Source organism: Physella acuta, unplaced genomic scaffold, assembly GCF_028476545.2.
Source record: "Physella acuta isolate Inbredline_101_S28 unplaced genomic scaffold, ASM2847654v3 ptg001796l, whole genome shotgun sequence".
NCBI classification, from domain to species: domain Eukaryota; kingdom Metazoa; phylum Mollusca; class Gastropoda; family Physidae; genus Physella; species Physella acuta.
Window position 1 is genome coordinate 3,336 of NW_026733306.1, and position 144,179 is coordinate 147,514.

Consider the following 144,179-nt stretch of genomic DNA (forward strand, 5'->3'; position numbering starts at 1 on the left):
CATGAAATCAGGTCTCTCCGATAACGATACCACAGACTTTTAGAACCATGAAATCAGGTCTCTCCGATAACGACACCACAGACTTTTAGAAACATGAAATCAGGTCTCTCCGATAACGATACCACAGACTTTTAGAAACATGAAATCAGGTCTCTCCGATAACGATACCACAGACTTTTAGAAACATGAAATCAGGTCTCTCCGATAACGATACCACAGACTTTTAGAAACATGAAATCAGGTCTCTCAGATAACGATACCACAGACTTTTAGAAACATGAAATTAGGTCTCTCCGATAACGATACCACAGACTTTTAGAAACATGAAATCAGTTCTCTCCGATAACGATACCACAGACTTTTAGAAACATGAAATCAGGTCTCTCCGATAACGATACCACAGACTTTTAGAAACATGAAATCAGGTCTCTCCGATAACGATACCACAGACTTTTAGAAACATGAAATCAGGTCTCTCCGATAACGACACCACAGACTTTTAGAAACATGAAATCAGGTCTCTCCGATAACGATACCACAGACTTTTAGAAACATGAAATCAGGTCTCTCAGATAACGATACCACAGACTTTTAGAAACATGAAATCAGGTCTCTCCGATAACGATACCACAGACTTTTAGAAACATGAAATCAGGTCTCTCAGATAACGATACCACAGACTTTTAGAAAAATGAAATCAGGTCTCTCCGATAACGATAACACAGACTTTTAGAAACATGAAATCAGGTCTCTCCGATAACGATACCACAGACTTTTAGAAACATGAAATCAGGTCTCTCCGATAACGATACCACAGACTTTTAGAAACATGAAATCAGGTCTCTCCGATAACGATACCACAGACTTTTAGAAACATGAAATCAGGTCTCTCCGATAACGATACCACAGACTTTTAGAAACATGAAATCAGGTCTCTCCGATAACGATACCACAGACTTTTAGAAACATGGTTAAAGCTGAAGGTGGAGCTCACGGAAATTTTCTTAAAAAACCGTTTCCTGTTTTTTTTCTAACCTTTCTTTACTTGTTGTTTAGACCTAGATCTAGTTAAAGTCCAGGGTATACTCGCTTACTGATATAAAAAAAAATTCAACGTAAAAAGCAACGTAAAAATTCAGATTAATATTATGTCGGAAAACTATCGAAACAAACAAAGAAAAACGATATAAATCCATCACCTTAAAAATCCCATCAATACTACGCAGTGAATAAAACACACCACTCCATAAAAAACACGAATAACAAGAAATACGAAAATAGCATATTATGTACAATACACATATAACACAAAAATTTACTTTTTCCCCCACTATAAACGTCTTGCATGCGCACAGTCAAAAACACATGCAACCACACACGAAAGTTCACAAATTTACCCACATAAATCACATACACGCGCTAAATGTAAACCAAATTTAACCAAATACGAAAATTCACATTAAAACCACATTCTACCCAATGCAAACCTGATTCTCGCGCACAATATAAACCACATGCAACCACACAATATAAACCACATGCAACCACACAACATAAACCACATGCAACCAGACACAAAAACCACATACCAACCAACCACTCACATTGTCTTGCTAGTTTAGGAAGCTGGTAAACAAAGCCACAATACAAAAATAAGGGGCGATAATTTTCCTGGACAAGAATACACTCGGCCCTGCTGTAGATTAAGGTTCCTTCCACGAGCGCTGGGGTGTAAATATTTACATCTTCCCAGGGTTGATGAACACGGGACAGGTGAGGCCAGGGTTACCCCCTGCGTCTGTCACTGGCACAGGTAGATACAATAGGTAATCATCCTGCTCATGGTAACTTCACAGGTAGATACAATAGGTAATCATCCTGGTAACTTCACAGGTAGATACAATAGGTAATCATCCTGGTAACTTCACAGTTAGATACAATAGGTAATCATCCTGCTAGTGGTAACTTCACAGGTAGATACAATAGGTAATCATCCTGCTCATAGTAACTTCCGGTACAGGGGACTTGGTTATATCAAGCGGGGGTATTTTTAGTACCGTCTGGTACTTAGAAGTTTTGTACATGTAGGTATATTCGACCAAATGGTAATTAACTCATTTATTGTTAGCATTTATGTATTGTATACGAAGCTTTTATCTTGTATAAAGGAGGCAGTGTGTAGTGTAGGAAAGAAGGGGGAGGAGTGTGCAAAAGCGTAGCAACCCATTTTTTGCGCCCCCCCCCCCCCCACCACACACACACACACACACTTCAGTCACCGTTAACAGTTTTTCCCGTATCAAACAAGCAACGTAGAAAGCCGTCCGTAGAACCAAGTAGCTTTCTATTTTCTTAAATTCGACTGTAATGCAGCTCGGAAAAAGCTTGTTGTATTATTTTTCTACCCAATTTGGGTCCCCTTAAGGTCGGCGCCCAACTCGCCCTTCCCTAGCTACGCCCCTGGCAGTGTGAAGTACATGATATATGAAGGGAGTGGAGTGGGATATATGATAAAAAGGTAGTGTGGGGTACAGGATAGATGAAGGGGGTAGTGTAGGAAAGAAGGGAAATAGTGTAAAGTACAGGATAAATAAAAGTTTGTCTAAGGTGTCTAATTTCGTATCTCGATCAATGTTAATTTAATAAAGAAAAAATATCACAACAAAGGTACAGGAATGTAGGTAAAAAACTGAGAAGTGAGTTAATGGCTTTGATTAGACAAAGTAGGTCACCTATGTTGGTGAGTAGAGATTGTGAAAGTAGGTAACCTACAGTGGTGAGTAGAGATTGTGCTGTTTGCCAACACATTATCTGTTGAGCCCAGCACACTGTGACCCGGCTATTTATAGCTCTCTGGCCCTCAGATGAATAGACGTATTGTATCAGAGCTAATTGAAATTGTGCTAACACACAGGGTTTAATTAGTGCTCGCAAATTTATATAACGAATACAATAGTAATTATTTTTTGCGCTCAATCCGTAATCTCCTATTTATTGTTATAATATTATTTTTACTCCTCCCCTTTCCTCATATCTTCCCTCTTTTATTAATTCACTGGGTTAAATCTCCGGTAAACTTTTACACCCTTTCGTTAAACCCTTCTTTCCTTCTCTCTACGCCCATAATTGTCTGCAGTGTGTCACTATCATTATCAGTCCAGTCTCACCCTCAAACATATGTCAGCCCTGTCTCACCATCCCACATCCGTCAGCCCTGTGTCACCATCATACGTGTCACCACCAAACAACCGTCTCCCCTTGACATTTTGAGACAGCCAACTCCACCAACTAGCATACAACCTAACAACAGCCCACACACCGAATACAGTTCGAATAGCTAGAGGATACAACTCATGCTAATAATAACAATTAACTCCAACATGGGGATTGTGGGGGTGGGGGTGGGGGTGGGGCTAGGGGTGGGGTGGTGAGTATTTGGCGGTCGGTTAGTTACAGTGTATTGATTGTTCCTGTCTGGCTTCAGAGGGCCATCATATAGGCTAATGTGGGCATCATGAAGGTTAATGTGGGCATTATGAAGGTTAATTTGGGCATCATGAAGGTTAATGTGGGCATTATGTAGGTTAATGTGGGCATCATGAGGGCTAATGTGGACATCATATAGGCTAATGTGGGCATCATGAAGGTTAATGTGGGCATCATGAAGGTTAATGTGGGCATCATGAAGGTTAATGTGGGCATCATGAAGGTTAATGTGGCCATCATATAGGCTAATGTGGGCATCATGAAGGTTAATGTGGGCATCATAAAGGTGAGGGCATCATGAAGGTTAATGTGGGCATCATGAAGGTTAATGTGGCCATCATATAGGCTAATGTGGGCATCATGAAGGTGAGGGCATCATGAAGGCTAATGTAGGCATTATGAAGGTTAATGTGGGCATCATGAAGGTGAGGGCATCATGAAGGTGAGGGCATCATGAAGGTGAGGGCATCATGAAGGTTAATGTAGGCATTATGAAGGTTAATGTGGGCATCATGAAGGTGAGGGCATCATGAAGGCTAATGTAGGCATTATGAAGGTTAATGTGGGCATCATGAAGGTGAGGGCATCATGAAGGCTAATGTGGGCATCATGAAGGTTAATGTGGGCATCATGAAGGTTAATGTGGGCATATGTGGGCATTATGAAGGTTAATGTAGGCATCATGAAGGTTAATGTGGGCATCATGAAGGTTAATGTGGGCATATGTGGGCATCATGAAGGTTAATGTGGGCATTATGAAGGTTAATGACGGCATTATGAAGGCTAATGTGGGCATCATGAAGGTGAGGGCATCATGAAGGTTAATGTGGGCATCATGAAGGTTAATGTGGGCATATGTGGGCATCATGACGTTAATGTGGGCATCATGAAGGTTAATGTGGGCATCATGAAGGTTAATGTGGGCATCATGAAGGTTAATGTGGGCATCATGAAGGTTAATGTGGGCATCATGAAGGTTAATGTGGGCATATGTGGGCATCATGAAGGTTAATGTGGGCATTATGAAGGTTAATGACGGCATCATGAAGGCTTATGTGGGCATCATGGAGGTTAATAAAGTATTTAGCAGTGTCTTAATTGTGTGAAGAAGTTTGTGACTAATTATGTGACTAAATGTGACTAAATATGTGACTAAATATGTGACTAAATATGTGACTAAATATGTGACTAAATATGTGACTAAATATATGACTAAATATGTGACTAAATATGTGACTAAATATGTGACTAAATATGTGACTAAATATGTGACTAAATATGTGACTAAATATGTGACTAAATATGTGAAAAAGTAGATGACTATGTGATGAACTATGTAATTTTCTATATGACACACTACGTACACGTCCGTACAAGATTCAATGAGAACATCGTATAACCAGAATCCGAACCAGGAAGCATCGAGTCTATGGTAGCCAGCGTTACCAGCCGACCACATGGCCCCACTGTTTGTTTTAAAAAATGTTGCGAAAATCTGTTGTCTCATCATATAACTGCCTGCTTCGCATTATATTTATTTGTCATTGATCATTTCTTTTACCACTGATCTCATTTAGGCTAACCGAACATTTGTTGCTGCTAGTAGAATATATTGTTTTGGCCTCCTAACTCAATCCCTGTTTACCATAATGCTACTTCATCCAACTTTATTGTGAATCAAATAGTATTTTCTTACAGTCGAATATCAACACCACGAACTGGAATCCTTCAGTTCTAGTTTTAATCCGTCCCTGAATGGATCACTTCCAACTTTTTAGTCTCACTGACACTTGTTATTTGCGTAGTTTTCCTTTCGCTTCAATCGATTTCCGGTTCCGTTCAGCTCTGCACCTCTATAAATGGGTTATGTAGATGAGCGAGACGAACAAATGTAAATTAGCATCACAGTTCCAGCCATCCATTGATTGGACACTTAAACTTCGATTACCTGGCCAACAGTCTGGAACCCTACGTCACAGGGGAGGGGCGGGTGGGTTTCGGATCATAAATTCTAAATTGCACACCTCACAGGTGAGATACAGGGTCTGGAACTACCTCAGGAATTCTCTGTGATCGCGCTCAAGTGGCTTGATGAAAAGCGCTTGGTGGTTGGTTTTTTTTGTAGGGATAAAAATATTCTCCTTCATGTTTGGGATGAATGGGTTGAAGCCAGAATTATAGGATCGTGATGGTGATGGTGATGGTGATGGTGATGGTGATGGTGATGGTGATGGTGATGGTGATGGTGATGGTGATGGTGATGGTGACGGTGATGGTGATGGTGATGGTGATGGTGATGGTGGTGGTGATGGTGGTGGTGGTGATGGTGGTGGTGGTGATGGTGGTGGTGGTGGTGGTGATGGTGTTAGAGGTACTTGCATGTAGTTTGTCAGCTGGTGGTCTAGAGTTGCAAGAAGTTGATTGGTATATAAAAATAAAAAGTTATGTTAACTATAATCATTGGCGTAACGAGGGAGTGTAGAGACTGGGGAGGAGTGCCCACACATTGCGTTGAAGGATGACGTTTTAGAAGAAATATTTTTTAAAATTACCTGAAAATCCTTCAGGGGATTAGAGATTATCTTAATTTATAGTATTTGTGGGTTAACTTGATAGTACAATGGTTTACACTCACTATCCTTGCCAGACAGACATTAAAGCTGAGTTGACTCAAGGATACATGAACATAACATTCATATTAATGGCTTTTTCTACTTGAACACATCGCCATCTTCTTCTTTCTTCTTATTGGTTATTAATGTTGGACGGGATTCCTTTCAACACAAGTACGTATTAACTTGTAATGCGTCTGCTTTTTCATTTTGTATTCGATAGCATATCTCCATCCAAGAGCCAATTACAAGGCAGCAGTTAATTGATTTTTTTTTTAGTTTTCTCTCCTAGATGAGTTGCTGTCCCCATTTAACGAGCCTCAACTGCCCGGGGGTTTGAACTCTGGACTTTTAACCAACCATGAGCTTTACCGACCCGACCATACCAACCCCTACCGCCGTTTAACGAGACCCAACAATCGTCTTGAAATCTCAGGAGCAAATGTACTTGTATCTACGTCACGAGCTAACAGTTTACAATGCCGGGGTTTTCACCGGTATCGATTTCTAAATAGCCCGGGCAATTAAAACCACTAAGGATTCGCACAACTAAATTAATATCATTAACCGATCCAAAGCTGACCGAGTTTCGAGGCGATACTTACTGATGTGGTTTAAGCTGAAATTACTGCCTTTTTTAAGTGGCAGGCGTTGTTGTATTTAATTGTGGGTAGTTACGCGGTTATTGCCCTTTTTTGCCAGTTATCTTCTCTTTGAATGTGGTAATTAACAATTATCGCTGGCTGATATAAAAGCTGAAGAATGCTTTGTTGTTGAGGGGTTTTCCTAATTGCATTTCCATATTTTGAAACTTTGTTCGAAACTTTGATCGAGTCTAGACTCCTGACTCTAGACTCCTGACTCTGACTCCATATTCTAGACTCCTGACTCCTGACTCTAGACTCCTGACTAGATTCCTGCCTCCAGACTACTCTACAGAATACTGACTCTCGACTAGCGAGAGAGTATTTAGGAGAGGGAGAAAGAACTAGCACTTGTTTGATAGGTTCAGCGTTATAACACCAGAGCTTTTTTAATTAATTCGCAACACTACTACCTTCAACTAAAGCCACATTAGAATAACTATAAAACCATCAAAAAACATCAAAAAACATGAAAACCACTTAAATGTTGAAGAAACGGCGTGGCCTAGCGGTAGAGCGAAAGACTGCTAACCTGAAAGTCTCGATCAAGTCGGTAGAACGTCCCTGAGTCCACCCAGCTCTGATGGGTACCCAACACACGTTACGGAAAGTAAAAACGACTGGGCATGTGCTGACCATATCATCCCTTCAAATGCCTAGGTCACAGAAACAAGTGAACTCTACTTCACTTGCCCGTAATGGACCGTCAGGTTCGAAAAGGGAACTACTATTGAACTACTTTCCTGGCGCGAGTCGCCTAACTTGCTTACATCAGAACTTCAACAAACACAGAACTTCAACAAACACATCAGAACTCCAACAAACACAGAACTTCAACAAACACATCAGAACTCCAACAAACACAGAACTTCAACAAACACATCACAACTCCAACAAACACATCACAACTCCAACAAACACCACAAGAGAAGTGAGACAAGAACAGAGAGAGTCGTCTTTCCCTGGCGACCTGTCCTCCCCAACGATTTGGGTTACAACACAAACATCTCGTACACCACCGCCATCACGTGATAGCTGATACTCCCTAGATTGTCTAGCTAGGGGAGTTATCTCCCCTTACACAGCCATCTTCTGTAGCTTTGTGTTAATTTAATGGAAGGGGAGACAACACAATTTTTGTTACTAGAAAACAGAAGCAGAATCAAATAAATAAATTCTAAAGGTGTGTCTGTATTCAGATGTGAAGGTAATTTTCCAGTCAACTCTTCTCCTACCCCCAACTCATATTAGACTCGCCTGACAGTGGTTTTAATTTTTAAATAAATGACGTTTCTGTATGCTCTTGCTACTGTCTTATTATCGGTGACTGTCTTGTCTGTCAGTCTTGTCTGTAAGTCTTGTTTGTTACTTTCCTGTTGTCTTGACACTGTCACTTTATTGTTATCTGTCACTGTCGTGCCATCTGTCACTACCCTATTAACTGTCACTCTTCCCCTCTGCGTCAAGTAACTGCCCCACTTAAGCAGTTAACCTATTAAGCTACACCCATCTAACCCACTAACCTAACGTTAACCTATGCAACTCCTACAACAGAAAACCTAACAATTTTTGTTCCTTAACAGTTTACCTTAACTTATTCAAACAGCCAATAAAGTGAACTTTACACTTCTAAAAGCAACTGTATTCTCTATTCTTAAACGTAAACTGTCTTTAAGCTCCTTGAAGTCTTTACACAAAAACAACAACTAACATCACACTAGTAACCTAGCTATCCCTTAGTTATTGTATAGCCCTAACCTAGTAGCAACCAATCAATTTCACCCTTTCAACACTAACCACACAGTCTAGTTATATCTTAACATACAACCAATATCACCCCACCACGGCAACCACAATTAACATACCACAGCAACAATTAGCTAGCTAATTAATACAACTGGCCGATTTACCACCCCCCCCCCCCCCCCCGCCCACCCTCTTCACTCCTCCCGCCCACCCTCTTCACTCCTCCCGCCCGTGTCAATTCATTTTAACACTACACCGGTTCACATATGGACATCGTTTGCGCGGTGTAACAGAAATGTTGTGCCTATTTTATTTGTTCCTATTGTTGGTGAGTTGTGTTTTTGTTTATCTCGGTGCAACTGAAATTCTGTGCCTATTTTATTAGTTTCTATTGTTGGTGAATTGTTTCTTTGTTTTGAATGTGTAAAATAAACTTTGTGCCTATTTTATTTGTACCTATTGTTGGTGAGTTGTGTTTTTGTTTTCTCGGTGTAACAGAAATTTTGAGACTACTTTATTTGTTCCTAGTGTTGGTGAGTTGTGTTTTTGTTTTCTCGGTGTAACAGAAATTTTGAGACTACTTTATTTGTTCCTAGTGTTGGTGAGTTGTGTTTTTGTTTTCTCGGTGTAACAGAAATTTTGAGACTACTTTATTTGTTCCTAGTGTTGGTGAGTTGTGTTTTTGAATCGAGACTTGACGATCTGGAGTATCAAGATCAATAACTGACATCTTTAAATAGCAAGAGCGAGGTTTTAACTTACATTGTCTGTAGTTATTTATATTTTCCTCGATTTCTAGGGTTAACTACCTATGTTCACATTTAACTAACCACTAATGGGTTTCTGATTGGACTGATTCCAAAAGAAACATCAAAATAATTGACTCATAATTTATATTTCTATTTGTATAGAATATTTATAGTTAGGCCAAGGCAGTCGATGCCCATCTTCTATTAGGGCCAACTTGAATCAGGGCCAACTTGTGTCAGGGCCAACTTGTATCATGGCCAACTTGTATTATGGCCATCTTGCGTCAGGGCCAACTTTATCAAGTCCAGTTTGTATCATGGCCATTTGGGGCCACCTAGTATCAATGCCACTACCATTTATAACGGCCACCTGCTGTCTATGTGAAAAAATTTATCTGGCATATCTAAGCGCTTCATCCATTTTTTGTCCGTTAAAACACGAGTTAGATAAAGGTAAGTGTTAACGATAAGCCACAGGTGTTGGGGGTGTAATTCAGGACCGGTAATCACATGGGGGAAGGGAGGTAACCAAAACAACCTTTTTTTTTAAAATAATACTTGAAATATAACTAACTTTAGTGCTCTCATGAATAATTTTTAAATGTTTGAAAACTCTTTCCGCTAATTACGTTTGGGCCGACATGTTTGAAAGTATTTTTTTGAAAAAATGTTTATGGGTGGAAGGGTAGATGAAGCTTGAGCAGGGTCTCTAGCTAGGGATTATCAGAAGGATGCTGGATCTGTTTGGTGAAATAAAATGTTTTCTTGTTTTAGCTATAGGAAAATCTGTGAACCTTCAAATTTTTACCTCCCCCCCCCCCCTTCCCGCCCCCCTCTCACTCTCTAAATTTCGTGAACTCAGCATTGTTAAACGATAGGCCTACAGATTTTAGAAAAAAGAATCGTTTGGTGTGGTGGGGGGGGGGGGTAATTTTGTGAATGATAAACGTAGTGTTGTGAATATCAGGCGAGAGATTTTAATTATTGAGCGTGTGATAAGAGGCGGGTATACCTGGGGAGAAGATGGTGAGCATTAATAACATTGTGTTTAGATGGTTGGTGCCGATGTGTGGGGGTCGTATAGGCAACATTGTGTTTAAATGGTTGGTGCCGATGTGGTTGTGTGGGGGTCGTATAGGCTGTGTGCGGTCGTATAGGTGAGGGTCTAGAAATAATACATGTATTTATGTGGTCTAGAAATAATACATGTATGTATGTGGTCTAGAAATTATACATGTATTTATGTGGTCTAGAAACAATACATGTATCCGTGGTGGTATAAGCGAGGGTCTAGAACTGACACTTACGTAATTGTAAGTAATCGCTGGAAATTATTTTATTCTAAACATCTAAATTGGGAACCCGGTTCAATACGAAGTAAATAAAGACGGATGGATGGCCATAGAACTAACCAAACTTTCTTTTTCTTTTACTTCTGCGTTCTTAATTTTAGTGTTGGGAGGGATTCCCTCCAATACAAATAGGTATACGTGTCAACTTGTTATACACCATAAGGACGGTTTACTCCATATTACCCAAGCAAGAGCAAATAACAAGGCAGCAGTTGTTTCATTTTGGATTTGTCTCTCCTGGAGGAGTTGATGTCCCCAGCTATCAAACTTCATCTGCCCGGGGGTCAGACCTCGAGACTCAGCCGACCCCACGAACCACATAATTTAAAGGGTAAAGAAACTGTAGGACTCTACTCTATCTGCCCTCTAAATAATCAGGACTGAATGCGCATGTTACATTATGAACACTGGCGCTTACAGAATCAGAACCCACTACCCAAGTACGAGTAGCTAAGCTAATTTCACTTGGCCAATATTTTTTTAAACCATGACATTTTTTTTTAATTTTTTTATTTTTTTGCTGAGAAAAAAAAACATATACTGATAAATTTCTATTTATAAATAATCCTTCATCTATTAAAAAACAGTTACAGTAAGGGAGGCTACCGCGTGCAAAAAAGACACAAATCTTCTCCCAGTTACCGCGACATTATTTACAAGAAGTTTAAACAATTTCTCGTCTCTCGGAAATTAAATCAGTGCGACACGATACCCAGTTTAAAATGCCAAGCTCAATTTTCGTCTCACAAATATTGTTTAGATAGGGGTAAAGGAATTACGCGAACTTTTTAAAAGTTATGAGCAAGCTGAACGTTGTTGAAGGAAAATAAATAGGAAGGATGTGACGGGGTCGAAGAGCTAAACACGTAGATCGACCCAGACTAGGGTCACCTGGGGTCGGGGGTGGGGGAGTGACTTATGAAATTAAAAGCATTGTGGGATTGACGTAAGAAATTGGGGTTTTAGGGTGAAGTGATGGCTGCTTCCCTTGGCTAGGGTTGAGTTATGCTTCCTGGGTACATTGTTTGATAGAGTTATCTGTCCTTGACACAGCGTTGGGTAGAGTTATTAGTTCTTGATGTTTGTATTGATTGTTCGATAGCCGAGTTTTCTAAGTGCAATTGTTTGTGTTCTTTTTTTTTACACCTGAAGATTGTTAGATAGAGTTATGCGCCTGCGTTCTAAATAATTGAGTTATGTTTCCCTGGTTCAAATCGTGAAAAAAATATATTTGAAAAGTTCTATTGAGAAATAGATGCTAAAAGTTGTAAAATATTTTTTGACGTTTTCGTGTTCACTAATTTGTTATAGAATTTTATAAATAACTTTAGCGAATTAAGTGACTTAATAAAACAAAGCTTAGCGAACAACGACACCTTTCGAACACAGGTACAACTGTCAATAAGTCGAAAATATTGTTTTCTTAGGTGATGGTTGATTTGATTTTATCATGCAACTACTAGCTACTAGGACTTGAGGAATATCGGATGGTAACCCAGCTTAACCTTCTAACAAAGTACCATCCCATTTCCCTAAGTACCATCCCATTTCCCTAAGTACCATCCCATTTCCCTAAGTTCCATCCCATTTCCCTAAGTACCATCCCATTTCCCTAAGTACCATCCCATTTCCCTAAGTACCATCCCATTTCCCTAAGTACCATCCCATCTACTAGAGAGGATCCGGACAAAACGCCGACATGGAAAAAAGGCCGACATGTACAAAGGGCCGAAAAGTCAAATGGCCGACAGGAAATAAGGTCGACATAAAAAGGCCGTTTTCCAAAAGGCCGAGGAGACAAAAAGCTGACTATAAATAAGGCCGAGATCTACCAAAGTACCAGTTAGATGACTTGTTAATAAAGTTATTATTTTGACAAGCTGTTAATAAAGTTATGGCTTAAAATAACTGTCATTACGCTGACTAATGATATAAAAAAATTTAAAAGTTATTGTCCAGCTGAACACTTAACAAAATTATCGATTCGATAAACTATAAATAAAATTATTGTTATCGAACTCAAATTTCAAAATCGAATAACCCAAATAAAAAGTTACATCTGTCGCCAAAATGTGGTTTCTTTATTCAAGCAACAAAATTCATGAGCCAAGTTAAATCTGGGTGCCTAAAACACCCAGTCAATAAGTGAAACTTTCTGGCTCTCGATACTCAATGTTGTTGCATCACTTACAATACATGAAAAGAAATTGCTGGAAAAAAATAACAAATTAACTGAATCTACTTTCAACAGACGAAGATTAAAATCAAATCGCCGCGGGCTAGAGATGGAGAGAAGGGGTGGGGGGGGGAGACAGACAACACCTGGGTGATTATCCCCCTTAGTCCCCAACTACATCAACAGATTATCCGTGTACACCAGATACGGTGACGTCCAACACACGAGCAGGCGCGCGCTAAAATGGGATCTATAAATAAACAATGTTTCTTTATAATTTGGCCAGATGGTCTTAATGAGCGCCCAGAAAAAAAAATGTAAGGAAAAACTGGAATGCGGTAATATGGGAAAATTCTCCGAGAAAAATTCAGTTACTTCCCCCTTGCTAGCATAGGTAGGCATTCTTCAGAACAGGGACAAAAAAATTAGCTTTGTTCCGAATAACAGATGGTTAATTAGGTCTGCGTTTTCCATAAATTACCAGTTAATTAGTCGCGAAAGTCTACAGTGTTGGTTTTTTAAACGAGTTCGGGATTAGCTCGCGACTGAGTTCTCACCAAATTTATCACGCACTCGACCGTTGCCATGGTGATGAGAAGGTAGGTTGTATTTGCGCTGAGAGATGATAAGATTACTTGAACTTAAGTACTGTGACGGTCACCAGGTCTATTTTTTTACTGTTGTTACTGGTACACATTTTTTTTAATGTGGAGTATAGACCAACCAAGGCAGATTAAGACTATCGTTTAATTAGGTACTTGTAGATGAACTATGTAGCTAGTATCAACATGAACATCAGCAGCCTTAAGGAGAAACGCAAACTCTGAGCTTTTAAATTGTCGTTGAGCTAAAAATAGCATTACCCAAGGAATTCCGTTAACCGTAAGATTCAAGTATCGAATTAAGAACAGAGAGAATCAGGAATGTTCTACATGTATGTCCCTTAGACTCAGGGCATAAGTAATGAAGAAATCAGAAATGTCCTACATATTCAGGACATGAGAACTGGATGAATCAAATATGTCCTACAGATTCTGGACAGGATAGCTTGAAGAATCAGGAATGTCCTGCACAGTGTTAATTCCAGACTTTTTTCTCCAGGGGGGGAAACTGTTGAAAGTATATATTTTCTATATAAATTCCGTTTCATTTGGGAGGCGGCAGACATTTTTCGCCCCCCCCCCCCCACACACACACCCGAAAAGATGCCTGGAACAAACTCTGGTCCAACAGACTCACGATAGCTGGGAGAATCAGGAATGTCCTACAGACTCACGAAAGCTGAATGGAATCTGAGATATCTACAGAATATATCCTAAATTTATTAACACGCATTATTTAGTGCACGATAACTTACATGTTAGAGCTAATGATTCACTAGGCCATATTCCCCATCTCTTTATCGCTGGCATTCTAAAACAACCAAAAACAAAACTCATTTTAAAACTCTTTTCAAACCATTTTTACAAAAAACCAGCGAAAAACGCATATTTTTGGAATCTGATTTATTTTTATTGTAAATAATTAACACTAATACAGATTACACGTTTTTTGCTTGAACGCAGTTTTCATTCAACGATGTAATGTTTAGGGGGGGGGGGGGCTCTGAATCATTTCTCCCGTCAAATTTCACGTAGCTTTTCATTTCCGCGCGATCTCGGATCAATACAGGGAGCTTTGGGCTTCCGGTCATGGAGGAGCAGGTGGGAAGAAGACGAAACTCAATATGGCCACTCGGTCGGCGAAAACAGCTTGGGGATTTTTAACTTTTTAAACTTTTTTTTTCGTTTTAATTTTATTTTTCTGTTTTAATGGAAGCGTCACATAGCCAATAGTCTGGGGAAATTCTGGCAAGTTTTGAGGCTTTTCCTGGCAAGGTTAGCTCTGTAAGGAGACATTTTATCAACACAGTGGTTTGAAGTCTTAAAACGTCCATCTTCTGGCATGTATCTTCAATAAAAACACACAATGTGAAACAATAAACAACATTGTGATCCCTTGTATACATGAACTTCAAAAAAAATGTCCTTTATCTAAATCTTCTTGAGAAAATTTTCTAATTTTATCATTTTTAGGATTTTAATGATAGGACAGTTTATAATCATTTTAAGAAAGGACAATATTTGGATCGTTTTATGTATGACAATTTAGGATCGAATTATAAAAGTAGCACTAAATTTCAACATCAACTAGACTTTGAAAAGCACATCAAGATCCACTGTATTAACATCCACTGCACTAACATTCCCTGCACTAATATTCCCTGCACTAACATTCCCTGCACTAACATTCCCTCCATTAACATTCCCTGCACTAACATTCCCTACACTAACATTCCCTACACTAACATTCCCTGCACTAACATTCCCTGCACTAACATTCCCTGCACTAGCATTCCCTGCACTAACATAAAATGCACTAACATTCCCTGACTAGCATTCCCTGCACTAACATAAAATGCACTAACATTCCCTGAACTAACATTCCCTCCATTAACATTCCCTGCACTAACATTCCCTGCACTAACATTCCCTGCACTAGTATTCCCTGCACTAACATAAAATGCACTAACATTCCCTGCACTAACATTCCCTCCATTAACATTCCCTGCACTAACATTCCCTGCACTAACATTCCCTGCACTAGCATTCCCTGCACTAACATAAAATGCACTAACATTCCCTGCACTAGCATTCCCTGCACTAACATAAAATGCACTAACATTCCTTGCACTAACATTCCCTCCATTAACATTCCCTGCACTAACATTCCCTGCACTAACATTCCCTTCACTAACATTCCCTGCACTAACATAAAATGCACTAACATTCCCTACACTAACATCCACTGCACTAACATTCCCTACACTAACATTCCTTGCACTAACATTCCCTACACTAAGATTCCCTACACTAAGATTCCCTGCACTAAGATTCCCTGCACTAAGATTCCCTGCACTAAGATTCCCTGCACTAAGATTCCCTGCACTAAGATTCCCTACACTAAGATTCCCTGCACTAAGATTCCCTGCACTAAGATTCCCTGCACTAAGATTCCCTGCACTAAGATTCCCTGCACTAAGATTCCCTACACTAAGATTCCACTGACTGCACACTTAAACCGGAAACAATGGAAATCTTGTTTACCCATCACACACCACACCACTGCTCAGCCAATCAAAACCCGCCTGCCAGATACCAGTAGTGGGGAAAAGCCCAATAAAAAATGTCGGGTGATGGATGCACACACACCCCACAGAGGCCGCTGTTTCACCAAAAGGCAAATAATCTTCACGTCTGCAAGCCAGAAGAGAAAAAAAAATTCAAAGAAGTGCAAGAATTGCTGAACGCTAAGAATATTTTTAAAATATATTTTTAGCTTTCTTCTATTTTCTATGAAAGGAATCTTTATTGTTATTCTTTTTACAAAATTCCGTCCATTATTTCACTCGTTGCAGAAAGCTTTCCCCATAATTTACATAATTTACTTCATTTAATGCAATCAACGATTTATTTTTGGATTTAAAATTAGATTTATGCCCATCCGATCCCGCCCCTTCTTTCCATCAAAACAAAGCTGTTTCTCGTGAATACACTCTCTCATTAGACCATGGCCTTAATTAGAGCCGAGCTTTAATTAGTCGATGCTATTTAAGAGTGTACGTGGTTTCAGCTTCGTCCTTGAAAATTATTCTGGAATATTTTTTAAAGAAATAATTACATTTTCTAGCACTTTTTTAGCACAAACCTGTTAGAGATTCAAGGTTTGTTTTCACAAGTTTAAGACAGAATAATGTGTGTTTTGGTGGGTTAGAAATCCAAAAGTGTTTTACAGTAACAATCCTGTTAGCTCAAATCCGTTCAGAAAAACGTTTGTCTATGCCATATTCCACCAATGAGTTTTAAAAAAAATTCTCTTCACTTATTCCAGCGCATTTTTCCTCGATCTCGACTCATCTCCAATTTTGTAATTACTTTACTTTTGTCAAAAGATTCTCCTGTAGTGTAAAGCAGTGGCGTAGCCAGGATCGTCTCAAGGTGGGGGTTCCAATTTTTACCCGGGGACAAACTTTCGATTTGCACCCCCCCCCCCTCAAACTTTCGATTTGCACCCCCCCTCATACTTTTTCTATATACCGAGGCGTCTATGGGGGGTATGAACCCCCCCTAACCCCCCCCCCCCCTGCCTACGCCACTGGTGTAAAGTTAGTAGAGTTTCTTTTAAACCAAAAAGTCCCAGCGAACAGAGGGTCATTAGTACACAGCAAAACACTCCCAAGTGCTCCGACACATTTAAAATAACATAGGCTACTAATACCTATTAGAAAAAATAAAACCAAAGTATATACATAATTAGTCAACACAACACCATATTAAATACACACATTGATTTAAAGACTTAAATGATTTCGTTAAAAAAAATCATGAAAAAAAACGTTTTAATAACAAGCTTTTATGTAATAATGCACTAAAAAGGAGAAAAAAATTATACACTACTATTTAAATAAAGAAAAATTCATTAAAAAATTAATCAGGCGACCAATTAAGTCAAATTTAATGTCAAAATGCATTGTCTTTGTGTCTTGACCCACGTACCAATTACGAACCGTATCTGTCAGTTAGAAGTGCCTGCAATTTCGCTCGGCCGTTTCGATCTAGACAGACAGACAAACTGACGTGGAAGTGAGTTAAATAAAAGCTTGTAAAAACCCGGCTTTTTTTACTTCCCCTTAAGCGAGTAATTTGCTTACAGTCACACACTCCCACCCAGCTACACACATTCCTACAGTCATACACACTCCCACTCAACCACACACACTCCCACCGTTACCCATCCCTCAATGTTTAACCACTTAACAAACTCCACTTCCTCTTTAAAAAAAACAAATCCCGCCATTTTCATCTGACACCGGAAACAGTCGCTGTTCCCGTCTGCTAGCCTGGAGCTAACTACAACATCCCAGTCAAACGGTGTTTTCTAAGCACGTGCTTGTCGCTCCATTTTTTAACTCACCAAATCGAATTCTATTGCTTTTTTTTTTATTTTGACGACGGCCGCATTGGTTGAGGGGGGAGGGGGGAATCCATCATGTCAAAAATTGTTAATTTCATCATTGTGTTTTAGACCAGTTTTTTTTTTTTTTTTTTTTCTTTTTTTCTTTTTTTTTTTTTGGAGAGTGGGAATGTGGCTTTGTGAATTAGTTGAACGGAATGTCATCATAACAGTGAGTGGGCATTGTCAAATTTTACAATGATTCATTAGTGCTAAAATATTTGAGAAACTGCTGATAAAAATATGTCAAGGATTATTTTAACTTTGGTAGATTTTGATGTTAATGGCAAAATTGCTGTTAAGGACAAATTAAATATTTGAATGTCATTTTTTATTACATTCTATTTTGACTGTGTGATGTAAGACTAATATTATAACTGGCGTTTCGTTTTCTTTTTACAGAAATGGCTGTTTTAGCTAGAAGCTAATATGGCTGGCTCTTATCATTAGTCTTGTCTAGCAGTCTGTGTCTTAGTAAACATGTGTCATGTCTAACTTGTAGACTGTGTCTAAGAAAACATTTGTCATGTCTAACTTGTAGACTGTCTAAGAAAACATTTGTCATGTCTAACTTGTAGACTGTCTAAGAAAACATGTATCATGTCTAACCTTTAGAACTGTGTCTAAGAAAACATTTGACTTGTCTAACTTGTGGACTGTGTCTAAGAAAACATTTGTCTTGTCTAGCATGTAGACTGTGTCTAAGAAAACATTTCTCTTGTCTAGCCTGTAGACTGTGTCTAAGCCAGTATTTGTCTCAACCCATCTTTCTGTTCCATTTAGAAGACGTCTGGCACACTTGACTTGCTTCTGGGACAACCCACGCCTACTACTGACTTATTTCCCCTTATATTCCCCGCCGACAATTTCCGACAACTTTCCCTAAACCTGTCAACTTTATCTCCTCAATCGTAAAACAATAAATCTGCTGTCTGACTTTTTCATAATAACTTTTCTCCCCCCAACCCAACCCCGACCCCCCTACCCCAATAAATTCAGTCTGAAAAAAGACTTCGGTCTTTCCTTTTTGCCATTTTATTTTATTTTTGTCCGGTCTCCAAAAAAAAACGGAAAATTAGACCCTTCAGACGGCCGGAAATTTAGGCAGACTGGGCGAGGCATTGGGCAGCTTTAACAAGATATGAAAGCCCTTAAAATTGTTTTATGGAATGTGTAGTATCTGGTTGTCATGGCAACATTCTGGTATTTGCTCCACTCCACTGTTTTACAAGTCTGGAAGCGAAAATGTAAATTTTCATTTTTTTTCCTTAAGAACTGAGCCGGACTTATCCAGATTTTAACTTTACGCCCTATAGCCCTACGCCCAGGGCGTGTACACTCAGAGGCGTAGCGAGGGGGGGCGGGCGGGACATATGTCCCCGGGCGCCGACCTTAGGGGGGCGCCAAATTGAAAGTTTGAGGGGGGTTGCAAATGAAAAGTTAGAGGGGGGGTGCAAATCGAAAGTTTGAGGGGGGGTGCAAATGAAAAGTTCGACGGGGGGTGCAAATCGAAAGTTTGAGGGGGGGGTGCAAATGAAAAGTTCGAGGGGAGGGGGCGCAAATCGAAAGTTTAAGGGGGGTGCAAATGAAAAGTTCGAGGGGAGGGGGCGCAAATCGAAAGTTTGTCCCCGGGCGCCGGGAGGGGTCGCTACGCCTCTGTGTACACTACCTGACCACCCCCCTCCCCTACACACACGCTTAACCCAAATTTGGTAGTTGATACGTTTTCACTATTCTGAGGCCATCAAAGTTAACTAAATTTGATACTTCAAAATCTATGTTTAGGTATAATAAGTAATCATGTTCGATATGAACTCACTATACGTTTTGTATGCTACACAGACATTTTAAAAAGTACCATTATGTGCTTTGTGTGTTTGTTAGCACATTTTTAAAGTAAAGTTCCCTTTCAAACATGACGGTCTATAGGGCAAGTAAAGTAGAGCCGCCTTTACTTTTCTTAACGTGAGTTAGGTACCCATCAGAGTTGGGTGGACTCAGGGACTGTCTACTGACTTGAACCCGGATTCAAACGCCAGACTTAATTTCCGTTAAATGTTTTCTTTACTTATATGTAATTAATACATTTTTTAAATTGTATTAATACGAAAAGAAGGAAGGAAAAAATATTATTAGGTTAACCATTATTATATTTTTTAAACAAACGATGCTAAAAAGCGATGTTGAAAATATTTTAATACAATTAGAAAATCAGAAAATCTGTTAATCCCGTGGATCAAAACAACGGAGAGTTTGATTGGCTAAATTTTTAGACTTGAAAATTATCAAGTAACTTTGGTGTAATCTGATCCAAAAAAAATCTGGTAGATTTTGGTTTGCGGAGTAATTTTTTGTTTTGTAATTTTGGCTGTGTGCTTATCATTTGGCGGGTCATGTAATTACTGGCTGTGTCAGTACCGTTTGGCTGGTCATGTAATTTCCGGCGTGTAGTGTTGTAGCTGTGTAATTTGGCCTGGTAACTTCTGGCTTTGTGGATAGCTTTTGGCTGGCTGAGCAATTTTTGGCTCTCCAAGTAATTTGAGCTCTATGGGTACCGTTTGGCTGGCCTGTTAATTTTTGGAAGTCCTTTTAATTTTACCTTTGTGGGTAGCATTTGAATGTCCAGGTAAATTCTAGGTGTGAGTGTAATGTTTGGCTGTGTAACATGGCCATGTACTTTGTGGCCGTGTGGGTATCTTTTGGCTAGCTAGGTGATTTGTAACTGTCCTTGTAATTTTAGTTATGCGGGTAGCTTTTGGCTGTGCATGTAATGTTTGGCTGTGTTACCTGACCAAGTAATTTGTTGCTGACCAGGTATATTTGGGCTGGCGGAGACGGAAGTAACATCAACAAAAACACAGGTCCCCTCCAGCACACCTGGATGTAATTACCTGACAAACAGGTGTCGAGGTGATCTAAACAGCAAGACGACAGGTGGTTTGGGGGTATTTGAAAGACGTGTTAGGGTTGTTTCAAGGCCGATAACTGTGAGGTTTCTGTAACATTTTGAATAATTTTTATTCGTCTTTAATTTCTGAGATAAATATGTATTTATATAAATGAAAATTAACTACACATAAGAAGTCACAATAAATCAGGAAGTGTTTTTGTTTGTTGTTGTGTTTTTTTTTAAATAAATAAAGTCCAACTACTGGGCCAAATGTATTCATGCTTTGCACGGAATTTAAGAAACATAATTACACATGTTGTGAAAAATAACACGGACATTCTTGTAAAATTACTGCAATCTGGTGGTACAGCGTGGTTGGGTGGTATAGCGTACGACTGGCAACCCGAAGGATTCGAATTCGCATCTCGAGCTTGAGTTTACAGGACGTCCTTGAGTCTATCCAGTTCTGATGGGTACCTAACTATCGTTAGGGAAATAAAAGGCGGCTAGGTATTGAACTGAAACACACTATCCCTTTATATGCCGTGGTAGAGAAACAGGTACACTCTACTTCATCTGCACCAAGGACCGCCAGGTTCGAAAGGTTAACTACTTTTTAGTGCAAAAGGACAACCATCTTTAGAATTTAAAAGTTTGGTCAGTCTTTCTAGAACTGTTATTATATAATTAATCCTATAGTTGATTTTCGAGTTGCAAAACTGTACGCATATGAATAGAACTGTAGGCTGCGTTTTTAGGACCAGGACTGTAGTTGCGTTGCTAGGACCAGGACACCCGTCTGGTCACATGGTTAGACCTAGGACTATGGGCTACTTAATGCTGTCAGGCTTTTGCATAAAGGACCAACGATTTTACCTAGTTACATCCACTCTATAAGACGAGAAATCAAACTGAACTTAGCCACACTGTAACTTCCTGGTCGGGTCGATAGCGTATTGGCACATGTCCAGTGCACCAAAATGCTTGGGTTCGATAATCGATGAGTCAGTCAATATCTTTTTTGTTCGATTCAGTCGGATTAGATCTTTTTTTTTTTTTTAAGGTGGTGGTTGAATCATGAAACATGTACACGTACATGTGGTTGTTAATTAATTATTTTGTTTAATCAATCGATTTTACTTTTGTCTTCTCGGGTACACTTGAGATCAGCCACGGTTGGGTGGTCGCAGATTATTAAATCACAGCTTCACGCTTGAATGATTTCTGTTGACACGTCTGATCAGACGGCACGCACTGTTGGTCTATACTGCGTCATGTGACGCCTCCTTACCTGCTATCCGTCTCAACACCTGTATAAGTTAGGGTGTTATATGGGGTGGGGAGAGGCATCTAATTTGGTCTCAATACCTTTATCAAGCATGGGGTTGGGTTGACAGTTTTGTCTAGACGTTTATTCAACCGACTCTACTGGCGTGTAAAGAGCCTTGACATTGCAGAACTCGGTACACCTGTACACACCTGTACACACCTGTAACACACGCGGTTGTGTGTCCGCGTGTAGTTCTGGAATCTCAGTAGATCAGAAACAGGGGAGGGAACCGGTACGTTCAAACCATCACGCTCTTCCGTGAGTACTCAGTTCTTTTGTGTTCATCACAGTTCTAACTAGCTCTAAACGGTGGCGTGAGAAGTATTTCGTCTTAGGTGGGGAGACGTGATCGAAAAATATGTATACATATGCATATCTATATATATTTATACATATATATATATGTATGTATGTATATATATATATATATATATATATATATATATATATATATATATATATATATATATATATATATATATATATATATATATATATATATATATATATTCCATAACTATTTTATATGCGGACGAAAAATTGCAATTCAAAAATTTGAAACAGAAAACATTGAACATGACAGTAGCTCAATGGGTCGATAATAAATTTCATTAAAGGTTAGAAAGTTTGGGGGGGGTCCATTGTTATGGGGGGAGCGTGAACACCCCCAGCTAACACCCCCGGTCTCCGCCGCTGGTTGTACACGTACTACGTAAATATTACATTCCACGAATGCGTCTCTCAGCAATGCCATCGGTACCATTCTCTGGGAGTTATTTTTAGACACAAATGAAAGCTGGCACTTACAGAAAATAACTGTTACAGGCACCAAGACTCACGATGTTAGTGCCGGGTTATTCCCTACATTCGAACTCAGTTGTTTTATATTTTCAGCTGTTATGTATTTCTGTCTCCTTTTTAATTAGAATGAATTTTAAAATTGTTTCTTGGATCTATTAACTTTTTTTTTACTACTTTTATTTTCAATAAAAAACAAGAACGAACATACAATTTATATAAATGTGCATACGAGAGTGAACATTTATAAAATACTGTGCATATGGGGAAGCTAATTTTGATATGCACAGCGTGCAAGAGAATAATTAGTAAAAACGAATTTAAGTAGAGCAGGGGTCGGCAACCTTTTGAGACGGAAGAGCCAAAAATTACAATTTACAAAATTTAACAGTTTATAAAGAGCCACAACATTTTTATTTCAATGTTTAGTATTTTTTTAGGATTAGGTATATATATATATATATATATATATATATATATATATATATATATATATATATATATATATATATATATATATATATATATATATATATATATATATACATATATACATATATATATATTTAATTTAAATAAAGAGTTTTAAATATGAAATAATATTTATTCATATAAAAATACACGTTTCGCATAAACATATTAAAGTTTTTTAGCTAGCTCTGCTAGAATTATAAAATTAGTAATCAGATAATATGACTGTAGTCAATGAATATTTACATTAGTTTTATCATTTGGTGCATTGCCTTTGTATGATAGTTTGTTTATTTCTGGCTCATAACTTGTTTTCAGTTTCAAGCACGCCTCTAGATTTTTATTTGTTAGTTGGCTTCTTACTTAACTTTTTATTACATTCATGTAAGAGAACTCTTGCTAGCACGAATAAGTTGACCTAACGATCGTCAGCACTCCAGATGTCAACTTCTTCACTTCACTGTAGCATTCTGTATAACGGTTCCTTGCGTCAAATATTAGTGCCTCAACTCGCGGCATTTCTTTTAGGGCTGTCCAGTTGTGCAGCATAATGTGTATGTTTTTCTGAACCTCAAACTATTTTTACTTGCTCTTGAGTTCTGTGAATTTACCTCTTCACAAATGTGTCGTTTTCAAATCCAGCATTTGCATTTCAAGCGAACCAACATACATTCCAAATGGCTAAATGTTGATCTCATTTCTTTTTGTGTTGAGAGGATCTACTATAAACGCCATAGTACTTGCATTTGTTTTGAATTGCTCAAATCTCTCAGTGAAAACATCCTTCATTTTGTTTATAGTAAGCTGAAGCGATTCATATTAATTGCAGCATTGGTTTCATCACCATATGTTTTCAATTTTTTCGAAATTAAGTAATTCGCCACTAATTGTGTCTTCAACAAAAAAGTATTTTTTTTAGTAGCAATCCACTTCTTTAAGCAAGGCATGGGTTGGGTTTTCCATTCAGTTGTACATTTAGCTCGTTTAGTTTCTTTGTGATATCCAACTAGTGTCTGATACGTGGTCAGACAAGGAACATCTCACAGGGCGGGTAGTACCATGTCGGCTGGGGGGGGGGGGTCGACTTCCCGGCACTTTCGGGTTGTGTACGTGAAGACAGAAGCGTGTCCTTAACCTGTTTTTAGGCCCTAAAACCCCCCACAGTCAAGCTGGTAGGACACGCCGTCCCGCATCTGATGGTTGGGGAGGATAAGCGTGGTGAGAACCTACGGATGAAAAGCGACCAACATGTAGCGAACACAACGGCATCTTCAAAGCCAGTTAGTTGGAGTTCGCTACGTCGTGGCCTGCGTGACGTATGGGAGATAGACTCCTGAGTCGGCATATCCGTGACACGAAAGAACAGGAAGGACATTGAAATAGGGAGTAACTAAATATTCTAATAGAATAACGTCTGTTTATTGTTTATGTTTATTATTATATCGTTCATTACCGAGTCTTGCAGAATAATATTTTTATGAGTTTTAAAATAAAATAATAATATAATTAATTTTTTTTGCGTATTGAACTCGAGAGCCACATCTTGGCATCAAAAGAGCCGCATGCGGCTCGCGAGCCGCAGGTTCCCGCCCCCTGAAGTAGAGTCGTATCACTTCTTAACGGTAGGATTTTTTTTTTCCGCCTCAGACACGTAATTTATAGCGTCAGTTGTGTGTTCGCTTTAGTATTACAGTTTTCATCATCGGCTTGTGAGGACTGATACAGATTTACAATAGTAATATTTCTTTCTTACTTGTAGCCTGCTTTCATTCATTTAAGATGGTTTTATTATACATAGATCTAATACAAAACGTCTAAATATAAAGAAAAAAATTTAAAAAAATTAAAAAAAAAAACAACCTGAAACTGAAAATGCAAATGTGTAACTAAATGATGATTCCATGGAATTTTTATTTTCTCGGCCTGGTGGGCTGAGGGGACGGGGGGGGGGTGGAATTTGGGTTTTTAAGTAGAGCTGAAAAAAAAAATTGGGATTACCGAGAATTAAAATGATACAAATTTTAAGGATTTTTTTTAGTAAAATCTTTTATAGTAAAATATAAACTTATAAACTGATTAGAGCTTGACAGTAAACGTTCATAAATAAAGATATATAATATACATTACTGTTATGTGTTTAGTTATTAGATTAATGTTGACTAATAATTAATTTAGCTTGTATGCTAAAAGCATAGCCAAAAAATATATAAATTGTTTAAATATTCATTCTTAAAGGGGATAAAAGTATGTAATTTGTTTCTTTTATTATGTTCACATTGCAATTTTTCAGTATTCTTTTGATTTTTGGGAACATAAGTATGGCTTATTTCCCTTATTTCAAATATTAAGAGAAAATATTTTTGGTGTGCGTAAACGAGTCATCCATAAATGCGCCACTAGTTTTAGGATGATTTTTATTTTCATCCCCCCCTCCCTATCGTTACAGACTCAGACCCATCCACCCAACCCAATTGATGTCACACTACTATCCAAACTGAATTTTTCGTTGTATATTTTTTTAAACAGCATTTTCTTTCTAAAATAAATAACAAGTCAAAATTTTAACATATTGATCAATTTGATACTATTCAATTTCTATTACAAAATAAAAATTTTTACAGTTCTTTTTGTTTAATGCCAAAATAGCTGCAGGAATACAGTTTAAAATATTATTTTTTAAATACCAAAGTTTCGCGTCATGCTCTCTGAGCCCAGTTTTTCTTCCAGACTTTCTTCTCTGGTGGAAGGGTGGGGGGGATACTTGAAATTTTCGGGGGGGGGGCGAACTAAATTTCCGGGTGGGGGGATGGCGGACACTGTTTATATATATATATATATATATATATATATATATATATATATATATATATATATATATATATATATATATATATATATATATTTATATTTATATTTATATTTATATATATATATATATAAATATATATATATATATATATATATATATATATTTATATTTATATATATGTGTGTGTGTGTGTGTGTGTGTGTGTGTGTGTGTGTGTGTGTGTGTGTGTGTGTGTGTGTGTGTGTGTGTGTGTGTGTGTGTGTGTGTGTGTGTGTGTGTGTGTGTGTGTGTGTGTGTGTGTGTGTGTGTGTAAATTCCATTTCGTAGGGGGGGGGGGGGTAGGGGGGGGCGATAGAAACAATGTCTGAGCCCTTCCCTTACTCAGAAAGTGTCACTAAATCCCGAGTTTCATTCAGCCTAGCTGTGTGACATTTTTTACCGATGGCCCTAGATAATTATGTAAGTCTACGGTAACTGGTGGCAGTATTGATTGCATCGTTTTGTAGGACATTATGGAACAGCGTGGCCTAGCGGTAGCGCGCTCGAGTTCGAATCAGGGTTCAAGTCAGTGAAGCTTCCCTGAGTCCACCCAGCTCTGATGGGTACCTAAATCACATTAGGACAAGTAAAGGCAGCTGGGTAAATGGCTGACTACAATATCCCTTCATAGGCAGAGGTCACAGAAACAGGTGAACTCTACTTCAGTTACCCCATGGACCGTTAGGTTCAAAAAGGGAACTTTACTTTTTCTTGGACGTAGTAAACATGTTTACATGTTGAAAACTCAAACCCACATTTTTTAAATACAGCAGTTGATTTTATACACATGACGATTTGATAGTCTTTAAGATCCTATAAGAGCGGGGGGGTAGCTTAATGTTTCTTTAGCATAATTTGGTGTTATCGTGGCTTCGCCTTGTCGCTTTGATTAATTAAAAGGTTTGTTAAATGTGTAGACATTTGTTTATTCTAAACTCTATAATTAAAGAATAAATTGATACGTTTGTAAAATGTGTAGACATTTGTTTATTCTAAACTCTTTAATTAAAAGTAAATGATCACGAAATAACAACCTAGTAATGTGTAAACGAGGTGTGTTATTATTTCAGCAACAAAGCTCACATCTGTGTCCAAAAAATCATTTTTTACAAGCTTTTATAGAACTTGATTTCTCATGATTAATGCTGTTGTCTTCCAGCTTCGTTCAGCGTGGGTTCAAACTAGGCTTTTCTGGTCTTTGTCATGGTGGTCATTAAGGTAGACCAAGACTTAGAATAAATGGTTCTAGAAATTGTTTTGGAACCGTACAAAAGTTACTACCCAAGTTCTGGACTTCCATAAGGAAAATCAACCCCCCCCCACTTTCTGAAATTGGCATATTTTTTGTGTATGTGTACCTGTATGTGTGTATGTATACCTATATCTGACAAGCCCCACTGCCGCGCCCATCTTGTCAATAGCTTTAGTTAGAATATGTCTTTGAATTCCTACAACATATTTTTTTTTCTTTTTGTCGTATCCAGGTCACGCTGACCCGCCCCTAGCTAGCTGGGAACTAGCTCTATCCAGTGGATATTGGTTAAACTTAGCCGGGACCTAGCTCTATCCAGTGGATATTGGTTCAACACCCGCTCCATCCAGTGGATATTGATTCAACAGCCGCTCCATCCAGTGGATATTGGTTCAACAGCCGCTCCATCCAGTGGATATTAATTCAACACCCGCACATTAGTCCTGGATTACACGACGTGCTCTGTGATGTGACTCAGTGACCCGTGACGGAGTGCGGGAGTGCAGCATGCGGTGATGGAGTGCAGGCATGGCCGATAGGGGTGCAGGGCCGATCAAATGGAGGGCGCCATGTTCCCGTTGGTTCTGTTGTTCCTGCTGTTCGCGGGACAAGGGGCGACAATCGACGATTACTCTAGTAAGTTGTTTTTATTGAATAACTCTTGTAAACAACCATTACCGTATAGCCACCATAATGAGCGACAATAGACGATTACTCTAGTAAGTTGTTTTTATTGAATAACACTTGTAAACAACCATTACCGTAGAGCCAACATAATGTAAAATACAACAAAGGGCTTTTGTCTTGCGGCGGTGATATCTAATACAAATTTTATTTTATATTCCTATTGATAATATATATATACGGTATACTAAAACCATTACATAATTAAGTTACATGTGTAAACGTTAACATATTTAAACTAATCCATGATTTGAAATGAACATCCCAATGTAAACTTAAATGAAGTTGTATTGAATAAAACAATTTTTTAAATTACTATTTACCTGCAATCCAACATCCATTCCCCCCCCCCCCCCCCACACACACACAAACAAAATAACCCACCTCTCTGAAAGAAAATCTTGTCCTCGCGAATGCCCTCTGTATACAAAAGTGGCATCATAATCCACATAATTTAAGCCTAAATCTAGTTTCAGTTATTGATATAATCAACGCTAGTTCTTTAAAATTACCAGGATCAAAGAGACATTTTATCAAGTAGTCCAAAAAAAGTCGAAATGTTTGAAAGGCTGGCTCCAAAAAAAAGTGTTAAATACAGAAAGTGATGGCAGATCGTAAACTAAAATGTAACTAAGTGGTTGGGTACAGAACCAGTAGTTTAAAAACTTGACAACTCATATCTCAGGCCAAAATACACTCGGTTTAAAAACTGGACACCTCAGGCCTTAGGCTAGAATACACTCTGTTAAAAAACGTTACCACATAAACCTCATACACTCTGTTAAAACAGAACCACACACACCTCATACACTCTGTTAAAAAACAGAACCACACACACCTCATACACTCTGTTAAAAAACAGAACCACACACACCTCATACACTCTGTTAAAAAACGGTACCACACACACCTCATACACTCTGTAAAATAAGGAACCACACACACCTCATACACTCTGTAAAATAAGGAACCACATACACCTCATACACTCTGGAATTGATGTGACCTGATCTCATAAACCATAGCTCCGTCAAACCGAAAGTAAATTAGAAATGTCGGAAGTCAAACGATATCACAACCCTAACCTAAACATCCTTAACGTGTGTAAGCATCGCCGCGATACAGATCTTACACGAGAAGATTACATTTCTTACATCAAACGAAATCCAACTCACCCCGTTGCACCTCCGCCCCCCCCCCCCCCTCTCCCCTCGACATCCCTATGGGCATTTATTCTGAGATTCTTTACTGCTCATATACACCATCTCTCTTTTTCTTGTTCGATTTTATCCATCTTCGTTTTCACAGTGCCCTTTCTTGCTTTCCTTTTGTTTCCTCTCTCGTTACAATACAATTACTTTCATATGCTCTCCTTCTTCCTCTCTACCTCTTTACATTATCTTTTTCTACACTCTTTCATTCTCCTCACTCCCATTCTCTTCCACCCTCGCATTCCTCTTTCAATCTTTCTTCGTTATATATATATTCTATCTCTTTCTCTCTCTCTTTCTCTCTCCCTTTCTCTCTCTCTCTCTCTCTCCTTCTCTCTCCCTCACTCTCTTACTCACTCACACACACACAAGTTCTCTGTCCCCTCTCTTTACTCTCTCTTCTGTTTTCCCTGCTCTCTCTAGTTCTCCCTCCTTCCTTTACCTTTTCTCTCCACCTCTTTCGACATTTCATTCTCTCAATTCTCCCTCCCCTCTCTGTAAGCTGATTTATCTATTATTTCTGTTCCCGCCCCCCTCTCCACACATTTCAAACACCCCAACAAATTCAATCAAGGCCGGCTATTGAACGAATCTAAACCTCAGCGACACGAACCCAGCTCACCAAGCCAGATATTTGATCCAATCAGATCGCTCACAATATGAACTAGAAACCCAACATACCCAGCTGAACATATTTTATCTAATCAATTCACTCACAATATGAACTAGAAGCCCAACATACACAGCTGAACATATTTTATCTAATCAATTCGCTCACAATGGACGCGTCCTCAGTTTTGGCATATTGGAGCGAATAAATAACCTCCAAAATAAATGCTTACATTTGTTTTTTTTTCGCTTCGTTAATGACGTCATAGAACCGAAGGGTTGAAACCAAAAGGGAAAAAGTTCAATATTGGAGATCTTATTTACATTATTTAAAACACTGTAACACATTGATTTATTTGAATAGCAATATTTTCGGGTTATGTATTGGCTTAATTACAGATAACCTAATTTACAGCATAGGTTCATTAATCAGTTTCTTATTAAAAATGATACATGCTATATATTAAGGAATAACTTGCAAAATATATTATTCCAAAGCAGTATTGTTTTAACTGCTTTCTTATAGAAGCTGTTTGGCTTTAAAAATTAAATTTAGATTGTGTTCAATATAAACAGCCTTTAATCAATCTTTTTTTAAAGTAAAAACATAATTTTGATTACACGTTGTTTGCAATGTGTGACAAAATAATCAGTTTAAACTATTAGAAGTAATTAATTAATTAATCAACGAAATCAACCTACTTTGCCAAGCATTAATGCATTGTTTTATTACCTTGCTATGACCCTTACAACCCAGTGGCGTAGCGAGGTCGGGTGTTACCCGGTGCGGCACTTAATGGTGTCACCCCCTAGAGGCGTAGCGAACCTTCCCGGGGACAATTTTCGATTTGCACCCACCCCACTCAAACTTTCGATTTGCATCGCTTAAAAGACTATTTAACACTCGAATTAATCTCTTAATTAAGTGGAATTATCATTTTTCTCTAAATATTTTGCTATTTTTTGCCTTGGTGTCACCCCCCTAAATGGTGTCACCCGGTGCTGTTCGCACCCCAGCTTTCCCCCCCCCCCCCTCGCTACGCCTCTGTTACAACCCTAGACCCACATATCTAATCAAGGGAGACAAATCCCCCACATCCCCACGACAACGTTAAACACCTTTAAAAAATTGAATTCCCTGCCCCTGTCTTATCTCGTCTTTAAACGACAAGAATAATAAACACGCCTCGGCTTCCGAACCTCCGTGAGGAGAATGTAACAAGACTAAATTGTCTGGGAGCTAACAAGACCACATTGTCTAGGAACTAACAAGACTAAGCTGTCTAGGAGCTAAACCTACACCCCCCCCCCTCCCACACCCACACACCACACACTTCACTCCCTTCCCCCTCTCCTCCCCCGTCCCCCTCTCCCTCCTCAAATCATAGAGTCGTGATTGCATATTTATTCTGACATTTAAACCGCCGCACCACTATCCGCCCACCAAGCTAAATACCAGTTATCAACGTCTCTACACACAAACGTTTAAATGACATCGATAATCTCCCTTGATATCTTTATTGCTTTTTTTACTTCCCCTTAGGCGAGAATTTTGCTTACAATTATTTCCCAATTAAATAACCCGATATAAACCTCGGCCACTTTTGTCTTCCATTTTTTAACACAAATTCACCGATTGACTGGCCATGCATGTCATTCTTATAATTATAAGACTTCATCACTTAAAGTTTTGTGTCATTACCTTTGTAGCTTGTATGTCTTAATGTTGCTACAGCTTCACCGTTAGCACCGAAGTGATTCCATGAGTACAATTGTGGCGTACCTACACATTCCCACTTTCTAGATACATTTATACCACCCACTCCCTAATACAATTTACCACCCATTTTCTACATAGATTTTTATCATTCACTCCCTACATGCATATTTACCACCCACTCCCTACAATCATATTTACCAGCCACTAAATACATACATATTTACCACCCGCTAAATACATACATATTTACCACCCACTCCCTACAATCATATTTACCAGCCACTAAATACATACATATTTACCACCCGCTAAATACATACATATTTACCACCCACTCCCTACATACATATTTACAACCCACTTTGTGCTTATATATTTACCACCCACTCCCTACATACATATTTACCACCCACTCCCTACATACATATTTACCACCCACTCCCTACATACATATTTACCACCCACTCCCTACATACATATTTACCACCCACTCCCTACATACATATTACCACCCACTTTCCACATAAATATTTGCCACCCACTGTCTACATACATTTTACTACCTACTTTCTACATACATTTTACCACCCACTTTCTACATACATATTTACCACCCTCTTTCTACATACATTTTTACCACCAGCTTCTTATAAGTCTATTTATCACATTCGATTTTTATTACCCACTAAATTCATGCATATTTACCACCCACTCCTTAGGCTCGTCAAACAAACCGCCCAGATCACACCGCCCTAACCTCCCCACCCCCGCTATGGTATTGGTCATACAAGGCTTCTACCGTCAATGATGAAAAAATCGCTCAATTTTGTACAAGTATTGCAAAACACCAACCCAATGTTCACTTTTTTAAATACTAATATTAAAATCTGCATTTTCTTTGACCTTTTTTTATCGTTTGAACTCCGAGGCAACCTAGCTATTAAATGAGGATTATGTTTATATTTAAATGCTTACAGTAATACATTGATCGCATTTCTTTTCATGTTTGATTTCGTACTCAAAATTAAACTCGAGACGGGTTCGTTCGTTCATGCATGCATGACCACGATTTGCAACAGTTGGTAGTACCTTGCTGGGAGGCTTGCTAGGTCACGTGACACACACGTTCACACACACACACACACACACACACATCAGAGTGAAATTTCTTATGGATCACAAATCCAATATTAATTACAATAAACACCAGCAGTTTCACCGCCTGATGCAGTAAGCTAATCCTCCATTAGACTTGTAGTCTGCATCTAAAGTTGGCGGTTTGGTTTAGATGGCATTCATTCTCGGCAACATCTTTCTTATGCTGGGGGACCAGGTGGCGTTATCTCAAACAGCAGAACCTGACCTCGCCTGATAGTTCTAAAAACAGGGGAACTTTTAACCCATCAGAACCAGAAATGAGAGAAGAAAGTTCTAGAACCAAAAGAAAATTTAACCTTACCCACCCCCCTCCCCCAGAACCAGAGGCGTAGCGACCCTTCCCGGCGCCCGGGGCGAACTTTCAATTTGGCGCCCCCCCCCCCCCCCGCTTATATATATATATATATATATATATATATATATATATATATATATATATATATACATGTGTGTGTGTGTATAATTATGTGTGTGTGATAGTGTGTTTATATATAAGCTTGTGTGTGGGTAAGAGTGTATTTGTGTGTGTAAGCGTGTGAGTAAGCGTGTACGCTACAGTCCGGACAAGGTTTAATAATTACATTGTATGATTTTCATTCCTTAAAACTTTACGACAATTTAATTCCCATTAAGATGCGTTTAACTTTTTTTTGCGAAAGATTAGTAATGTCAGTAAAAAAAATAAGCCTGATCTGTGTTAGAGGGTAGTTTGTAGCTAACGCTAATATGTTTAGACCAGCCTTTAATGTTCTAGTTTTGGAACGATCTCTGTTGTGATATGGTACATAGTTGGATTCGAAGTTTGTTAGAGTAAGGACACACAAGTGACATACAAGAAGAAGTTATCAGAAATATTTATAGTTCACATTGGAATACGACATGGGTATTTCGTTGATTGGTTGATGGTATGACAAAACAAGCTAGAGAAAACAAACTGGAATCCAACGGATGTTAACAGCTCGTAGTCTTGGATTTCGCAGATTAGCCCTGCCTTCTCGCACACAGAGTTTCTTCCAGGCATCTCTTCGGGGGGGGGGGGGGGGGCTAAGCCCCCCGAAAAATTTTTTACCGCCCCCCCGAACGAAATGAAATTTATATATAGAAAATATATACGTTTAACAGTGTCCGCCCCCCCCCCCTCCCGAAGAAAGTCTACCGCCCCCCCCCCCCGAAAATTTCAAGTGCCCCCCCCCCCGAATAAAAAAGTCTGGAAGAAACACTGCTCGCACAACGTCAACAACAAATGCAGAACTAATTGTATTGATTGAAGAAGCAGTAACAATCAATTTAATGATAGCCCATGACGTTCTGATTATAATCAGCAGCAATAAAACGCGTTTTAATACTCTAAGAAAAAGTAGAACTCAAATGCATTGTCAAAAAAATTCAATCAGGATCTATAACTAAATGTGGTCTCTTTTACTGTATGGCTTGGAGCTAGATTACAGACAGTGGAGAATGAAATAAGAGCATGGAAAAAAGTGGTGGTTAGTGGCTTAGGGATTCAAGAATCCGTGATATTTAGTTCTCTTTAATATAGTTCAGTGATCCAGGTAAGATGTAATGCAATCAATCAAAAGTATCTGATCTCTCACGTTGAAGTTGAGAGAATCGTAAGAATCTTACAAAGAACTAGTCGCGTCTTTTTTTTTAAACAAAACTGGCTATTGAAATTGTACATTACGCGTTAATACACTTGGTTTCTTTACTAAGTGTTAAGAGAGTTATCTGCTCACCAATCCAGTACAAATACTTGCGATTTTTTTAGCGAAAAAAGCGCCCCCACCCCCACCCACACACTCATCACAACCATCTTGGACAAAGTTTGTAGAGCGGTTTTTAACGTAACAAACTTTTTTTTAAAAATGTTACACAATTATACAATGCACAGTACAATTCGTTTCTTTCTGAGAGCTAAAGGTTGTTTTCTCAGAATCCTGTGTAATTTTGCTATTTTATTTAGCCTAAAAGCGCCCCCCCTGCACCATCTTGATAAAAGTCACTAACGTATTTTACAGTTCAACAATCGTACAATACGTTTCAATACAATTGGTTTCTTTTAATAGTGGTAACGTTTATCGACTCAACAATCTAGTGTAAATTCTTCCGTTTTAAGTCTCGAAAAAGCGCCCCCCCCCCCCCCCCCATCTAGGTAAAGCTTCAAAGCGGTTTTGCCGGTCACTGTTTCTTAAGAGTATATGTTTTACATTAAGAAATCAAGGTAGAAAACAGTTAAATCAGTTTGTAAAGGCGTGTAGCCATTACATTTCTTAACTTAGACAGTTTATAATTCAAAACTGCAGCATAAAATCAGCTTTAAAAATTTTTTCCCACCCCTTTTGGCGCCCCCAAAGGGTCGGCGCCCGGGGCGGCCGCCCCCCCCGCCCCCCCCCTAGCTACGCCTCTGCCCAGAACCAGATATGAGAGAAGAAAGTTCTAGAACCAAAAGACTTTTTAACCCCCCCCCCCCCCTTCCCCAGAATAAGAAATGAGAGAAGAAAGTTCTAGAACCAACAGACTTTTTGCCCCCCCCCTCTCCCCAGAACCAGAAATGAGAGAAGTTCTAGAACCAACAGACTTTTTAACCCCCCCCCCCCCTTCCGAACCAGCCACAAGTGTATTATTCTTTACCTAGAACATAAAGCTCTCGTACACCATGAGTCAATCTCTGTCTGGAGACTGTGCCCGGGGGTGACCGTCTATTTACCGGGGCCGGGGGTGACCGTCTATTTACCGTGCCCGGGGGTGACCGTCTATTCACCGTGCCCCGGTGGTGACCGTCTGTTTACTTGAGCCCGGGGGGTGACCGTCTATTTACCGTGCCCGGGGGTGACCGTCTATTTACCGTGCCCGGGGGTGACCGTCTATTTACCGTGCCCGGGGGTGACAGTCTATTTACCGTGCCCGGGGGTGACCGTCTATTTACCGTGCCGGGGGTGACCGTCTATTTACCGTGCCCGGGGGTGACCGTCTATTTACCGTACTCGGGGGTGACCGTCTATTCACCGTGCCTCGGTGGTGACCGTCTATTTACTTGAGCCCGGGGGTGACCGTCTATTTACCGTGCCCGGGGGTGACCGTCTATTTACCGTGCCTGGGTGCGACCGTCTATTTACCGTTCCCGGGGGTGACCGTCTATTTACCGTGCCCGGGGGTGACCGTCTATTTACCGTGCCCGGGGGTGACCGTCTATTTACCGTGCCCGGGGGTGACCGTCTATTTACCGTGCCCGGGGTTGACCGTCTATTTACCGTGCCCGGGGGTGACCGTCTATTTACCGTGCCCGGGGTTGACCGTCTATTTACCGTGCCCGGGGGTGACCGTCTATTTACCGTGCCCGGGGGTGACCGTCTATTTACCGTGCCCGGGGGTGACCGTCTATTTACTGTACCCGGGGGTGACCGTCTATTTACCGTGCCCGGGGGTGACCGTCTATTTACCGTGCCCGGGGGTGACCGTCTATTTACCATGCCCGGGGGTGACCGTCTATTTACCATGCCCGGGGGTGACCGTCTATTTACTCGAGCCCGGGGGTGACCGTCTATTTACCGTGCCGGGGGTGACCGTCTATTTACTCTAGCACTAGAACATAGACCAGGTTTATTTCCCCTCTTGTAGTGCCGCAGCCCCCGACCTGCAACCGTCTATTTCAGCTCTCGTCTGCCAATAAAACTGCACTTAAAGTGTCGCGCCAGTATTCATAAGCAATCCACCCGTACAATCACAAAAATCATGGCTAAAGTTTTCATCAAGAGCAAGCACTGCGCATGTCTTTGAGAAAAAGTAGTTCCAGGAATAGCTGGGGAGACCAATTGGGAATTGGAGAAGGTCGCGATTTTAAGTGAGTCTGTGGTTTATGTTGAAAGCGGAGTTTCTTTCAAGCACCTCTTAAAAAAAAAAGGGGGGGGGGCGGAGAAATTCCACTACCCCCCCACACACACACACACAAACACACACCCTCCAGGTAACCCTAGTTGAGAGAGGATCTGTATATTTTAGAACATATCTTTTACAAATCAATATCAATTTACTTAGAATGAGCCTGTCGAAAGAAATACAGTATTTTTATCACATAGATTAATGGATTTTTAAAAATGTTATCTGTTTTTTGATGAACGTTTGTAATGTAATGCTAAATCTCAAGTGTTTGTGATTGCTGTTGTTTTGTTTTTCTGTAATATTTAATTAGGTTAATGTGTCGATAGTTTATTGTTTTTTTACTTTTTATTTGTGGTCGGCACATGAGGGATGGAAAAGGTGTTTAAATTTCAGAGGTCCTATTTCAACCAGTGACATAACAAAATCTACTTCACCTATCACAAATAGCAGTCATGGTGACTGACCTTTCTTCTGACCACTAAGTTAAAGATTTCCGATAGAATAGTGCAACATACTGCCGGGTATGGAGTTTGGCTGAATCACCAGGATGTGCCGATATAAAACTTAAGCGATGCACCAAGAATGAATCTACCATTGCCTACTGAGTTTCAAATTGTTTATTTTTTATTTACTTTTTTCTTCATATTTCCACTTCAGTTTCTTCCCCTAACACCTGAACTCACATATAAAAAGCGTCCCATAAAGCTTAAAGAATATTGTAAAGCTTATCCATTTACTTAGCATACTAGTTCATACACACGTTAACTCCCAATACACAAGACATTGAGTGATAATACTCTACCGACCCCATTGTAAAGAAATTTAAAATTCGCCTCAAATTTCGCTTACTCAAACAACATTTCTTCTCTAGTAAAACTTCACACTGTTGTTATCGATTACTTTGTGCAGGCGTTTAATGTTACCAGTACAGCAGTTTAAAATTCGCCTAAAACTTCGCTTACTCTAAACTACATTTCTTCTCTAGTAAGACCTCGTACTGTTGTTATCGATTACTTTGTGCAGGAGCTTAACGTCACCAGTACACAGTACCCAACCTTCCCCCACCCCATCACTCTCCAGTAATTAAAGATCAGGAAAGAAACGTCTCGCTCGCGTCTGACAACGTTACTCTCGTTCTATTTATATCAACTAACCGCAGTCTATTTATCTATACGTCTCTATTCAAGTCCTGCTCTATGGTGTCCAATCTGTCTATTGGTTTCTATTTGTACAGTCTGTGAATTTGCCTTAAATTCTGACTGTAGGCCTACGTTTCTATTGACACAGATATTTTAACTGTATTATGTAACATGCCCTTCCGACATGAATTTTGTAAACAATGTTTTTTGTATCATGAGCCATTGTATAAATTATTGTTCTACAAACATTTAATGAACCTTATTTCAATATAAGTAATAGTTAAGGTCAGATAACTCTCAAGGTGTAACCACGTCAAAACAGTAGTTATATTTTCTTGTTTTTACATTGTCAATACAACCCCAAGAGCCATGAGGTCATCCAAAGACCCGTATTGTCATTTAAAAGAGCCACATGCGGCTCATGATCCACGGGTTACCTTCCACATGCATGCACCCCACTGTTGATTTAGTGAGTGGCGTCGCTAGGTCAGGTGTCATTATTTTATATGTTGTAAATAACTAGTGAAACCCGTAAATGCATAATATTTGTTTAACTAGTTTATGAGATATTCTGATTTAGCTTAACAAACGTTTTGATAGCGATCTTGTCAAATATGACCACATTCGTGTTCCATAGATTTATTTTTTTTTTAGGCGCGTGTCAAGTAATGTAACACGATCGCGTCATAACACCCCAGTACAAACTAATCCATCACTTCCGTTGTGTGATGAAGCCGTAGATGACGTGTTGTAGATAATTGCTGTAATGAATGCCGCTTATTTGATTAAATTAGATACTTCTTGGCGAGTGTTTATTTTTTTTTCGTTAAATCGTCAAACTTTTACCAAGGAGATATGTATAGCGGGGACAAAACAAAAGGTCTTTTCAAAGGTTGATAACGTCCCTAAAGCGATTTAAAGGGTTCGATTCCTCATTTGTTCATATTTCTAAATTCTTAAAGAACTGATAATAACGCAAACTGGACCGTTCGCACTACACCAACGTTAAAAACTGTAGGGCCTCTTTCAGCTATCGTTACTGCGACCTCTAGAATATATCTCCTTAAGTCTATTTATCCCCTTGTGGTTCTTTTCGTAATCATCTCTCTATCTCTAACAATCTATCTATCACCCTCTCTCTCTCTCTCTCTCTCTCTCTCTCTCTCTCTCTCTCTCTCACACATATACAAACACACAGTTGTTTCTGGTATACTCGACTATATGTTTTTTTTCATTTTATCAATCAATCGAACTATTATCATATCTGTTTATATCGAATCCTCCCCTCCAGCACAATGTCTCTCACACATTCTCCAGCATTCTCTCCCCCCCCCTCTCTCTCTCTCTCTCTCTCTGTCTATTTAACAATATCTCACTCCTTTATTGATTAAATTACCCCACTCCAAAGAGACTCCCTCCCTCCTCCCAGCCTCCACATAAAACCCTCTCCTCTGACCCCCGTCACCCCCTACCCGAGCACCCCCTCCCCACTAATCCCGTGGGCACTGACTAAGCCACTTTTCTATCCTCACGTTCAAGGGAACTATACTTGCGAATCGTTGGTCAGTTTTAGGACATTCACCAATATCGGGCGGTATCGAGTTCAGATATTTTATTACCAGCAGTGGACGGTATCGAGGACAGAGGTATTACTACCAGCAGTGGGCGGTATCGAGTACTGAGATATTGCCAGTTTTTTAATACCGTTCGATGCCAGACTGCTTTGAACTAATCGAATTCTCTCCCTCCGTCAGCCTGTTAGCTTGTATTTTTTTATTTTTGTATTTCCGTTTATTTTTTATTTTTTTGAGCGGATCTCATTTCGTCTGTCATTCATCCCTGTCATCTTCATCATGTCATTCCTCATTGTTTTCCTTCATCTGTCATAAGCCACTGTTTTCTTTCGTCTGTCATTTACCTCTCATGTCTTCTTCTATCGGTCATTCACCCCTCACTTTTTCCGTTTGCTCCTCACCTTTTACTTTTTTTCTGTATCCTTCATCTGTTTCCTTTTGCCCTTCACCTCTCATACCAAAACCATGACTTAAATTTAACTTAAAAAATTGTATCAATCACCCATTTTAAATCACATGACATTCCTCAAACATTTTCGTAGATATCTCATTTGCCCAATTAGACGCTCGACCTGAAATTTTCTTCATTAGGGCAACATAACTGATTGACAACAACTTCTGAAAATTGATAATAAATTATATCACCTTCAAGATTGAAGATTATTAACACGGATATTCTTTTAGTGCTAGGAAAACACGTAGTTCAACGTTAGAGTTCTAACACAAATACCTTAAGACCTTGGGGCGTTCTGAGTCTCCTCAGCTCTAATGGGTACCTAAGTTTAAAACTAGCTACACAATGCTGCGGTCTTAAATTTAAGCTAGCCACACGATTCTATGGTCATATAAACCGATGGAATCTACTTCAACTGCCTCAATGATTTTTTTATTTTAAAAGATAATTGACTCTAAAATAACGGATGTAATTAAAATTTTATGAGCTCAACTGAAGTTGATTTTACCGTCCATTGTTCTTTACTAATGATGTGCACCTTCTTTTATCACTTCTCGCCCAAGTCACTAACAAAATTATACGTTAATTAAATAAATCGACTTAAAATTATGCTGATAATTTCTCACCTAGTTTTAATATGCCATCCAATCAAACCCTACCTATGACGCACATATAGATTGCCATGTACTCAAACATGCTAGGACGTAACGATTTCATGGCTTAGTTATTAATGCTATTGGTGTATCGATTCCCGCCCTGTTTATCCATTAATCATTCAATCGATCGAGGAATTCGATTTCTTTCTTTCCCCCATCCGCGCGCCCCACCCCCTCCAACACCACCACCAGTGTGCTAGAAATCAGACGGCTGTCATTCAAACAGTTCTTCATTTATCTTCTCAGAGCCCTTCCCCCCCCCCCCAACCCCTTGCCTCCCAGCATCAGACGGCTGTGTCATCCAAACACATCTCAAAGCCCTCCCGCCCTCCCCCCCCCCCCCCCCCCACTACTTCTTGCCTCCCACCCCTTGCCTCCCAGCATCAGACGGCAAACAGTCCATTTCTCTTCTCAAAGCCACCCCCCCCCCCATTTCTTGCTTTCCAAAACTTCACCATTTACGTCTCTTTCTCAATGCTGCCCATCCCCCCCCCCCCCCCCGTCCAAACTACTTTCTGACGACGCAGCTGCATGAATGTCACTTTGCTGGCGTCAACTTGTTTTCCAATAAACATTGGCTTACATCTTACAGGCGCTTACATTTTACGGGCGCTTACATCATACATAAGCTTTTCTCTTACAGGCGCTTTAATCTTATAGCCGAGTACTTCTTGCAGCCGCTTACATTTTACAAACGCTTACATATTACGAACGCTTACATTACGAACGCTTACATTTTACGAAAGCTTACATTTTACAAGTGCTTACAGCGTAACGGAATCTGTCATGCGTCTGTGTAGCAACAAATTCGCGCGGCCAGAAATTATTCCTAATGTAAATTTCTTTACACCCATAAGATTAATGATTGTGCAAATTATTCGACACTCCCTCCCCACCCTTCCTACCCCCCCCCTCCACCCCACCCTAAACTTTTCTCCAATACAAATAAAACTCCCGTCTGTCTAAAAAGTTCCAGACATTGGCGCTGTATTCCCTTGCAGCAGTTCACCCAGCTGATATGTCTTGATGCCGATCTATCGGCCGTTGATTACATCACCACCCGTTTACGGTGGTTCAATAGCCAATCAATACGAGTTATTCCTTCTGAGTGAGTCGGCACTTTGCAGAATTTTCTCACCTTAATGCTCGGTGCTCCATGTTGCATTATGTTCGATCACTGATTAGTCGCTGAATAAGTTTAAATTCTGTAACTGTTTTTTAAATGCGGTTTTTGATTATAAGATACATTGAAAACTTGTCAAATTTTTTGTATTGTACCTGCACTTTGCGGAGGCCCTGTAAAATATTCTAACATAAAGCCTTATGTTTGTTATTTAACATTTTTTTTTACTAATTTTCAGGCAGTTTTTTTTTATTTATCCGTTGTTTTTTTTAACAATTTTTGCCCGATTTTCGTTTTTGTAATAATAGAAGCTTTTTGATTGATCCTCTTCAGTAAACATACGTTCGTGCATATATCTTACAACTAAATTAAGACCAACAAATTCTAACATCATTATCTTTGGATGAAAAGTTAAGTGGATTTTATTTCGTATCTGTCCCGTCCTCTTCCTGAACCACACTGGTAGATCTATGTACGTATTGAAATAGGTGATTAAAATGAAATTGGTGCTTCCACGTTAACTACAAAATCTGATTGGCAATAGAGAAATAAGAATGCGTGTGATGAAGTATCGCAGTTCGGGAGTATTGATTCTTGAGGTATTATGGTATCGAATTATATTGACTGTTGAAGTGTAGTAGTAGGTCCATTGACATCGTTGTTGATCGGGAGTACCGTTGGTGTCGTAGTTCTGGAACATTGAGTCTAGTTATATTTAGTATCGAATTTTGATATGTGATTTTTTCTCAAATTATAGCATTTTTAAATTAAATAAATAATTCTAGCAATGTCTAGAACAATTACCAGTAATTCAATTTTTTTTAAAGGTGTCCCTTAATTTAGGGGATCCAAAATTTAAAGGAATTATGTATGACGGAATGTGCAGTAAAATGAATGTCATCAAAATTGAATAGAAGTATGTTATAATAAAACCACCATTTTTAGACTTTCAAAATATATTGGTAAAATAGGTAAAATATATTCTTTTCAAAAGGTTAAATAGCTAATATAAAAGATTTACTATAATTATTACGTAATGAAATGTAAAACGTTTTATTGTGTTTTTCAATCATGTCTTAGTTACACTTGATTCATTTAGCTATTCTTGTGAAAGTTATTTCCCTTGAATGAAATTTTGGTATTTTGATTTTTAAATGGGAGGTAATTCGTTGCTTAACTTGACATTCGTTTCAAATTCCTGGACCTTAGGTTCACCGCTTACCTATAAATACAACTTTAAGTTATTACTTGCTAATGTAAAAATTATATAGAGCTTAAATTCTAAACAAAATAGTTTGGTAGGTTTTTTAGCATTATCAATTTGAAAAACAAATACATCAGTAGCCGTTGTAGATTGCAATACTTAATGTTAGTAGACATACAGTCTTAGTCGTAAATTTAACTTCTAATTAATTGTCTTTTCATATTTTTCACCCTCTCCTAAAGGATTCATATATAACAATTTTAGGCTGGAATAAAAAAATCGTTACATAATCACACAATATAGACATTTTACAATTATAACTAAACAGTCAAGCTTAAAACAGGTAAGTTCTACTTTGGAACTCACCTTGGGAGGTCTGCAGAGAGCCCAACACTACAAAAATATTTTTTTTCATTGTTTTTTTTCCCAGACTTTTTTCTTGCGGGAGGGGTGGGGAGCACTTAACATTTTCTAAGTAGACTTGTGGACAGCAACAATTACAATAAAATGTGATTGCGCTTGCAAACTGGAATTGAAGGAATTAGTACAAACTTTTGAGACGAAGGAGGCAAGTAAAATTTGATTTTGATATCTACTTATAACATGCATACAATCGATAATAAATTAATACTTCACTTTTAATTAATTGTTTTCTTACACATCTGTTTAGTAATTAATTGGTGTGTAAGGGGGCGTTTTAAGAAGTTGGCCTAGGGCGCTAAATAACTTGGCGCCGGCACTGCCTGGTATAAATTACGGTTGAGTACTAGGTGAGGTAGAGTCGATGTGTTGAAATGCATACTTTACGTGGAAAATACCTTGAAGACAATACTTCTGTGGTTGGATGTTATTGCAAACCTATAAGCAGGTGTATTAAATTTTACTGTGGGGATAGTTGCCTGTTAAGCATCGAGGCAAGACCTTTTTGGTTCTACTCTCTTTGGTTAGACGTACCAGCATGTAATTTATGGTGTTAAGAGAAATGGGTTCTAGACAGTTTGGAAGAGAGACATTGGTTCCACCCGGCTCCCCAAATGCTGATCAGCCCAGAAAATAGAATTTCTTTTTTTTTCGGGAGTATTCAGTTCCTGTCCAGACGGTTCGAACCTTGACCCTAGCTGATTGATCACGTGATGTGTCTTTGTTGACATTGGTCTGCTTGATTTCCTGTCCAGACTTTGAGTGTTTGTTAATTGGATTATTGGGTGAGAGTGTGTAATGTTGTTTTTTTTTGTATTTATGAGTCAAAATTGATTGTTATTTGTAGGTAAAGAATTGTGTGATGGCTATTTGGCCTTGGTGCATTGGTCAGCTAACTGGCACATTTAGTTGTCATCTTGACCCTAATGCATTGGTCAGTTGTGTAGTTGTCGTCTTGACCCTAATGCATTGGTCGGTTGTGTAGTTGTCGTCTTGACCCTAATGCATTGGTCAGTTGTGTAGTTGTCGTCTTGACCCTAATGCATTGGTCGGTTGTGTAGTTGTCGTCTTGACCCTAATGCATTGGTCGGTTGTGTAGTTGTCGTCTTGACCCTAATGCATTGGTCAGTTGTGTAGTTGTCGTCTTGACCCTAATGCATTGGTCAGTTGTGTAGTTGTCATCTTGACCCTAATGCATTGGTCAGTTGTGTAGTTCTCACCTTGACCCTAATGCATTGACCAGCTGCTTGATGAAGGGATTTAGCTCTTTCCATCATGCTGATGAGAGCGAGCTGTATCAATACAAAATGTATTGGAACACCTCAACACACAAAATGTGCTCTACATTTGATCAACTGACACACCTTTATAGATGTGGTTAGCGGAACATTTAACGAAAAACATCAACACAGTGCATGGTTCGTGTTTTACCGTTCATGCTCAAGACAGATTGGGCTAATAAAGTAGGATTCATCTGTTACATTGACCACGGCATACAAGGAGATAATTGAGTCAGCTCTACCTTTGTTTCATTAACGTAAGTCAGGTACACATCAGAGCTGGGTAGAATCATAACATCCTACAGTTTAAAGTCCGAACCGAGATCCGAACTCTAGACCTTTGGGATAGCAGCCAAACGCTCTACCATTAGACCACGCAGTCCCATATGGTCTATATACATGTCATCTAATGGAACACATACAAACAATACAAGTAGTCTACATGTCATATAGTTAAACACATTAACACAAAACATGGTCTATATCAGGGGCGTAGCGAGGGGGGGCGGTGGGGTGCGGACCGCACCGGGTGACACCATTTAGGGGGGTGACACCAAGGCAAAAAATAGCAAAATATATAGAGAAAAACTTGGGGGGGGGGGTGCAAATCGAAAGTTTGAGGGGGGTGCAAATCGAAAACTTGAGGGGGGTGCAAATCGAAAGTTTGCGGGGGGGGGGGGTGCAAATCGAAAATTTGAAAGTTTGTCTCCGGGAAGGGTCGCTATGCCTCTGGGGGGGGGGGGGGTGACACCATTAAGTGCCGCACCGGGTGACACCCGACCTCGCTACGCCACTGGTCTATATACACATCATCTGTTGGAATACATCCAAACATTTTTAAAAAAAAACTTTTGTCTACATGGCATACAATTGAACACATCATTACAAAAACCGTGTGTTCGTTTCCCCCAATTAAACATATCAACAGCGAATTCTCAGCCACATCCAAAGCCAAATCGTGATCCTCCAGGTATATAAACAACACCCCTCATAAAAAAATACACTTTCTTCTCCTATTTACTCAGACCATGTAATATTTTTTTTATCCCTATTCAACACTTTCACACCGGGTGAACCTCACATTTTTACCCACCACAACAAAATGTTTCATTTCTTCATTTGTTTCCACCTTCGCCTCGTAGCTATTCATCTCTTCCCCACTCGGCTAATCCCAGCAAACCCGTTGACCCGTGCTTGAAAGGGTTACCTGATCTTTTACCTGTGCATATCTCAGTGTCAGAAGGTGGGAGCCATAGTGGGATGCATCTCAAAAGGTTCATCGAGGTAATCACCAACACCTGCCTTGCACTAACTGTTTTTGTGTTCGGCTTTATATACCTTCATGTGAGAAAAAAATTCTTAATTAGTCGATGCTCTTTCGACCCCGTCCCCTGTCGTCCCTACACCCTCGCGTCATCGCCCTTTTCATCAACATCGTTCCAGTCTGTCTAGACTGATGAGCCGCATGACGTAAAGCCCAAAGGGAAAAAAAGAAGTTCCATCGAGAGCAGAGGATCAAAGCGGATCAATAGGACGGCTGCGCATGCGTAACGGAAAGGTGAACTGTGCTGAGACGTGTGTCGTCTGGGGACAGCACGGTATGCTGATGTGTGTACCAGATGTGTAGTAGCTGTGCAGCAGATGTGTGGTTTAGCTGTGCCATTTAAACACCTGAATAACATAACATTCCATGCAGTACGTATAAACACCCTCATATATTTACATTGAATATGATTACATTATGAAAACATGCCACAGTTTAATACATTCAAGGAACATTCCATCTCCCTATACAATAACAATTCACCATGTGTCGAACATATTCACTGACTTGCTCTAAGAATATGTATAAATAAACAAGTTGATTATATGGCTTATGGAACTATTCCAGAGACTCTACTCCGACAACCCCCCCACCCCCCATCTGCAGATAGAGACACCCGGGAAAGTATTGAGGCTTTCCCTACCCGGTCATGTTGCCCCGCCTAGACCAGTCTATTCGCTCCTAAAAGGGGAGCACAGCTGTGTCTGCAGCCAAAATCGAAAGAATCCAAAATCAATAGAAAGGGGTGGCAGGTCATTCCCTAGTGTCAACATAGATGTCGATTATTGCTGGAGCCGCTCTGAGGCGCGATAATTGGATAAATTTTGTCTAAAAAACAGATCTAGTGTCCAAACTACAGCAGTACTAATATAAATTGTGTCGTTGCTACATAGAGTATTGTATTTTACAAAAAGTACTTGGTTCTCATTCCCATTTCCAATATAGTGCCTTTAAAATTATTACTTGCAGTATAATTCCAATTACCCGCATCATAATTCCAATTTCCCGCATCATAATTCCAATGACTCGCGGGATAATTCCAATTACTCGCGGGATAATTCCCACTACCAGTCCGATAGACGGTAGCATAATCGAGCCTGTTTATCATAACAAGAACGGTAATTCTCAGTCGGCCAACAAAGTAGATTCATGGATTCTCCCCTCCTTAGATAACCATCATCACAAGTTCCTCATTGTGGCTAATTTAAACAATACGGGTAAATATTCATACCACTGTCTGGGTATGGAGTTCCTCACACAAAATATTTTAGTGGTAAATTTATATTACTAGCGCAGGACTACGCTAAAATATATACCATAGTCCTGTCCTGACTCTTGCCAAACTATAATTCTTAGCAATTTTTTTTCTTTGCGAAGTGGTAATAAGCCCCCCCCCCCCTCTATCTATGGACAGAGCCTGATAATGGTTTGGAAAATCTTCCAACGATATTTTTGTTTTTATTACCAAATAACTCAGTGTACATATGACCAGATTATCTGTATCTACAACCTGTAACTATGATCAAATCACACACTACAATAATGGCAGTGTTCGAGTCAATGTGTCTGATGAATGTCCATTCTACGTTTCTACCTTTTGACCTAATGCTCCCCTGTTTTGATGAGCCAACACTCCTGTCCGTGTCTGGGGCCAAACTGAGGGCAACCTCCAAACTATGACCATTCAAATTTGACCTAAAGTATGACATGTAAACTATGACCTCTAAACTATGACCTCTAAACTGTGACCACTCAACTATGACCTCTAACTTTTACCTCTCCACTATGACCTATAAATTATAACTCCAAACTATAATCTCCAAACAATAACCTCCAAACTATGACCTCTAAACTATGAACTCTAAACTAAGACACTCAACTATGAGATTTAAACTTTGACCCCGTCCTTGCTTCTAAATATAAGCTTTTTATTTAATAAGTTACGGTCCTGTCAATTGCACGGCGTCCAGTAACTTCAGTCAGGGGCGGATTAAGCTTGGGAGAGGCTGAAACATTTTGGGGGCCTCTGGCTGTTGCCCTCTCAGCCCACCACCCACCCCCCCCCTTTCCCACCACCCTTTAATCCGCTACTGACTTCAGTCCCAGGACTTGCTAACTTTAACCATCCCTGACTCCCTGTCCCACAATATGAGACCCACCGACAATTTGAACACTGAACATTCTGGAATTAATGTGAAATAAAACGTTTTATCCCACTCACGTCATACTCAATCCACCTGTAATTTGACGCTTGATGTTACCTGCTGGCTGTAGACATAGCTCTGGTCCAATACACCTGTAATTTGACGCTTGATAATCCCCTGCTGGCTATAGACATAGCTCAGTTCTAAGATATAAAAGTGCTTCTGTAGTCATGTCAATTCAATGTGAACATTCTCGGCTTATGTGATGTTGGGTTTTGCTGACTATGAACAAATAGATTCATGATTTTGTGAACACATATGTTTATATGTTTCTGGTCGCCTATGTTTGAACAAATATGTTTATCTGAAGTTGGGTTTAGGTCTACAATTATAAAACGATAGATTTATGTGCCGTTGTGTTTGATGGACTAAAAGTATGAAACATCAAAAGGTCTGTATACAGTGTGATAAAATATATTTATCTCTGTTTATTGAGTGCAGGGTAAAAGTTGAAAATAACGGCGGTCAAGGGTGGTAACTGTGTTAAGGTTGTTTTTTAACTGAATTAATTTTGTAGCAGAATGTTATATATATATATATATATATATATATATATATATATATATATATATATATATATATATATAACTCTGCACAACTCTTCCAAAGTAACTGTTATCAGAGGTGTGTCAGCACTATGAACACCGAGCAACATCTCCCCCCCCCCATACACACACACACAAACGAATGTTTTTGTGTGAGGATCGAACACCCACTATATAACCCTCCCTCCCCCCCCCCCCCGAAACACACACACACAGACGAATGTTTTTGTGTGAGGATCGAACACCCACTATATAACCCCCCCCCCCCCTTCCCCTCCCCACCAACACTCCATTACCGCAGGTTATTTTAATACGTAAAATAAATACCGGAAGTACACTGGAGTAACTATTCCTGCTTGTAAACAACTAAAACTCATTTTCATCACGTTAAAACGAAAGAATAAACAAAACACAAGATTTACCTCCCACGTTAAAATGAATGGGATTTGTAACTACGTCATATTTTTTCCCGGATTATAACTCCACAGCCAAATATTCCTTATCGTTTAAATCTCTTTCTACTAGTGAAAATTTTTACGTTATAAAAAAAAATGCTGCCAGCTTGACTTGTTTACTTTGTGCCAGATTTTTACCGAATTTCACTTCTGCTGCCAACATACGGCTAAAACTGCGCCAAAATACACTTGATGTTTTCTATTTTCTTAACCGAACATTTCGTGTCCTGCTTTGTTTTTCCCTCCTTCTGCTGTCTACGCTGTTCTCAGCAGTTATCTTGTGTCGTGTACAATTTGTTCGGTGAACGAGTGAGAAATTTCAAAGTCCAAAACTGACTCAAAGACTACGAAAACGCGAAACTTATATAACTCAATAGATGTAATAATCTATAAACTGTGTATATATATATATATATATATATATATATATATATATATATATATAAATGTATATATATATAAATGTGTGTATATATATACATATATATATATATATATATATATATATATATATATATATATATATGTATGTATATATATATATATAGAGAGAGAGAGAGAGAGAGATTTATACATATATAATCTGTATAGAGGACCGTATAAGTATCGACAAGCAATGTTTTCTATACGTTTACCATAACTTTAGTTTCCACATTATCCTTTGGTATGCCATGGTCAGAGAGGTAGATGAATTCTACTTCACCTGCATACATTGGTGGCCCAGATACCTTACCAAATTTTAAACAATGCAATAGTAAAGTAATGTAATAAACTCCCCTTACATTTTGCGAGTAACGAACGTATCTGATGATTTCGTAACATTGATGCTGTTCGCGTAGCTGTTGATTGACAAGGTTTCTGCCCCTGTCTGTCTATCTGTCTGCCTGTCTGTCTGTCTGCTAACACTAATTTCCTCATCGGAGCTCTGTTGGTTTAGGCCGCCCCTGTGTTGATACGAATTCTCTCCCCTGCTCCCTACTTAAGCATCTCGTTGTACTGCTTCTTGACACCAATGCTCTCATTGATCGCAGCCTTACCTCCCCTTATCAACCATTGTACTTACATAGATATCAAAGGGACTGGTAAACGTTTAATTATGCAAAAAAAAATGGAATGATAAATGTTAAAATCTACTAAATCCCTATTTTAACGAATTATTTATTTATTATTTTAACTTGGAATAACAGTAATAAATGCTGTCGGTTATTCAATACTTTATAACAGTAATAATTACAGTCGGTTATTCAATATTGTATCAATAATAATAATTGAAGGGTACTTGTCTAAGCTATGCGATGCTTACAAATTAGGTGCTCAGTGATCTACTATAGACACTGTAGAGCTCCGAACGCTATTGCTACAGTTACACGGAATACTACTTTTATAGCAACTTTACTAAATTATGTTACTTTTGTAGCAGTTTTACTGAATGTTAGTGTCGGAGCAGTTTTAGTAAATGCTACATTTGTAGCACTTGTACTCAATGCTACTTTTGTAGCTGTTTTACAAAATGTTACTGCTGTAGCAGTTTTACTGCATGTTACTCTTACAGCTAATTTGATAAACTGAACATCAGGGATTTATCTCCCCTTGTTTTCGTTACCCCTGTTCCAAAATAAATGCCCTGAATTACTGCCCTTGTACCTCCTTGACCTCCACTTTCAACATGTATCTTACATACGCCCAACACACTACTCTTTCCATTTCCCAGGAGTAATCCCCCCTGGCTCAGTCGATCGCCGCCCTTGTAATTAATCATTAACCCCCCCCCCCCCCATCCTTGCCCACCTCTCACCGACTGGTCGGTCAACGTCAAAGACATTTCCTTGCCCACCAGTCTGTTGAAGTCATCAATAATTTATCTGCCCCCCCCCCTCCCACCTCCCTTCCACCTCTTCACTCTCCGCTGTTTTATCCCTTGTCAAAAATAATGTGTTGCCTGTCGTCACAGATTGGCGTATAACAAGACCATTGCGGTAGGAATTAAAGTAAACAGTGAGGGTTTAGAGAACTAGTAAGGATTAAGGCAAAAAGTGAGAATAAAGAGATATCAGTAAAGAATGTAGTATGAGAGAAACAATAAGAGGAAGAGTAATAATTAAGGAAATGTACGGATTAAGAGGAAACAGTAAGGATTAAGAAAAAATAGTAAGAATTTAATGTGAGATAAACATTTAGGATTAAGAGTATATTAACGATTAATGGGAGTAGTAAAAGATAGTATTAAGTTGATTAATGGAACAAGAGGTTCTGATAGCAAATTGTTTTTTAAGACCTCAGGTTCGCATATTCATGACAGATTTTGTTTTCTTACACCTGAGCGTTATTATTTATCTGTTTCTAATTAGTGTATCATCTTGATCTTATTGTGCTGATGAATGTATCATTAAGGGTTCTATTGATTAGCCTCCCATCAGACAGTTATACAAAAACATTGCGTATGGCTCAACAATAGATCGCGATATGATGGTTTGGCTATCTGTGTAGATCTCCTAGTCTTTATATATTGTTTAACCTTATCCTAGTGTGTGTGTCTCCGTGAATTCTGTACGGGCTAGAGCAGCTAGTACCAGTGCGTAGCCAGGATCGTCTCAAGGTGGGGTTCCAATTTTTACCCGGGGACAAACTTTCGATTTGCACCCCCCCCCCTCAAACTTTCGATTTGCACCCCCCCCCCCTCAAACTTTCGATTTGCACCCCCCCCCTCCTCAAACTTTCGATTTGCACCCCCCTCCTAAAACTTTCGATTTGCGCACCCCCCCGCCCCTCAAACTTTCGATTTGCACCCCCCTCATATTTTATATATATACCGAGGGGTCTATGGGGGGGGGTTATGACCCCCCTAACCCACCCACCCCCCCCCCTTGCCTACGCCACTGGCTAGTACATTGCCTGATTCGTGTTTTAAGCCCTCCATTTCTTTGTTATCTCTGAATGAGATGTCGTTTGATGACTCTACCATATACTGCCTTAGACTAATCCTGCACTTACGCCCCCGTCTACAGATGGTCACTTTTACTAGCAACCCTGATCATACCAGCGATACCTCTACCATGTAAAATCAGAAGAACGATTTTTAAAAACGTTTCAAGATATATTTTTTTGTTTCTGGAAAATTTTATAATACAATATATAAATATTTATTTTTTTGACGAGTACGTCATTATGTCATTAGATTCTACTGACTGTCAAAGTTCAGAGGTGGGCTAAGGCCCCCGGGATACCGGGGAAACCCCGATATGGTCCAGGAAAAGTGATTGAAAGACCTATTAGTGTTTTTTTTAAATAATGTATGTAATAAGATTTGTATTTTTTTCCGGGCCATTTGGACCCAGTTACTCTACCACTGTCAGCGTTCAAATACAGGTTACTTGGTGTAGGGTGTATACGGTACTTTTTTAACTCAAAGGTTATGGGTTAGTAAATGGCGCTATGGCTACAGGTTGAGAACCTGTTGCATTAATAAAGATACACATTTTATTTTGTTTGCTGAAATATAAGATCAGATAATTATAATTAACCTAATTATGTTTACTGCAGTCTAACATGGGCTAACACTACAGGTAATATAACAGAGATTTAGTTACGACAAGTAAATGAATTGCTAATGTTACAGTTTAGAAGTTGTGTTGTTTTTATGGGCTGTGTGTTTGAGTACAAAAAGGCCTTTATGTGGAGATTGATTGTTCTTATAGAATTACGTCACTTGTAAACTTGTTAAAATTGACATGCTCCAACAAAAACTGATAAACCAGTAGAAATATTCTTTAGAGTACAAAACGGGTAGTTTCTGGAAATTAACATTTGCCTAAAGTATAATCACAAAACGGGTCGTGGACAAAAAATTTACTTTTCCCTACATATGAACTCTACTTCATCGGCCGAAGGGATCGCTAAGTCTAAAGAGGAATCTTTAACAGAACAAAGTTCCCTAACCTAGCTGTTTATAAAAGACACCAAAAAAAAACAGGAGCCGATGAACATCTATCTTGTAAAAATCAAATGACGAATCGCTTATTCTAAAGAGCAATCTTTATCAGAACAAGTTTACTTTAACCAGCTGTACAAAAAAGCAGGAGCCAATGACCATCTGTCTTATAAAGATCAAATGACGGATCGCCAGCCTCTAGCCTGTTGTCGTCGCCTAGCTTTAATTGTCACAAAGTGACAGAGAGCTAAAGCTTCCGGACGACTAATTCCCAAAGCATGCCAGCTAAGCTGGGGCCTAGCAGACGACACGACAAACGTGCCAGCTAGGCGTTAATAATCTCATCGCTGCCTTATTTTCTATTGGTTCACAACACGCGAGCGGAAATCAAATTCCAAAAATCTGCTCGGTGCACGCATGCGCGTTGAGTCTATTAAGATCTGGTTTAGACTGTACAAATGTTACGATTGAAGTTACCCTGAAAATAAAAATAATACGAGTTTTGAGTACAGTTCATTGCCATCGAATACTCTTTTTTATTGTTCGTTTAGAAAAATCTGATGCGCGTGTTCTGACGTGTGAGGTTGAATCTAAGCTGGTCACGTGATATGGAGATGACGTAAACCATCTCCATGGAGATCAAGTTACCTTGAGACAAAAGTCCCCATTGAGATGAATTCACCAGGAGATAATGAAACATTTTACAACGCTGAAACAATCAGACATGAAAAGAAAAAAAAATTAAAATATTCTCGTAACTTGAGCTGGCTGTGTTTTTTTGTGCTGCTCGTGTACATTTACTGAGGGATGTTGCATTTTACTTTAAAAGCAACCTTTAAAATGTTGCAACGTGAGTTACACAAATTTAACCAAACTTTGAAGCTAGGCAAAGGTCCATGAGTCCACACAGCGGCTGGGCATAGTGCTGACTACACTACCCTTTCATATGCCCAGGTCACAGAAACAGGTGAACTCTACTTCACTTGTCCCATGGACCGTCAGGTTCGGAAAGGGAACAAGGCATACGATTTTTGTTTGACATTAACTTTGCAAGATAGATGTTGTGATTTTATGCGTGTTGACGTGTCTTGAATCAAATTTTACTTCCTTTGACTTTTAACGCAAATTTTAATTCAAACTCATTTGTGTTTTATATAAAACTATACGACAAACTCGAAAGCAATTATATTTTGTTTCTTTAAAACTTTATAACAAAAATTAGAACATCACCAGAAATAAATAAATGCATAGTAAAAATAAGGCCTAAGGGGATCAAAAGTAAGAAATCGACCCAGCATTTCGTTGTTTCTTAACAACATAGTCAATATGTTGTTTGCTACCGAACTTAATGAATTCCAGGCCATGAAGCGGTTGTGAGGGGGCGGGGCGGGGTGGGGGGCTTGATGGTTGTTTTGTGTTGTGCCTTTATATTTTTATAAGACACAAATCAGGTGATGTAACAAGATATCACAAATCAGGGGATGTAACAAGATAAACTTTATTACTTTTTGAGAAAAAAGTATGATTTTTTTTATACAATACGAGCCAACCCGCGGCATATCATATGCCGCTATTTAGTTGTTTTATTTTCTACTTTTCAGTAATTTATAATTTCTGAATTCGACAGTACCAATGCTGCCATTGAAAATATTTGCTTTAAAACACTATCAGTAGGTCGTTAAGAACGATACTACCCCCACCCTACTTTCCCCCAACCCCTACCCTCCTTTCCCCCAACCCCTACCCTACACCGCCCCCCCCCCCCCCCGTGAAAGCAGCCTCCTCCTAGTTAACTCCCCTAAATTTAAAATCGTTTCAAACTAAATTATCTGCCCCTAATAGCCGTCACTAAACCCGGCTCTATGAATGTAAACATTTAGCGTGAACCACAGCTCACCATACCATGTAGGGGTGGGGTGGTAGGGAGCGCGCTTACAGCTTGTTTTCTAGCGACTCCCAGAAGAGAATTATATATATAGATTCTTTGTTTTGCTAAGAGTTTTCAATTTTATTCGGTTTCTCAAAACAATCGTACTAATTTTAATTAAATTAATGACAGTTTTTCAAACAATTTAGATGTTATGTAATGTAATGATGGTTTTCTCTTTACGAAAAAAAATCTCGGTGAAGTTAATCTAAAATATATTCTTGAGGTTGTAACATTAGCACGTTTCTCCACAGATCCAATCAATTGTTACATATGTAACGGCACAGCCGAGAACAGTACATGCTCAGATCCACTAGACGTCAACCACTCAGGTGTGATGATCAAAGAGTGTATCAAAGGCATCTGTCTCAAATGGACCAAGTACAAAGGAGGTAACATTAAATTGTGCTTCGAGAGTTTATTCAAATTTAACATAATTAGCTGCCAAAGAGCGTGGAGAATGGGTGCACATAAGTTTACATCACTTGTTTTTCTTTTCACTCTAACCATTAAATATACACGCTAAAAATGTGCATACGGATACCTTTCCAGAATAATGCGTTTTGTACCAACGTTTTGGATTTTAAAAATAAAAATCAAATGTATTTAACATAACCTAGAAAATGGACGATATAGGTAGTTGTAATTGTACTAAATACAACATAAAGTGGGGGGGGGGGGAGAAGTTGACGTCATCACCTTAATGAAGTGTTTACTCCAAACATCTGTTGAGCAGCACAAAACATCCAACGGTTTTAGCAACGTGTCGAACTGGTGGCTGTTGTCTGTCTGACATACGTCTGGCAGGTGGTACCGTCGTTAGGAAGACAAGACTTCATGACATGCCTTCTGTTGGTTTAAATATAGCCCAACTCTCGCATGCTTCTGTGAGATCTATATTATTTTTTGTTTTTACTTTATGGAATTTTAGCTTAGCATTCTATGCTGAAGCAGTTTAAACCCTCTGTTACTTCTTTTTTTTTACTTTTTACTTACATCTAGTCCAACCAGCAAATGTGGGTTATTTTTTCCTTTCGCCATCCCTGAGTGATTCAACTGGAATTTTTACCTTTTACCATCCCTGAGTAGCAGGACTTTTTACTTTTAACCATCCCTATCTGAGTAACATGAATTTTTAGTAATCACCATCCCTGACTGAGGAACGTGATGATTTTTACCTTTCACTATCCCAGTGTGATGGAACAGGATTTTTTACCTTTCACCATTCCGGACAGAGGAACAGGAATTTTTACTTTTCACTATCCCAGTGTGATGGAACAGGAATTTTTACTTTTCACTATTCCTATCTGAGAAACAGGAATGTTTACCTTTCACCATCCTAATGTGATGGAACAGGAATTTTTACCTTTTACCATCCCAGTGTGAGGGACAGGAATTTTTTTTTCACGTCCAAAGCTCGACGTTCTAAAAATATCTTAACATGGCTGCCATGCCCACCACCTGACGAGGAAAAAAAAGCACACGCGAAATATTTTAAAACAACCAGACTTTGCCGCTCACACTTCTGAAGAATTTCCCAGGCCATGTCTGTAGATCTCTCTAGAGCTGAGTTTTACCTTTCGGCACTACGGGCAAAATCTCCACTTCCGACATCTGTGTAGCAACTAGTGGCGACCCCCCCCCCTTCCCTCCCCTCTATCTCTCGCCAGTATATGGACAGCCGTGTATCACGTGATACCCGGACCCCCACAGGTACGTAACGCCACGTAATGAACGGCGAAAATTCAGATGACCACTGGTCATCCAGAGGGAATAAGAAAGCAGGACGTGGATCAGAGCAGTAATATTGCAACCTCTCTATACCAGGGGTCGGCAACCTGCGGCTCGCGAGCCGCATGCGGCTCTTTTGATATCAAGATGCGGCTCTCCAGCTCCTTGAACAAATACTAATAATCTTAATAAAAAAATAAAATGTTTGAAATAAAAAAAATGTTAGTGGCTCTTTAAAACCAGGGAAATTTTGAAAATTGTAACTTTTGGCTCTTCAGCTTCAAAAGGTTGCCGACCCCTGCTCTATACCATTTTGTTTGTTTTCACGAAATATTTGTTTACTTGCGACAAATACGTAACGCTATCTTTTTAATATGTTGCTAAGCTATAACATTAAGACGTGTGCTTTATGGAATCTTTTATGTCATTGAATTCAATGTCTTTAAAGTACACATTAAAACTAAGTAAACAAAGTACCCTACTTTTATTTTCTTGGAGTTACAAGATCTAATTATACTGGAGATGTCACTTAGTGTAAATCACTTCTTAAATTGTTTTATTTTTTTATCTTTTATCTGATTTTCCCCCTACCGTTGCTTTTGATGAAGATCAATTTACGACAACGTTTCCACCCCTGATATTAAAAAAAACATATGCTGACTTACGTGTTTCGTCATGCTCCGAAATATTTACATAAAATAAAATGAAGCTGTCAAAAACAACTAGTAAAGTGTAACAACCGACATCGTAGGGAAAGTTCGTGAAAGCAATTTTTTTTCCCTCATAAAATTTCTTTGAAGAATTTACGTTAGAAATAGATTTAGATGAAAAGGTGTGAAAAAACTTTGTTGTGCTCTGATTTCAAAAAAAAATTTTAAGTTTTAAAGTTGGCGTTAATATAAAAGCTGCAACAGCATTAAGTCTTTTATTTTAAAAAGCAGTTTGTTGAGTTGATTTTGATGGATGAAGGGATTGTGTGGTCAGCTACCTGTGTTGTCGACATCTCAGGTCAGGTACCAATTACAGCTGCGTCTAGCTCAATGAGAAATGGATTATTCGAATCCGGAAAACTGAAGTGTTTTCAATAAATTGTTTTTTTTCGCTGACTCAACAAAATGCTACTTCAATAAATTATTTCTTGTCTAGCTCAACAAAATGCTTCGTCAGTAAATTATTTCTTGTCTAGCTCAACAAAATGCCACGTCAGTAAATTATTTCTTGTCTTGCTCAACAAAATGAAACTCCTACACAACTTGGCTTTAAGAAAATCTCCTATCAAATTTCACTTGTTCTAAAATTAGCCACTCTCATCACGATCTACAAGCATTAGATCTGAAGTTTTGAAATCTCCACGTTAAAATTCCGAAACATGATATGTTGGAGGGGGGGGGGGGGGGTATTTCTATGTCCTATTATTATGACACTTGTAAACTAAACTCGCATTGTTACGTGTTAAACAAAAACATCAAAGCGACTTGGGTATTGTTTTATTTTTAGTAAAATCCTATGAGTCCGGTGTGGCCGGGCGGTAGAGTTTAAGACTGCTGACTTGAAATCAGGAAACAGGTGAACTCTACTTCCGCCCTATCAACCCACTGGTCCGAAAGGGTATTACTCTATCTAGCAGAGCGTTAAACTCAGATGAGAAAGTCTCAAAACAAAACACCTTACGCACGTTAATTCTTCAGTACTTTCGTATTGTTTTCATTTTTAATTTTTTAAACTTATTTTTTTGTTTAAATCTGCAATTTTGATTAGTTTTTAAGTATTACGAACAGAAGTAGATAGTTACCTGAAGTCGACACCTCAAGCTAAAAAGAGACATCCCTTGAACATTCTCGCATTTTGTTTTATAACAGTAAGCCTACGTGTTGTGATGACACTTCCAGTAAAATCTGGCTATGGGGATGTTTGGTACAAAACTTCAAACAACCTTATGAAATAGTTGTCACATTGCCATCACCAGCTTACGAGTGGGAAAAAAATCAGCAAGAAAAACTGGAAAAACATTTCCCACCAACATTTGGTGGAGCAAATATTTTATTGTTTCTATTTATAGCATGCCTAATGCTCGTGTTTACGTCGGTGCTGTAATGGCGTGCATTTATTCCCGCGGTAAATCTAAATACCATACCTGAGCGTCGCGATGGTATTTCTAAACACCGGTAGATTAACATGTAACATGGTTACCATCCAAAAACGAATACATGAGGTTTTGGCAACGCTGGCTAATGAAGACGTTATGTGGTAATTATAAACGCCCACACTCTCCTGCAAATTATACAAAATATTTTCTTAAAAACCCAATCCCATCCTACAAATGACAATTATAAATTTTAAAATAAAGAGTAAGTACATTTGTGTTTATTTAACTGTTATGTTAAATAGAGGATATTTAGTTTTTCGTAAAAACTAAATAGCCTCCCTTTACTCAAAAGTTGTCTTATCCTAGCAATTAAATTCTTGGCACAGGTTTCCCCAGTACTTGCCTTATCTCCTTTTGTCGGTGCTGGTACCTGTTCTGTTCCACTCCTTTAACGTTGGGGAACTCTAACGTTGTATCGTATCCTATAATTAGGACACTGGTGTTACAACAACTAGATCATACGTTATGTTTATGTTGTTGTGACCTTTGTTGTTATTGTTGTTGTGACTTATGTAGTTGTGACTTTTGTTGTTGTTGTTGTGAATTTTGTTATTGTTGTTGTTGTGACTCTGGTTGATGTTGTTGTGACTTGTGTAGTTGTTGTTGTGACTGCTGTTTTAAACATTACCAGCATGTTTCCGTTTCTTAATGAACAAGTTGTTGTTTTAATGTTGTTGTTTTGATGTAGAAATTACATATTTATTGTAAAAGATATATGATTTAGTGAACGCTATTTATTTAACTTGAAGTGTGAGACAGATAGTTAAGCTAACTTCTAACCTGATTGGCTCGAGTTCGGATACCTGGCTTTGTCCACGCTGAGTCCACCCAGCTCTGGTGGGTACCTGACCCTCGTTAGGGAATGTTAAGCCGGTTGGGCTGAGTACTGGCCACAATATCGCGTCGTATGCCAGGTTAGAGAATCAGTTGAAATCTAATTCATCTGCACCATAATCAGCAGGTTCGAAAGAGTAACATTGTTTAAACTGAAATAATACAAATAAATTTGTATTCATAGTTTTTGTCAAAGATTTGAAAAATTAATCAAGGTTGATTATTAATTAATATTAATTAATTTATATTCGTAGTTTAATGTGCATGTATAACCAATATTTTATTACGCGTGCTGTCAGATAATTTGAGTACATTTTGTAAGCGCATGTTGACTCAGAATCAGCTTCCTCTCGGTATTAAAAGCTGTGTTTACATCTAAAATTCCAGACCAGGTGTTCTCGAAAAAAAAATTTAAATGAACTCTAGCAGAAAACAAAATGCGACGTGGGTTTGGCATATACTTTATTAAACTAAAATCCCATTCTAAATATGTTCTTCCTGTTTATCTGCGCATGCGCGTGATATATAACACCAGCAAGTGGTAATGCCAGCTTGACATCATTCAACAAATCAACATTGTTATTGTAATGTAGATACACCGTATGCAGTTTTCCCCCTTTGAATTTAATATGCCCAGCGCTCTTCACTAAAAGTATTTCCTATTAGCCTGATACAATGTTCAGGTAAATGAAATTTAGCAGTATAAAAACATGCCTGTTACCCCATCAAAATTTGGCTGTCTGCGCTTCGACCTCTGATAAGCTCAGATATTTTTAATTACCCTTTTATAAACATAACCGGTGATGTTCTTTTATTTTTTAGCAGGTAACAGAACAAAATGCAAGACCGTTGCAATCTTTTTTCCTCACTTAGACTTTGCACTGTCTTTCATCAAATATAAAGCGTGCTTCGGCGTGGCGTCGGTTTAAAAATAGCCTCGTTGAACTCAGCTCGCAATTTTAGTTATCTCGCGTATTGGAATGTTCGTATCTGTCACTACTTAGTTAAAATCTCCATGCTGCGGATGCTCCCTTGCGCATCTCGCGAAAATACGAGCGTGGGTTCCTATTGGCTATTGACGCTGTGGCCGACCTCCTGTTCGCGAGATGTCAAGAGCTGTGTTCGCAGACGACCACATGGAGAGTATTAATATTTACTTACAGATGTGGATCGGTTGCGTGGGGAGGTATATGGATTTCTGGCACGTTGCAGACTTGCGTTTTTTAGCAGTCACATGATGGGACGTCATGGTGATCCTTGCACGTTGTAGAAGTATATTTGTTCTTGCGGCCGTATGATTGGACGTTATGGTGATCCTTGCACGTTGTAGAAGTATATTTGTTCTTGCGGCCGTTTGATGGGACGCCTTGTGAGTCCTTGCACACTGTAGGCACATTGTAGATGTGCACGTTTTGGCAGTTATATGATGGAGTATTGGGCATGTCTTTAGCACGTGGCTAGTTTATTTTTTCATGCATTGTGAAGTAGGGTCATGAGTCTTTGTTGCTCATTAGTAGAGCATACTTCCATTCTAATAAGTATTAATGTACGGGGTTTATCTATATGAGAGGCGAATTTTGGACATATATTCAGGGTACTTTATTTATAAACAAAATTTATCATTTAATACTGTTGGCTTTTAAAATAAAATCCTTATGTTTTTCAATACTGCTCAATAGTATATATCCCTTCTCTTGTAACACGTCTTTGGTACTTAAAAGTCTTGTATCTACGTATGCACATAACAGCTGCAGTTCTTACAATTACCGTGTCCTCTAAACGCCGTTTGCAAGAGAAGAAAAAAACTCCCTACTTTAGGGTCAAGTTCTGCTCCCATAATTCCACATGCGCCCTTTACCACAGTTGTATATCTTTGGGTCTGTCCGTCTCCCTGATATCTCTAGCCTTCTCTGTTGTGTTTCAGTAATCTGGGGTTCAAGCTTCAAAACTCTGTGTGATTACATGCAGAAGTTAACTCTCCCTGTTGAAATGTTAAACGATCCCCTGGGGTTTAACTGTTTATCCACCACCAGCAGGGAGAGTTACGCAATGATCCAGCGAGTTTTCCACAAGATTTTTATATATTTCACAGCTGATCGACCTTTTTTTAGAAATAATTTATAATCTAGTTCCTTTTTTTATTTTTCTTGTGAATGTGTGTTAAATGTCATATTTATAATGAATTCTGCTTTCTTCAAGGGACTCCGAAAAAAATGTTGAAATGTTAAACTCAGGAAAAATATCGTCTTTTTTCTAGCCGAGAAACTGGTTTTGGGATAATTCTCTATTAATCTAATTGTATTTCTATAACTACCTAGTCTAGAATTCGTGGAGTGGTTTCTTTTTTTAGAAGTTAAAATGAAACTATATTAGTAAGTAACGATGACGAAACACATAACCCATCTACAGGAGCTTTCCAGGCATCTCTGTACTGGGCTAGTCTATCCATCTTTCCCATGTGGGTCTAATCTTCTCGTTGTCTTGTACCAGATCATGTCTCCAGGTCTTCCTTGGTCGGTCTCTTTTCATTTTGCCCTGTGGATTCCAGGTGAGGGTCTGCCTTGTGATTGGTGGATGCAGGCTTCCTGTGTTTGTCACATCACATCAACCAGACTGTTATCGCCAGGAATAATACACACACCCGTGACAAAAACCTGTTGCCTGTTGTTGGAAAACAAAAGAACTAACGTCTCTTATACAATGCTCTCAGTCGATGTGACCGCCCTTTTTGAGTCGGTGTTTCTATAAGTCTCCGTCACACTAACCAACCCTATGCTCATACTTAATTAAGTTATTATTCTTACTTTATATTGGATTGTACAACATTGTTTTGGGCTTGAATAGGGGTTGGTCAATCGTATCATTGACCATATCCAAAGATTCATGTTGCGTTAAGAACGGTAGTTTTAATCCTAAGGATTATGCTTAGGATTTACCAGCAATATTGTCACGCACATGAGCAATTCTCGATTTCGCTTCATTTCCTTATACAGGCTATTTATTTAAGCAAAACTAAATGTCGCTTTCCCCCCCCCCCTCCCTCCCTTAGACTTGAGTTTTATGGATAAGGTCAAGGTCAAGTTTTGGGTCAAAGTATAGTTGTTTGCCATCTCAGAGAGAAAAAACGTATACGCCGCTACGTTAAAGTATTAACAAACATCAAGTTTTCTACAGAGTAAGTGAAAGCAGAAGGGGTCATCCATAAATGACGTCACGCTTTTTTGACGATGTTTACCTCCCCCTCCGTCACACATCGTCACAAAAAGCCAGTCCCCCACCCCTAAAATGACGTCACACCTCAGCCTACAAACCCACCCCCTCAAAATTGCAGTTGAATTTTTATTAAAACATCGATATTTTTCCAAATTCTTGTCTGAACTCTGTCTATATAGAGTATTTTAATCAATTCCTATTGCAATTTATTAAAACAGTTTACTAAAAACCCGATATAACGTCTAAAATTAGTTTTCTAACATGGCATTTTTATAAAGCAAAAATGTGACGTCGCACCATCTGAACCCCACCCCCTCCCTCCCCCTCATCACACACCGTCACAAAATTACCGACCCCCCCCCCCTCCCGCTACGAGTGTGACGTCATTTATGGACGACCCCAAAGTCCAATCTTTTGCCAGATTTAATTAATGTTTTTCTTCATTTTTCCCGCCAGGTGTTCTGCAGATGATTCGCCAGTGCAGCGCTGACCTCGACTTCCACCTGACGATGATTGACGGCGTCTGCCGTACAGAGAGAAACGGCAACGGCTACCTCTGTATGTGCGGCAAGCATCGCTGCAACTCTGTATCGGGACGCTCGGGCGGTATCGATTACCGAACCCCTTTCACTATAATACTCCTGTTGGCGTCTCTCATTCTGTTACTCAAATTGACAACGTAATACTCAACGATTCCATGATAAAGACGACTTCATGTTGTTTAAAAATCGCAATGAGCCGATACTCAAATAAGTGCAAATTTAAACCGGAAATTTTAAAAATTGAAGTTACTGGTGGCGGCTGTGAGTGGTAAATGTATAATTTTTTTTACCGGGACAATCTACGATTTCAACCTAACGGCTGTATAAAGAACTCTATTCAACCTTACGGCTGTATAACAGTTCAGGTATTAACAGCCTCGAACACAACGCTGGAAAAAAAAAATATTTTGGAAATTGTTTTCCAAAAATGCAAATTTGCAAAAATGACAGGAATTTTTAGTATTGAAATGTAATGTTAAATTATATGGTGTTGAATTTATTAATTAATGTAATATTTTAATGGATTTATTAACTTTTATAGAAGTTTTATGTAACATGTCCTACATTAGTAATACATCTAAGAAGATGTAACTAACTTTTTTTTAATGTCACTGTTAGATTGATAACTAATTCACATTTTTCCGAGTTGACTAATTCACATTTTTGCTAAGTTCTGAGTTTCAGTGAATTTAAAAAATTAAAAAAATAGCAACGGCTAATGTAGCAGTGATGAGTAGTCCATGTTGAGTCTTCTTCACTTGATGATTCTATCGACTGGCATTCAGCTGACCAATGGCAACACTAACGATTAACAAAATGATCCGACACTGTCTGAATCGTCATACTGTGTGTGTCCAGTTGAGGTTGCGATATTTTGGACTGACCCCCTCTTCCTCCCCCCCCCTCCCCCCCCCCCCCCCCCCCCTCTGCTCATTGCAAATTTGGATGCTGCAACAAAAGCAAACTGTGATCCAGTGATTTTTCTTTATTAGAGTTATAGGCCTTCGTTTACAAGAAGAAAATAAGTTGATAGTCGTTTTGGTTGTTTTGCTGTTGTTTTTTAACTCTAAAAAAACAATGTTAACTCTTTATTTAGGCAGTTGTTGTTTTTATTTTAATTTTAAAATTGAAGTTAATGTCAAATTTAAAAAATTAATATAGTTTTTGTCATTTTTAATTGATGTAATATTCCAATTTTAAAAGGCTGCTTCCACTTACCGAGAAGGAATTTTAGAGTCGTAGTCGAGAATTTACTTTAAAATGGGTCTAACTATTTGGAGTACCTGTCTAAGGCTAAATCTGCAATTGTTGCAATTGACCTGGCTAAGATAACCTAATTTCCCTGGTGGCTTCTGTTAACACTCATTGTTAAGCTGACTGTTAACACTCTATGTTAACCAGACTGTTAACATTCTATGTTAAACTGAGTGTTAACATTCTGTTCAGCTGACTGTTAACATTCTATGTTAAGCTGACTGTTAACATTCTATGTTAACCAGACTGTTAACATTCTATGTTAAACTGAGTGTTAACATTCTGTTCAGCTGACTGTTAACATTCTATGTTAATCTGAGTGTTAACATTCTATGTTAAACTGAGTTTTAACTTTTTCTAGTTCAATTTTTAATTTACATTTTGTTTACTAACACTAGCGTACCAGTGAAATTAATTAGTTAATTAATTAATTAATTAACCCTTTCTTAGATGAATCTGTTGTTTGTCCCAGGTAGCGTAGTGCCATACCTCTGTTTTTACCTCTTTGTTCCAAACTAACAACGATTGGCCTGGGTGTTCGCCCGTGGTTGTCTAACTCACACCCACGTTATGATACCGATATAGACCGTCTTTATCTGATCGTATGTTCTATTACTGAATACATATGCACAATTTATTGTTAGATTGTATGTTGTTAACGACATTGATACTCCATTTGATATGAAACCCTCCTATATTTCATGTGCAGAACATTTCGTTGTTTTCATATAGTATTTACAATTGAATAATTTTAGAATACATCAACCTACTAAACTTTGTTTTGTAAAGAAACTTAAAGTGGAATGTGATTTGGGTTAACAATAAAAGTGAAGTATTATCTATATTTAAAAAATTAAAAAGAAACAAATGTTAATTGAGCTACCGTATCTAAAAAAAAATAAACTTCAATTAAGAGTAATTATTTTAACCAAAAAAATATCTTTTGGTGAGGATTTGATTTTTTAATTAACTATTTTTAAATTTTGTGTTCCCTGTGATGAAAACATGCATCAGGTGTATTTGTTTTCACACCTGTATTTATTAAAAGCTGAGCTAAAATGTGGTTTTCTAATTACCTGTCCGATAAAACTTACAGTGGACTCAGTACTTTTCAATCCTTCCTGTACATATAGCCATTATTGTATTCAATCTAAACCTGTGATTGCTATGTTAAATAATCTTTGTGGATTTTAAAATAATGAATGTGACTTTTTTAGAATTAGAGTTTCACTAAAATATGCAAAGTTTCAATGGAACCATATTTAAGGCACCAAAGAAATTTAATTTAAACTTCAAAGCACTGATTTATTTTTCAACTTTCTTAAAAATGTAAAGATGAATCTATCACATTTTTAAAATTGTATTTATGATCTGACATATTTGTTTTTAAAACTAAAAGTTAAGAACAAAAAAAAAAGAAAAACATGTTTTACTAATTTTATTACTTAACTATTAGTGAGCACTTTTAACAGATAAAGAGCAACAAAGATTTTCTAAATAACATTTCTATTTTCACTATTTCAGGGAAATTGAATTTATAAAACTTTCCTACAGGAGAGTCAGATAAGGCTGATTGTTTGATTGTTTCCCCACCTCTATCTATTCACCATCATTCCATCAACGTCATACTCTCTATTTATAAAACATTTATAGTCATATTGCTAATGTTTTCTTAGTCTTGTTAGTTTTCTTCATTCAAATTCATGTAATCTGAATGCACAATTTCTTGTTTCGTTAAAACATCAAAGTATTCTAGTTCAAAGGTATTATTTGTGGAGCTGTTTCTATTGAAAACACATGACGACTAAATATTTCTGTTTCATTATTAACAATAACATTATATTTTTTCTTTCATAATTAAAGCAACACAGACTTTTATTAATTCACGCTTTTTTTTATATTTGTTATGCTTACAAATTCAAAGCGAATGGGGTTTTTTTATATTTAGTAAAAAGCTAAAAAAAAGTTTTTAATTGAAATATTTATTATTATTAGTTAATATTTAAGTATGTTTTTATTATTATACGTTTGTCATTAAATTCTTTAATTGTTTCCTACCCTTAACTCAACCACTGTTGATAATCATATTTTTATATTGACTTTTCTACAATCTTTACTAGTTTGTTAACACTTTTTTCTGGCTTGTTTATTTTTCAAACTGTGGTTGTCTAGCTGTCCCTTTCACCCTTAGGCTGTGGTCCTAACTCCTAAGCTTATTGGTTACCTTTGTTGACAGGAACTCAAGTCGTGTACATATGTACATATATAATCTCTTAATATAAGAGTTGAATCATTATATTTCAGCAAGTAGACGCACTTTTTGGCTGGCGTAGAAAATACTGTAGAAACAGGAATTGTTAAATCTTAAGGTAGCCCAGAATCGCCGAATATTTTTAGTTATGTTCATAAAACTTGTTTTGGGTTCTCTATACATGTCGTTGTATATATAGGCAGATATATATATATATATATATATATATATATATATATATATATATATATATATATATATATATATATATAACGTTATTGAAGTATTTGGAATTATTAGGCCAAAAAGTTGTGTTCCTTTATTCAGAGAGAATTTAGATAAAAATATTGCGTAATTTATTTCGGCAATTCGGGTTAATTTAATTCTAACCATTTCCCGTTTCGACAGATAACGCCGGTCGCCTTGTTAGCTAGAGTTATCTACCATTTTACTTTTTTTTTTCTATTAGTTAGCCATAGACATACTACAAATAGTAGGATTCTTTACATTAAAATTTAATTATTTTTTAAGCAAGCACGTATGGACATGAAGTTTGTAATCAATAAGTTTTTAATCACTGAATTCTACAAAATAAAACATTGATTTGATGGAGATGTGTGTTTTTGTATTGATTGACTTTACGTGAAGCTGGTGTGAAATTGGTGAAATAATGTATAGCAGCTTTCACAAGGAAATTTGTCGGTTTGTTATGCAGAGATGTTTGTTCCTTGCTTATACGGCGGAGGCATCGCAAACAGCACCATGTGACTGTAAGACAACAGATTAGTTTGCAATGCCATGGGACTAATTACACCCATGTTTGATGGTGTAATTCACAGGGGGTTAATTAAAATACGAACTTTAATTATTAATTATCTAAACTTTTAGTTCTCTAAAAGAGTGTTTTTTTTTTCTTCAATCCAATGATTGATAGCAATCTTGATTATTTAATAGATTTATTAATTACTGTATGAAATGACCCTCTTCATAGGTTATAATTTTAAGATGATTACGAAATTGAAAGCCATAAGTTCTCTTTAATTTCCTCAATTTTTTATACGAATAAATAGGATAAATTTAGAAAGACGTAATATCGAATCCTGCTTTTATTCTGTGTGTTTTATTCCAGGAGATATTTTGTTTTTAAATTATTTTCTCTAGTTAGTCCGTGTTTCGGAACCTATTCAACGTAAATTTTGCTATCAAAACAATGGTTTATCCAGTTAAAATAATTAAAGGAGAAGCGGTGACACTAGAGGGAAAATGCAAAAAAGCTGGAGAGGGTGGATGGCGTCAGCCCCTCAGTTATCGCACCGGGTGACACCCGACCTAGTGACGTCACTTCCTAGCCTGCGCTTGTAATATTGCCCATAGCGACTGCTAGAATACCAATGTGTAAATACAAATCCAGGCTTGTTTTGTTTTGTTTTTTTATTGCGTTTTTATTTTTACTTTTCCGTCTAATGAATAAAGGCGCTATGTGTTTATTTGATTGTATTTGTATAAATATACATAGAAAACCTAACAAAGACAATTTAAAAAAGGCCTGCAAGAGAGAATAAAATAAATTACTTTTTTTCTTTAGTTGGTGCACATTATTTATAGAAATTAGCAGCTGTAATCGATAGGGTGATCAATAAAATTGTGATGATTCAGACCAGTCGTATACTAACTGCGGTAACAAAAGCTTATAGCCTATACAACGTGCTGGTATTGATTGTGTTGGTCACGTGGCGTCCATGCTTGGTGTATACGAGATTGTACGGGATTGTACCTTGTCTGAGCGGTCACTATATATGTATGAGTTCCACGGGGGGAAGCTTAGATACAGTGTAAACAAAGCCATACGTATATATTCTTCAGAGAGATGGTTAGAAACGATTTTTAACAGAAACTATACGTATGACTTCCACACTATTCTACAGGGTAATGGTTAGATACATTATAATCAACAAACTATATTTTGTATTCTACAGGGTAATGGTTAGATACAGTTTAAACAAAAAAAAACATATATGTATGAGTTGTGCTGAGTATTGGTTAGATACTGGCGTCTACACGAACGTCTAGTATAAGCTAGAATGAACAGTGTTGCCTTGGGTTCAGAAAAAAGTGTCAAGTTGAAGTGGCTGTGTTTATTAATACTGAGACTAGTGCCGTAAGCAAAGGCTGAGGCAGATTTATCCCGTCTGGTAAAACTGAAAATACACAGTAGAATTTGTGTATGGGTATTACTATTTTAACATGTTTTATTACTAAATGTCACAAATTTAGTATATTTAATAAAATAATATACATAACTACCAACAACAAACAGCCATACCATATGAGTTCGACCAAGTGTGCAGAATTTGGAATCTTGTTTTAATTACAGTGATTATGTGAGATATTTGTTTACATGGGCACGCTGCGGGGGAGTAGCGATTATTGTACTCACACTATGTACCTAAATGGGGTCAGTGCGCAGCACATCATGCCAAAACAAAATACCCGGTAGAATTCGGATCTTGCTTCAGACTCATATATATATATATATATATATATATATATATATATATATATATATATATATATATATATATATATATATATATATATATATATATATATATATATATATATATATATATATATATATATATATATATATATATATATATATATATATATATATATATATACATATATGTCTGTATATATATATATTTTTATATATATATATATATATATATATATATATATATATATATATATATATATATATATATATATATATATATATATACATATACATATATGTCTGTATATATATATATATTATATATATATATATATATATATATATATATATATATATATATATATATATATATATATATATATATATATACATATACATATACATATATATATATATATATATATATATATATATATATATATATATATATATATATATATATAATTATAAGTTCTTAGTTTTAAAGTACAAACTTTAGCTAATTTGTAAGTAGATTCAACACTAAATATACATATGATACTACACAACCAGGATTCATAAAAATGCTTTCATACTGCACGGATGTTCTTTCCATTTAGTGTTATAAAAAAAAACATTTTAGTGGTGATAACAGAATTTGTTATTTTCATTTTTGACAAAAACTCCTAGGCTTTTTGCGAATATTATTGTTATTTTATTGTGTGTGCCTAACTTCTGCTAGAATTTCTCTAAGTATAATAAAATGTTTAATTCGCAGTAATTTCAAAGCAACAAAATAATATTTTATTGTTTCTTGTTTTAACATTCCTTTACCGTTAAGACATTACTTAAATAGACAACTAAATCCTTAATCTCACCTTACATAACACCCAAATCCTAACACATAACTTAAACCCTATCTACAAACACTTTGCAATGATTCTTGAAAAGAGTATATTTCAAAGGGGAAGTACCATGTAAACATATTTACTTGGGGTTTTGGATGGATGATTTTGCAAAAGATTAGGCATTTAAATATAGACTTTATTTTAAACGAGCTTATTTACGTGAATTAAGAGAGGTAACTGTGTTAATTAATTTTTAAATAAACACGGGTTGCGACCCCTTACTTAAAGTATTTCATACCACTTTTTGAATAACGTAATTATCAATACAATAATATGTAATACCACTTCACATTATTGACTTACAATTAATTTTTTAAATTGCTTGATACTAATAAAAATGGATGGTCTAAAATATGCAAATAAATCTAAATTTACTTTAGCTAATTGTACACAACACATAGGTCGCTCTAGAAAATAATTTAATACATTTTACATTTTTCATTCCGTCAAAAAAAAAAAATCTAAAAAGTAAGCAAGTTAGCAGGCTATGAACAACCGTCGCCTTCAAGACAATGTCTTTAAAGCAACCAAGCCCCTCAAACTCCTCGAAAAGCTAGCTCTACTTTTCATAGTGAAAATTATCAAGATCCGTCTGGTCAACTAAACTTGAGGATGATCGCCAATCTAAAAAGTAAGCTAGTTTAGCAGGCTATGAACAACCGTCGCCTTTAAGACAATGTCTTTAAAGCAACCAGGCCCCTCAAACTCCTGGAAAAACTAGCTCTACTTTTCATGGTGAAAAGTATCAAGATCCGTCTGGTCAACTAAACTTGAGGATGATCGCCAATCTAAAAAGGTAAGCTAGTTAGCAGGCTACGAACAACCGTCGCCTTAAAGACATTGTCTTTAAAGCAACCAGGCCCCTCAAACTCCTGGAAAAACTAGCTCTACTTTTCATGGTGAAAAGTATCAAGATCCGTCTGGTCAACTAAACTTGAGGATGATCGCCAATCTAAAAAGGTAAGCTAGTTAGCAGGCTATGAACAACCGTCACCTTTAAGACAATGTCTTTAAAGCAACCAGGCCCCTCAAACTCCTGGAAAAAAACTAGCTCTACTTTTCCCTTGGTGAAAAGTATAAGTTTGATCAGCTAATTTTTAAATAGCATCTTGGCGGACGACTGAGGCAGCATTACATTATTTTTACTAGCTTTTATTTAACTTGCTACCTCTGTCTATTGTCAGTCTGTCCGTCTATTATTATTACACTGACGACAGAGAGAGCAAGTTAAATTAAAGCTTGTAAAAAAAAATTCATAAAAACGTTTTAGTGGCAAGCTTTTGTGTACTAATGCACTAAAAAGTAGAAAATAAATTATACACTACTATTTAAATAACTATAAAGAGAAGCGTGGTTAAGTTTATTATCTATTGGAAACATTTACTAATATTAAGGAAGCGACCCACGCTTTTCTTTATAGCAGTGCATTATATTACTATTTATTTAAAGAAACTCATTAATGTTCTACTTTTTAGTGCATTAGTACATAAAAGCTTTAGTCAAAATGTTTTTTTTATGAATTTTTACTTTTGCGTATATACGAAGTATAGAGAAAGTCTTGTATTCTTGCAAAAAAAATTGAGATTTTTGCAAATCTCGACGTTTTACACCTCACTGATACGGAAAAACATAATTTTGCAATCTTGTCCGTATGTCTGTGTGTCTGTGTGTGTGTGTGTGTGTGTGTGTGTGTGTGTGTGTGTGTGTGTGTGTGTGTGTGTAAACACGATAACTTGAGTACCGTTACAGCTAGGTTGATGAAATTTCATATATAAGTATTTTATCAAAATATTGAGCGATTTCCGATAATCGGAAGTGGTACTTTTCCTACTTTGAATTTTTCAAAGCCTCTAACTTGAGTACTATTTCAGATAGATAAATGAAATTTCACATGTAAGTAAAAGATCTAATTCTCTACCTACTGTCAAATTTTGAGTAATTTCCGTTGACCGGAAGTACTAATTTACGCTTTTTCCGATTTCTCATTTCGCATGTAAATTTATAAAGTAGGCCTACTAATAATATTGCGCACTATTATGCACATTTTGTTTTGGCGTTCGCTTGGTGCGCAATTCTTTTTTCTATGAGATTCTATTCTATTTTTAAAAAGTTTAAGTATTTAAAATGGATTAAAAATCATAACTATATCCCGAGTTCCCATTCCCTGTTGTTTTATATAAGAATATTAGAGAAAGTTTAGGGGAGATCACTCCCGGTTTATACATTTTTTAAATGAATTTTTTTAATGAAATCGTGCACAAAAATAACATAAAATTTTGACATTTATCATCGTTTTTACAAGCTTTTATTTAACTCACTTCCTCTGTCTGTCGTCAGTCGTCAGTCTGTCTAGATCGAAACGGCGTTGCGAAATTGCAGGCACTTCTATTTGACAGATACGGTTCTTAGTTGGAACGTGGGTCAAGACTTGAAGACAATGCACCGTGGCATTAAATATGACTCAATTGGATGCCTAATTATTTTTTTATGAATTAATTACGATTTTGACTAAATTAGTAGGCAGTTCTACCCAACTACTCCACACGCGTCATCACGTTCAATAGCGCGTCATCACGTTCAATAGGCGCGCAATGGTTTTTAGTCATGTAACTATTGTAAATAAAAAACATGTAAAGTAGGCCTACTAAAAAATATTTCCATAAAAAACGTTTTAATAACAAGCTTTTATGTAATAATGCACTAAAAAGATAGAAAATAAATTATACACCACTATTTAAATTAATATAAAGAAAAGCGTGGGTCTCTTCCTAAATATTAGTAAAGGCTAAGTAAAGGTATCCAATAGATACTTAAGTGACCCACGCTTTTCTTTATAGTAATTTAAATAGTAGTATAATTTATTTTCTACTTTTTAGTGCATTATTACCTAAAAGCTTGTTATTAAAACGTTTTTTTTTTTATGATATTTTTTACAAGCTTTTATTTAACTCAATTCCTCGTCCTGTCTGTCTGTCTAGATAAAAATGCCCGAGCGAAATTACGGGCGCCGAATTGAAAGTTTGTCCCCGGGCGCCGGGAAGGGTCGCTACGCTCTGAGAAGCATATACACTCTACTTCATCTGTCCAATAGATCGCTAGGTCTAAAGCGCATTCTATACTTTTTTTACCAATAAAAATAGTAATAAATAATAATCTATTTTTAATGTGTTCCTGTAAGTTCCTAAATCGTATTAAATATTGCCAGCGATGGTGCAAGTCGCAAAAGATAACGCGCTTGTGCAAATTTCCCGCACTTTGTCCACATTGGGCAGTAATTTTAATAAAATGTTCTTAAGAAGAAAAAAAGCATATATTTATTAATGTAGCAGCTACAGAAAATTATGCTAATGATAGCATACAATGTATTCAATAAATATGTATAATTATGTTCTCATTTTGAAAACTCCATTTTTTTATTACAAGTTTGTCTTTACTAGATTCTACATATCTTTACACATGAAACCTAGATGGCATCAATTTATTTTGGAAATTTTACCCCATAGATTCGCAATCGTCAATCATTGTCATAAAAAGTTCTTAAAAAAACTATGTCACACTTCAGTTACCCTCCTCCCTCCCCCTAGTAATGTTTATCTTTCAACTATGATTTGTTTCTGAGTTATTAACTTTACTAGGTCAAATTTAGTGTTGATTTGATTTGATTTTTATTTCGATTTCTACAAAGTCTGTTACAGTGACATGTCACTTTACAATGTATAATTCCGTGTAAAATGTAATAGAATCTAGTCAAATGGTTACTAGTAGTGTGCGAAAGAGTAGTAATTTTACTAGCCTGGCATGAACAAAACTTTTGGGGGAGAAAAAGAAATGGTCGTAATTATTTATAAAAATCTGGAGTAAAGTAATCATGAATAAACTGGTATCGGTATCATGTTCAGTCGATACACTTGACCATGATCTTAAGTAGATCTAAACATTTATCACTGATGATAGAAAAATATTTTAATAAACTTACAAGTCCGCTAAATGCTATTCTGAATCTTTGAAGCAAAATAGAGTAATTAAGGGGAAAATAGCTGGGTTTTTCTTTAAGAATTAAAATATAATCGTATACCAACTTTAGCATTTAAAATTTCAAAAGCACATTTACAAACAACTTAATATAAATATTCAGCATAGATTTTCCTCGTGCTTGAAAAAATATATTTGAGTATTTTGATAAGTTTTGAAAAGTAATTTATTTTACAACTCTATTAATATATTTTACAAGGGAGCATCTGATTAAGATCACGTTTCAACCTCTAATTGGTATCGAGTACTGGTATTGGTATCGCTGGAATGGTGATCATAACAATGCTGTGCACCATTCTGTAGTTCTTCAATTAACAAGATGGCGGACGCCGAGGAACCCGAAAACGTGGAGACCACTCCAGCCAACGATATCGTTGTAACAAAATATAAAATGGCTGGAGATATGGTTAACGGTAATTGCCAATCTCTTAAAAATGTCCATTGAATGTCGCTTTTACTTAATTCATATGTTTAATCTCTTGTTTCCTATGTAAGCATATGCTTTCTTCGCCTCCACACAGATCCACAGCATGCGCAGACAAATCGTCCATGTGGTTGTGTTGCGGTGTAGTCAAAAGTAATATTTTAGACTATCTGATCAACTACATCTAGACACTCGGTTTCACTCTTGCTCATTATGCACATTTTAAAATATTTCAATCACCAACGACTTAGCAATTAATATGATGCCTTGTTTTACCTAACCCAAGTCAAAAACCAGTAGGGTTGCCAGGTGTCCAGTTTTGAACTGGACAGTCGAGTATTTGAGCAGACTGTCCAGGATAAAATAAATATAAATACTGGACAAGTATATAAATAATACTCTGTAACCCCCCTTCTGCTTTGCGGCATACCTGAGAAGGGAAGGATGGAAAGGTGTCCAGTATTTTCGGAAAAAGTATCTGGTAACCCTAAAAACCAGCCAAGCCAGATCCTTGTGTTTTACCAGACTTGATATCTAGATCTATTATCTAGAGTACCATGTAGAACAGTAGCGTAGCGAGGGGGGGGACATATGTCCCCGGGTGCCAAAATGGGTTGGAAAAATAAATTGAAATTGAGGGCGGTGCAAATCGAAAGTTTGGCGCCGGGAAGGGTCGCTACGCCTCTGATGTAGAAAGCTAGCATGCATTAACAATCTGGATGAGTTTAGGTACTGATGTCTGATAATAGACTCTTCCATTAAATAGGTTAAGGTGTGATGTGTTGTTAGTAGTATTGTTGTAATCGACTACTTTTAGGGCATATATTTGGGGTTAGGACAGGGTTAGCATTGACATTAGCCAGCCATGTGTGTATATAGTTTACTACCAGTAACCTAACACCCCTTTTTCAAAGAAGATTCCATTTTTGCACACGGGTATAAAAATTTCCCCAAAAATCTTTAAAGGGTGATTGAGGATAGTGATGTCCAAAAGTTTAAGTTTTCCAAAAGTTGGGACGTCCTCAGTCCCAGATGATTGTATTCCTGTACTTAAAAATTAAGTTGAAACACTATATCCAACTAGCCTGGTAGATCTAGGTAGGAGTATTGCGATTCCCAATGTCTGATGAGAGATGCTTCCAATAGTTGAGTTAGTAGTAGTGTAATTTTAGGTTTAGTTGTATGTCAGACATTTGGCTTAGGGCTATGGTAGTATTTAAGTTAGGGATAGGGTTAGTATTAACATTAGCAAGTCACATTTGTAATCTAACACGCCTTTTTTTTATTTTTAAGATTTATCGTTGTGGAATTATTGGACACGGATTTAACTCGTGCCCCTAGATCTGTAGGCCTATTATTACTATTCTATCTTTCCAATCTATATATATAATTTTCTTCTGGGAGCTGCTAGAAAACAAGCTGCAAACGCGCCTAGAAAACAAGCTGTAAACGCGCTCCTTACCTCCCCACCCCTTCATGGTTTTAGTGAGCTGTGTTCACTCTAAATGTTTACAAGCAGAGCCAACTATTTTAAAAGTAGGGGGGGGGGGGTTATGGTCCTTATGCTACTTATAGTGTTTTAAAGAAATATTTTCAGTGGCAGTGTTGGTACTGTCGAATTCACAAATTATGAATTACTAAATAGCGGCGTATGTTATGCCGCGGGCCGGCTCGTTGTAAATATAACCTTACATGGCTGCGTATCAATTAAAAGTGTAGACATTGCCTGACCCTAACAATAGTTGAACCTCCTTACCTTTATGGCATTGTTTTTATCCATAAGTTTAGTATTATAGTCGATTCTGGCTCATTAGGGTTTTTAAAGTAGGTCCTTTTGGGTTCTCACCTTCTTACTACGTTACAAAAATGTAAGATGGAGCTGTCTACTAGAAAGTTTTAAATATGTTGTGCCAGTTGTTTTTTGTTTTTTTTTTTTTAGAAAACATGCAAATGTGTCCTGTAGCTCTTAAACTCATATTCAAATTAAAAGGCTTTTGTTTTTACCACACCCTTTAGAATGGTTACATTATCAGAAACCATTACATTAGAGATCAGTTTCCATTCACATAAGCTACAGATCATGTTGCTTGAGTGATTTTGCATTTATTGGAGGTAAATGTGTAATTAAGCACCTTCATTCTTTTTCTGGTTTAAATGTATTAAACTTATTCTTGTTCTGTGTAGGCATACTTAAAGAATTAATAGCTAAATGCAAAGATGGTGTGACTGTTCTTGAGCTTTGCGAGTTTGGCGATAGCCGGCTCAATGAGGAAACTTCTAAAGTATTTAAAAAGGATAAGGAGATGAAGAAAGGTTGGTATCCCTTTTTTTTTTTATTGTTGTAACAGACTTTTATTTTTTAATTCTTTAGCTAATCATAAATTGCTTTCTTTTTCTTTTATAAAACAGGTATTGCTTTCCCAACATGTGTTTCTTTGAACAACTGCATTTGTCATTTCTCTCCTCTTAAATCTGATCCACCAGTTGTCATTAAAGATGGCGATGTTGTAAAAATGTAAGCTATTTATCATTATAGAATTATGTTGTATTGTGTATCTGCTTAAAAGTGGCTTGAATCTTTTTGAATTATTCTTATTGGTCAAAAGTATTGGTTTTACAAGTCCTCGAGTGATTACAATATGGATTACATTTTTGAAAATTTTGCTTTGTTTTAATTTATTTTTAATCTGAAAGTTACATCTCATTGTGGAGTCCGTTGAAAATTGTGGTTGTGTGTGGAAAATATTTAGTTAAAATAAAAACTGTTGTTTTATTTATTCATATTGTTCAGGTTTTATTTTATTTTTTCACTAGTGATCTAGGTGCACATGTAGATGGTTATATTGCTGTTGCTGCCCATACAGTAGTTGTTGGAGCAACAAAGGTATTGTTTTTTATCTTTCTTTTAGATCACTGGTATACTCATTTTATTTGTATCATCTTCCTCATTGAGTGATGTCATATTATTTTTTTTAGGACAACCCTGTAACAGGCAGGAAAGCTGATGTTATTGTAGCTGCTCAAAAGGCTTTGGAGGTTGCACTTCGCCTTGTTAAGCCCGGCAATACAGTAAGTGGCAGTTTTCCATCGTTCCATTTCTCCTTGTTTGTGACAAGTTTTTATGACCATATTGCATTGATTGTTTTACTTTGCTTGTAGAACTATTCAGCAACAGATGGGGTACAGAAAGTTACAGAAAACTACAAGTGCAAACCAATAGAAGGTTATTACATTTTTTATGCATAATTGTCTAATATTAGGCATTTGTACAAAATGCAATATTTGTATATATTTATTAACATAACGTAGGTTTTTGTTGGGGATTTTTTTATTTTTTCGTTATAAACCATTTTTCTTGTAGGTATGCTGTCACACCAGCTTAAACGTCATATTATTGATGGCGAGAAGGCATTTATTCAAAACCCATCAGAGGCCCAAAGGTGAAAATTGTTTCTGTTATTACAGTCACTTCTTATAGTCACTTCTTTTTTTTTTTTTTTTTTTTTTTTTTTTAAGATATGTATATTTTCACATTGATAAATCATTAATCTCTGTGCTTACAGTCCATTTTTTCTTCTTTATGGAGGCTAACTGTATATTTCACATTCTCACCAGGAAAGAACATGAATCCTGTGACTTTGAAGTTCATGAAGTCTATGCGATTGATATTCTTATTAGCTCTGGTGATGGAAAGGTGGGTCACTCTTAGAGATTTTTGTTAAATTGGTTTTTTTGTGGTTATTCGATTTCTCTTTTAAGCTTTTATTAGACTATATTTGCTTAATTCATCTCCGATTTTTAATGTCTTTAAAGGGCCGTGAACTTGATACAAGAACTACTGTTTACAAAAAGAAAGACATTATCTACCAGTTAAAGATGAAAGCTTCCAGACGTAAGTGGTGGTTAACTTTACAAAGGCTTGTTAATTAAAGCTGTTCCCTAGCCTAGAGACTCATCTAGACTGTTTTGCTTGTATTGGTTATTTGAGGTTTATGGTCACCTGTTCTGCCTTTACATTATACTTAGCCACTTCTTTTTCTTCCTAGCCTTTTTAACTCATAATGGAGTTTCTGTGATTTTTGTTCATTTCTAATTATTTTTTTTCCAACTCTTTCCTCTAATTTTGATTTCCACATGTTATGGGTCTCCCTGTTTTCCTTGGTTCTTGAAAGGCCTTGACTGAAAATACTTATTACAGATTACTTTAATATGTGGTCTATCCATCTTCACCTTCTTTTCCAAATTTCTAGCTCCATTGGTATTTTGTAAGGTTCGAATCAAACCTTTTTGTATTTAATCTTACCTGAGGCAACTATCTGTAAAAGTCTGCATCTTTCCCTTTTTGTTATCAACTTTCATCACTTTATAATAAAAATAGACACCATACTAACCATTAAAAAAAATAAGCACATGTAGATTTTTAACTATAAATATGTATAACAATACATAATCTATTTGTAGAAATAAAGTTCTAACAAGTTACTCTTAGAAATTTGAATTAGTACAACTTGTTTGTTTTTTTTTTTTTAAATTTATAGTGTATTTTCTTCTCTAGAATTTTTAAGTGAAACAGACAAGAAATTTGGACTGATGCCATTTACCCTAAGGTTAGTCTATTTATCTGTTTTAATCATCTTGTACATTAATTTCCCTACACTTATAATAGTTTTATTATTTCTTTCAATATGTTCCTTTTTCTAGGGCACACGAAGATGAGAAAAAGGCAAAAATGGGAGTTTTAGAATGTGTGAAGCATGACCTTATCCAACCTTTTAACGTTCTATATGAGAGAGAGGGTAAGTAAGCTTTAGTTAGTAGTTTGTTCAATTAATTCTATCACTTGTTCTCTGCTTGCTTATCTCATAAGTTTCTGGTATGTCTGTTCAGGTGAATTTGTTGCTCAGTACAAGCAAACAATTATTCTTATGCCAAATGGCCCACTGAAGATCACAGGTCTTCCATTAGAGGAAGGACTGTACAAAACTGAATACACAGTCACAAATGCAGAGTCTGTGGTAAGTGAACTACTTATTTAGATTTGTGATACTGTTGATTGCTGTTTACAAATTTAATATAAAAAAGATAACACTGCTTTGAAACAAAGATGCAACCTACTGGGAGAGAAAAAGATGCTGCAATATTTCAGAGGGGGGGGGGGTGATACAGCATGTATATTTTGTAATTCTAATGGGTAAAGCTTAAGAAAGTGATTATTTTTGTTGCACTGTTTGCTAAATGTGTTTTAATGTGTACATATGTGCTATGGACGAGTTAAAAGTCGCTGTGCATTTCTTCTGATTTCATTATGAAACAAAGCTTGTTTTTATCACATCGCAGGGGCTTAAAATTTAGTTCCAATTTTATCATTACAGGCAGTCCTCAGCACATCTATATCAAAGAAAGCTGCCAAGAAGAAGAAGAAGAAAGCAGGCAAGTCTATGGCAGAGAGCACAGAGAATGCAGTAGAAGCAGAGGAAGAGGATTGAGCAATCACCTCCTTCATTTTTTTGTTTTGCATAGTGTCCTGGTTAAGATGGATAGTGAATGTTTTGAAGACAGCCTCGGTGACTGTTGGTTGCAAGGGTGCCTTTGCATATTTTCTGTGACATCTGTTATTAGAAAGGTTTATAGTATCAAAATAAATATTTTGCAACATCATTTCTTGTCAGATAATATAGAATTTGTGGTACTGAGTACAGTTCATTGCTAAATTAATGAAAGCCGTATCACATTTTTATTGACCAGCATTTAGTGCTGGTGGTATAAAGTAGATTAATAGATCTGATTTTAACAAAGTTTGGGATGGGGTGCTACTTTTAATGGGGGATATACAATGGACACGACCAATACATGTTACATTTTGATATCAATAGAAGTTTGAGGTGTATTTTGGATCGTTTAAGATTTGGCAAGTTTTAAAAATCCTCTGAGTGTCTGGCAATTTTTGACTCAGTTTCTGATTTTCAAAAATTATCACATGTATTATTTTTTTAATGGGTATAGCAATTTTATTTTTTGCTGTTTCCTTTTTTTTTTTTTCTACTTTGACTTGCTGGGTTTTAAGTCGTTAAAAATGTTTAGGCCTGTGAGCATAATAGGCTTTATTTTTATCATCAGTCATAGTGGTTGGGTGTTTTTGTTTTTTGTCATTTTCCTGTTTTTGAAGCTACAATAAGTTACTCATCTCCTGCCACTTTAGATGTGGACCACTTGATTTCTTTATGGGAGGGTTCATTTGCTAAGACACAAAAAGTATTGTGTTTGTACATAATCTACCAGGTTAACTTTTCTTGGCTGTAGGGCTTGCTGGTTGCAACAGTTTTAAGTTTTTTAAAGTATTCCAGGAAGAGGTTTTAAGTTAGTATATATTCTAGTGTCAGTTGAAGTGAAAGTAAAATTAAAAAGTTTTATATTACAACCTGGGTGTTCTCTACATCGTTTATTTTCTAATATAAACTTTGAGTATTGGGAAAGTCATCCCCCTTTGCAAAAATAAGATACTGACTTGGGTTGTGTTTACTGATTGAAGTGTGCTGTTGGTTTTTGAGTACTGAATTGCATCTTAATACAGTACATGTCTGGCTTGACACACCGTTTTTAATACATCTTTCCTGCTGCATTTTTTAAGATTAAGAGAAATTTTGATACACCTGTTGTCATTTCTTTTTACCCAACAATCATGTAATTAAACTTGAGCAAATTTATTATTCCTTACTTAGTTTTGTCAAGTTGGTAATAAATACTTCACGGGATGATTGATATACTTTTAAGTACATGTACTTAGTTCTGCTCTGATAGACACATTGGTGCCTGATATCTGCAGAAATAATTTTCAAAACTTCCATTCAAACAAGAGTAAAATATTGGGAAATAAACATAATGAAACAATGCGGGCACATATTTATTCCATTCAAACCTCTTGTAATAGCAATTCTGAAAATTATTAACTTGCGATGGTGTACACATGCACAGAAGTAACGTTATCAAAATGAGTTGTGTACAACTTTTGTTTTAAAGCCATTGCTACCTAGAGATTTCCAAGCTACTGTAACGGGCGTACGTATCGCTGCATTCATACACTATCAAAAAGCGGTGCTTAATTAATTTTCCGTGGTAGTGTAGAACAGCATGGAATTGTTTTCTGTAATTCATGGGGGGGGGGGGGGCAATGGAGATCTTCCCCAGGCCTTTTAAAGACCCGTTAAAACAGCATCACGTGGGATTGAAGCTGTTTTTAGATTCAACAGCCGCTTGTGCCAAACTTTGCTGAGAAATTGCATAGGGCACTTTGTTCTGAGGACTGGAAACATCTCAATTAAATTGGAAAATATTCACAAACACATGATTTAGATTTTGTTGGTAATATTAACACCACAGAACGAAATTATGAAAAATGTAGCCTAAAAAATTAATCTTTCTGGGGGTGGCAGAGGCGTAGCGACCCCCTCCCGGGGACAAACTTTCAATTTGGCGCCCCCCCCCCCCCTATATTTTGTATATTTATAATTCAAAATAGAAGCTAAAATGAGCTTTTTTGGCGCCCCTAGGGTCGGGGACATATGTAAACCACACCCCCATCCCCGCTACGCCTCTGGGGGTGGAGACGCATAATCAATACATGTGTTCTCGCGGCAGTTGTTCGCCCAACTGTCAATTGAAACAATACACAATTTATGAATGAAGAAATCGATAAGCCTATTTCTTCCTGCAAACAGTGGGACAGAAACTGAGTGAAAGTCAATATGCTCAATTATAATGTTTCGCAGATTTTTAAGTACTGAGAATTGTTTTAAATGGCTTTAATCTACTATTTCTGTGACATGTTTGTTATGCGCTGAGTACAGAGGGGGCCAAAGTTATGTACGTCTGATTTAAAAACCATCTCGTACTACCTTAATGTCTACATGAAGGCCTACAGAACTATGTGAAAGGAAAATAATGTTGGTTTTGTGAAATAGTAATGTTTTTTTTAAGACATAGTTCGCAAAAGTAAACGCGGTTTTAAATAGGCCTAATAAATTGCGTAATCTTTTGAGTAGGCCTAAATAAAAGTGTGGATTGTCTAGATGCTGTTTCCAGTTTTCCGTGAGTAATTTTGAGCTAATTATTTCTAAAGGTACTTCTTTATAGTACAGTCCATGATTTTACTCTTTATTCTTTCAATATTAAATATAGGCTGTTTCATAATACTGTAATACATCCCTGGTAAGTACCGAATATTGATTTAGTTTTCCGTTCTTGTTAATAGTTGAAGTAGGGTCTACGGGTTAGGTCTCACTGTCAATCTTTCGTTCAAGGGGGAGGGGGACGAAGAGATGCCTGGAAGAAACACTGCTGACTGTCCTTCATCACTGCGTGGGTATGGGCCACCAAACAAAGATCTATGACCTGCGCTAATTTCCTAATTTGACTTTGCAGTGTCAACCTGAACGATGCAGAGCTGGGTGTTTCACGATCGACCTATTTTGCGCTATCCTTTGTGTTTTTACTGGTTGGCAATTTACGCAGTGTGTGCCCCATCCTGATTAAACCAACACAGAAAGATGTCCGGTTCTTTCCCACAAGTTGATGTTGATGATGGTATCGGGTCAGCTGATCATGAGTACGCCTATTCCTCTAACGTCTGGACTTTATCAATGGTGGTCTTTCTTATCCTCAAAACTGTACCCTTTTATAATGTGTAATCTCTTTATTGGGTACGAGATTTTGAAGCACGGAAATCTAAATAACTACTAATCGCGTGACTATGCTTTAAGCAAATTTTTGTGTTAATTAAAATCAATCAGCATCTCTGTAGTTCTGCAACCAACCTATTTATTGTAACGTCGAAAACGAAAACTCCACAAATGACCCTACTGGAGACCTATTTTTACTTTCTCGTATACGAAGTATAGAGGAAGTATTGTAAGCGTGCAAAAAGTTGAAATCGAGATTTTCACGTGAAAATCACAACGTTTTACACCTCCCTGAGTCGGAAAAATTTAGTTTTACAATTTAGTTCATATGTATGTGTGCGTATATGTCGTGAACAAGATAATTTGAGTACCGTTACAACTAGGTTGATGAAATCAAATTTGTAGTTCTGTATCAACTTTTCATTGATTTCCAGCAATCGGAAGTGGAACTTACATTATACTTTTGTTTTCTCAAAAGCCTATAACTTGAGTACTGTTTCAGACAGATAACGAAATTTCACATTTAAGAAAAAATCTATTTTCTGCTCTTTGTCAAATTTTGAGTACTTTACGCTATTTTTGACTCCTAAAAAAAACCGCATATGAATTTTTTAAAGTACTATGCCAATTTAGGCTCATCTTCTTCATTTGATCTAGACTTTTCCAGAGAAAACAAAACTCGTGGCTGGAATAATATTTGAGGCAGCTTTCAAATATTTCTCTCCTGGTTGGGGAGGGGGGAGACACTTGAAACTTTCGAGGGAGGCGCACTAAAAAATTCTCGAGGGAGTGGGGCGGACACTTTTAAAAAAGGAGGTTGACGTGTTGAAATTCCGATGTGATCTCCCCCGACCTTTTATATCTCAGTGCCAATTTTACGTTAGAGTGGAAATCCTGCAAACACAGAATTGCGATTGTTGCGTAAAAATATTTATATTTACAAAAGGGCCTACCTTTAATAACTGGTTAAACTAACTATTCCGAGTAGTGAATATAGGGCCATGTTTCCTCTCGTCTACCAAAAGGATATCAAGAGTGAAACGTCAATGGGTGTTAAATTGAAAAGTTTGAAGGCAGACTTTAACAATCGTCCTTGATTATGAGTAACCGCTTTATTATGACGTATTAGGCCTCGGCGACGTGTGCGACCTCGTGTGGCCTATTGATTATTTTTAGAAACCATTCGGCGGCCGTATTCTTTCTATCAGCCTTCTTAAAACACAAACTTGAGCCCAGTAAACCATTGCTAGGGATTATTGAGAATTACGTAGTGTATAACGCTACAGTAGCAGCTCAGCAGAAGACGTTTCAACCCATTTAGGCGTTTTATCAATGCAAAATGTCAGTTATAAGTTATAATACTCCGAACCATCATTTTTTTGTATCAACCTCCCGTGTCGACTGCAGGTTTTTCCGAGTTTGACAATGCGTTGAGTACTGGGGACGCCAGTCTTGCAGAACATAAATACAAATGGTAGCTGCAGTGAGGTTAATTCAATTAGTAATGAAACAGATAGTGTTAGTTACCTCACAAGTTAAAGACAGTTACAAATACTATATGGACGGTTCGACCCAAGGTCATCGTCAACACACAAAAAGACAAACAGTAACACAATTTTTGACTTAGCTTAGTCAAAAATTGTGTTACTGTTTGTCTTTTCTGTCTAATCAGTAACCACACTGTTGTGTGCTGGCGCAGAGGCGTAGCGACCCTTCCCGGCGCCCGGGGACATACTTTCAATTTGGCGCCCCCCTCGGCAGCAAATTTTCGATTTGCACCCCCCCCCCTCAAACTTTCGATTTTTTGCACCCCCCACCTCGAACTTTTCATTTCCACCCCCCCCCCCCCTCAAACTTTCGATTTGCACCCCCCCCCCCCCTCAAACTTTTCATTTCCACCCCCCCTCAAACTTTCAATTTGGCGCCCCCCCCTAAGGTCGGCGCCCGGGGACATATGTCCCCCCCCGCCCCCCTCGCTACGCCTCTGTGCTGGCGAAGACAGCCTTGTGGATAATTTCATTAGCTTTCACGTTTATTATTTGAGTAAGCCCTTTGAAATTAAATCACTAAATGGTTGTTGGAGTCACTATAATCGTTTTGAAACTTTCTGCACCTGGCGTTATTGTTAAAAATTATACAATAACAACATTGAAAAATCTCCTTTTTAGCGGCAAGGGCTATAAATTACATTGTTTATTTCTTGTTGCATTACATAGATTGCATCGTACCGCAATCACTATCTTGCTTCGTTCTCTTTACTTTTGACTAATTTGACTGTTAGTTTAGTAAACGTCTTCGACACTTTCCATGGAGAGTAGGATAATGAAAAAGGCTGAAAACTTTTTCCATGGTTCCGTAAAAGTGAGCACAGCAGGCTGAATCGCGCTTGCAGTTGAGGCTGTAATCCACGAAATTGGCAAAGGCGGCTTTAGGGTTCATTTCGATATAGACTAGGTTTTCATTGAACGCCCCCTTTTACTTCAGCCGTAACTGCCTCGACAATAAAACATAGAAAGATTTGTTATCTTCTTCAATTTTTCTAAAATTTTACTGATCCTTATCAAATGTATGACAACCTGATGGCGTAGACCTAATTAATTTAAGCCCATTCAGGAGGAAGTATATATATATATATATATATATATATATATATATATATATATATATATATATATATGTATATATATATATATATATATATAAATCTATTTAAATGCTTTTGAAGCAACGCATTTTTGGGCTGAACTTCGTCTTTTTACTTTCTCGTATATACGAAGTATAGAGAAAGTCTTGTAATCGTGCAAAAAAAAAAAATCGAGATTTTTACAAATCTCGACGTTTTACACCTCACTGATACGGAAAAACATAATTTTGCAATCTTGTCCGTATGTCTGTGTGTCTGTCTGTGTGTCTGTCTGTGTGTCTGTCTGTCTGTCCGCGTGTAAACACGATAACTTGAGTACCGTTACTGCTAGGTTGATGAAATTTCATATATAAGTATTTTATCAAAATCGTAGATCCGTATCAACTTTTGAGCGATTTCCGATAACCGGAAGTGGTACTTTTCCTACTTTGAATTTTTCAAAAGCCTATAACTTGAGTACTATTTCAGATAGATAAACGAAATTTCACATGTAAGTAAAAGATCTAATTCTCTACCTTCTGTTAAATTTTGAGTAATTTCCGTTGACCGGAAGTAGTAATTTACGCTACTTCCGATTTCTCAAAAAACTAATGTAAATTTTAAAAGTACTAATAATATTGCGCACTATTATGCGCTTTTTTATTTGGCGTTCACTTGGTGTGCAATTAATTTGTCTACGAGATTTTATTCTATTTTTAAAACTTTAAGTATTTAAAATGGATTAAAAATCATGTCTATAGCCCGAGTTCCCATCCCCTGTTATTTGATATAAGAATATTCGAGAAAGTTTAGGGGAGATCACTCCCGGTTTATTTTTTATGCAGAGGAAAATAGCGACCAAATCCTTTTGTTCAAATTTTGTATTTGCTATAATAGAAGCTCTTTACCTCTTATGTGTATACTAAATTTCTAATTACATTATTATAATTTAACATATTCCATTGCATAATATACATTGGCAACTCTTTTCATAGCTGACGAAAAGCGTCGAAATGTGTCACTGTTGCGAGTCACCCCCCCCCCCTCCCCGCACCGCACCCTCTCTGCTTAAAGATAACTTTAATACAGTTAAACCGATAAACACAAAGGGGCTTAAAATTAAAAACTGCTTTAAATTTTTTTTTCGATCATCGGCACACAGTTTGATTAGCTTAGATCAAGATCTATAATATAGGCCTAGCGTCTTTTTGTTTGGCCTAACACGGATCTATTTTTAGAATTAACACGTCATAGCTTATTAAAAGAATTTTGGAAAGCAGATTTTTATTAATACACTTTGTATAGTTTTGTCTATTTTTAAACAAATTTATCTTTTAATTTGATTTTAATAATAATAAACATCAATTTAAAATAAATTCTATGCCCTATTGATGCAAAAATCAAAATCTCGTTTCGCCTCGTGATTTTCTGTGCATAATTAGGAGCCTCGATGTGAAACGTTCTTTCTCAAGCTTGGGCAGAGCGACAGGCCACGCTTTTAAAACCAGAATATAAATTATAAAATGCCTGTAAGTATTTAGAGTTTTCCTGCTTTTTTTCCATGTTTATTATTCAATAAATATGTGCTAGATATACAGTTTTAATGTTATGGCACATTAAGCTACAGGTTTACTCTATATCAGGCGAATTAATTAAATTATGAGTGGTGCTTCACAAATTTTCCCGGTAGCGTCTATTCATTGTTATGCGCCATTTTGAGAATTTGTTCATTTAGAAAAAAAAAAACTTGGTATCGTAGCCAAATCTAACTCTGCAGCTGCATACTACAATTTTTTAGTTTATGGGCTATTATTAAAGTCTTTAACAGATCTTATTAGATCCACATCTGTTAAATTTTTATTTTAGCTAAGGGCGTGTTAGAGAACTCTGTAACGATCTAGATTTTTAGATTTCTAGATCAAAGATTCTATGTTGGGGTTAGGAAAGCCTACCCGTTTATGAATACTAGAATCTAGGTCTAGATCAACTTTTTGCATTTGCTTAATGCATTTTTTTCGTTTCAGTATCAAGGAGGTGGCGGCGGCTATGGTGGAGGTGGTGGCTACGGCGGCGGTGGTGGTGGTGGTGGCAGATATGGCGGAGGTGGTGGTGGCGGCGGCCGAGGGGGTCGTGGAGGCGGCAGGGGCGGTGGTGGAGGACGTTACAATGATGAAGCCGACACAGATCCTAATGCAGAACAGTTTAGAAAGCTCTTTGTTGGTGGACTGAGTTATGAAACCGATGAAGATGGTCTCAGGACACACTTTGAAACATGGGGAGAAATAGTTGATTGTGTAGTGATGCGTGACCCCAATACCAAGAGGTAATATTTTTACCCTGATAGTTTACTCTAATTTGGTAACCTGCTTCGATGTAATATTAGATTTATGTGATGTGTTGTACTAGTTTTTTAGGATATAATTTTGTTTTCAGATCCAGAGGTTTTGGTTTTATTACATACAAAGACTCAGCAATGATTGATGAAGCCCAAGCTAACAGACCGCACAAAATAGATAACAGAGAGGTTGAAACTAAGCGTGCTATGCCAAGAGATGTACGTATGCTTGAACATTGTCAAATATCAACTTAGGACTATCTTTAATGAAGTTAAGCTACTATTGAAAGCATTTGTTTCTAATTTAGGCTGCAGGTACAAGTAATCATCAGTCTGTGAAGAAAATGTTTATTGGGGGGATGAAAGATGACACAACAGAAGATCAAATAAGAGAAGTCTTCAGTCCATTTGGGTCAATAGAATCAATTGATATTGTGACAGATAAAAACACAGGCAAAGTTAGAGGGTTTGCCTTTGTTAGTTTTGAAGACTATGATTCAGTGGACAAAGCTGTTTGTAAGTAATTTTTGTCAAAACTATTTTGAGTTAAAAGCTATGATGTATAAAAAAATTGATATCTGATTATTCTGATGGAATAAATTTCTACCACCTAGATCTCTGAGCTTAATTTATATTTTCTTTTTAGTGTGGTGATTAATCTTAATTTAAACTAATTAATATATATTGTTTTGTTCTTAGTAAAAAAGAGACACGATCTGAATGGGCGAAAAGTGGAGGTCAAAAAGGCAGTTTCTAAAGACCAAATGGAAGGTAGGCATTTTTTTTATATAAAGAAAAAGACAATTGGTAGGTGTTTAAAGTGCAGTAAACTAAAAAAAATTCTTTGTTTATAGGTGCTTCACGGGGAGGTGGTATGGCTGGCAGAGGAAGAGGACGGGGAGATAGCTATGGTGGTGGTTATGGTGCAAATGGAGGCGGATATGGTGAGTTTCTGATTCTTAAGTGTTAGCTCCAACATTTGATGTTGAGCATCTTTCATTTGTATCGCAGTTGTCATTGATGTGATTTGTATTCTAGTTGTCATTGCTGTTTTAATGCTTAATGCCATTCGAGTTTTTTCCAGATTTTTTCTAGCTCGGACGGATCAAGAATGACATTAATTTAGCATTTTTGTGTATTTAAAGTTGCAGTTATTGTTGAAATTTCCCCAAATCAATTATAATTGGGAAGAAAAGTGAATTAAAAGATAAATTGGGAATAGTAAAAGCGTGAAAAGATCTAGTTATTCTTGATATCATCCCACAGTGTTTTTTACAGCTAACTTAGCCAACATTTAGTAATAAGTGTAAATATGTGCCCTGTTACAGGAGGTTACAGTGGTGGTGGTGGCGGCTTTGGAGGTGGCGGTTACGGCGGAGGATATGGACAGGGCTGGGGAGGCTCAGGAGGCGGCTATGGCGACTACAGTAAGTTCCCCCTCCCAAGCGCCCCTCTTCTAAAAATCTGTTCAGGACATATCACTGATAGCGTTATCTCCGTAGGCGATAGAAATTGAAAGGTTAAAAGACTGAATTAAACACTGTGAGGCTGATGGGGTACAACAATAATTGCGGCGTTATATTTTTGAAATGCATGGAAAATTCTGTAAATTTTGGATTTACAAATAAATTTTCCCATATGTAATGTGTTGTATCTTTTCAATTATCAGACAGCAACTGGGGAGGAGGTGGTGGTGGTTTTGGTTCCAACTATGGAGGTGACTATGGTGGTGGCCCAATGAAAGGAGGCGGTTATTCAGCCCGTGGACAGGGTCCATATGGAGGTTTGTGTGCTCAGTAATTTTTCATGCATTTTAATTGGCTGCATTAAATTTTTGGGTCTAAATCACAGTTGTCAGTCAGCAAAGAAAATTTTAGAGGGTGGTTTAGTTGTTCTCTTCTATAGATTTGTTAGTTAGCATGCCTTATTTGCTTTTTCTAGTACATTTCTTCCAATTCCAACTTTAGATAAAAACGTATCAAACGTTTCGTCGGCAGGTGGCTATGGACAAGGTGGTGGCGGCTATGGAGGAGGTGGTGGTTACAGACGCTAATCTAATTTTGTTGTGCTATTCATACAAGAAAAAGGTAAGTTTCTTGCAAAAAGGGCTTTCATTTCAATGCTGCTGCTGTACAAGTTTACCTTCGGTGTGTAAGGTAGACAAGTCTTTAAAATTGTCCTTGTCATTGTAGCTTGGCATGAAAGTCTTTTTTGTGAGCGTTAGTTTTATTGAGTGGCTTTGGGAAAAGGTTCCTAAAGTTAAGTGGAAAGAAATGGAGACGTTTTGGATTTCCATGCTGTGACAAGGCTTCTTCAGTCATGTTTAGAGACTCCCCAACACTTTTAAAGCGCCCAATTGACTTAGTTACATTATTTGTGAAAGAAATTTGAAACTGGGCCATGGAGGATGAGGATCATCAGCGCTTTCCAAAGAATGCTGGGAGTCTCTTTTGGACATGAGTTGCCTGCTGCACATGGTAATGTATTGTGTATTGTCATGTTTGGTTTTCATGCTCCATTTTGCCAAGTATTTTGTTTCAGATGTCATAACTGCTGTTTCCTTTCCTCACTTCACTTATAGGCAGGCAGGCAAAGGTTGTAAGCAGATTAAGGATACTAGAAACTGGAAGATTTAGCAGGCAGGCAGTTCAGACTTCAGGCTTAGATAGGGTTGTATGATCATCAGCCTAGGGAATTCATCCTATCTAGTCTCAAAGCCTTCCAATCATCAATTGCAACATTAGGGTTTCCTAGCAACATTACGAGCAGTCTACTTGAGTGTTAGGAAATCAGATCAGGTAGCCGCGTCATTACTTCAGTGTAGTCACATTGCTCTTATTTTTCAATGTCAAATCAGTGTTATTTTCGTAAAGTATCCTTGTTATTGCTATTATATTATGAAATAAAAATTCTTCAAGGAAGACACAATTGAGAAGTTTTAGGGCCACATTCTTTATTTCTTGAAATGGAACTCCTTTTTCTTGCTTCCATTAGTACTCTAAAGAATTAATTATTCTAATGGGACATAACAGGGGTTAGTTGTGAGACTAGTAGCTAGTTTTTAGCCCTATTTTAGATCTTCAATTAACTGTGCCTGCCTTGATATTTTTAGATTAGTCAGTTGTATTGTCAGAATGTTATTGCCTGCGTTTTATCATCTATGTAAGAAAAAGCCTGCATCAGATTTTTATCAAAGTATTGCTTTTACTTTCCATCATCTGCTCATTTATCATCTCATCTTCATTGCCATATTGTGATGGTCCGGATATTTTACATATGTGGGGGGAGGGGGGTGGGTGGGGAATTATTCCTGACCATCATTCATACATACCATTGTTCCTTGGTGTTCTTTTATGTGAATGTTGTTTTGTCTTGTACTTTTATAATTTTTTTTTTACTTGATTGTTTGTGGAATAAATTACTTTTATCCCATCTATTAAAGACTTTTTCTCTCAATGAGCGAATGTGTTTGCAACTTAAGTTCTCATCAGTTTAGCAGAGCTTTATGTTGGTTTGCTAGCTGGCAAGATTGCAGTGACTATGTAGTGTGCAACTGCTGTCAAATATTGACTAGTCAAGACCAAAAAGTGATGGTTCATGAACCTGTTTGCTAATGTATTTGCGGGTAGTGACACATCAATATTTACATAACCCCTCCATGGCAACAGGTTTTGGATGAAGGGATTAACATAATTTGGAGTAGGGACAAAAAATGAAATCCATCATTACTTAAAAACAGTGCTATTCTGCGTTTGATCTATCAATGTGAACCATTGGCAGTGATGAACTGTTGCACAGTGAAGCAAAAATATTTTCAGGAAAGCACAAATCCGGATCATATGGTCACTAAAATATTTCTTCTGTGCCTGAATAAAACAATTGTACAATCAATATTTGTCTGCATTAGCTGGGAAGGAGAGAAAGCTATAGGTGACCATGACACTGCATTTCAGTTGTTCATGCACATGAAGAGATTTGGCAACCTGGGTCATATTCACTTTAATAATATTTATAACACAAAGTTCATCTGGCTCCCATTATAGGAGTACTGGTTGATTTCAGAGGTGGGAGATTGCAACTCCTAAGTATGGAAGAAAATTATTTTGGGTGACTCCTGAATGGGTACCCATATTTTGTCAGGAAAGTTCTGTCATCTAAAAGAAATGGTTCAATTTTTTTTTTTGGTGTAAAGTTAAATTGTTCGATATTTTTTACCAAATTCAGATTGTTACTTTGTACATGAAACACAATAACTTAACCAACAATGCAATGAGTAAAAAAACTACTTAGAAGCCAGTTTGTTATATTTTTCCCATTGCAAATTGTTGGGTGTGTTAAACCCAGTTGCCAGGGACCTTTTTTATAAAATTTATTTAAATGTACAACCTCTAATGTGTTCATCCCAACCACCTTATACATGGGAATGAGGCTGAAATTTTTTTTATAAAACGTGACTCCGGATATGACAATAGGAGTAGGAGCAAAAAATATAGCATCTCCTGGTAGATTCATCCCTGTTGCAGGGGAAAGGGTCAAATTTAATATTACACAACTTCACATAGGCCTTCCAAAAGGATGCTACTTTTCATCTCCTGTAATTCAAAAGGTTCCCTTGTGTATTGAGTTGAATATTTATTATTATGACTAAGTATTTGGTAGATTCTAAAAGTCCAGTGATTTGGTCTAAATTTTGAAGATAAAATAACACCAGTATCCAAATCTAAGGTGTAACTTTTTTGTTTAGAGGACAGAATGCAGTATGTCCACTTTTTTGTGAAATCATGTACATTTCTACTTATAATACAAGTACAAGAACACTCTCATACAATGTCAGAAAAGTAAAATGCAAATATTTTATATTTTGATATTGGAATGAGATTTCTAACTCATTTTTCTCGAGATTGTGTTATTTGGACATACTGCATTTGTCCTCTATACACACTCAGTATGTGTTTGGATGTCACAAATAGATGATTGCTATTAAAAATGAATATATGATTAGAAAAAAAGAAAGGTCTAGTACTGGTACTATAATGAATTATTAATTGTAATTTAATTTTATAATATTTTCATCAAGCAGTAATATTTAATTTTTATCACAGACAATTACACACCTTTGTTCAATAATCAAGTATGTAAAAATAATAAATATTATAATTATAATAAATAATATAAATAAGGTTGCAAGAAGTTGGACAAATTGTTTGGTATTGCTAATGAATAGCTATTAAGTTCATAACTTTAACAAACTGCAATCAGATTAATGAATTTCAGTGGTAGGAAACATGACCATGCCATGTAAATTGTAAACAGTCATACTGCTATATCATTCAGTGAGTGCTCTGGCTAACAATACATTCCTTGAAATTGAAGTAAAACTTTAAAATGTGCTGCTTAGACTACATCATACATGGTTCAAGTTGTGCTGTAGAATCCTTTACCACTAACTGGACATTCACTTTGTAGAATACATTCTCTTTCAGCATATGAATTTAAGTATCTTCTTGAATACAACAAAAGTGCTAAACCCCATTTCCAAGTCATGAAGCACCAAACACAAGTTAAATAATAACCTTCTCCATAGATAACCAGACCTGATAAAAAAAAAGTTATTTTTTAAAATAGAATTAGAAATATAATTTATTTAATTATTATGAACTACTTTCACAGTAAAATAAACATGCACAAGTACAGTATAAATTGAAATAATTGTCTTTTACCACAGGGTGTAGTCTCATTACAAACAATTACTTCCTGTCTAGGTCTAAAAAAAATTTAACAGTTTTTACAAATTATCTTTTTTTTCAGTACTTTTTACTATTACTATTACCAGTTTTTAAGTGCATTGCAAACAACCACATCAATAGACTTGAAATGAGAAATTACCTTATATTAAAATATTACAACAAGACTACAATAAATTTCAATAATAATTACATAAAAAATCACCATTCCATTTCAGAAGCTGGATTGTGTAACTTTAATATCACAAGAATATTAATATTATATTTTATAGAAATTATAATTGTATATATAGCAGTTGTTTGTGAGGAAAAAATTCCTCTCCTCCTAACTGACACTACAGTACAGACAGCTTAAAATTAAAAAAGTCAGTCTTTACAAAAGAATAGGAAAATACTAGGTCTAAATATTCAGTAGACCATATAACATGATATACAGACAACCATTTTAACAAAAATAAAAGTTATAAGATCTGGATTTTACCTAATAATATAACTTATATTATTAGGTAAAATCCAGATCTTAAAAGTAATATAGGCCTATGTCTCAGACAGGCATATACTATTTTACTAATACTAACCTTGGTTTTTAGAAATTGCTAACACCAAGTAAGCAACAAATCCACAAACACCAGTCAGCTGAATAAAGCAACCAAGCAGCATGAAGCGCTTCAAACGTAATGGATAAGAATCCCATACTTGCTTCATGTAAGCAATCGTAACACCAAGGGCAATAGCAGCTGATAGACCTGTGATGACAATACAAAAATAATGTTATGCATGTAATTGTTTAAAATAAACATGATGGCTGTGAAAAACAAGCCATTAATCATTAATGAGACTCAAACTCAAGAATAAAAGGATATTATTACTTAAAGATAGATACTACAACTTAATACAACGAAATATTGGGCTCATGGATTGTATGCTCTAGTGGTTACTGTTAGGCACATATCCATATCACAACAGAGCTCTGCAATTTAATTGATGAAATGCAAATGTAAGTAGGCCTATTTCTTCTATGATGCCTGCACCAACACATTTAAGTTACTTTGCGCTGGTTAGTCTAACCTGACACCACACTGACTAAAAATTATCATCACGCCTAACAGTACCAGCAACAACAAAAAAAGGTGAATGAGATGATACCAATAACTTTTTATATATATAGATATATATGTTGCTATAATATATTTTTATTATATATATATATATATATATATATATATATATATATATATATATATATATATATATATATATATATATATATATATTGTTATATAATATATACATATAATATATATATATATTGTTATATAATATATATATATATATATATATATATATATATATATATATATATATATATATATATATATATATTGTTATATAATTTATACATATATATATTGATATATAATATATACATATATATATTGTTATATAATATATACATATCATTGATATATAATATATATGTTACGGTCAAAGCCCGAAGTGCGGCCAAACCCCGGATTGGCCGGCCAATCCGCGCATTGGCCGGCTCTCTTGGCCAAAGCCCGAAGAACTTAGCACTAAGATCGTATTTCGTACATTGGCCGGCCAATGGGCGCACTGGCCTGGACGTACTGGCCAAAGTCCGAAGCGCTTAAACTTGACAGCGTATTTTGTACATTGACCGGCCAATGCGCGCACTGGCCAGGATGTCCTGGCCAATGTTCTATCAAGACTAAGTTGTGATCGCATTTTCATTATTCTGGGTGCGTTTTCATTGAGAGTAACGTATTGTTTAGCTCTTGTTTGTATAGCATTCTATATGAAAGTCGACATGGATCAAAAGGGCAGTCAGACCATGAGACAGACATAGCAGATGGCTGTCAAAAGAATAAAATGTAAATCCATGTTATTTTCCATATATGCGCTATCGATAAAATAGTTACTGAGGAAGATATTGAGAACATTGAACAAGAAATGGAGGTTGCCATAAATGCAACGACATCCTCAGCTAACACATCTACTGGCATGACAGAACGCCCAATAATGTGGCCAACAGATTCTATATAGTTTGTGAAAAACATTGTAGTGCAGCTCATTCTTTTGGATCCTGTGGCAACGATGTCCATGCTATTTGTGGAATACCCAATGAAGCAGACGAAGGGTACGGAGGGAACATTACCTGCAGATTGTGTCACAAAAAACAAGCCATCATGGAACACAGATCAGCAGCTCATACTGGCTTGCAAACTCAAGGTGCTAAGATGCTTAAAACATCAAATACAAAATTTAAAGATGGTGAAGTGGGTGACAATGTATGCATCCGTTTTCCAGATGTTGACAGAGGTCACGGTGATCCCCGAAGCGTGATTGCAGTTGTCATGAGCGTCGAGGGCGGTTTCTACAAATTAGGAACGGAACATGGTGTTCTAAAACAACTGTATGCTAGTAGTGAGTTTTCAATTCTTCACGAAAAACTGCTCTTATTGTCGTAAGTTGACACTGAGGAAAATTCACTACGAACCATCGCATCTTCACAATCATTGACTGGGGGCCAAGGCTACACTCGCTGCAATTGCACAACTAAGTGCACAACAAATCGCTGCAAGTGTAAAAATAACAAGCTGCTATATCATTCTAAATGCCATAAAAGTTCAACTTGTAACAAGTGATAATATTGATAGATTGAGACTATAGTACAATAAAAAATGTGAATGTTTCTGTCATTTACTTTAATTAATAATCAATAAAGACTTAATTTCATGATCCTTACGGCATAAAAAAAAAAATCTGCTCATGATCTTCTAATTCGGACTTTGGCCGGTCGTCCCTAACCAGATGATCTTCTAATTAAGACTTTGGCCGGTCCACCATGGCCAGTCCGCGGACTGGCCGGCCAAAGGCCGAAATCAAGAGCTATTTCAGACTTTGGCCGGTCCACCATGGCCAGTCTGCGGATTGGCCGGCCAAAGGCCGAAATCAAGCAAAGTTTCGGACTTTGACCGATCTATGGGAGGCGATATTGGCCAATGCGCGGATTGGCCGGCCAATCCTAGCATTGGCCGACTTCGGGCTTTGACCGTAACATATACATTGATATATATACATATATATTGATATATATAAATTAATTTGGGCCTATATATATATATAGAGAGAGAGAGAGATTATTATCAATTTTTTCGTAAGTATCAAGTAAAAACTAAAAAAGTTGATGAGTTAAAAAATATAAGACAAAATGTTATAAATACATTTTTTTGATAGTCTAGGTGTAGCATCTTAGGCATGCTAGTATTGCTAGATCTAAGATCTAACTAAAAAGTTAATAATACTCCTAACCACCTATGCAGGATGCCCAATTAGTGGATACCAAGTGCTAAGATCGCCGCCCAGGATTTCTGGGTACTAAATAGCATCCAAATTAATTCATTTTTATATACCAAATATTGAGAAAAATTGCACATTCTCTCATGTCACATTTAAAGATTTTTATCAGCAAAGTTTTAGTACAAATTAGGCCTACTTGAATATCAAGTTTCTGTACAGCCAATCAATGCGTATGCCTTGTCTTACAAAATTGAAATCACAGTTTGGGCTATAATTATAATTTAGCCTTGATGAAAAAATAAATAGAAATGTAATATGTAACCTTAAAAATGCTAAAAACTATTTTCAAGTTCTCTATTTTTATATGATTAATTCTTAAAACATTAGGGTGTAAAATTAACTTTACTGGTATTCAAAACAGACTTCCAAAATTAGTTGTGTTAGGTTGTTTGTAGTCAGTTAGTAGATCTAGAAATCTAGATTAAATAGTATAATTGTAGTTTCAAGTTTAGTTTCTTTAATAGTTAGAAATTTTAGGGTTAGGACTATGGTAGGACTTGGGTTGGAATTAGCATTGGCCTATAAAGCCCTATATTCAATATATTTATATTTATGTATTATATGTGACGATAACGTGATGTCAATCACAATGCTGCATTGTGATTGACATCACATATAATACATAAATATAAATATTGAATATAGGCCTAGGCCTAAGTCATGTGTATATAGAATCTAGATCTATATATATATATAGAATCTAGATCTAGTATATTTATTAGGCCTATTTTTAAGTATTTTATTTTAAACTTTAAAAACAACACCCCTACAGTACAGCCTTACACTCATACACTGTGCCTGGACTGTGCCATTATCATTATGGGACATAATCATTGGTATAATTATTACCTTATGACGCCTTATGTACATGTCACGATTATGATTATGATAGTAATAATACTACTAGATCTAGATCTAGATATAATAATTTTATTTCCCTACCCGAAAGGAGTCCCCATAAAGCAACATGATAGTTCTTATAATGAGCAGCGAAAACGCAGCCAACTGAAACTCCAACGAATACACCAATGACACTAAAAATCAACCGCAAACGAACTGAAAAGTTCGAAAGTCGTTTGACTTGGGGCTCCTCCATTTTCTCTCTCTACTGACTAGAGTCAGGATAGGTTAAGGACTGAAGTGTAAGACCCGTTAGGCCTATGTTAACATAAATGGGTCACACTCTTAATTTATTTTTAGAAGATCCGGTTCACTTTGTACACCGGTCGGGTAAGACCAGTATGAGGCAGTTTTATTAATGAAGCTAAAATGTGTCACTCATGTATGACTTCAACACGAGTGGGACGAGAGAAAGGAGATGTACTAGAATCTATATTCTTATACTTATATTCATGTTTTGAGGACTCAGGGGACTAGAGCATGTGAGATCGTCCACCCATTGAATAAAACAAATTTAAATGAATCGGGAGTGATCTCCCCTAAACTTTCTCGTCTACTCTCATATAACTCATATAACCGTTGGGTGTTGGTGAATGCAGGAATGTCACTTCCAGAGCTGAAAAACTGTTTTATTATTATTATTATTATTATTTACTTTCACTAGAAAACCGCGAATAAGATCATATACCTTTGTATAAAATTTCATCTAGCTAACTGAAACAGTACGCAAGTTATATAGAGCCTTCGTATTTTTAGAAACTAGAAATAGAGTAAATGTCCACATCCGGATATTGGAAGTCCCTTAAAAATTGAATGTGATTTAAGTGTAAGATGTTTTACTTCTATTTATAAAATTTCGTATACGTAACTGAGGGGCCGTCCATAAATGACGTCACTCGAAGGGGGGGGGAGGGTGAAGGGGGGTTAGATGGTGTGACGTCATACTTTTGCATTATTAAACAGCAATGTTAGAAAACGAGTTTTAGCCGTTATTTCGCGTTTTAGAAAACGGTATTAATAAGTTGTTATAGGAGTTGATTAAAATACTCTACGTTGACAGAGTTCAAGGTTTTGGAAAAATATCGATTTAAAAAAAATAATTCAATTGCAATTTTGAGGGGGGGGGTTGTAGGCTGAGGTGTGACGTCATTTTAGGGGGGGGGTCTGGCCTTTTGTGATGATGTGTGACGGAGGGGGGGGGGGGAGGTAAAAATCGTCAAAAAAGCGTGACGTCATTTATGGATGACCCCTGAAACACTAGTCGATTTATCGTGTTCCCACGGAAATAAATGTTGATGTATCTCTTCCGATTATCGAAAATCGATCAAACTTTGATAGGAACCGGCCTACACAATTTATTACTTGTATGCAGAGGCGTATCCAGGTTTTCGTTGTAGGGGGAGCGAAAAGAGCAAAAAAAGGCGCCGAATTTTTAACACGTTCTATATACGTGTATTATATATATATATATAAGCTAATTTTCTGGCGGCATGGTACTTTTGTACATCATTACGCGTTTTTCTACATGTACTTAACAGATCAGTTCGGGGTGGGTTGGGGGGTGGGGGTGGGGTGGGTTCAACTTCATTCACCACAGTCCGTTCACTTTAGGTCAAATATCCAACCCAGTGTATACCTAGGCGTGACATTAATGTCCCTCTACACAATTGTGGTGGTGAGGTGTATAGGGGGGGGGGGGGAAGATAACCTACTCAGAGTGAACATAGCGTCAGTTTTTAGATGACTGTTCTAAACATACATATATATTACACAAATATATATTACACAAATATATATTACAGAAATAGATTTAAATAAGTAGCAGTGGTATTATGACAATATTTTTTTACAGAGGGGTCCATGGGGGAGGGGGGTTGTAACTGTTTCATATAATTTGTAATCGTAATCACTATCGCTCAAACTGTAAGAATACTACTACTTCATCGTGATGACGTTGTTGACCTTGTCAAAATTTCCCCACCACTACCCATTTTGCTCATAAGTAAATTTAAATAGAGGTGCCACATCAGTTGTATTTGTTTCTGTATTGTAATTTTTAAAGAATTAATCACACGATTCAAACTGTATATATAAAGTAATTATGTGTGAAGTTTTATGTATAACATTTTCTAATTCAATTATTCGTAAGCAAATACATTATACAGTTGCCTTAAACTTAACAATCCTCTTGCCAAGTGGTACTACCGTAGAGGTTTTTTAAACATTGCAATGCATCGTAAGGGTTATTTTTAGAATTGCAAACTGATGCAGCTGTTAATACGTGTTGTAAACGTAGACACTGCTAGACTAGTACAGTAATGCTTAATTGCTGCATGAAAAGAAATCTTGTGATTTACATAGATGAGCCGACCAAAAATATTTTTTTAACAAATATCATAGTTTAAAACTTTGAGTTTAAAAAGTTTCCAAAAAGGCGCCACTATGCTGAAAATGGCCAGAGGGGGAGCGGCCGCTCCCCCTGCTCCCCCCCTGCGTACGCTACTGCTTGTATGTGAAATCTCGTCTACCTAACTTTAATGGTGCTTAAGTTATTGGTTTTTATGAGACAGGAAGTAGAGTAGGTACCATTTCCGGTTACCGGAAATCGCTCAAAAGTTGATAGAGAACTTCAAATTTGATATAATACTTGTATATGACATTTGGTCAACAGGACTAAATCAGTACTCGTGTTATCGCGTTTACAGACCCACACAGAAACATGAACTTTCTTTCTTTAATAAATAAGTAAAAGCTTTCATGGGCAACCAATGCTTTTATCACTTTCACTTTCAGCAAAAGCCGAACCATCCCATTTCACCACAACCTTAAAATTAGTCAGTCTAGTTTAACTCCACTTGTATGCGTGATCAATATCTAATCAATCATTCTGTGCTGAATAATTAAGCTGGCTACGGGCTACATAGCTTACATTTCGCCCGTTAATGACGCCACACACCTCGGGAGGAGGGGAGGGGGTAATCAGACGATCAGATACGTAGATAGTGGAACAGTAAAAAATATTCCGAATTCACAAAGTTATAGAAATTCAATTGCCTTTAAGATATAATGAACTTGAAGCTGCAATGTGCATGCATGTTGCTCTAGCCTACAGCTGCTTAATTACGATAGGTCATTATTCACAGCCTCTCATTTCGACTGTCATTTGGGGAGGGGGGGGGGGGAGAAATTAGATTGTTGTGAAGATCTTGAAATGAAATACAGCTAGTTGAAAAGTTGGAAACAGAAGAAACGGATGAATTAACTTGTGCGGTAAAACAGTGCGTCAGTTTTGATAGCATAAGATATATGACGAAGGTGATTCTGCTGAAGAATTATTGTTCTGTAAATCATATAGACAGTAACACTACCTCCAAAGTTTAAAAAACAAATTACCCAGAAGCAGTGGCGTCACTAGCTCGGGTGTCGGCCTGGGCGCCACCTCATTTTGCCACCCCATTCCGGTCGTTGATTGAATATCATTGATTGAAAAGGCTCAACAAAAGTGTTTTTCCTATGTAAATTTTGTAAATTTTTCTGTAAGTGCCACCCCAACCTCCCACCCCTTTGCACAGTTAATATTTCGTTTATCTATAGCTGGATGTAACAGCTTTCTCTTATTAAGTTAGCAAGTTTACTCGGGATCGTCAGTTTGTACACACAACTTTAGTTGAACGTGAGTTAAACCGGGAAACGCATTTTTCTTCTGTATATTTGAAAAAAAAAATGTCTTGGTGTCACCTCTATATTGTGTCAAACGGTGCGGTACCACGACACTACCATACCTATGAGAAACATAAGCCCCTGTTCTGCTGATGGTGCTCTTAATACGACGGAGCAGAAAAACGATTGCTTCAAACTGATGAAAGATGATAATCCCGAAATGTGTCTTGTGCATGACGTTATATACAAGGTAAACCTGATAGATAAAAAAAACATTTCGCATGTTTTTAAATGAAGTACTAATTGCCGATTCACTGTTTATAACAAGAATTTGAATTTAGGTTCCTTGTCTCCAAACAGTGGCCAGTGTTTCTTCCAGACTTTTTTCTTCGGGGGGGGGGGGGGGAGGGGTTAGAAGAGGGGGGGGGGGGCACGGGAGCACTTGAAATTTTCGGGGGGGGGGGGCGGACTCTATTAAAAGTATATATTTTCTATATAAATTCCATTTCGTTCGGGGGGGGGGGGGGTAAACCTTTCTTCGGGGGAAGGGGGGGGGGGGGCAGCATCCTGGAGATGCCTGGAAGAAACTCTGACAGGGGGGTACGTAACAACCAATTTCAGTGACCGGAGTGAACTATCAATTTTGCAGGGCGCTTTTTTTTTTGGTATGACACAATGGATATTGGAAAACAGTCACATTCTCTTTTCTTAAATTTGACTGTCTATAATTCAGTAATCAGTTATGTAGCTCAAAATATGCTTTTGTTTATGTTTTTCAACCTTATTTGACACCCCCTCCTCCATAGGGTCGACGCCCATGACGCCTCCACCCGTACTCCCCTAGCTACGCCTCTGGCTCCAAAAATTTGAAGTGACAGTTATAGGGGGCCTATATAATATATTGTCGAACATATGAAAATGTAAATTACATTGTAATCAGCTGACCTAAAGGAGATATTGTTTTTTTCCCCAGCTTTAGTGATGCAGACTATGTTAGGCCCTTAGTGGATTTTTATAAGGCTTTAAATGGAGTAGAGCATAAAAAGTATGAAACAGTTTTTATGGCACTCAAAATTTCCCAATTGAAAGTGAGGTAGATTGTAATGACTGACGAGAAGCCGCGTTGGTTGTTAACAGTCTTTATTATGTACAGACGCTATGATGCAAAGAGAGAGAGAGAAATGGCGAGAGAGAACTATATATAGATAACAACATGTAAGGGACATCACTCAAGATAACAATATAAATATAATACTAATACAGAGAGTGAGTTCCCTTGACCTCACAATTAACTCAATCTATTACATCCCTTTACCCTTAGAACACAATAACACATCTCTCAATAGAACAATTGATAGTATCCTAAAATCACCAATTATATTGTGACATGAACATTATGGTAGATTACATCCTTACAAACAATGCACAATATGCCACAACATAATCAAAATACAAAACAATAATGTCAAAGTCCTTTTGACCTTTAGAATCATAGGTCTAACTTATTTGGGACCTTGATTGTCCTGCTTGACCTTCTCAGTGGCTTTTGATTTGGTGACTCAAGATTCTGACCATCTGGATTCTCTATCTCAGGAGGTCTAGGATTTAAATCATTAACTCCAGAATTTACATTTTCTGACTCCAGACAACTTGGTTCACTCATATCAACAGAACTTGGTTGTGGAACAAACTGAGCTGGTGTGAACTGTTCAGATTTGGTGGGATTGACAGATTCACACTTATTATCTGCACAAGTTATTTTTAACTGGTCTGCATGTCTACGGACAATAAGTCCATCATTTGTTTTTACTTTATAAGACACAGGTCCTGTACATTGAACAATTTGACCTGGTATCCATTTTTCCTTTCTCCCATAATTTCTCAGATACACATTATCATTAACTGCAAATTCTCTTTCAATGGATGATTTGTCATGATTTACTTTTTGTGTATGTTGATGTTGGGAAACAGACCTTTGAACAGTTGGATGTAGTAGGTCAAGATGAGTTTTAATTTTCCTACCACATAGCAATTCACATGGTGCAACACCTGTTGTTATATGAGGAGTTGTGCGGTATTTGGTTAAGAACCTGTTTACTCTTTCTCTAAGAGAAAACTTGTTACCGGTATTCATTTTTACCATAGCGGTTTTGAATATGCCTACCGCTCTTTCAGCCAAACCATTCCCAGCAGGATGATAGGGGGATGTGGTTATATGCTCAATACCATTTGCCACACAAAACAGTTTAAACTCATGAGCTGTGAAACTAGGCCCATTATCTGAAACAATTTGATCTGGTAATCCATGAGTTGAAAATATTTCCTTAAGTTCTATAATGGTATCATTTGCAGTGATTGTGTTCATGATTTTAACTTCTAACCATTTAGAATGTGAATCAATAACAATTAAGAACATTTTGTTCATGAAAGGTCCTGCGAAATCTATATGTATACGTTTCCATGGCTCGATTGGCCAGTCCCAGTTTTGCAAAGGTGCTGTAGCTGGTTGATTTGAATGTTGTGCACAGCTTGAACAAAGCTTTACATATTTTTCAATATCAGCATCCATATGTGGCCACCAGAACCATGATCTTGCTAGACTCTTCATTTTGGAAGAACCAAGATGAGTATCATGTAAAGTTCTTAAAACTTCTTTTTGTAACATTTTGGGGATAATTACTCTTGACCCCCATAGTATACATCCATCTTCTAGACTTAACTCTGTTTTTCTTATTTTATATGGCTTTAAGTCATCATTCACAGACTCTTCAGGCCAACCATTCTTACTGTACTCATATACTTTTATTAAGCACTCATCTTTTTGTGTTTCTCTTTTAATATCATTCACATTTATATTGGAGTTATCCATGATAGTGAAGAGAACAAATACATCTTCTGGTACATAGCTCAGGCTTTGGTTTTTTAAAGGTAATCTACTAAGACTATCTGCACAATTCTCAGATCCAGGTTTGTATTTCAATTCATAATTGTATGCAGTTAGTGTGATAGCCCATCTTTGAATTCTTGGTGGGGCATGCTCAGGTAGGGTTTTGTTTTCTCCAAATAAACCTAGCAACGGTTTATGATCTGTAAAGATGGTGAACTTCCTACCAAACAGAAACTTATGAAATTTCTTAACACCAAAAATGATGCCTAAGCCTTCCCTATCTAACTGAGAATAATTTTTCTCAGCCTGGTTCAAAGATCTACTGGCAAAAGCAATGGGTCTGTCACCCTTCTCATCCATGTGGGACAAGACTGCTCCTACACCATCTGGTGAAGCATCACATGTTAATATAAGTCTTTTCCCTGGGTCATAGTGAGTTAGTAAGGTGTCAGCAGACAAAGCCTCTTTTGCTGTGTTAAAAGCAGCTTCTTGTTGTTTACCCCAGTGCCAAGTTGCATTTTTCTGTAGCAGCTTGTACAGTGGTGATAGTTTACCAGACAGATTCCCTATGAACTTTGCATAGTAATTTATCAAGCCCAAAAAAGCTCTTAGTTGTTGGGTATTTTCAGGTTTGGGTGCTTCTTTAATGGCTTTTGTTTTCTCAGGTTGAGGTCTGATGCCTTGCTTGCTTAATACATAACCAAGAAAACTAATTTCTGTCAACATGAATTGACATTTATCTTTGTTTATCTTTAAACCTTTTTCACCAACAATTTTCAATACTTTATCAAGTGTTTTAAGATGTTCAGTGTCATTCTTACCAGTTATGTATACATTGTCAAAATAAACACAAACATTTGGAATGTCCTTAAAAATACTGTCCATGACAGCTTGGAAAATTCCAGGGCTAGATGATATGCCAAAACATAGTCTTTCATATTGGTAGAGTCCTTTATGTGTGTTTATTGTCGTATAGACTTTTGAATCTGGATGCAGTTCTAGTTGAGTGTAAGCATGACTAAAGTCTAATTCAGTGAATTTGTCTCCTCCTGCCAAATTCAAAGAAATTTCCTCAATGTTAGGTATAGGGTACCTATTTAGCTCTATTTGCTTATTCAGTGTAGTTTTGTAGTCTCCACAAATTCTTATAGAACCATCCTTCTTTAACACTGGCACAATGGGTGTCGCCCAATCGGAATAGTCTACCTTCTTTATAATGCCATTAGATTCCAATCTACTTAGCTCATTTTCAATTTTATTCCTCATTGCATAAGGTGGAACTCTAGCTTTGCAGTATCTTGGATTTGTATCTTTAATGCTTAACTTCACTGTTCTATCATTTAGTAATCCAGAGTTACCAAAAACACATTTATTTTCAGATATAACTTTATCTAGTGAAGTAAGACTAGATTCTTTTACATTCTTCAATGAACAAATACTCTCCCAATTTAACTTAAGATCACTTAACCAGTTCCTACCCAGTAATGGCGGTCCATTTCCTTCAACCACAAGAAGAGGAAGTTTAACACTTTGACCATTATAACTTACATGAACCATACACTCTCCTATTACCGGAACATTGTCACCAGTGTATGTTGTTAGACACTTGTGACACGGCTGTAGAGACACTGATCCTCCTGTGACAGCGTCAAAATCTTTCTTTGTGATGACTGTTAGTGATGCTCCAGTGTCAAGTTGGAAGCTGATGCTCTTACCGTTGATATTAACTTGTACATTGATGGGAGCATGACTTATTGATTTCACAGAGAACAGGTTGAAATCCGGCTGCAAATCAATTTGAGCATTTTCACAGGTAGAGTGGTTCATTGGTTGGGTTAGGTAGTCTTGGTGAGAGTTAACATAGTGCTGCTTTTGGTTGCGGTACTGTCTTGACTGGCTAGATTTAGCAACAGACGAAGACTTTGCAAAGCAGGCCTTGGCAATGTGACCTTGCTTACCGCACTTATAACAAGTTGCAGACTTGAACTTGCACCGATGAGATGCATGGGGACCCCTGCATCGATGACATATTTGATAATTATTACTAGATTTAGATCTAGGATTTGAACGAGCAGGGTGTTTAGCATAAGTTGGAATGCTCTGTTGGGGTTGATGTTTATTGACTAACCTGCTGTTTACTGCATGGATCCCTGAAGGCGTAAGAGATTTCGCCGCATCTGATGACTGCTGGTATGAATTTGCAAGTTGTATTGCTTTTTCCAATTTTAGATCTGACTCGAGCAGCAACTTTCTTTGAATATCAGGGCTGTTTACACCTGTCACAAACTTTTCACATAATCTGTCAGACAGCGTGTCTCCGAATTCACAAAATTCACTTAAATGACGTAAAGCAGCAACATATTCTGATATTGACTCGTTTGGTTGACGAGTCCTACTGTCAAATCTAGCTCGACATAGAAACTTTGATGGGGTAGGCGCATGGTGGTCTGTTAGCAATTTGCTCAGCTCGTTAAAGCTCTTGGTATCTGGACTAGCTGGTGCGCATAAGTCCTTTAGTAGCCTAAATTGTTGAGGCCCTATGACTGTTAACAAAACAGCTCTCTTTTTGGCTTCTATCGTCACGTCGTTAGCTTCTAGGTAAAAGCTTAACCTCTCTAGGTAATCTTGAATGATTTCATCATTCGCATCAAATTCTTTTATTTGGCCATACAGCGCCATAATTCTAGAAATAATTAGCTAATAAGCTCTAGCAAACCTCTTTTTTGCGTAAGTAGGTGCTCTTTCTAGTAGATGTTTATCCTTCGTCGCCAAATGAGGTAGATTGTAATGACTGACGAGAAGCCGCGTTGGTTGTTAACAGTCTTTATTATGTACAGACGCTATGATGCAAAGAGAGAGAGAGAAATGGCGAGAGAGAACTATATATAGATAACAACATGTAAGGGACATCACTCAAGATAACAATATAAATATAATACTAATACAGAGAGTGAGTTCCCTTGACCTCACAATTAACTCAATCTATTACAGAAAGCATTGAAAATGACACGATCGCGCCGTCTGTAATAGCAGTAACTTAACACGGGACCAGAATTTCTTCCAGGTATCTCTTCCAACCTCCGACCCTCTACCCCGAAAAATGTTTACCGCCCCCTCCCACCCGAACGAAATAGAATTCATATGGACAATATATGCTCTAACTAGTGTTCGCCCCCCCCCCCCCTTAAAATACTAAGTGCCCCCCCCCCCCCCCCCGGAGAAAAAACGAAACACTGCACGGGATAGCTGCCATTTGGTTGTTTTTTTGGGGGGGGGGGGTATTCTGTCCAGTTGATTCCAAGTTCGTCCTGTATTTGCTTTATGTGCCTCGAGTTTACTTGCAATGTGTTTTTGAATAGCACGTTTTCTGTTTTCGTTTGGATTTCTAGTTTAGGCTATAGACCTAACCCCCCGACCAAGCCATTGTTATGTCTCTCTTGTATTTCAACGGGACTGGGATAGACCACTCGCAAGACGACATATTTAGAACACCTGTCTAATACAATTATCTGGATTTTTAGCACCATATCTTTGCTACTTCCACTGGCCTCTGCTCCGGATTAAAAAAAAACAAAAAAAAAACCTTCAATGGTTGCCATGTATCTTGTGATCGTTTACCTAAACCTACAAATACTACTTTCAGTATCAATCACGCAGCAAATGTATATCAATTAATTTCAATCGCGCAGTAAATGTACATCATTTGACTGTTGACGTCAATCGCGCTATAAATGTAGGCCTACATAATTTATGGTCACTCACGTTGAAAATGTACATTAATGTCAATCACGCAGCAAATTTGAAAGCATCAAATACGCATAAACCAACATATCTAAATGACTTTAGGCTTCATTAAAACGCTCTGTGTTCTTCACCAAAAGCCAATTGTAAAAAAAAAAAAAAAAAAAAAAAAAAACATCGATTTGTGCAGAATCGTGAAGAAAACGAGCCGTTCATGACGCTAATATTGTGACACCCGATACTCACTTCAAACAAAGAACATCAAGACAGCGAATAAAATATAAACGTGATTGCCTTTATCACATGGTTACTTTATTTCGATATCACGATTGTAGGGGAAATCCTTTCAATTCTGAAGGGTATGCGGGTACCTAACTAACGTTAGGAAAAGTAAAGGCGGCTGGGTCAAGAAAATTGGTATAATGCTGGGCATAATACTGACCACATTATCTCTTCATATGCCGAGGTCAAGAAACATATAAACTCTACTCTGCCTAATAGATCGCTAGGTCTAGAGAGGAATATTTACTTTACTTTCAAATGTCACTAAAATTAAGAACGAAGAAGAAGAAATCTTAAGTACTTTCTTCTTCTTCGTTCTAAATTTTTAGTGTTGGAAGGGATCGAGCCTTAACTGCCAGAGGGTTTGAACTCGAGACTTTTTCGAATTTTATCAACCATGAGCTTTTGCCGACTCCATCACAATTAAGGATACGTGTCAACTGGTTAAGCACCATTGAGGCCATTTCAGCCTGCTTTTCTTTTTGGATTTGCTTCCATAGCCTTTGTCCAACCAAGTACAAACTACAAGGCAGCAGTTGTTTGATTTTGGAGTTGTCTCTTCTAGAAGAGTGGCTGTCCCTAGCTAACGAGCCTCATCTGCCCGAGGGTTTGAACTCGAGACTTCATCTTAAGTACGATATCAGATTATAGAGTGGTGGACTCCACCTTTGATTTTTATTTTTAAATTGTGAGCATATATTGAACGAATTGAACGAATTTGATGATTTAGTATTTTCGGTACTAAATAAAATAATAAAAGGCAAAAGTAATTTGTATTTTTCTCAATGTATCATTGACAAGAAAATGTAAACAACCATGGCATAACCAAAGATATAAGTTTAATAAAATATATTACCGGCAAAGTAAAAAGTGGATTTACAGATGTGAAATACACGCCTGTTTTATGCTTATCAAAGCTTTTCAACTCAAGTGAAACGTGAAGTTAAAATTTTGAATTGATGTAAATTTAACTGATGTAAATAAATAGAAATAAAGATTAAAATAAAATATTTTAGTTTCTATGCATTTGCAACTTTTGCAACATTAAACCTTAAAATATAAAATTAATGAAATTTTCTGAAGTATTCTTTGCCTCTATGCAGGCAAAGTAGATAAAAATACGTAAAATACGTTAATTTAATCCAGGGGTCTCCAAACTACGGCCCGCGGGCCGGATACGGCCCGCGAAGTCCTCTCATCCGGCCCGCGGAGATCTTTTTGTCCAAGGAAAAATCGTTTGTTGGTGATGCCTAGGGAACTTTGCGTATAAAAATAAAAGACATGCCTGGAAGAAACTGGCCCCCGAACTGAAATTTGATAGTAAATGCGGCCCTCGGACTGAAAAGTTTGGAGATCCCTGATTAATCGATGACAACGATACTGATCGTAAGCTTCTCATCAAACTCGGCGGATGCCATTGAAGGCACACGATGAAACATAATAGCATCTTTGTTTCTTCGTTTGTACATACTTTAATTTAATTTGATTTCTCGGTCAGTATGTAGTTCCTTTTACCTCGACCTGGATCTAAACTTGCGAGTGAAATTTCAACCACTTCTATCAAACAGATTTGTTTCAAACTTGATATGCAGGTCGAGACAACACAGCGTGACAAATTAGATTTAAATCGAGCTATAAAAAGAATTAAATATTGAAATTATAAAATACTTATCTTATTGAGTTATTTCCCATAAATCGGTGCGTTCATTTAATTCGCGAGTGGTTTTTTTTTTTTTTTTTTTTACTAAATCTACTAGTTTTAAGTTATGGGATTCGATTATACTAAAGTAAAAAAATATATAATTAAAACACTAAATATAAAACGTTTATAAAAACATACTTTTATTTTCAAATGCTTAAATGCCTACAAAAGAAGAAAACTAAAATTTTTTTCTCTAAAATTATCATAGTACACAACTATTAAATTAACCATAAAGAAAAGAGTGGAGCGTTTTATGTATTAAATCCTCTTAATAACATTGCGTAAGCGACACACACTTTTCTTTATAGTAAACCGATGCTTTCAGCAAGCAATATAAATTGTGTTTTTACTGGTAAAGTTTAAATTAGCACTAAAATGAAACAAAGAACACGATAATTTAATGACGACACGACGCAAGGAACACGATGATTTAATGACGAAATGATGCGAGCAACCCGATAATTTAATGTTAATCAGCTCCATCTGTCTAGCAGTTATCACGGGGGTCCTCAGATTACCACAACTGGACACTCAAGTTGGCGAGTCTAGCTTTAAAAGTCACCAAAGTTACTTTCAGTTGTTGAAAGAAGAATTCTTAAACCTATCTCCATTGGCAAACAACAATATACATACATTATTTATCAGTGGTGTAGAAAAGATGTTATAGGGGTAGTTTCAGTTTTTCCCTATACACACACTACACACGTAGGCACATGCACACACTCCCGCATACACACACACACTCTCTCTCACACACACACACTACACACGTACGCACCCACGCATACATGCAAGCACCCACGCACATGCACACACTCACGCACACACACACTCACTCACACACACACACATATATATATATATATATATATAAATATATATATATATATATATATATATATATATATATATATATATATACACACACATATATATATATACACACACACACATATATATATATATATATATATATATATATATATATATATATATATATATATATATATATATATATATATATATATATATATATATATATATATATATATTATTTTGAGAATCCCTGATGTATAGATGTCAGAAAAATGTTGTACAAAACAAAACCTCCCATGACGTGACAACGTTGTAACAAGTTTCTTGATGCTGTGCGAAGATTATCTCTGTTGAGTTTGTTGCAGATTTTGTTAAAAGTTAAAAGAACCAATGGGGGATTTAGAACACGGAATCTGATTGTCCACAGAAGGGATTAAGGTCAGTAAAAGTAGATTGAATCTTCATACTGATTGTAATCATTTATTGTTGTCAGGAATTGCTCAAACCTTTTAATAAAAGAACATTCATAAGCTTTTGCGAGTTAATAAAATTTATTTTAATAATGAATGGGATTTTTAGAGGTATAAAGGTATTCATTTGACTCGCTAAGTGAATGTGGCTCCGCTAATCTTGCAATCAGAGTTTCTTCCAGGCATGTCTATAGAAAAAACACAATCCAACCTCAGCTTCAGTATTCTTCTTACAAACCAACCATCCAGTCAAAAATGCTAGAAGATTATTTTTTTTTAATTGTAAAAAAAATTGATTATGGTCGGCTGCGGGCCCCTAAACGTCCTGAAAATGTTATTTTTGTCTCCTATATTTCCCCACACACCAGACTCAAAGAGTACAAAGAGAAGATAAGCATCATGGAACTTTTTAGCGTGTGCTTGACTCTCTTATGCCTGGCAAATTTAATAGATATAGGTACGTTTTATTTTTACTTTAATTCGTTCGAATAAAAAATTATTTAGTGAACAAAAAATTGGTGATACATTTTTACAGACCTCTCAATGAAAAGTACCGTAGCTTATTGTAATTTCCAAGGTCCTAACCTGGTTAAAATATTGTACATTTTCTGTAAACAAAACTTGGTTAAAATCTTCTACATAAAAAAACTTCTTGAAATCTTCTCTGAGCCAAACCCATTTGAATGTTTCTTTCTTCTGTCTGGTGGGGATGGTGCCTAAACAGCCTAAGATGTGAAGCCGGGGGGGCTGTTGTAGGGGTGATTTATATATTATTTCTTAATATTATTTATTGTATTTATTTACATAGGGTACGGCGTAGACTTTCTGTATTCTTATTTGCGGAGTGTCTCAGGTTTATATTGGTTAAATAAATAAATTTACTCGACCGAGTACTCTGTTCTCTGATACCTCTGTTCTCTGCTACCTCTGTTCTCTGCTATCTCTGTTCTCTGCTATCTCTGTTCTCTGCTACCTCTGTTCTCTGCTACCTCTGTTCTCTGCTACCTCTGTTCTCTGCTACCTCTGTTCTCTGCTATCTCTGTTCTCTGCTATCTCTGTTCTCTGCTACCTCTGTTCTCTGCTACCTCTGCTACCTCTGCTACCTCTGCTATCTCTGTTCTCTGCTATCTCTGTTCTCTGCTACCTCTGCTACCTCTGCTACCTCTGTTCTCTGCTACCTCTGTTCTCTGCTATCTCTGTTCTCTGCTATCTCTGTTCTCTGCTATCTCTGTTCTCTGCTATCTCTGTTCTCTGCTACCTCTGTTCTCTGTTCTCTGCTACCTCTGTTCTCTGCTATCTCTGTTCTCTGCTATCTCTGTTCTCTGCTACCTGTTCGCTGCTATCTCTGTTCTCTATTACTTTTGCTCTCTATTATCTGTTTTTTTGTTTACAAAAACAACTAACAGTCTTCTGTTTTCATCTTGGTGTCAGGATATAGCCTCATAAGCAGGGACTGGATCGAAAGAGATATTTTAAACAGGACTCGACCTGGATGGCTAGGTACCACATTCTTTGAGTCATAGCTACCATCATTCCTGAATCATTGCTACCATCATCCATTTCCTGTGGATGTTGTCAAACATTAAGTTAATTATCTGTATTCATCATTCTACTACTCATTGTAATCCCAATGTCATCGCCAGTAGTGTCGCTAGGTCGGGTGTCAACCGGTATGGCACCTCATTGTGTCAACCCCCTAGGCATATATATATATATATATATATATATATATATATATATATATATATATATATATATATATATATATATATATATATATGTGTGTGTGTGTGTGTAGGCCTATGTGTGTATGTGTAGGCATATAGTTAAAATATATGCCATATACACCGTGTATGCATGTGCATAAGCATGTTCATATGCATTTTTATGCCGTTTTTTTGTGTGGGTGTATTTAAAATTCTTAAAGCAACCCACTTTGGGGGTGAACTACGACTTCTATTTGAATTCTATAGTGATCAAAGAGATTTTCTTTCCAACGGCTGAACCCGTTAGAAGCTCTTTACCTTTCATTTTGTTCTGATCAGTCCAGTGCTTGTCTTTAAAAGTTGTGATTGGTGTCACTCCTTCTTCCCTTGTTGCGTAATGGCGCCGATTTGGCACACAGTATATTGATTCACTTATTAATTTAAAGAAAAAAACAACATCTTCTTCACAGTAAATTATAACATGTGGTCTCACCCTCACCCGGTCGTTGATTGATTGACGTATCAGTTATTGAAAATGTTTAACAAAACTTATTTCCCTTTTAAATTTTACAATTGGTGCTCCCCCTCCACCCACCAAGGTGATAATTTTATTCTGTGCGCACTTAATACTAACGATGTCTATCTGAAGCCGGTTATTAATACAGCATTGTTTCCTCTATAGTTAGCAAGCCCCCCCCCCCTATCAATGTGCATGTAAAAAATTATTTAACTATTAAATGATCTGTCAAAAATCATTTCTATTATGTAAATTTTGCAATGTTTATCCTTGGTGTCACCCGGTGAGGTTCGCACCCCCCCCCCCTCTCGCGACATCTTTGACTGACACAAGATAGATATTTCAGCTAAATGGGTAACAAGAAATCCATAGGCACACTGTGTTAAAATATGTTAGCAGTGTTTAACAGCTGGTCTTGTAAGCTGAAATGTATTGAATGTGTAATCACTCATTTGTCTTCAATTGCATCTAATTCTAATGCGACGGCGTAGTTGGTACAGCGCACGATTGCTAACCCTTAAGACATGTGTGGGTGGGTGAGTAGGCGGACGGACGAACAGACGAACAGAAGGTTTTTTGGATGTAAATGTAAAGTTCCCTTTCAAACCTGACGGTCTATAGGGCAAGTGAAGTAGAGTTCACTCGTTTCTGTGAACTCGTCATATGAGGAGAGAGTGTTGTCATCACTATACCCAGCCGCCTTTACTTTCCGTTACGTGAGTCAGGTACCCATCAGAGTTGGGTGGACTCAGGGGCGGTCTACTGACTTTAACCCGGATTCGAACTCGAGACTTACGGGTTAGCAGTCCAGCTCTCTTACCGGTAGACCACTTCGTGTGTAGTAAAGGTAATTTTCCACTTTAAAAAAAAGAGGAATAACCTATCACCATTATTATTAATTATTTCTAGACACAGATAACCCTGACAGTAAAATCATCTCCGGCGTTCTAATCGGCATCACTGGCATGTGCCTTGTGTTCTTTATTGTGCTGCTAATCAAATTCTTAAAACCCGGCGAACCAGAAAACGAGACAGATTGTGAAGAAACGACGGAACAAATCAACGAGAGCGCCATTACCAACTCGGTAAAAAAAAATAATAAGAATCTTGGACAGTGCAACAGCTTACTACATTTTATATTTAGTTTACATTGGTTTATTATTTGAGCTTATTTTTAACTGTTGTGTTAGGGAGCGACAAAAAATGCGCAAAGGAAAACTGCGCAAAAAAAAGTGCGATAGGGATTTTTAAAAAATCTATAAGTAACACGTTTGCAAAGAATTACCACATGTAAAGTGTAGCATAATTAAAAAAAAAATTCCCTAGATATATAACTAAACAAGCGGCCCACGCTTTTGATTATAGTGATATAAATAGTAGTGCATTAATATATTTAAAGAAAGTATTTTTTTATACAAAAAGTAACCGCAGATTTATTTTATTTTTAATAAAAATTGTATTATTTCCTTCTTTTTAGTGCATTTATAAAAGCTTGTAATTATAAACGTTTTTATGTATTTACTATTTCAATTTTTTAAATACATTTTTAATCAATAATTATAGCAATGTCTAAAACAGTTACCCGTGTTTGATTTTCTAAACGACGTCCCTTTATTTAAGGGATCCAAAATTGAACTCAAGTATGAGAGATATGATCCACAAATGCATGCATGCCATTAAAATCGAATAGAAGTATGTTGTAATAAAGCTACCGTTTTTAGACTTTTAATCAAAACCTACAGTTAAGTATTCAATATGTAAAATATATTGTTTTCACAAGGCTACATAGCTAATGTAAAAGGGTTGTTATAATAATTTCGTAATGAAATTAAAAGGTTTTTATTGTGTTTTTCAAGCATGTCTTAGTTACACTTGGTTAATTTAGCTATTCTTGTGAAAGTTATTTCCCTTGATATTTTTAAAAATTTTTGATATTTAAATGGGAGATAATTCGTTGCTTAACTTTACATTTCTTTCAAATTCTTACACCTTAGGTTGTATAAATATAACTTTAAGTTATTATTTGCTACGAGCCGACCCGCGGCATATCATATGCCGCTATTTAGTTGTTATATCTTCTACTTTTCAGTAATTCATAATTTGTGAATTCGACAGTACCAATGCTGCCACTGAAAATATTTGCTTTAAAACACTAAAACCCTACTTTCCACCAACCCTTACCCCCCACCCCCACCCACGTGAAAGCAGCCTCCACTTAGTTACTTCCCTAAGTATAAAAAAAGTTTTAAACTAGATCTAAATTATCTGCCCCTAATAGCCGTCACCAAACCCGTCTCTGTGATTGTAAAATGTAAACCGCGTGAACCACAGCTCACCAGACCATGTGAGGGGGTGGGGGTGGTAGCGATGGAGAGGAAGAGAGGGGACTGTAAGGCGCGCTTGCAGCTTGTTTTCTAACGGCTCCCAGAAGAGAATTATATATATAGATAGATAGATTAAAGTGTATTAGTATAACGAGTATGTATTTGCGCAATTTTTGCGCATTTTTCCGTTGCGCAATTTCGTGCGAACTGTTTTTATTCAATTAATTTTTTTTATCCACAGATGACAACAGACAGCACCGCAGATATAGTCACCTCGAAAGATGACACCGTGCAACTGTAGTGCACATATATCTTTTTTTTTCATTTAACGTTGCATTTATGTTGATTCGGGATTTGAACTTATTTTTTTATTGCACTTTGCATGCTAGCTAGGTTTGTGCTATACAGTGGTGTAGCAGGATTTTGTCTTGGGGAAGTGTGTGTGTGGGTAGTTTTTTTCTCTTTCTCTCTCTATATATGTATGTATTTCATAATGATTTGAAAATTGTAAAATTGTGGTGCCAAATGCTGTAGCTTACTTAGAGACAACTGTCGTTTTGAGGGTATGTGGAGGGGGGGGGGGATTATAACATTTTTCTTTTGCATTTATTATCTGAGAATATATTTCCATTACAATTTAAAAACTTCCTATTATAAACGCAAAATAACGGCTAACATTCTATAGGCCTATATATTATATAACGTTATTTTTAAATGCAAGAGTTGTCATACTTTCTAGTCTCCCCTTCCCCATCGTCACAAAATTCCACCGGCACGTTATCCCCATAGGAGTGAGACGTTAACGGACGACCCCGTATTAGTCATCACGAGTCCCGCTATTTTGAAAGTCATATGATATGTCAAGACATGACAGCACGGTCAGTCACTACGATGTGTGTAGAACTTCACAAAAATCAAGATGCAAGCCTCAATCTACAAGAGTTGACAGATCAGCGATGGTGTTCCATGCAGTGTTTCTTCCAGACTTTTTTCTTTTTCTCCGGGGGGGGGGGGGGGGGGGCACTTGAAATTTACGATGGGGGGGGGGGGGCGTTAGACTTTCTTCGGGGGGGGGGGGGGGGATGGCACCATTGCAAAAATTACCTTACACATAACATGGTGGTGAGCAAATACTGTCCCATGTTGCCAGATTTTAAACAGACCACCGCAATTATGACTTGAAATCATGGACTTAAGCTTACAATAAAAAAACATTATTGTCGCCGAATTAGTCAGGTATAAAGTAGTTACATCATTAGTGATGAACAGTTTGGTTTAGATATATAGGCTATATAAGCATACAATAAATGAGGTTTGGGATTATAGATAGTATTTTAATCATAGTTTGCCATCATTGATACAATGACAAAACACGTGTGAACATAGTCATAAGGAATTAATATGCATAATGGTTTATAATTATAATGTAAAAGAAAACATTTAAATTATAAAAAATCATTATTAAGAAAATAATTTAATGTTAAATTACTATTACTATTTTGTGTAAAAAATAGTAAAATAAAAGACGTGGATAACAAACAATGCAAAAATCTTACATAAAAAATAAAATTTCAGAAACAGCTTAACATTTTTATTTTGTAAGAAATAAAAGTTTATTAATTTAAATTTAATATGTTATTCTTTCTGAAGTTATTGAACAAAAAATTAAGTCAGTTATCTGAAAACTATATTTAGGGAAAGTTAAAATTGTATTAATTTCAAATAAGTTGGGAAAAAAATAAGCTTTAGTTGGTGAAATAGTGAAAATTATATTTTATAAATTACCAAAAACTTTAGCTATGAGCTTAAATATTGACTAATGTACTTTGTAGAAAAGCAATTTAGATGTAGCAACTGCTTAAGGTTAACTCTGTTTACAAATTGATGATAAATTTTATGTTTAAATATTTTAATGTAATTCTATCACATTGAATACTTATGATAAAACAATTTTTTGTGCCATTTCTCTTACAAAAAAATATCCTGCCTGTAGAATTAGAGGCTCAATTTAAAACCATTTCATGAAAGAAACAGTTGTATCTTTAGATTAAATTAGCATCAGCTGCCATGGAATGAAAGACAGATTTAGTGTTAGCTAGCAGCTTGCTGGGGGTATCAAATTCTTTAATCAACCCAGAATCAAGGACCAGTACTCTGATGATAAAGTTAAAAATAACAAATCATGGACATTTTAAAATTTTTCTGTATTCTAGTTTAAGAAAAAATAACCAATGGTAAAAAAAAACTAATGCATTTATTATATAATTTGCGATTATTTTTTGTGAAACATTTTTTAAACAATGTCTAAAATAATTAATAATCTTAACTGATAAAATAAATTTAATGAAATACATTTAACATTTTATTTGAAAAATTGAGGAAATTAAAGCTATCTTCTTCTTCTTCTTCGTTCTTAATTATTAGTGTTGAAGGTGATCGAGATTTATCTGCCAGTGGGTTTGAACTCGAGACTTTTTTCGAATTTATCAACCATGAGCTTTTTGCTGACTTGACCACGCCTCCAACACAATTAAGCGTTACGTGTCAACTGGTTATGCGCCATTGAGGCCATTGACTCCGATTTCAGCCTGCTTATCTTTTTGGATTTGCTTCCATAGCCTTTGTCCAACCAAGAACAAACTACAAGGCAGCAGTTGTTTAATTTTGGAGTTGTCTCTCCTAGAAGAGTGGCTGTCCCCAGCTAACGAGCCTCATCTGCCCGGGGTGTTCGAACTCGAGACTTTTCGGTTTAGCAACCATGAGCTTTACCGACTCGACCACGCCAACCCCTAAAGCTATCAATACTACAGTAGCGTAGCGAGGGGTGCCGGGGGGGGGGGGGAGGAGGACATATGTCCCCGGGCGCCGACCTTAGGGGGCGCCAAAATGGGTTGGAAAAATAAAATGAAAGGTTGAGGGGGGTGCAAATTGAAAGTTTGAGGGGGGGGGGTGCAAATCGAAAGTTTGAGGGGGGGGGTGTGCAAATCGAAATCTCGAGGGGGTGGGTGCAAATTGAAAAGTCCCCGGGCGCCGGGAAGGGTCGCTACGCCTCTGCAATACTGCCTATCTGAATTTGCTCAAATGTCTAAGTAACTTACTTGTCGTAATCCAGTATAGTGTTCAGTCGATGGGCTATAGCAATGATGGTGCAGTTTTGGAAGGCAAAGCGAATAGTGTTTTGTATCAGTGTGTCTGTCTGCATGTCTACGGCAGCTGTTGCTTCATCAAGGACAAGAATTTTTGTTTTTCTTAGAAGAGTTCTAGCAAGACAAACCAGCTGCCTCTGGCCAACACTATAGTATCAAAGATCAATAAAAAAAATAAAAAATCAGATTTTAGAATAATGAAACAATTTCAATTTTGTTTTTTAAGTTTATAGATACAAAATGTAGGTTACTCTTAAAATTAATAAAAAAACGTTATGGTAATTAAAAACTGTTTTAAATGTAAAAATACTGCAACACTCTCAATACTGTTGAGATCTAATTAATTATAGCTTTAAACCACAGTTACCTTAAATTGTGTCCTTCTTCGCCACATTCATACATCAGTTTTTCAGGTAGTTGATGAACAAACACTTTGAGGTGTGCTCTTTCTAATGCAGTCCAGATGTCCTCATCGTTAAATTCATCAAAAGGGTCAAGGTTCATGCGCAGTGTTCCAGAAAATAAAACAGGATCCTGAAATATGAAGTGGATAGTTATAAAATAGAAAATTAAATGAAAACTACAAAAAATATGCATACAAAAATTATTGACTTTAAATATAAAGAGATTACAGGTGGCTATATCAACAGAATCTCTGCTTTTGTTGTAGTTAAACACACCTGGGATAGAATGGTTAGCCTTGACCTCTGGTAACCTACCTGGGATAGAATGGTTAGCCTTGACCTCTGGTAACCTACCTGGGATAGAATGGTTAGCCTTGACCTCTGGTAACCTACCTGGGATAGAATGGTTAGCCTTGACCTCTGGTAACCTACCTGGGATAGAATGGTTAGCCTTGACCTCTGGTAACCTACCTGGGATAGAATGGTTAGCCTTGACCTCTGGTAACCTACCTGGGATAGAATGGTTAGCCTTGACCTCTGGTAACCTACCTGGGATAGAATGGTTAGCCTTGACCTCTGGTAACCTACCTGGGATAGAATGGTTAGCCTTGACCTCTGGTAACCTACCTGGGATAGAATGGTTAGCCTTGACCTCTGGTAACCTACCTGGGATAGAATGGTTAGCCTTGACCTCTGGTAACCTACCTGGGATAGAATGGTTAGCCTTGACCTCTGGTAACCTACCTGGGATAGAATGGTTAGCCTTGACCTCTGGTAACCTACCTGGGATAGAATGGTTAGCCTTGACCTCTGGTAACCTACCTGGGATAGAATGGTTAGCCTTGACCTCTGGTAACCTACCTGGGATAGAATGGTTAGCCTTGACCTCTGGTAACCTACCTGGGATAGAATGGTTAGCCTTGACCTCTGGTAACCTACCTGGGATAGAATGGTTAGCCTTGACCTCTGGTAACCTACCTGGGATAGAATGGTTAGCCTTGACCTCTGGTAACCTACCTGGGATAGAATGGTTAGCCTTGACCTCTGGTAACCTACCTGGGATAGAATGGTTAGCCTTGACCTCTGGTAACCTACCTGGGATAGAATGGTTAGCCTTGACCTCTGGTAGAATGTTAACCTACCTGTGGTAGAATGTTAACCTACCTGTGGTAGAATGTTAACCTACCTGTGGTAGAATGTTAACCTACCTGTGGTAGAATGTTAACCTACCTGTGGTAGAATGTTAACCTACCTGTGGTAGAATGTTAACCTACCTGTGGTAGAATGTTAACCTACCTGTGGTAGAATGTTAACCTACCTGTGGTAGAATGGTAACCTACCTGTGGTAGAATGGTAACCTACCTGTGGTAGAATGGTAACCTACCTGTGGTAGAATGGTAACCTACCTGTGGTAAAATGGTAACCTACCTGTGGTAAAATGGTAACCTACCTGTGGTAGAATGGTAACCTACCTGTGGTAGAATGTTAACCTACCTGTGGTAAAATGGTAACCTACCTGTGGTAGAATGGTAACCTACCTGTGGTAGAATGGTAACCTACCTGTGGTAAAATGGTAACCTACCTGTGGTAGAATGGTAACCTACCTGTGGTAGAATGGTAACCTACCTGTGGTAGAATGGTAACCTACCTGTGGTAGAATGGTAACCTACCTGTGGTAGAATGGTAACCTACCTGTGGTAGAATGTTAACCTACCTGTGGTAAAATGTTAACCTACCTGTGGTAGAATGGTAACCTACCTGTCGTAGAATGGTAACCTACCTGTGGTAGAATGGTAACCTACCTGTGGTAGAATGTTAACCTACCTGTGGTAGAATGGTAACCTACCTGTGGTAGAATGCTAACCTACCTGGGGTAGAATGCTAACCCACCTGTGGTAGAATGGTCAGCCTTGACCTCAGGTCATGCAGTCCCAGCTCAGCAATGTTGACGCCATCGATCATGATACACCCACCTGCAGCCTCCATCAGACGGAACAGGGAGAGAGACAGGGAGGATTTACCTGCACCAGTACGCCCAACTATGCCAACCTGTTGGTTTTTTAAAGTTCAATCAGATCACATAATTATAATGGGTTCTTTCCCCTAGTTTTTAAGTAAAAATAAATTTAAAAAATCTTTAAAAAAACTTGAAGATAAATGAGAATTGAGATATGGTCAGTGGATTTAATTATATTAATGTGTTATTTAATTTAGTGCAATATATTCAGGCCAATAGATGATTATTTAAGACAGAAAAAACTTATAAGAATAAAACTACTAAGGGAAACAACCCAAGGTTTTAAAAAAGCTCAAAGCACAGTTTTCTTTATTTTAATTTAGGAATAGAAGCTATAGAGAAAGATGATCATGATACAATTATCAGAGTATTTTCTGCATTTTAACTATCTTGCTAATTTAAATTATACTTCAAAAAGCAAAGAAGTTTTAAATTATTTTTTTAAAGACTTGTTTCAATTACGTTGTAGTCACCTTTTCTCCACCCTGGATTTTAACATTCATCCTGTGGATGACCATATCCAATCCATCCCTGTACCTTACACTGAAGTTACAAAACTCAACATCTCCATGAGCTGGCCACGTTGGATGTGGACGCTTGGATGGTATTATCCAATCGGCCTAAAAAAATTTCAAACTTTTAAATCATGAATTAATTACTTAATTATTTTAATCAAACTTTTTGTAATCTAGTTTTTTTAAATTAGTTTCTTAGGTGTAGGCCTAGGTTTAAAAAAAAGTCAAACAAAATTTTAGCATGTATTTTATAATTAAGCATAGGTTTTGTAATTTAGTTTTGTTACTAGATTCTGTAATGTAGCTACCTCCTGGCCAACCTCAGAGTACTCCTTCAGTCTCTCCACAGACACAATGTTCGTCTCAAAATCTGCGAGCTGCCTCACCATCCAAGGCAAACTTCCAGAGATCTGTCACATGATCATGTTAAAACAGTTGTAAACACTATCTCCACACCAGTTATGTTAAACCAGTTGTAATCACTATTCGCACAACAGTTGCATAAACTATAGCATCTAGCTTGATTTAGTGAATGAGGTTGTTAAAAATTGAATACATTTTGTTCTTGGTTGGACAAAGGCTATGGAAGCAAATCCAAAAAGAAAAGCAGGCTAAAATCGGAGTCAATGGCCTCAATGGCGCATAACCAGTTGACACGTAACGCTTAATTGTGTTGGAGGCGTGGGCGAGTCGTCAAAAAAAAAAAAAAGCTCATGGTTGATAAATTCGAAAAAAGTCTCGAGTTCAAACCCGCTGGCAGATAAATCTCGATCACCTTCAACACTAATAATTAAGAACGAAGAAGAAGAAGAATACATTTTTACAATCAAGAAAAACATTAAATTAGAAAATTTTCAATCATTTATAATGGTGGTCGTAATATCACTAACTGATTGCTATAAAAACTTGCTGCTAAAAAAAAAGAAGTACATTTTAATTTACCTTTACCAGTTTTTTGTGTGTGTTAAGTCTCTAGTTTGACATACCAGAACTATTTTACAACAATAGGGCATATTTGAACAATGATTGTTATTTTATTGTTACTTACAAGATATTTAAAGTTAAAAAGTATTAATAGACTTAACATTTTGTTGTAAATTATCTCTTAGTGCAGAATAAAATGTTCAAATTTTGTAATAAAGCACACAGAAAATTTATTTTCTTGCTCTACAGTTTTCCTGAAATATTTGCTGCATGTAAATAAGTTGTCTCCCCTACCTGTAAAGCATAAGATACTGTAAGGCCAGCATCCCCTGCACTGTTATCAGGGGAGAGAATTTGAAAAATACCAGATGCAAAAATGACAAGATTGGCCATGGTATCCAAGTTGACAGACAACCATCTACAAATGTAAATAATAATTAGACAAGAAACGATAAATTTAGTAATTGATTATATTTTTTACTAATTGTTTGTTGCAAACTAAAGAATAATCTAAAATAAATAAACAAGACTGTAATAGTTTTGTACTCTTAGTTTGAATTGGGCAACATCTGGTTAAAAAATTCAACTTATTCATCATTAATTATGTGCTATAAATCCTAAAAGAGTTTGTGCTCAAAGTATAGGTCTATAGAGCTACTTAATGTTAAAAAGTGATTACAGTTTACGAATAAACAATGCAGTTAAAGAAATAAAGTAGCTTAAAAATACCTTAGTGCCATTGAGGCAGCATAGAAGAATATTGTGTTTTCATCCACAAGGTTCTTAGACTGGCTGATAAACCTATCAGAGACGCCATAAGCTCTAATCACTGAGGCTCCAGTCACAGATTCACTGTGCAGGACAAGATTTGATTCAACTTTTATAAAGTTAGTTTTAGCTTTATTTTTATTGTCTATTGTAAGCCTACATGGCTTTAAATATAAGGCGTATAATTCTATTTCAGTCTTAGATATTCTTAACACATAAGATATTTTATTTTTTTGGGTCTCAGATGCTAATGACAAAGTTGATTACAGGGTACTAAAAATCCACCAGATTTTGATGCAGCTAATATTTAAGTTAAGCAAAAGAACAGCAAATATTCAACTTGAGCATAAGAACAGCAAATATTCAACTTGAGCATAAGAACAGCAAATATTCAACTTGAGCATAAATGCAAATATTCAAGTTAAGCATATGAACAGCAAATATTCAAGTTAAGCATATGAACAGCAAATTTTGGTTAAGCCAACAAAACATGAAAATCTTCACCTGAAGTGTGAATAAATTGGAGATCGTTTGATGTGTTCTATCCTCCTCAGCTGTCGTGATGTTGGGATGTAAAAGCTCTGAAATACAGAAAATTATCTGTTTATGGCTAAATGGAAAGACGCCAAAGTAAAACCATTTAAATACAAATCAAAGCTGCACTGATTTGATCCTAATAAAACACATTTCAAGGTTCATCTATATACCAATTGTATCAACATACCAGAACAAAGAAGAAAAATATGATAACTGGCACAAGTACAGCTCCAAAGATGGGGGTCTGCACCATGATCACTATTATAGTCATAAAATTTACGCCAAATGTTCCCATAAAATCTCGACAGATAATTGGTAGAAAGTTATCAACCTGAAAACAAGTTTAAACATGCAGTATTTGTGAAAAATAATTGTAAAAATTAATTCAAATCATATAGGGGAGGGGTGGTGCTCTATGCAAAATGTTAAATTAGTTCTAAGAGGTTAGCAGGAATGGAAAAAGGACAATTGATGAGGCTTTTCTCACAAGTTACAATATTGAATATCCACTCATTTGTTAAAAAAATAAATTGAAAATTTCCATAATTTTCAGATATAGCTATATATCAGGAATGTTAACTAGAAATATTGTCTCATAAATATATATATATATGCTTAGGGCTATTAAAAACCACTTACAACTTCAATATCTCTAGAACATCTATTTAAAATTCTACCAATGGGGGTTGTATCAAAGAATGCCATCGGAGCTTTAAACAACCTGGAGGTCAGCTGTGAGTGGAGGTTTCTTCCTGCCATTACCATCCTCGTCCAGAACAGGTAGTAGTAGCCCACCAAAAACAGAGCTGTCAAAATTGTGCAATTTGTAGTGTAAGACAGAAAGATTTCATAAACAAGAAGTAGCCCACCAAAAACAGAGCTGTCAAAATTGTGCAATTTGGAGTGTAAGACAGAAAGTTCAATTTGTAGTGTAAGAAAGATTTAATAAATAAACCTCCAGAATTATACAGAAAAAAACTTTTATAGTTCTTGATGCAGAACATAAAAATCCTTTAATTTTCAAATCTATTCATTAATATTTGTAAATAATAAGTTAAATTAAATATGAGAATATGAGTTAATGATATTAATTAAATATACAGTTCTCACCTTGGCCGATTCCAAATATTGTGTAAATTAATAAGTAACGATTATTTATGTCTGCCAGTTCTGTTAAAGGTTTGGTTCTGTTGGCCAACGTTGAGTCCTCTGTCCACCCGGTTAACCAGTAGTTGGTGCCTACACTAATACCTTGGAAGCACCAGAATAAGACAACGGCTATGGTGATTGGTACAACTCCAGCTGCCTTGACATAGCTCAAGTATACATGTGGTGCCACCTAGTGGTTAAATTTGATCAAATTGTATACTTGATAAGATTTGTGCTAATAGCTTATGTTTTGCTCAAAGAATAATTGGATAATAGAAAGAAACAATAGGGAACAGTAGCAAATCAATTCTAGTTATGTAAACTTTAGTACTAAAGTATAGATGAGGATAAATAGCTTATACTGACAATTAAAAAAAAGTAAATAAAGTTCCATTTTTAACCATAGGGCAAGTGGAGTACTGACAATGTAGAACAATACAAACTTGTTAAATAATAATGAAATGTGAACTTCGGATACATTTGCTACAAAAAATGAGTAAAAAGTTAGAACAGGGCCTACCCTTCCTTTAGACAAAATCTCTGTGGTTATTAGTTTTCCCTGTTCTTTATGGATAAATTTATCTTCTCTTGCACTTTCTTCCATCCGCGAGTGATTCAGGCTCATTTCAAGTCTTCTGTCATTAATACAAAATAGATGAAGTAATTGACAAGATAACACAAAAATATGAAACTAAATTTATTAAGAAAAATATGAAATAGCCCACTTGTTAGAGTGTCAATAGACTACAGTTAGGTAATTGAAATGATACATTAGGGAAAGTAATTGTGTTGTATGAAACAGTTGTCAATAATAATAATAATACAATAGATAATGTACCAAAGTTAAAATAAAAAAAAAAAACAATGTATTTTAAAAAAATTAGTATAAATTAAATTATGTTTCTATCATTATTCCAACACATTTTATAAAAACCAAAGAATACAGCTGCTACATTTTAACTGAAATCCTGAGACAACATAAAAATATAAAGAAGAAAAGACAACGTAGAAATTATGGAACCATTGATCAGTAGCATAGAGTTTATACCTTTTCCGAAGAGCTCTGCTTTCATCACCAGAAGTTGCAGCATCAGAGGTCAAAAGTTCAATCCTCCCCCAGATGTTATCTTTGATGGCAGAAACTGAAACAACAGCTTGATATTTCAGAGGAGAAAATCACATATCATTCATGTAAGTCATTTTGTTGTCCAAAACCAAATAGAGGCAAAAATTATTTGGCTTTGGACAAAAACATTGATGGATGTGAGAATCATGTAAACAGTGAACCAAAACTGATTTTTTTAAGGACCAACACTTATACCATTATGGCCAGAGTAACATTTTAGTGGCCAACACATTTAGTGGTATATCTAGAGTAGATGTTTGCTGATTGAGTATTTTAAAAGATTGATATTATAAAGCCTATAATAAAGTGCTTATTTAAGACATTTTTCTTAGTGGGGGGCGACAGACTGACTGGAAATCCTCCCCCCCCCCCCCACCAAAGGTGATACATGAAAGAAGGTAAACGGAAAAAAAGTCACAGGAAAAAAAAACACAGAAAAAAAGTCACAGTTTTTGCTAGGAAAAAAAGTCACGGAAAAAAAGTCACACAAATCTTTTTAGAAATCTTTTGATTTATTTGTTAAGAATTGTAAAATTTTGTATGTTATTTTTGTGGGTTGTATTTTTTGATAGCATAAATTATTTATACACGTTAAAAGTATTATGGTTTATAAAAATTGTAAGTAAAAATACTCTAAGATAATTTACACAACAATCTTAACTATTGTTACGTATTTAGTTACATACGCGGTAGAAAAGTTAACTATAAAAGAAATTTAATCACATCATTGTGTTTTGCATAGGTTTTGCCGTAGGCTATTCTATGGTCTGCCTCTCCTCAGTCGGCATTGTCAGAACATATTTTGTGTTGTTGACGTTTTGTGTCAATGACAGCCTTTGAACCTTGTCGGCTCTCTGTTTTGATCCTAAGTTTTGTTATGTAATGAGCCTGATAAATGTGGGCAGTAAAGGGGTTGAACTAAGCATAACTATTGTTGCGATGAGTTGAGGGCAGTAATTCAGATGACCTTACCATTTCACGGTAATTTAATTTAAAAAAAAAAACACGATGAAAACCGTGGACATTCTATTAAATACTATAAATATTATGTTTAACATAATTACAATCTACATAATTCATACTAAATATTTTTAGATGAATTATAAAAATTACTATACGTATACAACCTACACACATTACATTACATTTAATTAATCTTAAGTTAATTTGCACTCTCTGAATATTTAATACATAAAAGTATTAACAAATCCCATGCAAATATATATTTGTGACTTTTTTTCCTGACTTTTTTTCCTGTGACTTTTTTTCCTGTGACTTTTTTTCCTGTGACTTTTTTTCCTGTGACTTTTTTTCCTGTGTTTTTTTTTCCTGTGACTTTTTTTCCTACAATCATGAAAGAAAGTGCTTTAATACTTTATTTATGATATAGCTATGTGAGCAATCTTTTAAACTGTAGGCACTTACTCTCTGGATCCTCCTCACCCACATTGCCATCCAGCTGTTCCTGAGTCAGGTAATTCTTGAGGAACTGGGCAAATGGTCCATCATGTGCCAGAAGCTTCTCATAGGAACCAACCTCAGTTATCTGCCCTTCACTCATCACAACAATCAAGTCAACTTGTGGGAGAAAATGGACTCCATGTGTGACCAACACACGTGTCTTTAAATTTTAAAAGATAAAGTTTAGAGAAACTTGTTAAATTCTTGTCAATTTTAAAATTGTTCTTTTATATTCCAATTGTTTACTAAATATTTTCTACTAAATTTTTCAACTGATCTATAAACTATACAACAAAACAATCAGCTATATTTTTTTCATGTTTCTGCTTTTATAGTTTTATAGATTTGCTCCAATTTACAATAAAATAAAATTTTGTGCTTTTGAATTACTCAGTTTTTAAAAAAATTCCTAAATTCTCAAAACAAAAGTTGTTGGTACCTTATTTTTCAGAAGACCTCTTGGACCGATGACTTGGTCAAACATTGCCTTGCCCACATGGCTGTCAACAGCACTGAGAGGGTCATCCAAAAGGTAGAGGTCACAGTCCTGATACACTGCCCTGGCCACTGACACCCTCTGCTTCTGTCCACCTGACAGATTGATGCCCTGTTCAAGTTCATATGCTTTCAATTAAATGAACATTTTTTGGAAAAAATAATTGAAACAAACTATTTGGTCAAACTATTGTTAAACTTTGATAACAAAGAACTATGGATTTTATTATTTTATCATCACCTTGTACAAATCTTCAGATGTTTTTATTTTCGAAAAAAATATCTCATTGTTGAATACTTATTGAGATACAAGACCGAAAAACTGAACAAACGTTAACTAAATTCTTATATATCTTCAACATTATAATGATGCTTTTCTCTACACATTTTGACTTCTTTGTCTTCTGCATTCTTAACTTTAGTGTTAGAAGATATTCCCTCAAACACAATTAAGTAAACATGTTATGTGCCATATAGGCCATTGACTTAGATTTCAGCCTATTTTTGTTTTTGGATTAGCTTCCATAGCCTTTGCCCTACCAAGAACAAATATCAAATTCAAACAACTTCTCACCTTCTCCCCAATCTCTGTTTGATCCCCAGCTGTCAGGATCTCAAAGTCTCTCTCCAGTTCGCACGCTGACACAACCGCCTTATACTTTCTATCTCGAAACTTCTTGCCAAATGTAATGTTGTCACGCACTGTTGCGTTCTGGATCCAGGCTTGCTGTGGGACATACGCAACTGTCCCCTAATCATTGGATAAAAGCGATAGGCTGGAATCAGACTTTTTTTTTTAAAATAAGAACTATTTATTATATTAAACTCATGTTTAATATAATTTTTTAATGTATTTAAAGAAATTTTATGGAGCTAGCAATGTGAGCTTGTACACATTAAGGTATAATACTAATAAATGATTATTTAAAAAGCTGTGTACACTTATGAATATCTAAAAACAAAATTAAATTTAAAAATTTATAAACTACATTAGCATATACATATACTAAAATTTACCAACCCTCCTTGTGACTGTTCCTCTTATTTTCTCCATATCTCCTATGATGGATGAGATCAAAGATGATTTACCAGCCCCAACTTGTCCCACCACAGCCACTAAATGGCCTTTAGGTATGTGCAGGTTTATGCTAAAATAGATTGTACAGAGGCTTAGGTGAACAGTTTATATAATAAAAATAATTTAATGAACTAAGCAGACTTAACTTACTTTTTTAATGTTGGTGTGTTGTTGCTGTCCCAAGTTAGATCAGCTCTTTCAAATGTTACCATATGCTCTAATTAGTAAAATCAAACAAACTATAATTAGAAAACATAACATAAAATGATGAATACATAATAATTCTTTAAAAAACAACAATATTACAGAAATTGTGCTTTTAAATTTTGTTGTTGGACAAACTAGTTAAAGTTTTAAATATTTGGGCTCAATGTGATATTACATGGACCAACCTGTAGGTTACCTCACACTAGAATCAATGTTTTCTTACAGGTGATATTCCAGAATTTTTCTAATTAATATTTTGACAAATGTTTTCTGTAAAATTTACATTTGTACAAGAAACAAAATAATTTAAATAAAGGTCAACCTCCAACCTGCTTCAGACATGATGATCACATTATCATTTTTAAGTTCATCGTACTGGAGAAAGTTTCCTATTCTCTTGACAGACACATATGCCTGTGGATAAAGGTTTGTTGGATTAGTTAGATCAATGCAGTAAGTACTCCACTGTTATTGACCTTAGAGGCCATAATGCAGTTAAAGTAGTTATATAATATATTTTTGTGATCTCATTATGCAGAAATGTGGTCAGCACTATGGCAGGCTGCATAAGCTTAACTTAGTGCAAATCAGGTAGCCATCAGAACTCAATAATCTCTAGCATAATGTAACACACTCTATAAATAAAGCCAAATGTCCTGGTTCTTTTTATAGGAATGCCTACAATTCCATTTGTTATATGACTATAATAAAATGTAAATTAATTGGAAAATGCCAACCTGTGCACCTAAGGATATGATTGATGCCATAAAGTCCAAAGGTGTTCTCAGTATGTTGAAGAGTGACAAGGTCATAAAAGCTTTTCCAGGATCCAGGAAGTTTTCAGGGTCAATCCAGAGGTAGGTGGCAAAAGTCAACAAGGTCATCTAAAGCAAAAATATTTACTTAAGTAACAAAAGTTAAAAAAAACAAAACATCCCTTACACTAAGACTAACACTTTTAATTGAAATACTATGTTCATTTTAATAGTTAATGAAAAGACTGTGCTTCCAGAAACTAAAACAATTGTTTTAACATAATGCCCACAAACCAGGTATCCAGCTAGATTCCAACAGACACCAGTTACAACATAAAACACAGCTATTTTTAGTAACATGGCAATCTCAGAAGCCCTGACACCCTGTACACGGTTATGGAATGAAGATTCCCAAGCATACAGCTTTAATGCCTAGAAACAAACAAAAAGATAAATTTATAATAAAATTACATATTTAATTTTAACGTTTAATTATGAAGAATATTAACATTTAAAATAAATATAAAATAAAAATCCTTACCTTGATTCCATTGATGATTTCATTCATCATTCGAATCCTTGTATCTTTGAATGTCAGATTTTTTTTGAAAAGGCTTTTCTGTTTGGATGCAATCCAAACACTCAGAGGCATAAACAATACAATGACCAGTGTTCCTATAGATTTCAATACAGTTAAGATGAATGGAAAAAACTTATTAAAAAAAACAGTATATTATTATCACAGTAATAATTTAAAAAAAACCAAGTTATACATTTTTTTATTCACATAAAAATTATTGATCTTGTTTATCTAATAAAATATAACTTTTTACTGCGAGTTATAAATTAAATTTGTTCAGGAATGTTTAGCAGAAGTTAACTCACCAGCTAAGACTGCAGGACCAATGATTGAGTAAATGATGGCCAAAGAAACCACAACTTGCAGGGGGGTTGTGTGACAGAATGAGACTTTGATCAAAAACTCCTGGATCCTCTGGGCGTCCACAGACATTAGGTTGACGATGTCTCCCACTGTTGATTTTTTCTTTGATTCATTGTTAATCCTCATTGCCTAGAATGGAAATGTGCCAAAGTTTTGCATGCAAAATAAGTGTACATGAAAAGTGAAGTTAATTTTAAATGTTTGAGTGTTATATATAAACAAAATAAAAAAATAACTTTTTCAGTTCATATTCTTAAAAAAACAAACATATCTTCACAACATCACCAAAATGTGAAACAATGCAGATTTCAGAATAATTTTATTGAGATTAATATTTTAACCTTAGTAACAAGCTTAGCTTATCATTTGTTTTAAAACCAGGCTAATTTGTTATCACATTTAACCTAATTTGTTAATATTTTAATATGTGTTATTTCCCATTTCTTTTCCATATTCACTCAGCAATAACAAGGTTAATACATTAGCTCAATTTTCTCAGTATTTTATTTTACCTTCTTATAAACAGCAGTGATTAACACAGATTTGACAATCATACCAAGCCTGTAGCTGGACCACATAGAGTAATTGAAAATTGCAATACGTAACTGCCCTACAATCAACATCAGTATGCATATACAGTAGCCTTGCCATTCATTACCCAGATGTCTGTTGGCCATGTACACAAGAAGAATTCTGGGAAACAAAATCCACATGTTTATACAAGTGTAGAGCAGTTAATGGATTAAAGATGAATATACAACAAAGTTAGTAATATATTTATCAGCGTGTCTTTTAAACAAGGAAAGAAGCATTCAGCTATTTCTATTCAATTTAATGCCAACATACAACTAACAGCTGATACACCAGTAACTCTTAAGCATATCACTAACACAGTGTTTCTTCCAGACTTTTTTCTCCGGCGGGGGGGGGGGGGGGGGTAGACCTTCTTCAGGGGGGGGACACACACTTAAAAGTATATATTTTCTATATAAATTTCACTTAGTTGGGGGGGGGGGGGGGGGGTAGAATTTTTTCGGGGGGGGGGGGGGGGTCAAATCCCCCCCTCCCCCAAAGAAATGCCTGGAAGAAACTGCACCAACACACATTGGCTAATAAATTACTTCTCATCTAGTAAACACACAGCCAACAACTGACATAGCTAATCACACACCTGCAGATGGTCATCAACTGATATAGCTATTTACACAACCACACACAGCCAACAACTGATATAGCTATTTACACAACCACACACAGCCAACAACTGACAGCTATTTACACAACCACACACAGCCAACAACTGACATAGCTAATCACATATCTGCAGATGGTCAACAACTGATATAGCTATTTACACAACCACACACAGCCAACAACTGACATAACTATTTACACAACCACACACAGCAAACGTCTGACCAAAAACTATAATTTAATCTAATACTAATAATCTAATATCGAATACAATACCCAACAACTGACTCACTTCAGTAGCAGGGGGCCACACATGACTGCTATATCTGAGAATATTTTCGTCCATGTAAACTCTAGCACCATAAACCAGTACTGTTTCCAGAGCACCCGCATGAGCGACGGCTCCGGCCCTTTCTCATCCTTTTCATTTTTGGTTTGATCCAGAAGTTGTGTATACAAAGTTGTGGGGCCCTGACAAAAAAATGTTTCATTTTCAAGAGAAAGTTTGAACAAGGATAGATTTTTTTTTGCAGGCTTGAAGAAACTGATAAATTGTAATTTTATAAGTGAATAGATCTACCTGCAAATAATCAGAAAACCTCGTTTGTTCATTGCTGGAGAACTTGGAATAGTGGGCCTGACCATTTCTGGCTCCACTGTGTAATTTTTTTTTCTTTGACTTCATCTTACTAGCAGAGAGATATTTAAAGAAAAAAAAAGAGAATATCAAAAACACCACAATGTATAACAATAGAATGTTGAGTGCTGAAACACATCCACTATCAACTAGTACTCAACACAACAAGAGTTGCAACATTTATTTTACACCGAGGAAGAACTAAAGTAAAGATCAACTTGAAATGTTGTAATATTTTCTTTGAGTTGCCATTTTACTAAATAAATGGAAATCTTATAAACGATGATTTTATGCTAAAAGTCATCAGTCATGGTTAATTATCAGTTTTTCCAACTAGGGGCAAATAGAAAAAATGTATAGTTAAAAAAAATTCATACTTGAACCAGTGTCTACCCAGGAGAAAAAGTCTGAAAGAACCCTGCTAATTACCCATATAGAGTGGTTGGAAGCAGGCATCATTACTGAAACCGCAATATTGACAGAATGATATTAGTAGAAATACTTGGAATATACCCATACCTGCGACACCTGTGAACCTCTTGTTTCCACAACTTTTCAAATTTAGGGAAGTGGCTGTCACATATCATGTCTGGCGGAAGTGACCAGAGGTCAGATTCTTCAATATCCCTCTTGTAACCAGTGCGGAGTAGCCTGGTGTTATAATTAATAGGAACAAATTTCTAGACTATTTTAGATTCTTAGGTTTATTTTACTTCTAAAATTTGAAAGCTCAATAAATCAGATCTTGAAAATAATTGACTGGTTTATATATTAAATATTTATTTTCAAAAGCCAAAATTGAGCTTATAATGAAGAGTCCAGATTATGCAAATTTAGTAGAAGAGTGAAGTCTAGTGAAAACATGAAATTATAAATAAATAAAACAAAATTACTTGAATATCCAGCAGAAGAAAGTAAGTGATAGAGCAGAGGCCTTGATCACTGGACATTCTGCCTGAAATAAGTATCAATATTCAATGTCATGTCAGCACTGAATGTACAATGCTTCGTTTCATTTTATAAAGAGAAGACCCGCACAAATAAATTTCTAACTTTAAATTTTTATTATAGCTTTTCCAGTCAAGTTTGAGTTAATGTTAAGTTCTTTATGCATGCCCTTTATTTTTAACAATTTAAATTTTTTTCTACTTTGTAATATAATCTAAGTTGGGCAATATTTAACCGAAGATATTTAAACAAAAAGATTTAAAAGTTTTAAAATGTACATTATATATATAAGAAATATTTTGAACCTAAAAGTGATCTAACCACATTAATTAAATTTATAAATTGGAAACTTCTCATAACTCTTACCCTGCCTGTTGATTTGTGGGACTGATCTGTTCCAAAATAATTAGGTCCAGGATATTCTGACCAGCAACTCAAACAGAAGCATATCAAACACAGAGCATAGTTGATCATGAAGATCATAAATCCAATAAAGTCTTCTATGTAATCCTGACAAAGATGTTCACAGAAAACATTCAACATTTTAATCTCATACAATACTTAACAAAATGTAACATATACTAAATTTTGTTTTGCATTCTTCCATTCTTTAATAATAAATTATCTGACATGTTTTTTTTTTTTTTAATTTAATAATGCCGAATACCAAAACAATTTCAATACCATATTGAACATTCTCTACACAAACATGGTTCTATAATTACATAAATTTGAATTAACATCAATTGACTAAACAGAAACGTTTTGTAAATTAACACGAAGCCTACACATGCTGTTGTTAAATACAAACCTGCTGTATAATTTTGGTGTACGCAGACACAAGTAAAGACAAGGACATGAAGAACCAAAACGCCAGCTGTAGCCTTGAAGCCGTGACGCCATACTTTCTTTCATATTGGCTAAAAAAGGCAACTGTTATCTGGCCATTGGAAACAAGTTTTCTATTAAATTCCTTTAAAAAATATTTTAATAACTGGATGTTTTCCCTTTTTAAAATGATAAATTTTGGTTTCGTACTTTCTTTGACCATTTTTACATTTTAGCCTTTTAGCTCTAGCATTACATTGTTCAAAAAGCATTAACACAAAAAGATTTAGGTCTTTAAATTAAACAATGATTTGGTTAAAATATGGAATCTGTGGATAGAATCCAGAACATTCTGTGTATACCCGGCTGTCTCATGCCGTTGTATTCTTTATGTTCAAAAGTGTAAAGATACCATGTTGGCATAACCAACTCTTTCTAGGCCTACTGCATGGCATAGAACTCTACTAGTAGCCTAGTTGTAACTCTGTGCAAGGTTGGTATAATAACTACCCTTGTTTGAACTTACATATGTGATGAACTGAATGGCGTCAGCTACATAATGAGCAGGTGGCATGTCGGCGCCATCTTTGTGTAAACTTAACTTCTGGAGTGCAGCTATCAATGTCAGAATGGCCATGGTTGACGGACAAAACTGCAGCCGAAAACATTAAACATTTATTGCATCTAGATCTATATTGACCAAAAAAACAAAAACAAACTATAATAAAACTATATTTGAAAGTTTTATCCCTCGGGAGGACGGGATAAGAACTCAATGATGTCACACTAGGGTTAGTAGACGACGATGTGTGATGGGGGTGGGAGCTAAGAAAATGTGACGTCATGCTGGAGTATTTAAATAATTTGAATTTTATTAATTATATAAACAGGCCTATATCAATTTTGACCAAGCTCAAAATAACGAAAAAGAAAGTAGGCACACTTGTTTACGAAATAAAAATTAAGAATAAGGGGGGAGGCTGAAGTATAAAAGACAACCGGTTACGGAGAAACTGATGTGTGTGTGTGTGTGTGACTATAGCGCGGTGGAAAAGGGGGGGGGGGTGTCTGGCAACACACAGAGGCGTAGCTAGGGGAGGTCGGCCGATCCAATGGGGGCGCCAAATAGGGTAAGGAAAAAAAAAAACTAATTCTGCAAAGTTTAATTTTCGCCAGTGTGAATAACAAAGTTTAAATAGGGGGCGCAACATTGATAGTTCGCCCGAGCACCGGAATGGGTCTCTACGACTCTGGCAATACACGCAATAGCTCTAGAAATGATTATCAGTCTAATAATGTTTCGAACAATGAGGTATAAAATTCAGAATTCAGCTAATAATTACATTTTTTAAATTAAAAAACAAATAATAAACGAAAAAAATGAAATAGAATTAACATACCAGTTTCCCAGCATTTAAATGCCTTATGGGTAGGGCCTTGGTAGGCGGACCATTGCGTAATCCGATGATGTAAAGTGGCCCAAATAGAAAGACAATCCCGCATGGAATCCAGACAAGGACGGTCACCCTGAAACAGTCTGTTAGCTTGGGCCATGATGACGTCACTAACTCGGTATTGTTCTATTGAAAAGTAACAGATTTAAAAATTTAAGGATTACATCCTTTCTAAACTAACAAATTACAATAACCTTGGCCAAAAAAAAAAGTATTACAAAAATCTCACTCAATATAAATCTATGAGTTTTTGTTAGCAGCATTTAGATCTACAGTGTTGTTACAATTTAACAATTTTGGTTTATAGCCGGGGGCAGAGTTTCTTCCAGGCATCTCTTCGGGAGGGCGAAGCTCCCCTCCCCCGAAATTTTTTTACCGCCCTCCCCCCCCCCCCCCCCCGAACGAAATGAAATTTATATAATTTATATAGAAAATATATACTTTTAACAGTGTCCGCCCCCCCCCCCCCCGAAGAAAGTCTACCGCCTCCCCGAAAATTTCAAGTGCCCCCCCCCCCCCCGGAGAAAAAAGTCTGGAAGAAACACTGGCCGGGGGTGTCAGTGGGGATAAGCTCCCACTGTCTATAAATAATCCTGAATGACATGCGTCTAAAATGGTGACCGGAAAAATCCGCACAAAAAAAAAGTGCGAAAAGTCATTTTTGTGTTCTTAACTCGAGTAGGCCTATTTATAAGCATTAACAAAAAATGACCACATGTACATAGTAGCATAATAAAACATTTTTCCACGAAATATGAAAAAACGTAACGCGTATTAGTATTTGAATTTGCGCATTTTTCTGTTTGCGCAGGTTTCCGTTGCGCAGTTTTCTTTAGCGCGATTTTCCGTTTGTACTGAAAACTAAGTCCACTTGGCTTGCTTGTCGGGCTTATGTTCTAAGTCCGGTAAAACTGCTTTGAAGTGGTAATGGCTAATATCTAGCGTCAAAATCCGGGAGCTCTGGGCAGATTTGGCTCAACTCAACTAGCAGAGTGTCAGTCTGAACTAAATCCTCACTGCCTTGCAGTGTTTCAAACAGGCTTTTTTTTCTCCACGGTGGCGGGGGGGGGGGGGGGGGGGAGAGGGGCGGACACTGGTGAAAGTATATATTTTCTATACAAATTCTATTTCGTTCGGGGGGGGGGGGTAGACACTGAGAAGAAACTCAGCTGCCTTGCTATTGTAAGGCTTCAGGAGAGAACCTCGAGAGTAAAATCAATAGTGGGGTCTGGTATCCGATAGGATTAGCAGCTCGGGTTACCTTTATGCAGCTTCTGCATCTGATTTGTTACCAAACGTGCGGATTATGACAGACACCCGATATAATGGCCCTCGACTACTTGATTCCCGATCTAATGACAGACACCCGATATAATGGCCCTCGACTACTTGATTCCCGATCTAATGACAGACACCCGATATAATGGCCCTCGACTACTTGATTCCCGATCTAATGACAGACACCCGATATAATGGCCCTCGACTACTTGATTCCCGATCTAATGACAGACACCCGATATAATGGCCCTCGACTACTTGATTCCCGATCTAATGACAGACACCCGATATAATGGCCATCGACTACTTGATTCCCGATCTAATGACAGACACCCGATATAATGGCCCTCGACTACTTGATTCCCGATCTAATGACAGACACCCGATATAATGGCCCTCGACTACTTGATTCCCGATCTAATGACAGACACCCGATATAATGGCCCTCGACTACTTGATTCCCGATCTAATGACAGACACCCGATATAATGGCCCTCGACTACTTGATTCCCGATCTAATGACAGACACCCGATATAATGGCCCTCGACTACTTGATTCCCGATCTAATGACAGACACCCGATATAATGGCCCTCGACTACTTGATTCCCGATCTAATGACAGACACCCGATATAATGGCCCTCGACTACTTGATTCCCGATCTAATGACAGACACCCGATATAATGGCCCTCGACTACTTGATTCCCGATCTAATGACAGACACCCGATATAATGGCCCTCGACTACTTGATTCCCGATCTAATGACAGACACCCGATATAATGGCCCTCGACTACTTGATTCCCGATCTAATGACAGACACCCGATATAATGGCCCTCGACTACTTGATTCCCGATCTAATGACAGACACCCGATATAATGGCCCTCGACTACTTGATTCCCGATCTAATGACAGACACCCGATATAATGGCCCTCGACTACTTGATTCCCGATCTAATGACAGACACCCGATATAATGGCCCTCGACTACTTGATTCCCGATCTAATGACAGACACCCGATATAATGGCCCTCGACTACTTGATTCCCGATCTAATGACAGACACCCGATATAATGGCCCTCGACTACTTGATTCCCGATCTAATGACAGACACCCGATATAATGGCCCTCGACTACTTGATTCCCGATCTAATGACAGACACCCGATATAATGGCCCTCGACTACTTGATTCCCGATCTAATGACAGACACCCGATATAATGGCCCTCGACTACTTGATTCCCGATCTAATGACAGACACCCGATATAATGGCCCTCGACTACTTGATTCCCGATCTAATGACAGACACCCGATATAATGGCCATCGACTACTTGATTCCCGATCTAATGACAGACACCCGATATAATGGCCCTCGACTACTTGATTCCCGATCTAATGACAGACACCCGATATAATGGCCCTCGACTACTTGATTCCCGATCTAATGACAGACACCCGATATAATGGCCCTCGACTACTTGATTCCCGATCTAATGACAGACACCCGATATAATGGCCCTCGACTACTTGATTCCCGATCTAATGACAGACACCCGATATAATGGCCCTCGACTACTTGATTCCCGATCTAATGACAGACACCCGATATAATGGCCCTCGACTACTTGATTCCCGATCTAATGACAGACACCCGATATAATGGCCCTCGACTACTTGATTCCCGATCTAATGACAGACACCCGATATAATGGCCCTCGACTACTTGATTCCCGATCTAATGACAGACACCCGATATAATGGCCCTCGACTACTTGATTCCCGATCTAATGACAGACACCCGATATAATGGCCCTCGACTACTTGATTCCCGATCTAATGACAGACACCCGATATAATGGCCCTCGACTACTTGATTCCCGATCTAATGACAGACACCCGATATAATGGCCCTCGACTACTTGATTCCCGATCTAATGACAGACACCCGATATAATGGCCCTCGACTACTTGATTCCCGATCTAATGACAGACACCCGATATAATGGCCCTCGACTACTTGATTCCCGATCTAATGACAGACACCCGATATAATGGCCCTCGACTACTTGATTCCCGATCTAATGACAGACACCCGATATAATGGCCCTCGACTACTTGATTCCCGATCTAATGACAGACACCCGATATAATGGCCCTCGACTACTTGATTCCCGATCTAATGACAGACACCCGATATAATGGCCCTCGACTACTTGATTCCCGATCTAATGACAGACACCCGATATAATGGCCCTCGACTACTTGATTCCCGATCTAATGACAGACACCCGATATAATGGCCCTCGACTACTTGATTCCCGATCTAATGACAGACACCCGATATAATGGCCCTCGACTACTTGATTCCCGATCTAATGACAGACACCCGATATAATGGCCCTCGACTACTTGATTCCCGATCTAATGACAGACACCCGATATAATGGCCCTCGACTACTTGATTCCCGATCTAATGACAGACACCCGATATAATGGCCCTCGACTACTTGATTCCCGATCTAATGACAGACACCCGATATAATGGCCCTCGACTACTTGATTCCCGATCTAATGACAGACACCCGATATAATGGCCCTCGACTACTTGATTCCCGATCTAATGACAGACACCCGATATAATGGCCCTCGACTACTTGATTCCCGATCTAATGACAGACACCCGATATAATGGCCCTCGACTACTTGATTCCCGATCTAATGACAGACACCCGATATAATGGCCCTCGACTACTTGATTCCCGATCTAATGACAGACACCCGATATAATGGCCCTCGACTACTTGATTCCCGATCTAATGACAGACACCCGATATAATGGCCCTCGACTACTTGATTCCCGATCTAATGACAGACACCCGATATAATGGCCCTCGACTACTTGATTCCCGATCTAATGACAGACACCCGATATAATGGCCCTCGACTACTTGATTCCCGATCTAATGACAGACACCCGATATAATGGCCCTCGACTACTTGATTCCCGATCTAATGACAGACACCCGATATAATGGCCCTCGACTACTTGATTCCCGATCTAATGACAGACACCCGATATAATGGCCCTCGACTACTTGATTCCCGATCTAATGACAGACACCCGATATAATGGCCCTCGACTACTTGATTCCCGATCTAATGACAGACACCCGATATAATGGCCCTCGACTACTTGATTCCCGATCTATCACTTACCTACTGTCGGGTGTCCAGTGGACGAAATCGTGTATGCCGGCGCCAGTCTGTCGTTCGAGAATGTCATTCACAGAATTGTTGACGGGACACAACAGACAGCGACTGACATGACAGTGACAACAGACAGCGACTGACATGACAGTGACAGTGACAAAAGACAGCGACTGACAAGACTGACATTACAGTGACAACAGACATCGACTGACATGACAGTGACAACAGACAGTGACTGACATGACAGTGACAGCAGACAAAAGACAGCGACTGACATGACATTGACAGTGACAACGACTGACATGGCAGTGACAACAGACAGCGACTGACATGACAGTGACAACAGACAGCGACTGACATGACAGTGACAACAGACAGCGACTGACATGGCAGTGACAACAGACAGCGACTGACATGGCAGTGACAACAGACAGCGACTGACATGGCAGTGACAACAGACAGCGACTGACATGGCAGTGACAACAGCCAGCGACTGACATGGCAGTGACAACAGACAGCGACTGACATGGCAGTGACAACAGACAGCGACTGACATGGCAGTGACAACAGACAGCGACTGACATGGCAGTGACAACAGACAGCGACTGACATGGGAGTGACAACAGACAGCGACTGACAAGACAGTGACAACAGACAGCGACTGACAAGACAGTGACAACAGATAGCGACTGACATGACAGTGACAACAGACAGCGACTGACATGGCAGTGACAACAGACAGCGACTGACATGGCAGTGACAACAGACAGCGACTGACAAGACAGTGACAACAGACAGCGACTGACAAGACAGTGACAACAGACAGCGACTGACATGGCAGTGACAACAGCCAGCGACTGACATGGCAGTGACAACAGCCAGCGACTGAAATAGCAGTGACAGTGACAAAAGACAGCGACTGACAAGACTGACAAGACAGTGACAACAGACAGCGACTGACATGGCAGTGACAACAGCCAACGACTGAAATGGCAGTGACAGTGACAAAAGACAGCGACTGACAAGACTGACATGACAGTGACAACAGACAGCGACTGACATGACTGACATGGCAGTGACAGTGGTAAGTGTGCCTTCTCCAGAAGTTTCAAATACCCCACCCTACCCCACCTGGTGAAAAATACATGAAAGAAACCCTGAATAGAACCAAGGCTACCAAGCATATATTTTTCAGGCACCTCTGTGTAGAGCTAGATATTTCAACCGTTCTCCAGTGGTTGCCTTTTTCTTTACCTCATCCCTTAGGTCACATAACATTCGCGGCTATTCTCAAGATAATGGTAATCTGTCTAATGGTTTCTTAATCCGTCTAAAGGTATCTAATGGGACATCCAGTGGTAGCTCTTTTTTGTGTGTTATTATGGTTTTCACTGGATCCTTTGTCTGCTCCAACTCGAAATCTTTCTCAAGACCATGTTGCCAATTGTTGCCTGTGTTAAATTACTTTAGTTTCTTTTGAAAGATTTAACTTGTGTTCTGAAAACTTTGGACCCATAACAACGTTTATGTAACATGGTGAATTATTACCAGTTGGCTGGAGAGACGCTGAAGTTGATTTGCTAGGGTATTCAACTACTGTACACCCCTTGTGGTAACCACTTACTATTTTAGAACAAATAGCAAATGATACGTATTAAGGGGAGTGAACTTATTAAAATAACACCCAGACTAAACGTCTTCAAAAAGAGAGATGAATATTTAACCCCTAACTTTGAAGCTTGAGGACCTTAGCATGTTAATAAAACCTAGATCAATGTGCATTTTATGATAAGTAGGAAATCAAAACAAGTAGATTTAGGTCTATAAAGTTCAAAAACTAACTCAGTGTTAATGTTGTTATCTGTTACAGCCCGGCGGGACACACATACATACATACATACATACATACACACCCACTTACCCACAAAGGACCACCACAAAACTGTTGAAATGTCATCTGGAACTGCCGACCGTTACTCCGACCATTCCTAGAGTATCTCACGCCGAAATGACACAATGGTATTACAGCAAGCGTGTAGCGACCAATCAAACGTCTTGTTTATAATCGTTCAAGCTCTGACGAAGCACGTGACATTTATTGTGAACGTGTTGAGGGGCGAACTCATCTGTTTCATCAGAAGATTGGAAGGTACACACTTTAAGAAATTATAACATTGAATGACTTGCTAGATTTGACTTGAAGACTGGCTCAAGGGTCCCTCTAGGATAGGAAATACCCCGTCTTTGGAAATATCTTGATACTTTGTTTGATAGTCAAAAGCTAAAAGTGTCGAGCTCAGGATACAAAATTACCAAATTAAATCAGCATTTGAAAATATTCTATAAAGACCCCCCCCCCCCTCCGGAAACTTATTCCCCAATTTGAAGAAATGTATGAGGGTGGAGTGGAGTGTGTCTTCGGAGCTTGGACAGAGGGGTGGTATAAATGTTTAGAGCCGATTAAAAGCATTGGGTAACCAATGCGATTTTGGTGCCACTACAATAAATAGGCTACTCTATTTAATAAACATCGGTTTGTAAGATTTAACTTGCGGTGAAATAAGATGATGAATTTTCTTTGAACACAATCCGATGTAGGCCACCTGTATTTAAAACGTATTTT

The 144,179-nt window shown here is 37.1% G+C and overlaps 7 protein-coding genes across 17 annotated transcripts; 4 read left to right on the forward strand and 3 right to left on the reverse strand.

The window, feature by feature from the left end:
• Window positions 1-14,954: 14,954 nt before the first annotated feature.
• LOC131930531 (putative PPE family protein PPE62) lies at window positions 14,955-18,507 on the reverse strand. The gene is given in 3 exon segments (XM_059287066.1): window positions 14,955-15,181; window positions 15,184-15,868; window positions 18,427-18,507. Coding segments are annotated over 3 exon segments (993 nt in total).
• A 3,683-nt stretch (window positions 18,508-22,190) lies between these two features.
• On the forward strand, window positions 22,191-64,259 carry LOC131930533 (protein quiver-like). The gene is made up of 4 exons (XM_059287068.1): window positions 22,191-22,295; window positions 27,639-28,042; window positions 55,155-55,292; window positions 63,281-64,259. Exons 2-4 carry the CDS (start codon window positions 27,964-27,966, stop codon window positions 63,505-63,507), a joined length of 444 nt encoding a protein of 147 aa, XP_059143051.1. The 5' UTR covers window positions 22,191-22,295; window positions 27,639-27,963; the 3' UTR covers window positions 63,508-64,259.
• A 10,306-nt stretch (window positions 64,260-74,565) lies between these two features.
• Window positions 74,566-80,372, forward strand: LOC131930532 (proliferation-associated protein 2G4). The gene is made up of 13 exons (XM_059287067.1): window positions 74,566-74,703; window positions 76,899-77,027; window positions 77,124-77,229; window positions 77,529-77,598; window positions 77,691-77,783; window positions 77,874-77,937; window positions 78,076-78,154; window positions 78,330-78,408; window positions 78,528-78,606; window positions 79,270-79,321; window positions 79,416-79,510; window positions 79,602-79,729; window positions 80,087-80,372. Exons 1-13 carry the CDS (start codon window positions 74,610-74,612, stop codon window positions 80,198-80,200), a joined length of 1,182 nt encoding a protein of 393 aa, XP_059143050.1. The 5' UTR covers window positions 74,566-74,609; the 3' UTR covers window positions 80,201-80,372.
• Window positions 80,373-87,520: 7,148 nt separating this feature from the next.
• LOC131930527 (heterogeneous nuclear ribonucleoprotein A2 homolog 1) lies at window positions 87,521-91,781 on the forward strand. 9 transcript variants are annotated; one of them, XM_059287052.1, is made up of 10 exons: window positions 87,521-87,541; window positions 88,037-88,335; window positions 88,446-88,566; window positions 88,656-88,863; window positions 89,047-89,118; window positions 89,202-89,291; window positions 89,676-89,774; window positions 90,017-90,130; window positions 90,315-90,434; window positions 90,929-91,781. In XM_059287052.1, the coding sequence occupies exons 1-9, from the start codon at window positions 87,536-87,538 to the stop codon at window positions 90,398-90,400; spliced, it is 1,095 nt and encodes a 364-aa protein (XP_059143035.1). In that variant the 5' UTR covers window positions 87,521-87,535; the 3' UTR covers window positions 90,401-90,434; window positions 90,929-91,781. The 9 variants fall into 9 exon arrangements, with proteins under 9 accessions (XP_059143035.1, XP_059143037.1, XP_059143036.1 ...); XM_059287054.1 differs by having other exon boundaries at window positions 90,345-90,434; XM_059287053.1 differs by lacking the exon at window positions 90,929-91,781 and adding an exon at window positions 90,731-90,821.
• A 1,609-nt stretch (window positions 91,782-93,390) lies between these two features.
• LOC131930534 (heme transporter hrg1-A-like) lies at window positions 93,391-98,642 on the reverse strand. Its single transcript, XM_059287069.1, has 3 exons — window positions 98,415-98,642; window positions 94,670-94,837; window positions 93,391-93,941 (listed from the first exon to the last, which is right to left on the reverse strand). The coding sequence occupies exons 1-3, from the start codon at window positions 98,566-98,568 to the stop codon at window positions 93,763-93,765; spliced, it is 501 nt and encodes a 166-aa protein (XP_059143052.1). The 5' UTR covers window positions 98,569-98,642; the 3' UTR covers window positions 93,391-93,762.
• Window positions 98,643-111,806: 13,164 nt separating this feature from the next.
• LOC131930529 (uncharacterized) lies at window positions 111,807-117,033 on the forward strand. The gene is made up of 5 exons (XM_059287061.1): window positions 111,807-111,898; window positions 112,299-112,387; window positions 113,362-113,430; window positions 115,063-115,238; window positions 116,719-117,033. Exons 2-5 carry the CDS (start codon window positions 112,330-112,332, stop codon window positions 116,776-116,778), a joined length of 363 nt encoding a protein of 120 aa, XP_059143044.1. The 5' UTR covers window positions 111,807-111,898; window positions 112,299-112,329; the 3' UTR covers window positions 116,779-117,033.
• Window positions 117,034-117,943: 910 nt separating this feature from the next.
• On the reverse strand, window positions 117,944-143,569 carry LOC131930530 (multidrug resistance-associated protein 1). 3 transcript variants are annotated; one of them, XM_059287064.1, is made up of 34 exons: window positions 143,478-143,569; window positions 137,010-137,189; window positions 136,136-136,261; window positions 135,593-135,721; window positions 135,148-135,291; window positions 134,727-134,788; window positions 134,353-134,484; window positions 133,777-133,885; window positions 133,489-133,667; window positions 132,515-132,695; window positions 131,945-132,131; window positions 131,601-131,734; window positions 131,354-131,491; window positions 131,042-131,188; window positions 130,634-130,718; window positions 130,248-130,314; window positions 130,041-130,167; window positions 129,594-129,770; window positions 128,964-129,131; window positions 128,489-128,684; window positions 126,986-127,091; window positions 126,458-126,569; window positions 125,899-126,127; window positions 125,428-125,594; window positions 124,976-125,119; window positions 124,756-124,832; window positions 124,213-124,335; window positions 123,778-123,901; window positions 122,868-122,969; window positions 122,518-122,664; window positions 121,918-122,076; window positions 119,991-120,157; window positions 119,576-119,770; window positions 117,944-118,631 (listed from the first exon to the last, which is right to left on the reverse strand). In XM_059287064.1, the coding sequence occupies exons 1-34, from the start codon at window positions 143,511-143,513 to the stop codon at window positions 118,520-118,522; spliced, it is 4,668 nt and encodes a 1,555-aa protein (XP_059143047.1). In that variant the 5' UTR covers window positions 143,514-143,569; the 3' UTR covers window positions 117,944-118,519. The 3 variants fall into 3 exon arrangements, with proteins under 3 accessions (XP_059143047.1, XP_059143048.1, XP_059143045.1); XM_059287065.1 differs by having other exon boundaries at window positions 117,945-118,631; window positions 126,458-126,572; window positions 126,986-127,079; XM_059287062.1 differs by having other exon boundaries at window positions 117,945-118,631; window positions 126,458-126,572.
• Window positions 143,570-144,179: the final 610 nt, after the last annotated feature.

What these genes read in the sequence shown, in the direction of transcription:
- LOC131930530 (XM_059287062.1), bottom strand. Translation starts at nt 143,513, where the DNA reads ATGACATTTCAACAGTTTTGTGGTGGTCCTTTGTGG. An exon ending in TCATATCCTTAGGTGCACAG is followed by an intron (nt 130,719 to 131,041) that starts GTTGGCATTTTC and finishes CTTTATCCACAG; the next exon opens with GCATATGTGTCTGTCAAGAG. An exon ending in AATATTTGGAATCGGCCAAG is followed by an intron (nt 125,595 to 125,898) that starts GTGAGAACTGTA and finishes CAATTTTGACAG; the next exon opens with CTCTGTTTTTGGTGGGCTAC.
- LOC131930529 (XM_059287061.1), top strand. Translation starts at nt 112,330, where the DNA reads ATGGAACTTTTTAGCGTGTGCTTGACTCTCTTATGCCTGGCAAATTTA. An exon ending in GGCAAATTTAATAGATATAG is followed by an intron (nt 112,388 to 113,361) that starts GTACGTTTTATT and finishes TCTTGGTGTCAG; the next exon opens with GATATAGCCTCATAAGCAGG. An exon ending in AGAGCGCCATTACCAACTCG is followed by an intron (nt 115,239 to 116,718) that starts GTAAAAAAAAAT and finishes TTTTATCCACAG; the next exon opens with ATGACAACAGACAGCACCGC.
- LOC131930527 (XM_059287052.1), top strand. An exon ending in TGCAAATGGAGGCGGATATG is followed by an intron (nt 89,292 to 89,675) that starts GTGAGTTTCTGA and finishes GCCCTGTTACAG; the next exon opens with GAGGTTACAGTGGTGGTGGT. An exon ending in TGGACAGGGTCCATATGGAG is followed by an intron (nt 90,131 to 90,314) that starts GTTTGTGTGCTC and finishes TTCCAACTTTAG; the next exon opens with ATAAAAACGTATCAAACGTT.
- LOC131930534 (XM_059287069.1), bottom strand. Translation starts at nt 98,568, where the DNA reads ATGGAGGAGCCCCAAGTCAAACGACTTTCGAACTTTTCAGTTCGTTTG. An exon ending in TTTATGGGGACTCCTTTCGG is followed by an intron (nt 94,838 to 98,414) that starts GTAGGGAAATAA and finishes TTGTCATCACAG; the next exon opens with GTCTATCAGCTGCTATTGCC. An exon ending in AGCAATTTCTAAAAACCAAG is followed by an intron (nt 93,942 to 94,669) that starts GTTAGTATTAGT and finishes TTTTTTTATCAG; the next exon opens with GTCTGGTTATCTATGGAGAA.
- LOC131930532 (XM_059287067.1), top strand. Translation starts at nt 74,610, where the DNA reads ATGGCGGACGCCGAGGAACCCGAAAACGTGGAGACCACTCCAGCCAAC. An exon ending in TAGTTGTTGGAGCAACAAAG is followed by an intron (nt 77,599 to 77,690) that starts GTATTGTTTTTT and finishes TATTTTTTTTAG; the next exon opens with GACAACCCTGTAACAGGCAG. An exon ending in AACCCATCAGAGGCCCAAAG is followed by an intron (nt 78,155 to 78,329) that starts GTGAAAATTGTT and finishes CATTCTCACCAG; the next exon opens with GAAAGAACATGAATCCTGTG.
- LOC131930533 (XM_059287068.1), top strand. Translation starts at nt 27,964, where the DNA reads ATGGAGGGCGCCATGTTCCCGTTGGTTCTGTTGTTCCTGCTGTTCGCG. An exon ending in GACAATCGACGATTACTCTA is followed by an intron (nt 28,043 to 55,154) that starts GTAAGTTGTTTT and finishes GTTTCTCCACAG; the next exon opens with ATCCAATCAATTGTTACATA. An exon ending in ATGGACCAAGTACAAAGGAG is followed by an intron (nt 55,293 to 63,280) that starts GTAACATTAAAT and finishes TTTTCCCGCCAG; the next exon opens with GTGTTCTGCAGATGATTCGC.